The sequence below is a fragment of the Anas acuta genome, chromosome 1 (genome assembly GCF_963932015.1).
Source record: "Anas acuta chromosome 1, bAnaAcu1.1, whole genome shotgun sequence".
Taxonomy (NCBI): Eukaryota; Metazoa; Chordata; class Aves; order Anseriformes; family Anatidae; genus Anas; species Anas acuta.
The window spans coordinates 154,716,646-154,860,824 of NC_088979.1; the positions used below are offsets into that span (position 1 = coordinate 154,716,646).

General features: G+C 36.5%; 3 protein-coding genes across 9 annotated transcripts in view; 1 reads left to right on the forward strand and 2 right to left on the reverse strand.

Moving 5' to 3' along the window:
* Positions 1-15,726: 15,726 nt before the first annotated feature.
* On the reverse strand, positions 15,727-53,891 carry RASSF9 (Ras association domain family member 9). Of its 6 annotated transcripts, XM_068667592.1 has the most exons (4): positions 53,563-53,891; positions 46,019-46,058; positions 44,003-44,055; positions 15,727-27,885 (listed from the first exon to the last, which is right to left on the reverse strand). In XM_068667592.1, exon 4 carries the CDS (start codon positions 27,867-27,869, stop codon positions 26,610-26,612), a length of 1,260 nt encoding a protein of 419 aa, XP_068523693.1. In that variant the 5' UTR covers positions 27,870-27,885; positions 44,003-44,055; positions 46,019-46,058; positions 53,563-53,891; the 3' UTR covers positions 15,727-26,609. The 6 variants fall into 6 exon arrangements, with proteins under 6 accessions (XP_068523693.1, XP_068523714.1, XP_068523684.1 ...); XM_068667613.1 differs by lacking the exon at positions 44,003-44,055; XM_068667583.1 differs by lacking the exons at positions 44,003-44,055; positions 46,019-46,058 and having other exon boundaries at positions 53,563-53,881.
* Positions 53,892-73,585: 19,694 nt separating this feature from the next.
* On the forward strand, positions 73,586-87,099 carry NTS (neurotensin). Its single transcript, XM_068667627.1, has 4 exons — positions 73,586-73,824; positions 77,870-77,931; positions 84,735-84,956; positions 86,162-87,099. The coding sequence occupies exons 1-4, from the start codon at positions 73,764-73,766 to the stop codon at positions 86,306-86,308; spliced, it is 492 nt and encodes a 163-aa protein (XP_068523728.1). The 5' UTR covers positions 73,586-73,763; the 3' UTR covers positions 86,309-87,099.
* A 32,443-nt stretch (positions 87,100-119,542) lies between these two features.
* Positions 119,543-144,179, reverse strand: part of MGAT4C (MGAT4 family member C) — a 369,191-nt gene continuing 344,554 nt past the window's right edge. Inside the window, exons 4-6 of one of the 2 annotated variants that reach the window (XM_068667638.1) lie at positions 129,344-129,499; positions 124,855-125,002; positions 119,543-123,399 (exon numbers count right to left, since the gene is read on the reverse strand). In XM_068667638.1, the coding sequence (XP_068523739.1) occupies positions 122,243-123,399; positions 124,855-125,002; positions 129,344-129,472 (1,434 nt within the window). In that variant the 5' untranslated portion in view covers positions 129,473-129,499 and the 3' untranslated portion in view covers positions 119,543-122,242. Of the gene's footprint in view, positions 123,400-124,854; positions 125,003-129,343; positions 129,500-144,179 lie in introns of those variants that run through there. The other variant, XM_068667643.1, reaches the window with a different exon arrangement.

Sequence of the window (144,179 nt, forward strand, 5' to 3'; positions counted from 1 at the left end):
CCTCAGGAGTTTCTCAACTAGACTATCTCTAAATTCAAAGCTAGCTCAGTCTTCTACGTCACTTTCACTTTGAGAAAGCTCTTAGTTTCTGCTGTGTTCTGGAGCAGACTAAGCTTTCACTGGAGCTAAGATTTTCAGAGAAAGCTAGACCTCTTCCCACAATAGTAAAAAGTGAAGGTTTTGTCCTAAAATCAACGATGCAAGGTTGAAACACTAGTATAGCTTGCAAACAAATGGCAAGTCCTGGGGGGTGGGGGTTCAAAATATATTTTTAGAAGAAACATATGTTAATCAAGATATGCTCTATAGAGCTGAAATAATCACAATTCACAAGGGAACTCTATTAGACCCAGTTCTGAGCAGTGTTACAACTCCTGAAAAATCAAATAAAGTAAGTGATTTTTTTATTATTATTATTTATTTTTTAATTGCTTTTGCCAAGTTAAGGCCTATGGGCTTCCAGGAATATTTTTTAGTTCTGTTCCTTCCTATTGCTACTTTGCTGTCACAGAAGATAGATTACCATCTAAGAAAAGACCAGCAGTACTCTCCTCTCTGCTTTCAATGGACAGGCAGATCATTAATGCTATACTGCAGACTGCCTATGTCCTGTCTTCTGCAAACTAGACAGGCAACTCATCATCTGAAGGTGACTAGACAGGTACGGTCATAAAATACAACTGAGTGACAAACCCAGAGGATTTAATGGAATAAAATTAGGTGTTAGTTTGCAGATAATTTGGAGTATCACGGATCAAACTCAATAAAATAATGTCTACCATCTCTGAACAATGATAACTAAAAAAAAAAAAAGTGTAAAAGTAGAATATTAGGATTCATTTTGTTCAGACTCCATTTCAAAATGATGAATGATTGATAATTTAGTAATGCAACAGCTATCCTATTCCAGCTTATCCATGATAACTTGTGACTGATATATATACATATATATATATATATATGTATATAATTTATTAAGAGGATATTTTTAGAAAATGGGAATACAACAGAACGGAAAACCAGACCGAAAATGTTAGCATTCTGCCAAGCTCTGTACAGACTGTGAGTTTTGTCTTGAACACAGAAACCAAGGGACAAAAAGGGCTGCTGTCAACTTGCATGCTGCATTTAAATCCTAGATCAGCCTCTGTGACAGGAACAAATTCTGAGACACCAAAGCAAATTCACTCCTGGCAAAGTTTCAGAGAACAGCCTCAGGGCACCAGCAATGATTCACGCCTGCACCTGAACTGTGGATAAGGACATGTGAAAGCTATTAAGGAACAGCCGGGAGTAGGGCAAAGTCAACATGACTTCACTGTCAGAGGTGAGACCAAAGTGACTAACTGTCCCTTCCCCATTTACCCTTCAGAGCTCTCTAAGCCTAAACTGAAGCACATTTATTTTGTCTCCTGGTGTTCTCAGTTGTGCTGCAGCAGTGAGGGTTTGATTTGAATGTGCTTCCATGGCAGGAGGTAGGTAGAGCTGGGCCCTGCTGGCTTGCTGGGCCTCAGGCCAGGAGCACCCAGCTCAGGAATGCAAGTGCTGAAGCCTATGCAGCCTCTGGCAACGGGAATTTATCACGTACCCATGGACCATTAATCTCATTAATCCAATTCTCTTTAGCACAAACTGAAGAATTCCTCTGTTCTCAGACAGTAAAGTAGCTTTTCTGTACTTGTATTAAGGAATTAACAAGGCCTTCCCCTTTAGAATGATTTAGAATATTTTAACATACCTTATTTTAAGTTTTCACATGGCTACCTCCTCAAATCTATGTGGGCATTTTTCTATGAAAATAGTCACAACTGGAATCCAAACCGAAATCTATTTGCTAATGCTAGGTACTTCTTTTCCCGTGGTTCTCCACATGCTATGTGTATTGTATTTTTCAATCTAAATCTAGTTTAGATTATAATTTGTATTTATTCTATTTATTTTTGAAAATGTGGACCATAAAGCTTCTTCTGTGTTTTTTTTTTTTTGTTTGTTTGTTTTTGTTTTTCCCAACCCAAATAGTGCAGAATAAAACCTCTCTTGTTCATTTCGCTTACTGAGTGTAGAAAATGAATTTGCACCTTCCATTGCTGTTCACTTGAGAATTATGTTACAGTGTTATACAAATGCTTTATTGTTCAGTTACTCCAAACAATTTCTCACCAGCATTGATATTGACCTGTATTCTGTTTCATGAGTCTTTGACATGTCTTGTTCCCACTAGTTTTCACCTGTTATCTTCTCAGTGTCACTTCTTAGTAGTCTGGATTTCAAAGGGATTATTTCTCTAGTAACTATCAAAAATAAATATTATATGTTCAACCATCTATAAAATGGACCCTGCAATAGTAACATGCTGTGAATATACTAAATTTTCTCTACCCTTTATACTGGTTATTTGTTTAATTTGGAGATACTTTCTATACAACATATTATTAATAAAATATCTATTTAAAATAGTTTTAATTAAATTTTCCCATTTAAAATTAATTTAGGTTATATTGCTAATGAAAGCTAATGACAAAAGCATTTAGCTTACATGCTTACTAAGATTGTAGCACCTAGAAATGATGTTTTCTACTTCATACTGCATTGAAACTTGAAAAAGAACTTGGATGGGACACCATAAAACTTGGTGAAATACAACAATATCACAGTATGTAAGAGCTTTCTGGTTTGGAAAACTTTTCACAAGAATTGGGGTAAGCTACAGTTTGTAAGAAGAAAATATATTTAAAAACAAATACTACACACAATGAAATTAATAAGCACAACTAGTCCACTGGGTATAATTTCTAAACACTCATGTTTGCAGAGGTCAAAACAATTGTAAAACAGGGCAGAATTCAGCTTTTTTTTTTTTTTTTTTTTGGTTGAATTTTATACTGTTATAACAGTACTATTTTCCTTATGACTGCTGAGTGTTTGAAGATTTCTGTGAAGATTTTAGTTACAATACTGTTGAAAGAAAGTTAGCACCATAAGTTGCAGATAACATAAGCTGCTTCCCTGTTTTCCCTGTTTACATGGACAATGAGATAAGGGATGGAGTTTCCTGCTTTAGATTACGTAAAATCCAGTCATTGTTAATCAAAGGAAACTTCTTTCCCTTGTATCTCAGATGAAATCTGATCAAAATGTTTCAGAGAGCCATTAAGGCTGGACACAGGCTGTGACAGTCATTTTGGCAGATTTCCTCAGGGATTCCTGGGAATGTTAGTCTTCAAGAAGTGTCTGCAAAGGCTGCAGAGCTGGCTGGGCATTTTCCCTGAGCCTCTCTCTCTCTCTCTCAAGTAGTAAAATAAAATAAACGCTCTATTAAGAAAGTGCGTGTTCTACTTCCCACTCTAATACTGCAATGTCACAGGAAGGGTAAAAAACTTCCAGAGTGGTCTGAATATAATCTGACTAACTTTCCAGGAAGTTTTCCACTTGATACAGATGAAAACACAATTCTAAAAACTGGTGTTTTTTTGTTTGTTTTATTTTTTTCCTTCCTTCCTTCCTTCCTTCCTTCCTTCCTTCCTTCCTTCCTTCCTTCCTTCCTTCCTTCCTTCCTTCCTTCCTTCCTTCCTTCCTTCCTTCCTTCCTTCCTTCCTTCCTCCCTCCCTCCCTCCCTCCCTCCCTCCCTCCCTCCCTCCGTCCCTCCCTCCCTCCCTCCTGCCTTCTTGCCTGCCTTCTTGCCTGCCTTGTTTCCTTCTTTCCTTCTTTCCTGCAATCAGAACTTAAATTTATGGCCTGGCCATAACAACTTAGAAAAAAAAATATCAGATGACACTGGTTTTAAGTAGATACTGCATACTTCATGGAACCACAACATTTCTATAAATCTCAAATAAGAAATTTTATGTATAAGCAGTATAATTATTCACATCCAATACTACAGTCAAACAAGAAATAATGAACTGTGAGGGTAGTTAAAGATATACATATTATGAAAAATATCTTTTAGACTGGATTGTTTTGGCCAATGAGATAGCTATTGAACAATTTAAATGCATACTACCATTTCCAATTTTATTATAAATAACTTTGCAAGAATTCACTTCATATAGAATTCTGTTTTCATTTTGTAATAGTTTTCTTCCTATTCAGCTTTTTCTTCATTTTACTGCTCTGTTAGCAAATATGAATTCATGACATTTCATTTAATATATTCCTCTCCCTTTCAACTTCAGAAATTGCACTGCACCAGCAAAATGTAACATGCAGGGCTGGTGAAATACTGTATATATTAACATGAAATAAATAACTTGATTCAAACTAGCAAAATTTAATTGCTGACTTTTATTTATTTTTATTTTTTTTAATTAAATGAAAGGATCAATGGTTTTGTTTATTTATTTTATTTTATTTATTTATTTTATTTTTATCTGACACCATATTGGCAGGCTTATAGAACATTAAAAACAAAAAAAAACAAACAATCAATCAAACAAACAAGCAAACAAAACAACAACAACAACAAAACGATTAGAACCTGCAACAGGAAGCAGGACAAGGGATCCACAGAAAGAAAAGAACTCAATTTCTGAAGACAGAATATAACTGTAAATTCTTCACCTTTTCTTATTGAAGAATGTTAAACTTGTTTATTTTTTCCTTGCCTTGCTTTTCTGCCCATGTTATATCTTCACCACTAAAAATATTTCTGTTTTATTATGTATTTGTTCTTCAGTTCCTTTTTGTTCCTTTTCCTTCTTGAGAAATAACGAAGATCAGTCAGGCTTCCGAAAAGAATTTTGAACCCCTCCCCACATGGTGCATTTTCAGAGTGATATTATTAAAGTAGCTTCCCAATTTACAAAGTTAAAGTTTAAAAATATATCAAATCTCAGATAACTGATGGAAACAGGTTCTTTTGTTTGTTTGTCTTTTTTTTTTTTTTTGGTGAGTCTTTTTCCCCCACCGGAAAGCATCTCCAACAAGGAACGTGTTCAAGCACATGTTGAAATCTAAATACATATTGACTTCCCATAGAGAAAATATTGAAAATATTCAGATATATCTGTTTTCTCTAGGTTAACAATTTCAGGAGATGGGCCATTTCAGGAGATGGGCCATAAACACTTGAAAAATTTTATCTTTCACTGATGCCTTAAAAGTCTCAGCTGCATGATTTTGCTGTGATCTGTAAAATTCCCTCAAGTTTCCTGTGCTCACAAGGTTTTATGTTTTAGTGTATGTAGTAATTTAGTGGAAAATTTATATTGTATTCATTTCTCCTTCTAAAAGAAAATACCATTTCTCTTTACCATACCATTTCTCTTTCTTTTTCTTAAATTTCTAATAATTTCTAATTTCTAATAATTTCCATTTTCTGTTTCAGCTGTCTGTATGCATGATGCTGGGCCGGCTTTTGTTCATAGAGAAGTGAATTTCAGAACCCTTCTTGGCATCATCCAACTACAGCAGTCCTCTATTAATGTTTAAGTACAGCAGGCCAAAGGGAAGATGTCTCTCCAGTATGCGTAACAGACCATGTACTCTCTGCTTAATAGCACTGTAATAAAAGTCCTCCAAATTAGGATGACTAGCAAGTGAGCTACATTCCTATATGCTTGCATGTGGTTTTATTACATGTGTTCTCCATGCTATGTTGTTAGAATACGACATAATTAAGGATGTTCCACTTGCAAGAGGTATGAGAATTAATCTTCCAGCTTTATTTGTTACTTAGCAGGGCTATCCATAGAAGGTATAAGCCACATTTACATGTATGTTTTCCCTGCATGCTGTACTGCAGAGAAGAACAGTATCTGTTTTTATTATGAATCACTGAATCAGAAGTCAACGTTATCTCTGCAACATAAAAACATAAGGTAGGAGTTCTCTTACTATGAAGAATCATAGAATCGTAGACTATCCCAAGTTGTAAAATCATAGACTATCCTGAGTTGGAAGGGACCCATAAGGATCATCAAGTCCATTTCCTTGAACCGCACAGGTCTGCCCAAAAGTTTAGACCATGTGACTAAGTGCACAGGCCAATCGCTTTTTAAATTCAGACAGGCTTGGTGCAGTGACTACGTCCCTGTGCAGCCTGTTCCAGTGTGCAATCACCCTCTCGGTGAAGAACCTCTTCCTGATGTCCAGCCTAAACTTCCCCTGCCTCAGTTTAACACCATTCCCGCGGGTCCTATCACTGGTATTTACAGAGAATAGGTCGCCTGCCTCTCCACTCCCCCTCATGAGGAAGTTGTACACTGTGATGAGGTCCCCCCTCAGCCTCCCCTTCTCCAGGCTGAACAGTCCCAGTGCCCTCAGCTACTCCTCATACATCTTCCCCTCTAGGCCCTTCACCATCTTTGTCGCCCTCCTCTGGACACTCTCCAACAGTTTAATGTCCTTTTTGTACTGTGGTGCCCAGAACTGCACGCAGTACTCGAAGTGAGGCTGCACTAGTGCAGAGTAGAGCGGGACAATCACTTCCCTCGATCATCTAGCAATGCCATGCTTGATGCACCCCAGGATATGGTTGGCCCTCCTGGCTGCCAGGGCACACTGCTGGCTCATGTTCAACTTGCTGCCAACCACCGCCCCTGGATCTCTCTCTGTGGGACTGTTCTCCAGCATCTCGTCACCCAGTCAGTACATATAGCCAGGGTGGCCCCGTCCCAGGTGCAGGACCCGGCACTTGCTTTTGTTAAACTTCATGTGGCTGGTGATCACCCAACTCTTCAATCTGCCCAGATCTCTCTGCAAGGCCTTTCCACCCTGAACAGAGTCCGCAACTCCTCCAAGTTTGGTGTTGGCAAATTTGCTCAGAACACCTTCTAATCCTACATCCAAATCATTTATAAAAACATTGAAGAGGACTGGCCTTAAAATGGAGCCTTGAGGGACTCCACTAGTGACCATCCGCCAGCGAGATGTGGCCCCGGTTACCACAACCCTTTGAGCCATGCCCGTCAGCCTATTGCTCACCCATCGGATGATGTTTTTGTTAAGTTGTATGCTGGACATTTTGTCCAGTAGGATCCTATGGGAAACTGTGTCAAAAGCCTTGCTGATGTCCAAAAAGATCACATCAGCTGATTTCCTTTGATTGACTAGACAGGTAATCTTATCATAAAAGGAAATCAAATTTGTTGATCAGGACCTACCCCTCATGAACCCGTGTAGGAAGAGATTGTTGCAGGATCCTGGCAGTGTGTGAAGATAGTGATATCTGGGAAAAATCTTTTAGGCAAAAGAAATGGGTGGAGAGAGAAGGGAGGGAACCATATGAGGATCAGCTTATAGAAGTGAACTGGTATGGCTCTACTCCATTTAATTCTATTGCAGATGCAAATGGTGGCTGTAAAATCATCCCCCAAAAAAGGCACTACTGTCTCAACAGTGGTAGCACTGTTGGGAACAATTTTGAAAGTTAGCACGTCTGAATTTAATAGGGCATTTCCATAGAAGAATCTATAGTCCTGCATATTGTATAACTTTTGGACCTTATGACAAAAGCTACTACACAGCTAGGAAAATATTCTGAATAGAACAGGAGAGCAACTGTGAAAGTGCTGGCAATGAAAAAACAGATCATGGCCTTTAAACAGAAGGCCAATGTAAAATAAAGAGTCCTTTAAATAAGCAACAAGGAAATTTGTGTATACTAAAGAAATATGTGAAAACATCAGAAATTATCTGGGCAATTTATAGAAGGTAAGTGGTGATTCAATTTGTATCCTGATGCCTCAGAATCCAGAATGAGAAAATCAATTCATAATTTGTCTAATGTAAGTAAGTCAATGTAACCTAGAAACAATTTTACTTGGCAGAATGAAATCAACCAACATTGTACTGGGGAGAGTTCTGGAGGGGATTGTGTTCTGATTAATGAGAAACTGAGACACTACAACAAACAGCAAATGATTTGGACCCTATTTCGGTTTTAATTGCACCAATATGAATAAGACTAACCTTACTAATGAGTTTTCAGATGTGTCATAGTTTTGTCTGGGAAAGAGTTAATTTTCTTTGTAGAGGCTTATACAATGCTGTGTTTTGGATTTTTGATGATAACTGGTGATAACACCATCAATATTTTTAGTTGTTACTCAGCAGTGCTTGCACAGAGCCAAGGACTTTTCTGCTTCTTGTGCTGCCCTGTCAGTGAGGAGGCTAGGGGTGCACCAAGAGCTGGGGGTGCACCATGAGAGTGGACACAGCCACAACAGCTGGCCCAAACTGACCAAATGAATGTCTTCATGCTCAGCAAAAAAGCTGGGGTAAAGGAGGAAGGGGAGGACACTGAGAGTGATGCCATTTGTCTTCTCAAGAAACCGATACATGTCATGAGCACTGCTTTCCTGGAGGTGGCTGAACACCTAACTTCTGATGGGAAGTAGCATATGGATTGCTTGGTTTGCTTTTGCTTTACCTAGTGAACTGTTTTACTCTCAACCCATGAGTTCTCACGCTTTTACCTTTCTGGTTCTCTCCCTCATTCCACCTCGGGAGAGTGAGAGAGCACTGTGAGAGAGTGTGGTGCTAAGATGTCTGCTGCATTAAACCACAACAAAATGTAACAGTCAGGTCAGAAACAAGACATTCAAACTTCAAATTCATCTTGGAAGAGATCAGGAGTGAGTAGTAAAAACAAGTGACTTATAAATTATGATATTCAGAAAAATCACTGTGGAATTTGGAATGAAAAATAAAGACAGTTTATCGTACCCAAAGAGCATCGGAGAAAGTGAGTTTCCTAATAGAGAGAAAAAAAAAAAGTAAAAAAAAAAAAAATAGAAAAAAAATAGATACCATATTTGCTATTTCCATGCCCACAAAATTTATTTCTCACAATGACCTTGTTTATGGCATATTAACATACAAACATAAAAATGTGAAAACTAAGGTACATGTGATAGTAAAGCATTTTTTTTTCTTCTTTTTATTTTTTATTTTTTTTTTAACATTAGGAAGTACTAAAACAGCCTAAAGCAATATAGCTCACAGGATGATTTTTTTAAAGCAAAGATAGCTCAAAATCCATAGACAGCACAGCTAGATATTTCATCACTGTCCTAAAAAGAGAGAAATTTTGACTTATTTTCTGTGGACTCTGAGTTATAGATTGGAAAATAGGGTGTGTACAGAGGGTTGTAGGATTTGAGAGGCTTCACAGTACAATCTTAAAAAGGACACTCTCCATCTACATAATCCACATGACCCACACAAATCCACCTTTATTTTTGTGAACTCTGAACAGCCTGTGTGTCACAATTGTGACATGTGTTGCCACCACCTACTTTTTTTCCATCTTCATCAATTATTTTTTTTCATATTTGTTATTTCTGTGAGGTCTTGTATCCTGGCTATATTGCCAACAGCTACTACACTATAACTTACTCTGTATGAGAATTTCAAAAACATTATACTCCATAGAAAAGCATGAAAGGGTTCTTCACAGTCTTTGGATTAGAAAATCAAAACAAAAGTAAAGGATCATGTTCCTCTCTCCCATGCTACTTTGAGCATATGCTTAAAATGCTTACAAATTGAAATACCACTACCCAATACAACCACAACAAAGAACAGTGCTTTTAAAAGTGTATTAGAAAGCCATATAGAGTTTTATGTACATAAACAACCACTTTTTCAATTTTCTTTATTTTCCACAAGATTGGAAGTCCAGCACTTGTGACCAAAGGGAAATTTCAAAAAGAAATTTCATATATTTCATGGTGTACATTCTTAAAATGGAAGTCAAAGTAGCAAATGCATATAGTATATTCATGTTCATTGTGACTAGAAGTATATTCTTGTTTGTAATTGTCATCCAATCCACGAAAGCATTTTTAGCATGTGCATGCTTGCTTATATTACAAAGTTTTAACATTAATGGTCCCATTGGGACTTTTACCATGGACTTCAAAGGGAACCAGATTAGGATTTATAAAGATTTGGCTAGTACCACTGCTTATTATTAAATACTTTCTTTTATGTTACATAAAACTTTGCCAGACTTTAACCATTTAGGGTGGAATTCCATCTGCTTCGTAGCTGCCTCAGGCTGAACTCTTCTGGAAAACTCCAAACAAAACAATTCAGCTCTTTTTGAGAGCAAGGACTGACTAGGCAAGAAGTCTAGGATAGGGAAACCAGGAAATGTGGATGGGACTGGGATCATCTGGAAGAGGAAATTTGGCCTGACATTGGCAGTAGTAATCTAGGACAAGGAAACCTATGACAGAGAATCTAGAGATACATGTTAGAAAAGGACCAAGCTGAGAAACTGGGCATAGGTCATTATGGAGAGGATAGTATGACTAGGACAAGAAACCACGAGTGGGAAAGATGCAGAACTGCAGAACTGGGATATATGGACAATAAATTAGAGAAACTGTAACAGGAGGCTATAATGCTGGAACAGCTTGCACTATTGCAGCATCATCTTCTCTGGAGCTCAGAGCAGAGCCCTTGGCTCTATAACCTCATTGTTCATTCCTCCTGGGGGCAAATAGCCATAAAAGCCACCAGCAAAATTACTCATTTTCCTCTACTGCTTGTCCATGCAGAGGATAAAAATTTACTTATCTTTCCCTTGACTTCATTAGTTTACATAATCATAAATTCTCTCTTTTATTCTATTGTCTTAAATGAGGGATATAAATATTCCAAATTCAATGATCTATACAGGTGTCAATATGAAACCACATCACAGAATTTCAGTTTTCCCCATTTCTTCTTTCAAAAAAAATTCTCACATGTCTTCTGAATTCTCTGATTAAATAGGTATTAATTCACCTGGGGAGTGTCAGATTTAGGGTCAGATCTAAGCAGTTGTCCCTTTCTGATGACAATATTCCTGCTGTTCACTAAACACTTCTGTAGAGGAATAGTAGTTATATGTATTTAAGAGAGGGAGAGCACTGCTACCACTGTCACTGTAAACAACTGCAAAATATTATTTGCAAACCAAAAAGGAGACCTCAGGAAATTAACAGAGAACTGAAATCTGGGATTATAGCCAGAAAATCCTACATAACTGTGAAAAATATGTGTTTGATTTATATGCTTATGACTTGCATGCTATGTTCCCTCTTAGAGAGTGAAAGGGTCAGGTCAATTCTTCAAGAAGGTAAGAGATTCCTTCTCCCCTTGGGAAAGAGATTATGTACATGGAGAAAAGTCTCACAAAGACTTTTAGAGAAGGACAGAGGAAAAAAAGAAGAGGAATGAGAGCAAGAAACTGGAAACATCACTATACAGATAAAGGAATGGACAAACATACCTCTAAGACAATGGAAAGAGAAAATCCCTAGGGACAACATGGACTAAGTCATTTTTTTGCATGATTAACTGGCAGCTGGCTAGAACCTGCCTTCAGGGACATGGTGAAAAAGGAAATGTGGCCTTTTTATTTCTGTTCACTTTCTAATTCTATTTTCTTTAAAAAAAAAATCTAATTAATAATCACAGCAAAAATACTTAAGAGATTTGGTGGGGTAGCATTGAGGTTTGATTTGGTTGGATATGTAATATTTCTGTTTACTTCAAAAGCCTTGGGTAGCTCAAAGTAAGCAAAAGATCTAGGCAGAGTTGGCTGAAAGATCAAAGATCCTAATCTGGGGTTAGGACATGATAATGAAATGAACTTTTCAAGGACAACTACTGATTTTGCACTCATTGCTATCTAAACAGTCAGATTCCATAGGAAGAAAACTGGTAGGTCTGCTCTCATCCTGGCAAACAGTATCATCCCACCTAGTCCCTAGAGTTTGTGCTAGGTATCACATGCTGTGTCTTCAATGCTTCAATGCTGCATTGCTCCAGTCCAGCAGGAACTCTTCTTCATCTGAGAACTTGAGATCTAATTTAGGGGCATCCCAAGGACTCAGTGAAATGCAAACAAAATCAACAAAAGCCAGGATTTTGGACTTGTACCTGTCATTCTGTCATTGAGGGCTGTACAATCATAGCATGAGTGAAGTTTTAAAGAACTCTTGTTAAACACGCAATATTAACAGATACATTTGACCTTAAGCTCTTTCTACTTCAGCTTCTCCTCTTGCCAGAGTGGTTTGAACATAAAATTTGTGAGTCTTTGTGAATCTTTTGCGAATCTTTGATTGCATAGATGAACTCCACAGTGATTGCACAGTGAACTCCAGAGGGGAATTATTAAGTCTTTTTAATGTCTGAATACTGTGCAATGCACAGAGCAGAAAGCCATACAGGGAACAAGAAGAGAATAATACCTGAGCCGGTGGTCCATTATGTAATAAGTATTTTTCCTGCACTGAACAAAGGAAGGTCCTGCTGAAAAATAGCATATGTAAATGTGATTGGTGCCTCCACATTATAATGCCTGAAGTCAGAGGAAGTGAATTCATTTTGTGAAAACTAACCCCTACATTTGAGTGCTTGATATTGAAGTTAAATAATATGTTTTTAAAGCAATTTTATTGGAAAAAAAAAAAAAAAAGAAAAAGAAAAAAAAAAAAGAAAAAAAAAAGACAGCTTCTGTAAAATCCATGCAGAAATGTTCTTTATATTACTAACACAAATATGAAAAAAAAAAAAAAAGGAAGCTATTTGAATATCCCAGATGTTGATGACTGTGATGACTGAAGAAATATTTCCATTATACGAGTGAAGATGTCTCTTAGAGTTACAAATTTGTTTCCATATATTGTACCTGCATATGGACAGAGGGAGAAGTAATTTATTACTAATTTTTTACTGTAATTATTACTAATTTATTACTGTAATTTATTTTTCATATAAGTGTTATATATTATCATTTAACATAAGTTTTCTGCTGAAAATGAACAATAAAATTTATTTTAAAAAACATACAAATTAAACATTTATGTCTGAAATTCTGGGTTTCTCTAGAGATTACATATAATTTTATAAAATCCTGGAAATCCCAGACAAATTTTGTTGTCCTATTTGCCATTATCTGTTTCTCTAGATTAGAAGGAAAAAGTCATATGGGAAAAAATGCAAACTTAAAAACCTCTAGTGCCAGCAATAACTACTACTCTGGATCTTTTCACTTACTTGAATAGGAACTAGTCCAAAATAATGGATAGAGAATGACTTTGGGATTCAGTGATCTCATTAAAAATCCTAACTTGGCCATTAATTGACAGGCTAAGTGATGTTGGCCAACTCCATTATCTTTTTCTGCCTTGCTTCACCTTGAAAATAGTGTTATTAATATATTTCATAAGGTGCTGTAAGACCTCATGATAAAAAAAATAAAAATTATAATAGCTTTGCTTTCCTGAAAGCTACTATTGAAATAATCATCTGTAATTAAAGTGCTGCTGCATGTTATATTGAAATGTGAGCATTCTGATATTTACCAATTTACCTTTTTTTTTCTCATCCCTCCTCCCCAGCATACACCTACACATTATTTTGACACATATAAAAATATTTTCATGAATCTATCCCCACGCTCCTGCAGGTCAAATGGCTTCCCCAGTACATAACTACAAAAGAATCAGCTGTCTTAAAAGATGCTTGAACAATGTGGCTTTTCAGTTCACATGATATATGAGAAGGAAAACTTTCAAAATACATTCCCTAGAGTCACCATTTAATAGAGCCAAGTCACAGATACAAATGGCAATGACACTAACACTGGTAGCTTTGTCTCTTGCTTTTTCTTTGAAACTATTTCAAGACATGATCCTATGGTAATAACAAAAGCCATGAGAAACTATTATACTTGGAAGTGGTGGCAGACCCTATGTCATTTGTTGCCACAGCAGGAAACTTCTGAGAATGCCCAAGATGAGGTATCATAAGACAGGCAATTCAAAGTGAATCCCACGTGCTATTTGTAACTCACATACACAGCATGTCTTTTGCAGCATGAAACTAAGCCATTTCACAAATATAACAGAGGCTGTTGCATAACTTTCACATGCTTGATAAAAATCCTGTTATTATTTTTGGAAAATGACCTTTGGTAAAAACTTTGTGCAATAACATCTTTGGCATGAGGAAGCAATGATCATCATTTCACTTCATACATAATTGATATTCAGTGCACAGCTTTCCCAGGGCCTGTGGCAAGCCACAGTTCAGATACTGGACTTTCTCCAAGCTAACATGGAGAAATGCTAGCTTGAGGCCTAGGAAAACAAACAAACAAACAAAGAAAAAACTGCATGGGAGTGTCCCTTCTTCCTTTGATGCAGGGACACTCTTAGCTACCACGCACAGAAGCCTCTGTTACTGTCTCCCAGCCTCTTGTGAGCAGAGGGAGCCCATTTTAAAATAAATAAATCCACGTGCAACACAATCATTCACCTTTCCTCTCCCACACCCTTTTGGTAGCAGGAGAGGATGGAAGGAACTTCATCACTGATGGACACATCTTCCCATGCCTCTCCTTCGCATTTCTTCTTTGCTGTTCAAAATCCATTCCTGACCAAAGTCAAACTGCTGTGCTGGATGCCTGGATAATAACTGGTCTAGGTTCTGCAACCTTTGCACACTACTGCAATGAGTCCCAGTGTGCTCTTGCTTCTGAAATTAACAGTTATATACTTGTAAATCCTCTGGTTTGTTATTTGGAGAGATTAGCCAAAGGATCTTTGCATATGAGATGCAGGTGAAGCAATATGAATTACAGTAGATGCTAACCAAGCAATTTAATTAATTTATTAGTTAATGATTTCATTCAGACATGGCTATAATTTTAGAGTTACAATGCTGCTTAGTAATGTTGCATTAGGATCTGAGCAAGCAGGCTGTGGAAACTGTAGACCAGTCATCTGTATACAGATAGTGGATTGAAAATCTTGATGTACTAATCAGTATCTTGGCTAATATGAAGTATGAAAACAGCATGATTTTCTCTCTTTTATAGCTTGACAACAACTATAAGACTGTGAGCATTCTGATAGCACAGCTTGTCATATATGAAGTATTTATTAGACATTTTCCTTCTACACAATGGGTATTTCTAAAGTGAGTAGTAACTGAAGAGATCAGGAAGCCGTTAAACTATGAATAAGTATTTGTCATCATCCAAGTTACTGTTTTTATTTCTTTCGCTTCTGTAAAACCTTTTTTCTTAGAAGTCTGCATGCCATAACCACTTCTGAATATTTATTCCTGGATCTGTTTTCTCTCTAGCACTTCCTCCCATTGATGTATTTATAAAACACCTTATGTTCCTTAATTCTTTTGCCGGGCAGGAATATTTGGCTATCAATGACTTCAGTGTCAACATTCCTGCAAAGTTTTACACTTCTAAGTCAAATGCAAATATCTGACATTTATTAGAAAAATCTATATGGATACAGGGAACTCACTATTAACAACAACAACAGAAGTAAGAAGAAAAAAGTTACCAGAATTTTTCATTTGTAGGTGACCCAAAGCATCAACCTACGAATGACACAACAATCTCACAAATTACTTGTTTTGGATTATTAGCATCCTGAGCTAGGACAGCATTGTGTTGTACACTGCAAACCGCGTGAAACTTCCACAAAGAATAACAAAATAATTGCTTTTTGATGCTTGTAACATATTACATTCATCATCACTGTATTTGCTGCAAGAGCTCTGAAATTGCTTTAGCCCTACCTATCTGAGAACTAAGTGTACCAAGTTCCTTGCCAACTATGTGAAGTCAGATTACTATTTCTGCCTTCCCAACCCTTAAGCAAGGTTCAAGTCTTTTGCAGGCCTCACTGTACAGCTGTACAGTTGGATTTTCAAGTACATTGAGGCTTTGAGAGACTATCAAAACAGTAATTCCAGTTCTTTTTTTTTTTTTTTTTTTTTCCCTCTACTTGTCTGTTCCCAAGAACATTGTATTATTTGCCAAGTTAGCTGAGGAAAGGTGTACTTAACTTACTAGAAAGGAAAGTCATGCAACTCCATGTGAAATAGTTATTCTTTTAAGAGATAAATAGAGTTTAAATTGCAGATGTTCTTATGCTTTCACATGTAATTTGCTACTCAGCATGGGTGTGTATATTCAGAGATCAACACAGTTTTTCAGGGAAACAGGCTGTTTTCAAATGACTTTATTTAATAAAAGACTATTTGAAAAATTACTTTCCAGAGGCTGCTATCAGAAAAGCACACTTGTACCAATAGCCTGTCAACTTTGTTGTATTGTAAATTATCCAATTCCCATTAGAACAGATGGAGTGTGGCAATTAGATGATGCCTCATACAGGACCATCTGAATTTTATTAACTGATGTCTTTGCTGAAACTAAAAACTGGAGAACGCACTGAAGTATTTCTGCTTAGTTTGATCACACCTTAAATGAGATCCTTCATCTTAGTTTTGTCAAGTGGGGTAAATGCAATTATACTGAATATTTGTTTTAATGAACTGCCATTATATTGAATAACTCAAGTGTTGAAACTTCTGTCATAGAATACAACATTTTTGTAAAGATTTTGAAAGAAAGATTGACCCTTCCTAGTCCGTTATTTTTAGTGACTATTTTGCATCACCAATAGCCCCATCAGTGATCTTAAAGCATTGGGTATTAAAACATTTTAACATGGGGTGTTACAATTTCATGGTTCTGTAAAGGGACTTAATCAGACACTCCAGATTTCTTATCCTCTACCATTTTTCCAAGTTTTCAGTCACACCCAGCCATTAGTTCAGATATCCTACCTATTAAGGTTTCTGATCTGTCATTTTGTTTATCAAGGATCCATTTTCAGAGGCTTTTCTTCTGGAATGTACCTTAGATAGCTTTTCAGCCATAACCTGCAAAGCTTGTAATGCAGAGAAAGCTGGAAGGAAAGTAGCAACAGAGGAAGGAATGGAGAACAGATGGAAGAACTCTTTTTCTACAGTTTTCTAGGGTGGGTTCATCAGAAGGGTCCATTGCATGTCAAGTTCTAGAAGCATTCTGAAAAAGATGAAAACCCCTGAGAATTTACTAAGCTATTTAACTGGTAGTGTAAGACTAACATAATTACAGTACTTCATGATATTACAGTGCTTCATGATTTATATTGAATATATAAAGGAAAAAAAAATACAGAAGTCATTTTTGAAGGTATAGTTTTATAGCAGTAAGTTAAAGAGAATTGAGTGCATCTACATGACAAAGTTTAAACAGCAAAAACCAGCTCAGATTATAACCCTAATAAAATAAGACCAGAACTGATTTGTTAGAATTTTACTTCATATTGCCGCATGAAGCAAAACTGTCCCAAACCTATACAGAAAGTGGATAGAAAATTAACAATTAAATTTGAAGCAATTTGGAAATTTATAATGCATCCCTAAAAGGGATGTGGCATTTAGCTAAACACTAAAGACAGAAGTAATACCTTTGGGCTATGGTATTTCCATTCTTTTGCACTAATAAAGAAAAAAGTTGAAACTTCATCTTTTTTTGTTTTGTTTTGTTTAATATGGTGATTTAACTTCCCTTTGCATTCATCCATTTTCCCCATCTTCTTCTCACCTTTCCTCAGGTGTCACACACACAGCATTTTGACTGTTTTAGCCCTGTGGTAGTATTACAATTTCAGCAGGAGGAAGTAGAAATGATTTACTGTGTGCAGATTTAGACTAGCTCCTCAGAACCTTCCTGCTTCTCTTACAAAGGTAAAGTGTTCCAGAACGGGAGAATCTAGATAGGAAGGAAAGCTGTAACATTACTATCTAGATAGATACAAACCTAATTTTGTTTATTTCCTGGCTCTGACAGAAGTTTCACAACTTTGAATGACTCAGTCATTATGAGCCTAGTTTCTCACTTGTAAGAGACTATTTCTTTGACTGTCATTGTGCTGACAGTTGAATCTCTACATGTCTTGACATCAGAGATGTACATTGTGTAGGAGTGTAGGCAATACTTCTTTTAACTGCCAGACGGGAGAGCAGTAAAGAACTCCCAGCTTGTGGGTTGTTTTCTGTTTTGTTTTGATGTAGGTTTTTTTGTTTGTTTGTTTGTTTGTTTTCAGATGTGGTGGGGGTGGCTCTTTTTCAAGTTTCCTGTGTGTGTGTATAAGAAGTTTTCAGTTAGGCTGAAATATATGCAAAGTCCAGGGACATGAAAATTCCAGAACAAGTAGATTTGCCAGTTCTGGAAACAGTGGTACTTTTATTACAAGGTAAATATTTTAGGCCATTTTTTTTCAGGCCTCCTCTTTCTCTTCATCATTTTTTTTTTTTTTTGATTTATATATATACATTTTTTTTTTTTTTCTGAGAAGCTGTAAATTTTAAGGGCCTAATTTAAGATAATCTGGTTTGGTCTTTGCCTAACACAGGCCATAAAAAAACACCAATAATACTTTTAGTGGAACACATCATTTTCCCCTCCTATGTAAGTGAATGCTGTCAAGCTCAATAATTTGTACTTTTCTAAAGCATAAAAACATCCTGTCTCAATTTATGGAGTCCTAGAGATGATGAGTTTCCTTCTCTTTGGAAATGGATGATTACTATCACTGCATAACAGGTGTTTCTAATTTTTATTTTCAACCAGAAACAAATCTGGGGTTGTCATATGATATAGATGAGGATGGCCTAAGAGTTTGTCACACCCACAACAAGGGACAAAATATTCTACTTTATATCTGTGTGTACATCTTTGCTCTGCTGGCTTTTATAAATATTTTTTTTGTTTTGTTTTGTTTTGTTTTATTTTGTTTTTAATGGTTGGCTCCACTTCAACTCCTAGTTTACTTTTATCCGATTTCATGGTAAACCACATTTAAATGTATTCCTTTCTCAGACCTCTCAAAAGCTGTCTCAGGACACAGAAAAAATAAGGCAGATATTATCCAGTATGTCTGTCTGTGAGGTAACAGTCAATTGTATGTTAATGTTGTTTTCTACCCTACTCTACTGCATGTGTTAGGAGAAAAATTATGGCAGCACAGTTCAGTTCTGAGATTCATGATTATCTGCCTTGTGAGCTAAGCATCTGCCAAGCATAAACTACCCACTTCTGCAAAACTCACACTGGGACCTCAACTACCAGATGCAACTGGTCATATCTAAGTCTGCCTTGACAGCATTAGGCACATGGGATCACAGAATAGGAGAGTCCCAGCACATTAAATGCCAGAAATACTAGTGCTGTAGCAAGGAAACTTGAAATGGGAGAAAGACAGATACAAATGCGTGAGATTTTTCATACATCCATTTCTAAAAGCATTGATAAAAAATCTGTCTCAGTACTGTAGTAGCTGCACTAATAAACTGAATCTGAGTCTATAGCTGTTTGCACTGATTGTGAATCAAAATGCTACTTGGGGAGTGTCATAGCCTAAAAACAAAATGAAACAAAATGAAACAAACAACAACAACAAAAAGTAATAAGGAATTCCTGATAAGGAATATAAGGATATTAATCGACTTACTTGATGAACACATTTCTTGCATACTACTCTGCAGTTCTATTGTCATTCTGTAAATTCATATGTGAAGAGTTTTTTTTTTTTTGAGGCCAATTCGTGATTTAAACCTACAGCATTACGAACCCAATAACTAAAAGACTTTAACAAGTGACCATGATATTAGCTTAATGATCATAAAAATTTATTGGTTCTGAACTAGCTTCTCATATTTAAAGAAAAAAAAAAAAGGAAGGGGGGGAGAGGGTCTTGTTTTCAGGCAGTTCTGCAAAATCAAGAAATTTATTCCCTTCCTCACTCCTGAAAGTAGAGAATCCCGTGTAATCACAAAACTCAGGAAGTTAGATTATCAGAAGAACACAGTTCATAACACATTCTCTTGCCATCCTTACAAAGGGATTGTTGAGGAACACTCATCTTACAGCAGAAGCTGTGAAATGGCTTTGCTTCCCCTACATAGTCATATATAAGCAATATATCTTATTATATCATTATATATATATCTCATTATATCATATATATCTTTCCTGAAACTCATGGAATTTTACAGCAATTAAACAGTTACACAAGCACAGGACTTGGCCTTTCCCTAAATGCCTATGTTGCATAGCTCAAATATTGACTTAACTACAAACACTCTTGGCCTGTAATTTTAGACATCGAAACCAAATACACAAAATATGTCTTGGAAAAGAATGCTGAAAACAGCAATGATATGAAAGTGGTTAATCTTTACAGAAAAGAATTGTACAATTTTTCTTCAACACTTGATCTAAAATATATTTATATCACCAGACCTTTGTTAAGAAATGAAAAACAACTGAATACCTGCTTGTTAATACAAAGTTCTCCCACAGAAAGGGAGTGTTCAAATTTACAGAACAAAATTGTTTGCATAGTAAAATAATAATCAAAAAATTGTAGCCCTCAAAGGCAAATATATGCAGCCCTCAAAATGGTGAATGTTACAAGGAAAGTTCTGCTTCTTGGGGTCATAATCAGTAACACCATTCATGACCATTTAACGAACATTATCAAATCCATGTATTGCTAATCTGCTGTTCTGGAAATGTGTGACTGTGCAGTACAGCCCTGGGTTTATGATTGACCTGGCTCTTTTTGACATGACAAGACCAGAAAATAAATAGTACCAGTTCATAATTTTGTTAGCAGAATCCAGTGCAACTATAAATAATTTAAGAAATACTTCAATTAAGACTTATGTTACATAAAAGAACCTTCTGATCCATTTAAACTTTTTCATATATAAAACAGAATGAAGGTAAGGGCAATTTACTGTATGCAAACTATTATACTAAACTACTTGGTGAACCTCCTCTCAAAGGAATTCTATATACGTATTTTATGAATATTTGAGCAAAATAAAATATAGAGTAACTGCAGTGTAACTACTTAATCTGCAGTTTAAAACAAATACATGAACTCAGAAATCAGAAATAAAGCAGATCTGATGTAAAATAAGAATGAACATAAAATAAAAGCAAGATATTTTATGTTGGAAAAATTCTAAAAAAAATAAAAATCTGATCTAACCAACTGAATAACTCAAAAAAAAAAAAAAGTACAAATATGAACATAATGGAAATTGTACAGAGCTGCAAAAAAGATAAGACTGATATTTAGGTAAAGTGTGAAGAGTTGAATCAGAAATGGGGAAAATGGCAAAACAAGCTTTATGTTCACATAGTCTGTGACAACCTGCAAAGGAATTTAAATTACAGTGAACACTACATATACACACACATATATATATATATATATATATATAAAATTTCTTGTCACTAGAGTTTAATACAGAAGATGTACTACTATTGTAGGTCATGAGTGACAAAAGCTCTCTAAATCAAAAGGTCCCTGTCTAATATTATGCCTAACTACTTTCTCATGTAAATAACTCCTTTTCCTTGTAACTGACTTACTGACGTATTATTCGCAAGACTGCACTGGTGAAGTGCTCAGATGCCCTTGTGTACTTTTCTACCTCTATGCACTGCAGAATGAAAAAAAAAAAATTACCACAGAAAATAATTGAACTAACTGTTTGACTTTATTCAGTTAATACTATAAGCTCCCTCCAGCCTTCATAGGATCAAATGGAGCTTCTGGCTGCCTGCAAACTTTTTGTAGGAACTGGGCTTTTTGCTTTTATTCTTTCTTAACTGGATCCTAACAAAAGTTATTTTTAAAGTAATCTCCCTCTCCCCTCAAAAATATTATTTCCTGAAAAATGCTTACCAATGAATGGACTGAAGATCACAAATTAAGTTTTCAAATATTTACATGAATTAAAATCTCAACCAACAGGCTAGTCAAGCAAAATATGCATACAGTTATTGCATAAGCCAAAACCTGCATTTACATGCAGAAAGACTACATTTCTCACCTTTACTGGGGATTCAGCTGACAAAGCTAGCACAGTCAAGAGTTTCTGTCATTCTTACAGTACATGTTTTTGAAAATGGAATGATCAGTTGGTTTTTGAATGAATCATTGATATGAAAAACTTCAAATTCCAGTTGAATAAGATAGAAATCTACTATGTATCATAAAATGTACCTAATGCACCTAATTCATAATTCAGAAAAAGCAAAGTACTGCCCAAACCTAACTACATGTACTTATTTGGAAATATTTCCTGGGTGAAACCTGAAGGCTAGTCAAATATTACAAAGAGCTCTTATGGAAAAAAAAAAAAAAAAAAAAAAGTGACTGGATTCCAGCTGGACCAAATCTATTGGACATGAAAGGCAGCCGTAAATTTGATTCCAGAAATTCAGTCTGCAAGCATCTCTCTGAAAATCTCTGTTTGATGTAGGACATATAAATGAAATATTATAATCTGTTAAGTATTAGAAAGAAACAATTTCTGTGTGTATTTTCTATCCCAGCAAACCATTCTTTGTAAGACAATCATTTCAGTCATGGAAAGTTCTGTTTGAGAACAGACTATAAGACTTTGTTATACTGTAACATGCTCTGGGTTGCTTGTTAAAATAAATTTAAAAAAAGTGACAACAAAATAACTTTGGAATGATAGTATTACATTTTACGAAATGTTGTGTCACAAACAAAATAGAATCCTAAAAAATAAACTACATTCATTTGAACACATTTCAGATTTTATAAAATGTCAAATAATTTAGATGCTTTTCAAATACTGTAGTAAAATACCCAGAAGGATAAACACCACAGCTCTAGGAAAAGAAAATATTATGCATATAATCATGCTGAGCATGCAACTGCAAGCTTACTTAACTTGCAAGACCAGAAAAGATGGTCTAAGGTAGGTTTAGAAAAAAGTCCTTTGGATTAGAGACTTCTGTTCTTACGTGCACGTACCACTTGCACTATTAATGAGCATATTCATCATTAGCAAGGATATTTTATTAAAAAAAAAAAAGTTTCATGAGATGAAAATGGAAAAAAATATGTATATTTAAACAGAATGAACAGTTGAGTATATTAAAAAGTTAGCAAGGAATGCTCACATATTACTAAAGAAAATACAACATGCATCACACACAAAATAATTCAAATTACTATTTGCTTAAAGCTAAATACATCAGTACATTGCTGAATTAGGTTCATAAATCTAGATTTTTGTCTCTCCAAAGCATGAACACAATTAAGCAATCAGAAGTAGAAATGATATGATTTTGTAATAATGATTTGTTACATTACATCTGTTTATGTCTTTGCACAGTTGAAATATGCAAAAACTAACAAATGATGATTCTGGGCATGTAGAGAAATGAAGAGCCTATTAATCTTAGCAGCCTAAAGCTGCAAGTTGAAATTCACAGACATGAGAGTTTCAATCTGTCAGTATCATATAATAGAATATCCTTTGTCAGCAATCTGTATGTATATATGGAACATAAGGCAGCCAGTAGAAAAATCCCTGAATGTACAATCTGAAGATAAAGATATTATCTATTAGTCTGAAGTAATAGAAGTTTTTGGGCATTGCTCAGTTTTCCAGGGGAGAAAAAAAAATAAAAAAAATATATATATGTAATAACACAGTAATTTTTAAGCATATAAGTGGATATTAAATACTGTAAATTTATGTATAATAAAATGATAATTGTATTTTGTATTTGCCTTGTAAATGAAAGAGTCATCATTAAGGAACTTAAGTAGGTAATTAAATTGACTCATTTGCTTTCATCAAATTTGTAAAAGTATATAGTAAGTTGTGAAGAAACATGAGACTGGGGACTTTGTTCCATGGAAATTTTCATAGTTATATTGGTTACAAATATAATATTATGTTATGTGTTACTATTTAAGTATGTAGGAGCCAGTACACTTTGTATTAGCCAAGTGTCAGTACTGTTTCATTTCAGTATTATTAGCCTAGGTGACAGTCACTGAAGATCTCTGCCTAGATTCATATCAGGAACATCCCAAAACAATCAGGCTGACTCTGACCCTACTCACTTTGTTATTCCTTTCACTCTGTTTTTTTTTTTTGTTTTTTTTTTTTTTTTCTTTCTAAAATTTATTTTTCTTCAAAACCCCATTGTACAGATGAGTGTAAAGTACTGAATTTCCTTTCATTACTCTTTGACATTTCCTGTTTTCTCTCCCTGGGTAGAATTTTTCTCTCCTCTTATGTAAGACTTTTTTTGAACTTTGTCCATAAGTATAACGTACTCTGTGGAATTTTTTATAAAATAAACCTCAAATGTTAAGATGTTAAGAGAATTGACTTAAAAGAATGTCAGAAAATGAGACAAAATATTTGGGTTTGCATTTCCTTCTGGAAATAATTTAAAAAAATGTAGACAGTTAAGGCAAAGTAAAAACGATTAAGTAAGGAGCATAAGGGATGATAAATTCTACTTTTAGCAACCTGAAAATACGTTAAATGAGTGCATGAAAAGTGTATAAGCAGATAAATAGCAAAGAGTTCATACAGTATTTAATTATCTTGTACATTCATTTAAATTCAGAAAGAATTTTTTTTATGAAATATCAAATTATAAGCTTCAAAACATTGTGAATTGTGTTATATTATTTTATTAAGAAATACTCTCTCAACCTATTTTTCCTATTTTCTTTTAAAACACAATAATACTCTAAAGATCTACATGTTGCAGGGGATGTACAGTCAAAGCACATATTGTGGATAAAGATCATGGCCAAAAACCAGTACAAGTTCCTATACGTAAACTAACTCTGGTAGAGTGTGAGTGGAAATTATTTCCCACACAGGTCTTGTACTGGCCTGCATAGGTATGAATATTATTCTGCTTGAATTTTTATCCCCTAAGTATTAAAAAAAAAAAAAAAAAAAAAAAGACTCAGTAGAAATAACTATTACCTACATTCACAAGAACTCAGAGAATCCATTAGCCTCCTCTCAACATTCAGAGTTCTGCACTTGTCAGAGCGATACCACTGATTTCAAAAGATGCTGACTTGCATTAATAAATTATTACAGAGATATTTGATATATTTCCATCAGGAGCTGATGAGTCTACATATGACATTATTACTGAAGTATTCAAATAACATTGTATGATAAAAACACAACACAAAATATATTAATGTAACTAACACATATTCCTGGAATAAAAACTCTATAATATCCAGGATCCAAAAATCTTTTTTTTTTTTTTTTTTTTTTTAAAAAAAAAGCAACATGAAAACTGATTTTTTAGACTTTTTTTTTTTTTTTCTCTGTATTAAATATATGTTAACCAGCAGTCCTAGCACTTCTGTCATTTTAGAATACAGATGGTTGACAGACATTTAAGAGAAGAAAAATATAGGAAAGGAAAGCAGTGCTCCTGAAAGTATATTTATTCCATCCAGGTATTGTCCTTTCATTTACTTTGAAGGCTTTTAATTCCAGGATCTGTTGGAACTTTGTTGGAGCTAAACTTTAGAAATGTTGTAACTCTTTCTCCATTCAATTCATTTAATCAGATTTACATTATGTTTTCAAAAGCCTTAAACGGATTGATCTGCAAAATAGAAACATGGCAACCCTCGGTGTGCAACCCAGAAATTATTCATGTTCTCTCTGTTAGCAAAGTTCTAGCTCAGAGTTAGAAATCTTGTTCGGTAACTGAGAAGACATATACTTCAATTCTGAATTTACAAGTGATCTTAATGACTACTTCCCAAGTGAAATAATTTGACACTCTCCTCTCCCTCACTCATGGCCCAATGTTTAAATTGGATCAGTTTTAGTTGTATTCTAAAGTTCTCACCAAGGAGATAACGAAAGGGCCATATTGCTGCTCCAAATCAGTACTGGACAGGATTGGACAACCTATCTGCTATTTGAGAAGAATAACTACCTGGCACTTGGGAACCAGTAGCCACAGCCAAAAATGTCTGGCCCCTGCCTGTCTCTTGTTTTATGTATGATATTGTAGTCATGATCTGAGGAGGCCAAAGACTTTGGTTCCTACTGGTGAGATAAGCAGGAGAAAGCCTTCCTGAAAATGCCCCTGGGGCTAGGTGTGAGCTTGGGATTTGATCAGCTCACAGAAACAGGAGGTAGGCAGTTCTGACATGCCCGCTGGCAAAACTGTGTGTCCATATACCGTCACCATGGCAACTGCAGGGTAACAGCAGAGGAGCAAGAGTTTTAAAGATCTTAGTAGCAGTTAGACCCTGCTGAAAGACAATGGAAATTAACTACCTATGTGTGTAAAGTCATTTTTAAATTGGGACATAGGTGGTTTTGAACCTACCATCCTGTTAACTCAGCACTACGTTTAAATATATAGCATAAATGCAATTGCATTTTTTTGTCTTGCAGCATCATAAAAACTAATTTTTAACAGACTACATGCTTGATTATGTTATATTCCAGGGAAACTCCAGCTGAATAAAGCTTACGTAACAGAGCAGAAAATCAATCTCTCCATTTAGTTGGGTCTAATATATAATTCACATTCCTTAAAAGTTAGAGAGATGTAGATGTGAAATAAAAGGTTGTGGGATATCAAAGCTCCAGGCTTTTGGTTCAAGCTAGTCAGAATGCTGCTGTTTCACTGAATATTACAAGGTCTAAACAGTACGTCCCAATTTAGCAAAGCCAACAACTTTGCACCTATTAGCAGTGAACCCATGAGACTGCCTGTGCATTTAATCACAAGTATACTTTTAAGCACATAGACACTGTTTACTTTGCTAGAGTAGTGCCACAGTTGCAACATCTTAAGGGGGTGGACTCTCAAGACAATAAAGTTTACCTATTCTTCTATGTATCCCTCAAAATGTGACTTTTCAAAAATGCAGGACTGTTTTCAACTATGTTGATAACAGTACCATGTCCCCAGAAGTAATTTCAGAGTCCTGACTGTGTGTAGAGCTGATTCCAGTGTCAGAGTCTGTATCATTTATGTCCAGATTAGTCACTCTGTGAACAAAGTCAGGAACTGCAATGCTGGTACTGGAATTGCCACTGCCCTTGGGTGGCTCTTCATTCAATGGAAGCCTAGTTTCGATGTTGTCTTTAATATGTAGTAAATTAAATTCTTCTGTAAGAAGTTCATACTCTTTTTCCTTCTTTTGAAGCAATGAGTCCCTGTAGGTAAGCTCTTTCTGAATGCAGCTCAGGTATGAATTGATTCTCAGACCATCTTTCATACTTTTTTCCAGCTCATACTTTACACTTTCCAAATTTGAGTTTTCCGGTTGAGCATGAGAAGCTCCTTCTGTGTGAATATCATCTCCTTTTTTTTCTGAACATATACCATATACTTCTTTCTCAATTTCAGCACACAGCTTCTCTATTAATTGTTTGTGATGTTTCAGTCTCTCTTCAACCTGTAAAATTCCCTCACTTTTGCTGAAATATTCGTGCATCTCTTTTTGATCATCTGGCCTACTCCCTTGCTGCTCAGCCTCACTTGGATTGATTGTTAAATATGAGTTCTGCACATAATTTTCTCCATCATTGGCTACACGGTCTAAATGGAACTGTGCTTCACATTTTTCGATTTCCATATCTAGTTCCTTCATTCTAAGGACTTGCTGATGAATGGTATGATCTTGAGATATAATCAGATGAATCAGCGTCTCCATATTATCTCTGTCTTGCTGAACACTGTCCTGTTTAAGTTTGGCCAGTTTCCGGAAAGTCTTCCTGACGATTTTCTTTTGCTTGTCTATTGGCAACATCTTCATGTAATTGGCTGGGCTGAGTTCCCACTGCTTTTCTACATTTTGTACTACCTTAGCTTCAGCTGTTTTCCACAATGGAAATGAGAGGAAAGCATCAGACTTTACTAACACAAAGTGCAAATTGGGCTGCTCTTCCCCCCAGGCCTTCCAAAGTCTCAGAATCTTTGTCAACGGAGGAAGGACTCGCTCAGAGCCTCTCCATTTTTCTACAATACAGTAATCACTGGGTTTTCCAAAGAGGACCTTTTTCTCTCCAAATGTTGCTTGATGTTCCTCAAGTAGTGCTTGAATCACTTCTGCACAAGTTGTGCGTTTTGTCAGGCCACATACAATCTTCTCTTCCTGGCAAACCCACACCACAATCTCTCTTTCATTTGAAGCCATCTCCTTGCTGGGAGATCTAAAAAAAAAAAAAAAAAAAAAAGACCAAATTTAAATAGAATTTAATTTTGTTACGGTTTAACCCAGCTAAGCACCACACCACACTGCCATTCACTCCCTCCACTTCCTCCATGGAAAATATCTAAAAATATAGAATAAAATTCATGGGCTGAGATAAAAACAGTTTGATTGGACAGCAAAGGAAGAGAAAATAATAATAATTAATAATAATAATAATATATATAAACAAATTAAGCACAATGCAATTGCTCTTAGAATCACAGAATTGTAGAGGTTGGAAGGGACCTCCAGAGATCATCATGTCCAATGCCCCTGCCAAAGCAAGTTCCTTAGAGCAGGCTGCCCAGGTAGGCATCCAGACAGGCCTTGAATATCTCCAGAGGAGGAGACTCTACAACCTCCCTGGGCAGCCTGTTCCAATGCTCCGTCACTCTCACCATGAAGGAGTTTTTTCACATGTTGGTGTGGAATTTTCTGTGCTCCATTTTTTGACCATTGCCCCTTGTCCTAACCCCACAAACCACTGAAAAGAGGTTGGCCAAATCCCACTGTCTCCCACACTTAAGATATTTGTAAACATTGATAAGATCCCCTCTCTTCTCAAGGCTGAACAGACCCAGGTCTCTCAGTCTTTCCTCATAGGGAAGATGCTCCAGGCCCTGTATCATTTTTGTGGCCCTCCGTTGGACTCTTTCCAGAAGATCCCTGTCTTTTTTTGTACTGGGGAGCCCAGAACTGGACACAGCGCTCCAGGTGAGGCTTGACCAGGGCAGAGTAGAGGCTTGAACTGCTGGCCACTCTCCTTTTTATGCTCACAACCTGCTGACCAATCCCCAGCCCCTCTCTGAGCAGCTGTCCCATACCTGGCCAACCATCCCAGTTTTATAGATCAGCAGTACACCATATGGTATGAGACATCTCTCTTTGGCTGGTTTGAGTCAGGTGTCCTGGCTGTGTTCTCTCCCAGCTCCTTGTGCAACCACAGCCTCCTCACTGGCAGGCCAGCACAAGAAACTGAAAAGAACTTGAATTATTGTAAGCACTGCTTGGCAACAACTAAAACATCAGTGTGTTATCAGCATTATTCTCATCCTAAACCCCAAACTCAGCACACACCCCTATGAAAAAACAAACAAAAATAAAACAAAACCAAAAACCTCTATCCCAACCCAAACCAGGTCAAAATGGCAGAGACTACATGAATAACAGCTATAATCCTAATATACCTACAACATTGAAAAATTCCTATTTTCCTGTACAACACAATATTGTTTAAATTACATGAAGAAATACTTTTGGAATCGGAAAATTATGCCTATTTCAGCTTCTTCTCTAATATTAATGCTAGCCCAGGTAAATGTGCATCTCCCACAAAAATGTATTTCATCATATTTATTTTTTGTACACTTATCAAGTGTTAACTATCAATAAGTGTCAAAGTGTGGCAATCTGCATTAAATTTCCAGACTGTCCTAGAGTAACATACAGATCTACAGCAGAGTAACTTTCAGTTATGCATATCTGTTCTCATCACACAAACACTGCACAATTTAGGAGCTCTTAATATCACCCAGGGATATTCTGTAGGGAAGAATCATGCTTCCAAATAGATACTGAGCATAAGTGGACTTTGAAATACTGCTGAAAATGAGAGAAGATAACAGAACTTGATGGCAAGATAGATCTGTAGTTCTGCCACATCTGCATTTTCAAGCAATACAGATTCTTTTTCAAAATATAACATATGAATGCAAGAAAAATTTAAAAGCTTTAAGATACATTCTATTTATGAATTTCAATGAATGTGGTATTAACCTGACCTTACCAACTGGTACCACTTTACAGATAGAGACATCTAAATTCAAATATCTAAGATCCCATTATAATTGTTGTTGTCTAATCAATATAATCAGCAGAGCCTAGAGTGTGATTCAGATGACAAACATGCAGAAATTTTACTTTAGAGATAACTTTTTTGTTTGGACTGCCATAGATTGTTCAATGACACAAGGCCACTGCCAATGTAAGAGATGTAGCTGAAAGGAGAGGAGGGTGTGATGTCCAGGACATTCCTATCTTCTAGCCTCTACATGAATAATTTTCGCTTACCCAGATCTGGTGATTTGGCTTCTTGCCTAAAATGATAAAACAATAAATTCTCTGAGCAAAAATGCATATCTTTAGATTTTCTGGTATCACTTCCAGTTCATTTTAATGAATGGGATTTAACCCAGTCTGATGGGGAAAGCCTGAAAATGATAATGAAAATTTTGACAGTATTCTAAGGGCTCAATACCACATTTTTTTAATTTTTTTTTACCTATGACTAAGTATTCACAAGACATTTCTATTTTTTTGAGACTTAGTAGGAATGGAGATTTACTTGGGTTAGTTAGGGTTATACCTTATGATTATTAAAGCAATTCAACTTGTTTCTTTTTTCTTGTTTATTACATGACATGGGAGAAAAACTGTAATCCAAAAAACTGAACCATGAATTGACTCATTTCTAGGTGCTACTGACCACAAGGCAAGAATCCTCAAAATGCAGGAGACTGCAAATAAATACAAATAAGACGTACAAAAGTGACTTTTTTATTGCTACCACACAACAGAGCTCTGTCCAATTGCTCCAGGCCTTGGAACATCTTTCCATAAAATTTGTGTTTTGTTAGATTACTCTGAGTAATGACATCATTTTCCCACTTCAGTAGCTCCTTCTTACAGGCCAGCATTTTACCACAATTAGTTTTTAAAACTGGTGTTCAGAAGATTAATATATTTTTCCTAGATTATGAAAATAAGAATATGTCACAGACATAGAAAATGGCAAAATGCATAAAGAAAAAACTATTTGAGTTACAATATCAGATTAAATAGCATTACTGTTAAGTATGTCACATGCTAAAAAGTCAATATCTGTAAATTCTTTTAGGTTCACTGTATACAGGATGCTATAGAAATATTTTTGTCTGTTGAGAGATTACTAGTTATACGAAACATATAAATAGACAATTGCAATGTAAGTCAGTGGTGACTGTCAAATAGCTCAGTACATTAAGAATAAAATAATGGAAAGCAAATTATCAAAAGTAAGTGCCTCAAAAAATGCTCACCACTTATACATAAACAATACACATAGAAATAAAAGTATACTAGCAGTCATTGAATTTCAACTTATAAAAGTACTGTCAGAAAAAAATAAAAAGGAAATAGATGTAAAAATGTAAGAAATACTAGGCTAGGACTTTAAGGCAGTAAGTTCAGAACAGGTATTTCCCATCCCATTGTTTTTCATAATCAATACATACATTTAAGAGTCAGTCTTCGAGCACTCTTCTGAGAGCCTTATGTAATTTGTTTGCACATGGAAATTCCTCCTATTTTTCTCATTCTTGTTTTTGGCTGACTGAAGTAACATCTCCTGCTCAGTATTTTCAGTGTGCAAGAGATCATTTGAGTTATGCAGAAGCTTACTTTCTCTTTTAGATATTAGTAAGCCTTCAGAAATAAATAAATAAATAAATTAATTAATTAAAATAATAAAAAAAAATTAGATACTTCATTGCATTTGTGTACTGATAAGTACTTCTATTATACATGTTTTTACATGCATGTCCCACTGAATATTTTTTTTTTTTTCAGTTACATTACACTTGTCTACTCAGACTTTACATTGAGAATACTTGGGAAGAATTTTTCTCTGCTGGTCTGTTTAACATGCTGAAGTCCACAACTCATAGTAGTGCTGAAGGAATGGAAAATGCATACACATGAAGGTACACAAAGAACTCAAGTAGCTTGTATGTACATATGCATTTTTACATGTATATGTGTGTGTGAATGTATAAGTATATATAATATACATCTAATTATATTGTCACCTTTTGGAGAAAAGAAGCAAAAACATTCTGTAATTCTTGAATCAAAACAGCCCTGTAGAGTGCAAATTTTTTTTTCCATGTGTTTGTCACAACATATATTATCCACTTTTTTTTTTTTTTCAGTAGCCTTACTTGTTTTTTTTTGCTTTTTAATTCAAAGAGAATTAGTGAATCTTATAATCTTATTCATACAGTACCATGGAAGTCTAATATCTTAGTGTTAGAATAGTGTTAGAAAGTGTTCTAAGTGTTCTTTATTATCTTCCACTATAAAGAGGTAAACCATTGTTGCCTACCACGGACCTTTTAGGTAAAATTTATTCTCTAATTCTTTAATGATAGTTAATCCAAGTTATGCCAAACAAAAATGAGGCTTTAGCTTGCCAGGGACACCATAACAATTATTAAAGACCTGCATTCACGATGCAAGGAGATGCTAATACTAGGACTCATCCTTCATTAAACAGTGCTTTCTTTATAGAAATAGGAGACCAGATTCTGTATGTAAGTGGAATTCTTCACACTTAGACATCTGGAAGTTAAGATTTCAATATATGTGTGTGTGATGATATATATGTATATATCATCAAAGCTCCTCCTTGACGTGAGAGGAGAGTAGATTTCCAAGAAGTCTTCATATTCTAAATCGTTTATGATCTTTTGGATGAAACCTCAAATGAAGCTATTCCTCTCTTTCACTAACCACAAGAAATTTGTCACCTTCAACTAAACATTTAATTTTCAGATAGCTAAATACAGGTGAGAGTAATCCAATCACATTCTGGTTTACTGTCCAAGAGAAGGGTAACAGGAATGGTTCAGATAGTATTAGACTTATTACAGGTAACTTAAACATGGGACCTAAAAAAATGCTGTTTAGTATGTTAATGTCATTTATAAGGAAATCCAGGAAGTAATTTCAATAGTAAGGAAGAGGTAATCCAGTTTGTCACTCCTTAAATTGAATAAATGTTGATCATGGAAAGCGATTTTTTTTTCTTCTGATATGTAATAATAGAAATGACAATATTCAACAACAACATCTAGTTTTAGATGGTCATTTAAACAAAAGGGCAAACTTCTCATATTTACAGATTCCTTGGTCTTTGCATTGCATTTTTTTAACAAAAGCAAAAGAACTGTTATTTTTGAATGACAGATCAATTAATGAGTCTGTAGCAGCTAAGATGTTTTTCCAGTTTAAATATTTGGCTTTCTTGAAAAACAGTTTCAGAAACATCTTCTAGTAGCTTCAAAACTAGCTGGGCAACTTCTCTTTTTAAAAAAGTTTGTTTACATCAACACCAATAATCTTTAAAGATTTCAGTTCTGGTTTGAATTCTATTTCTTTGAATTGATCACTGAAATGTTCTGTCTATCTAACCATGATTTTAAAGCCTTGATGATAACAGCATGTCTTTTTTTTTTTTTTTTTCCCCTCCAAAGTCCTTTCTGGAAAAGATGAGCATTTAAACTTCAGAATGGTCAAAAGTCCTTCCTTTTCTAAGTCCTTCCTTTCCTAAGAATGGTCAAAACTACAATCCTTTTTGTTTGTTTTGATTTCTAGTTCCATACCTTCTATATTTTGCTTCTCTTCATTATCATCCCCCCAAAAAACATATTAATCATATCATAGACCTCACACAAAGCCTTGATTGTGTCAGCACAAGCTGATTGTTGCATATCAGATATACATGTACGCTTCATTAATTTATTATTCAGGCCTAGGGGAAGAAAGGTAATACATTCCAGCAAGGTACAGACAAAACAAAAACACACACTTATGTTGCACAAAGTCAAAATATGAGACAGCTTGAAAGCAACTCTTCTAATATTGACTAATGCAAGCGATGACTGGCACAAAAACATACATATCAAAAACATAATTCTTTGCCTTCATGAAAGTTTTAACACTCTTACTACATATGAAATGTATAGCTTTACAAGCAATCAAACCAATCAAATAAAGGAATTCCTCCTACTTTTACTAATTTCAGTAAACATTATGCTGGGGCTAAATCATTTATGTATGTTATTGATAGCAGCTTAATATGATGTTCCTAAAATATCATTGACAGTAAAAGATTTTTTTTTCTTTGTTGGGATAAACAAAAATAGAGATAAAATAGTTCTCTCCCTTCACCACATTAAATTCTTTGTATACTTTCACTTGAAAATAAAATGGAATTTTATTGACATTCCTTTTTTTTTTTTTTTAAAAAAAAAAAAACATATTCATCCCACGGAGCTAGTCAAACTGAGTAACTCAAAAATACAACATCTAGTCAACAGCTAGAAATTTCGCAGCCAAGACGTATATGTGAACCCATTGCTAGCACTACTGTTTAATGCTTTACTAATTTTAACTCAGTATGACCAATTCCCTAGACAAAAGTTTTTGTGTTAGTAAAATCCAAATTGATAATCCAAACTTCTATTAACTGTCTCCTCCTAGTCACTGAAATAATTTATATTGAATAAAAAATCTGCAGGTGAACATAAGTAACTCACAAGGAAACACATTAATCCTTTGCTGGAAAATATATAAAACTGTTAATATTTTATAAATTTACTACCAAAGAGTTCATGCTGGTAAGCCATCTGCATGAAATAGCTTAGTTTTATTGGTATTGAAGTTACCTTTATTTCTTTCATCATTGCATCTGCAAATGGCATATAAACTGTAATTCTTGATGTCAGAAGGATAGTTTCTAGGATGCTAGCAGATGATATATATAACTAATGTAGCCTGTTTTACTGTAGAAAATGAATCCAATTCTGTATTTAGCATCTCTTCTTCTATTGTTTTTTTCTTTTTGATGTTGTACTTTTACAAATACATTTCAATATACCTAAGACACAGAAAGCCAAATAACATAGCATAGATAACATTTGCAATGAAAACAAGCAAACAAATCAGACAATAATTTGCCATTGACTGGCTGCTTTGATGGGGTTCTCAGGTGGCATGAGCTCTCTGGTAGGTATGCTGTTATCACGAGCTCCCCAGAATAAGATTTATAAACTTCTACGAAAAATAAGCAAACAAAAACAAACAAACAAAAACACCTATATTTTGTCAAGATACCACCTAGAGTAATTCTCTCCTTTTTTTTTTTTTTTTTTCCCCAATGAAACCAAAAGCAACTACATGTATGTGGCGGAATTGAAATAAAAAGATTTTAGAAACAACCCTCTTGCTGCTTACTGAGTACATGCAGTTGAGTTCTTGCCTATAGTTTTTATGTCTCCCATCTCAGTGCCCTTCTGGAGTCCAGAATGATCTGCAGTCCTCTAAGGAGGTAGCAGTGTCAGACAGGCCCAGGCAAGGCTATGCTGCCCACACCTCTCAGCAGGCTCTCCCTTTCCTCTCCAGCTGCACACTCCCAGCTACGTGCCAAGGTATTCTGTGCCTCTTTTGCTGCCTGTCACGCTGGGCAGTGGGGAAAGACCTTGTGGCCAAGTGAGAGTAGTCACTGAGACACTTGCTGTCTTTTGGAAAGGGCACAACAGAGGCATAAAACATCCTGAGAAAACACGAGACAACTACCACAAAAGTATTTAATAATCTGATGTGTTCAAGGGTCTTTGAGTATGTTGCTGGTGCGTGCAAATCTGCCCATCTGTATTTGGGCAAATGTGCATTTGTGCTATGGTCTTCTGCACCCTTGTCATGCTTCCTCCATGTGCAAGATGACATGACTTCTTTAGGCACTCGATAATAAACCTTGTTACCTCTGTGCCTCAGTTCCAAGCCATAACTAAAAACAATCTGATGGCTTTTAATTATATTTACTTTTTTGAAAGTATGGAGAGGCTGATATTACAGGGACACGTCTTCGATACAAACAACTGCAAATACCTCATGTCTTCATAGCATAGGGCATGCTGTACTTGTAATTTGAGAACTTCTCTCAAAGGTTAGATAAGAGCTAAGTAGTTTATCAGTTTATATTTAGAAATTATAATATAATATTGCTTTTATTATTCATTTTTCAAAATATCAGCATATATTACCATATATGTAGAAAGCATACATGAAACAATGGATAATCACTGGGAAGGAAAAAAAAAGATAATATATTTTGTCTCTGTGAGATTTGCAACAAGTAAAAGCAGTTTGATCAAACAGTTTTGATCAACAGTTTGATCAAAATGGATGTGTGACTGTGTAAGTTTAGACACTAAAGCTATAGAGAATACACAGCCCATAAAAATGAGATGAAAAATGAGTTCAAGAGTCTTTCAACCTTTTGGGGAACAAATGGATCATATTAAAAGTTCACACTAAGTTTAATCAGACCATCCACATTTAATCCACTTTTTTACTCACCTTTCTATCACCTTCTGAAGAGTTATTCAGAAACTAATGAAGGTCAAATCCTATACTCAGTATGCCTCCTGTCTAAGTAGATTACATGCTTCTGAATTTCCTAAGGGCAGCAATGAGGAAGTATCTACTCTCTCACCACCCATTAAAGCTGGAAATATTCCAAATCCTTAGGGATTCAAGACAGTCTGTTAACTAACTACATTCCCATTCCCCTTCACCTAGCCATAAAAAAAAAAGGAAAAAAAACAAACAAACAAACAAAAAAATTTATTTCAGAAATATTAATTTAATGTTATACAGTTAATGTTCATAGCATGTAGGGGATATAAATTCCATGTATGAGGTGCCAGATTCTTGCTCTTTCTTCTTTTTTGTATCACACAAAAGTAAGGGCAATGTCTAGCTAAAAAGTTTCTTGGCAAGACAGTAATAAAAATATGACAATAATAAAAAATATATATATAATCAGATTATTCCTGATACTGCAGGAACATTTGGAAAGAACACCGTACAACTTTTAAAAGCAAAATAATTCTTTCAAAATACATAACTTAAATTTCTCTTTACCATCTGTTTCTGTATCTATTTTTGTTCTATGATATAGCTTCCTCCTCTACAGAAATGCAAATAGGCATTTATTAAAAATAAAAGAGAAGATTAGGCTAGATATTCATGTGACATTTTTCAAACACGTGCATATTCAAGATAATTTTGATGTTCTAACTGAAATATTTCAGATATTTAAAATAAGAAAATTATTTAAACAAAAGTTATTTAAAACATCTAGCTTTGTACAACACATTTCTCTTATTATCAGTTTATGTATATTTTGCAATTCCCTTTTAAATGTATAAAGTTTTGATTCAGAAAGATTTCCATACTGTCAGGAAGTCTTTATGAAACATTTTAATTAGCAACAACTGTTGAGAATTATGGCTTATATCAATTATCATTTTTACACTTAAAAGTATAACTAGTTCCTTTGCCCCTCCTCCAGAGGAATGCCTTCACCTCAGTTTGCTACTGAATGCTACAAAATTGCATTCATTATAACGATCTATGGTTAGAGCAATGATTCTGCCAATGAACTATGGTAGAAATTTGTTTGCTCAGTCATTTTACACTATATTAGTGCTTTATGACAATTTTATTAAATACCTTTGAATTGGTATGAGATAGTACTTTTCTGTCATAGATAAATAACATGACATTTATGACTATTTAAAAAAAAAATCTGTAAGATAATTTTTTTATTGTGAATAAGTCATTCAAAACATAATTCTTGTTGACTTTAAATGTCAAACTTCAGTGAAAATCCCATGGGAAACTGTGTTTTTTCTAATAGCTGTACCACTTGGACACAGGTACCTAAACAAGGACCAGTATTTAAGAAACATAAAAAGAGAGAAACCCAGTCCAACCAAAATAGATAAATAAATAAATAATCCATAATACTTAAATCAGACAAAGGAATAAAAGCAACACACAAGAAGGACCAACAAGAACTGAAATTAATAATTATATCATCTGATAAGTGGATGTAATAATGCAGAATTTATGACATAACAATATAAGCCAAGAAAAATGCACTAAATCATAAAGTTGCAGTAATAATAGACATAAGGAAATAAAAAGGAATTAATTGTGAGAGGAATTATCCACCTTATTCACTAGATAAAAGCAATAGTTATAGCAGATTATCCTGAAAACAAAACAAAACAATAAAAATGACACTCTCTGTCATTGTGCCAGTGGCAGATCATGTTTTGCAAAATCTCCTTTGCAAATTCCAAGTACACATTTTCATCAGAGTTGACCAAAAGCTTCTGTGTTTGCTTATAAGCTCTGCCCTATACCATGCTTACACTCGCAATAACTTAACCTATAGTCAGGTGAAACAGCTGCAGTCTCCGTTCAGATGAAGACTGCATCTGCCCCTGCCTTTTTGTACTGTCTTACCTCTGAAATTATTTCCCTCCCCTGGAGGCATACATTCCCTATAAACTACATCCACACATTAAATCTGCCTTCCTGTCAGACAGATCATCCTTTCTCCATTGTATATTCAAAGTCATAAGATTGCTAGTGGATATTATGCAAAAAAAGTTTTAGAATTTCAGTGAGTAACATTAACAAATTTGTTGTATATACAAAATGCCATGATACACACATCATATCAGGTCTGCGTTTGTGATGGCCTGACACAGTGAAGGTTTGAGAACAAAAGAGAGCGAGGTGTCTGCCAAAATATTTTCCAAGATGAGCAACAATAACATTAACAATTTGCTTTACTGGGAAAATATGCTTTGATGTGTATATTGCAACTGCTACTGAGGAAGCAGCTGTGACACAGGAATGGCAGATCCATGAAGAATTGCACAGCCAAAACAAACACTGACATATCCAGTGGTAGGTATTCTTTAGACCACAATATGGGAAATAGGAAGATAGGCATTTTCAAATTCCTCAATGTTAGTAAGCCACATGCAAAGTTTAGGAATATCAATATAGTAAATGCTACATCTGGATTTTGAGCAGTGGCTAGTTCTCAGTATATGAGAAGTGAAGATGCCACTGCTTTTTTTAGCTAGCACAAAAATTTTGCTACATTGCAAAAATATAATTACCTGTAGACCTCCTATATGTATTTAAGTGTTTGTGCTTATTTAAGCATTGGTTATACTATATGAAATCTATGGGGCTCAGAATGTATCTAAATGTATCTAAATGGACAGAATGTATCTAAAATTCCATCACTTGCAATAATACAGAAGAATCAGAATTATGTATAACTCATTTAAAACGTAGGCTTCAAAATGGCAAAATTAGATGTGCTATTACAGCTAATATAAATGTAGTTTATCTAATTTCTTCCATTAGAATTTTTTGTAACCATCTTTTAGAAGCACCCCAGTTATTTATGAGCTTTCAACATTAAAAGAAGCGAGGGGAATTCCATGGGTTGTAGGTACTATTTTTGTTGTTGTTCTATGAAATTCTGTTCAGCTCTTGTTGAAAGGCCAATATATACTATTTCTCTCTCCTCGGGTTTGTTGATATCCTGCTAAGTGAAGAAATAAACACAAAGCATTGTGAGGCTGGGTCTGGGCTGCCAGAACAAGAACAAAGTGCACTATACTTAGACCAGTGATAACAAGGTAAATTGAATAAAGGGAACAAGATGCAGACAAGTAAATGATAAGATTAGCAGTGTGAGCTTGCAGCCCAGAAGGCCAACTGCATCCGGGGCTGCATCAAAACAGGTGTAACCAGCAGGTTGAGGAAGGGGATTGTCCCCCTCCAGTCTGCCTTTTTGAGAACCCACCTGAAGTACTACATCCAGATTTGGTATCCCCAGCAACAGAATGTTAGAGAGAGTCCAGAGGAGGGCCACAAAGATGATCAGAGAACACCTCTCCTATTAAGAAAGGCTGAGAGAGCTAAGGATGTTCAGCCTGGAGAAGAGAAGGCTCCAGGGAAACCTTAATGTGACCTTTCAATATTTAAAGGGGTCTTATAAAAACAACAGAGAATCTTTACTCAGGTAGATAATAAGACAAGGAGAAGTGGTCTTAAACTAAAAGAGCATAGCTTTATACTAGACATTAGGAAGAAATTCTTCACTGTAAGGGCAGTGATGCACTGGAAAAGATTGCCAAGAGAAGTTATGGATGCTCCATCTCTGGAGGCATTCAAGGCCAAGCTGGATGGGGCTTTGACCAATGTGATCTAGTGGATGGCATCCCTGCCTGTGGCAGAGGTTTTTAAGTCAGCTAATCTTTAAGGTCCCTTCCAACCTGAGCCATTCTATGATTCTACGATTTCATGCTACCTTTCTGATACTCCCTGGGCTAAAGAAGACTGTTATGATTACCTCCTTGTGGACTTTTAAACACAGAGCAGGTCTAAACCAATTCTACATTTGATGACACGGGACATATGCAAACTTCATTCACACTGAAAGAAAAAAAGTCCAAATGGACGTGATTTCTTTTATTCTTTCATTCTTTTCATTTCTTTTCATTCCCCAAGTTGAACTGAGGCTCAGCAAAGAACCTCTTCTGTTTCTTACAGTCTTTTCTTTATGACTACCTATTTTCATCACTGCTCTAGCTTCTCTAGCAGCAGCCTGTGGCGTATTTCAGATCATAGACACAGTACTCTATGATTATGAAAAGGAACATCAAAGGAATCACTATTTTTATCTACTGTTTTTATAACACCCCCACACCTCCAAGATCATTCCCCAAATATACAAAATTGCTTACATCTACCTTAGATAAATTATGATCCTGAATACTACTTTTACAGCTAAATCCAGCTTTATAGGTTAGCAGCTACAAGACTTAGGAATTCATGAAGTGAAATATTTATGTATATTGCTCCCTGAGATAAGTCGTGTGGTGTCAGGTCAGGTGAGAGTGAATGCCAATACAAAGATGACTGGAAGTGGCAAGGAGCCAGGAAAGGAGGCTTAGAAATGCCTTTTCTGCAATGCAAGCCTTTGGATCTGCCCAGTCATTCCATCAAACACTATCCTTATAGCTCCCCTTTATTATTTCAAATCTGTCCTATTGTGTATTGTAAAATTAAAGAAACCACATATCATTTTTTTCAAAAGATCCAATGCCTAATCAAATCAGTATCCCCAAATCCAGCATTTGCTATCTTTGCTTTCTTAGTTTTTGTCATTTAATAATCTTTCAAAACAGTTTATACATGTATGTAGGTATATAAATATACACTTCTTATATAAATACACATACAAATATCACATATATATGTATCATATAATATATATGTGATAAGATAATTATCATATCATATATATATGTGTGTGTGTATGTGTAATAAAAACTAGTTTGAGTATCTCTACAGTTTCCCAGGAGTTAGAATGGCAAGATGAGCTTCAATTTCTTCTGTATTTATTTCAATAAATTTTGCAGACTATGGAACTGCTGTTAAATTATCCTGTGTGATCTTCCCTATTTAGTTTGCTTTCATTAAAGTATATTGAAGGTGTCTCCTCAAAAGGGGTTCTACCAAGACCTCATTTACAATAATTTTTTCTTTTTTTTTTTTTTCAGATTTCTCTCTTGAACTTTCTGAAACTTAATTCAATGACAAATGTGCTCCATTACTTACAATATTTGAAAAGCTGAAAGGAAAAAAAGGATGAGATGATGAAGTGGACTAAAAGAAATCTCTAAAGAGCTAAATTGAGTAGTAGATACATAATTGTGCTAACAAGAAAAGTGGTCAACGCTTTTTCAAAAAGAACCTTGAAGCATTTTACTATCCATTAACAATCCGGGAGACATGTGCAGCTTATGCTTTCAAGTAATTTTCTAAAATTGCCTATCAATGAATGCTTCAATGTGTACTTAGTCAGGGACAGGTTGATGGGGTCTCTGAAATATCACTGCATCCTCTCTGAAGAAGCTACTGAAAAAAAATAAATAAATTGTTAACCTTACCGGTTGGGCTCTGACCTAGCCAATGATAGGCTAAAGATGTCACAGAAGTTTGAAAAACTAGTTCTAGACAGCTGAACAATAGAGATGGGGAAGGCAAAGAGGGAAAAACTCTTGTCGGGAAGCAAAGTTAATGCTGGATCATAAAGATCAAGAGGAATGGGAAATTCTCTGGATTAATGTAAAGAAGAAACTGTAGATGTGAGAGACAGAGAGAATGGTGTCTAGTAGCACATACACCATTTTTAGCTGTGAGAAGAAGAAGGAAGCTGATTGCAGAGGGAAAATATTCCATGATTCATATAAAAATGTATGTGAACAAATTATTCAAACTTAATCATGACCTAAGCCCAAAGTCTCTTCCAGAACCATGAGGAAACAGAGACAAAGAGTAACGGAAAAAAAAAAATCATAATCTGTTTTTCAACTTCTTTCATGTGTTCAGTTTTTATTTTCCTTATTTAAAATTTGTTGCATTCTGTTAGAAATATGTCTTCTGTATCCAGCTGCGGCCATCTCACTCTAAACCATGAATCAAAATGAATTATGTCGTAAAGATAAAGGCCTTGGAAAACTGTGTGAGATAACACCCCTGAATTTGACTGAACACTTTAAGAAAAAAAAAAAAAAAAAAACATTCAAAAATTTCGTGCACCTGAAAATATATCACAGATATATTAGTCTGTGGCCTAAGGCAGGTCAAAGAAGTCTTGAGGCTAGTTTTAGAAGACGCATCTCCAACAGGATACTGATTATCCCAAGAGGGCTGTGACTCCAGAAAGACACCACAAACTATGTGTTGTCTTCAGTTCACAAAAAGGCAGACATGAGTCAACATTCAAATTAATCTGCTGTTTCTTTACTTCATGTATCCAAATGTCTTTGCAGCTAGTGATCCTTTCAACATATGAGCAATGTGGATGACTTTATAGTTTAGGGAGGATAAAAAGACAGTTTAATTCTAATAAGACACTTCATAAGCTGAAGGGATACAGCAGTGACAGCTAAATGAAGGCATTCTTCCTTCTGCCATGAGAATAGTTCTGTCATGTTTGGAGAAACATACATACTTAGAAGCTTTCCATGACACGTTCACATTCCATTTAGCACTTCTGCCTTTAAAAGGACTCCTGTAGCTACTCAGTTTAGCAATATGTAGACGTATTTGAATGCAATACAGAAATGTCTATTTCTGTGCATATTATTGATATGTATATGATGAGTTGGGATTTGTAATATATATTATTTAACATTAGATATAGATGATACAGGTTAAATCATGTGACAGTATATTTTATTAGCTAAACATATGCATTACAAGATCATATATAACATAAATTGTCGTATGTGCATTTGTATACTAAACATGGGCCTACCATGCACCTTAATAAAAAGAAATATGCTCGAGCACTCAGGCAGTCAAGGACTCAGAAACTTTAAGCATCACAGTTAAAGTTTTCCAGGCTAAAGTTTCCAGGTTAAAGTTTTCCAGGTGTTCAATCAACACAAATTAAATTCAGCATATCCTTAGTTAGGTGCCTTCTCTGCCTTACATCAGAGCCCATCTCCTGAATGCATACAACAAATACTCAGTTTTGCGAGAGTCACAGAACGTACTGAGGCCTTACTGGCACTGAGTGTTACAACTTTCAGGTGCTTTCTCTGTTGCTGACATTCATAATGCCCTCTTGGGCACCTAAACTTCCACAAAAAGTTACACAAAACAGTTCAACACCTAACAGAATTTGACAGCAGCAAGTTCAGGAGGAACTGACCTAAAATAGGCAGAAACAGAAATTGAAGGATAGAACTTAAATGTTTACTGTTAGTCTACATTCAGATGTTCACTGCATAACACATTACAAAGTTAATTAGAACAACAACCAAGAGTCTGATCACATTCTCCCTCTAAAGCCTTCAACACAAAGCTTTGTCTTCCTCTGAGCTACTGTATGGAAATTGTGCAAGCCAATACAAAATGGAACAGCTTCAACAAGAAATAATGAGAGAATTTCATTTTAGAAAACTTGACAGGACTTCCCTGGCAAATACATGTAGAAGATGCCAGTATGGGTTTTTTACAAGGGTGTTCTGGATACTGGGTAACCTGGCTGCAGTTTGTGTGCCATCACACATGCTCTGAACAGGGCTCTTTGGTGGTAACTCATATTTGAAAAAGGTGAAAGACTAGTCTTTTCTTAATTTTTAAGGGTGTGAAGGAGGTACATAACTACTGTTTTCAGGATGGATGTGAAACCTGATGGTAGTACAGGTAGCTGGAGAATGCTGACAGTTAAAATGTTACTACTGAGGGTTTTAATCATAACTTAATGGGCATAAAAAGTTTTTAAAGCTAGTCTTAAGAGACTACAATGAGATATAGGTATCAAAGCCCCTTTCATAAATTTAACCTTAATAACTTACTTTTGTTCAGTATGTGTCCACTTTACATCTTCTCTTTTATGTATGGTACTATGCTTTACAGAAGAAAAAAATAAAACAATTTTTTATTACTTTTTTTTTTACTATGCCTTTTATCACTAGATATTCAACTGCTTCATAAACTAACAAATCACTTAATTTATCTTCACATGCTCTTCTATTGATAGAAGAACGCAAAGCTCAGAAAGAATTAAGCCAAACCATTCACTTGTTTAAGCTCCCAGTATGGTTAAACTGAACTGATATCTATAGAAGTGTCCAAAGGAGGACATCCCTAAATTTCTTCTGCTCAGCCCTTGTGCAAAACAGATGACAGGACATAGAATTATAAAATGAGTAACATGCAATGAGTAACCACTTCTGTAAACTGTGTTTTTTGTGACTTGACTAGCATCACGTAGGAATTTTGTGGCAAGGCAGGGAATAGCATCCCTTCTATTAGGATGGTTCTCTCTTAATCATACATTACCCATCTATAATTCACCTCTCCATTCACTATTCCCTTTTTAATTACTAAAATGAATGGTGCAAAAGATGGTTAAATAGGTGTGCTACAAGGTCTGAGCATGCTCTATGAAGGTCTTCCCTTTGAAAATGATTGGGGTGGAGCTCAGCTCATCTACCTTTAGCTATTTAAAATGTAGATGCATAGTTAAAGATAATTTTCTGACCTTCCTCTGTAATCAGTGGCATAAGATAGGTACCTCCAAAGGGTTGACTAATCCCATACTAAAATGGATGTCTAAGTCTGAATGAATTACCCTCTGGAAATGGTTAGATGTATCCATTAACTGCAAAGAGCACTTAGATGAATAGATACCTAAATGTTCAATGGCTAAATTTGACTAAGATGAAATTCACCTTTTGTGCTTTACTGTATACTGTATTTCTTATGGACAGTCTGGGAGTCAGTAAAACTAAGTACTGTAACCATCCACAACTGCAGTTCCAAAAATAACTCAGGTCTTTGTCTGACACCTGTAATGGCCTTCAAGAGTAAATAAACATGATTAGTTGTCTACTTAGACCTTAAAGTATGAGAACCAGTAGTATGGTAAAGTGCAGGAAAGTCAATATCAATCCTAAATATTTGTTAGGAGACTGGATTTGTTAAAACAGTATACTGTCAGCAAAGTGGCTCTGAGAGATACAGGCAATAATCAAGTTAAACAAGCAGTTAGTACTTTAGCAATCAGTACAGAGGAAGTCTGTCAACAGATAATGTCCAAGTGAAACAACAGGTCAGCACACCAATTTGCCAATTCTTAAGCCAACTGAAACAAGAATAGCTGAAAATCAGTGTATGATCCTGCATTTATAAATATTATTAATCAACACTTTGATCAGTAAGCAGAATCCAAATCCGATAACTTCCAAATGAAGCATAAAATGTCATCAAAACAGTGCCTTGACATTTGTTCTGATTTGTGTTGCTGTTGTTGCTGTTTAAAGAGTTTTAACAGTGGAAGCTACTCTCAAAATAATTAACCTTATTTTGAATTTGGAGGAGGCTGGGGAAAACAAACTAAGATGTTCCCTATGGATGAAGGAATCTATTAACACAGAGTAAATTGCAGGTTCAAGACCCAAGGGCAAACTGTCTTAAAAATGAGTAGTCTTCACTCAAGTACATTATTCCACTGAAGTCATTTATCCTTACAAGTTAAATTAAGGTAAACATACTTATACCTTTACAAACCAAAACTTGTTGTAATAGATTATTACATTTTTAAAAACCTGACTTTGCCCCTGAACAAGAGAATGTTAGGCTATGCTTTTTCATATTTAATTTAATCCTTACCAGTTTTGTATTATTAAAATAAGGGTAAAATCAATATCTTGTGCTTGTCTAGAGAGCTGATTGTATTTTCCATTATGACGGGAAATTCATAACTCATAATTCTTTACAGTAATGAATGAGAACAAATAGGGTGGGGAATAAAGAAAACAAATTAATCACATTGACAGGTTTTACCCTCTGTCATAGCAAATACCTACCTCTCTATAAATATATCTTCTTCCTTTTGCTACTCAGCAGCTGAATAACAAATGTGAAAAAAAAAAAAAAGAATCTGAGGAAAACAAAAGTTTACATCATCCACAAGTTTTCAACATAGGTTGATAGCATATTTGATATAGGCTATATAGGTTGATAGTATCTCACTTCTAATACTAATGTTCAAAAATGTATGTCTAGCAACCACACAAGCACCTAAAACTACAAATGAGATGGCTCAAACTATCAGATGCAAATGTACTCAGAAAGACAAGTATGAGAATGAAAGTCTGCGAGAGAAACACATTTTTAAATAGTGCATGTTTGAGAGGTCTGCCAAACTTGCAGTGGAAAATTTTCTTTCAGGTGTAGCGTCTTCTATTCCTCTCTATGTGATAACAGAACTTAAGTTTCATAGAATTAAAAATATAATCTCTGGACAATTTTATTATCTTTACCCGTGAAGACCTTCCATTCTGATTTGGGGTTTTAAAAGTTGATTTTCTTTCCCCTTGTTAAACCTCACAAAACCACATCACTCCCCACAAGGCATATTTAAAATTATGAAAAACTTTAGACCGTTGAAAATTCCTCAGTGAATTATGTGAAATCAAACCTAAACAATCCACTGTGTATTCTCATTTCTCTGCGTGGCAGCCAGCTCTAGTGAACTGTACAAGGATTAGAAACAAGGAACTCCCAGATTTTATTCATACCTCTCCTGCTAACTTGCTTTCACACTCTGCACTTCTATAGAATTTTTCACTGTCTAGTCATGCCATACGTATTCTCCTGAGGCATGTAAATATTATCACCTAAATTACAGCTAAGGAAAGCTAAGTGTGCTTATCAGTTTTCTGAAGTCACAAACAAGTCAGTATCATTATCGCTATTACAACATGTGCTCCTTAAGCTCCTTACATTGCTGGATGGGCCAAGACAGGAAAAGGAGACCACTTGGTGATCCAGGCACTCTTTGAGGTTCCAGAAAGGTTATCAACACTTTCAAAAAATTGTTTTCTTTTGGATATGGGTCTCCAAAATGTGTAAATTAAAAAAATCATTGCTTGGCTCCTGGGTTTTATATTTATGCGTAACATATGTGTATGAAAAAAAAAATAATCTTTTTTTATTGTAAGAATTTTGCAGTTGCATGGAAAATTTACAGTCCTTGGGAGGTAAAATGGCATCACCAGAATTTGCATGACAACTATACTGCATGCAATTCTAACTAATTTTTGTTAATGGGAGACATAGGCATGGAATAAATGATAAAAATGAGATGACACAAACTGATGACAGAAACTTTCAGAGAATTGTGTGATGCTTGTCTGTAACGTGTTTTAGCTACCTGAGAATTACACTGAACTGTATTTGATTAGTACCTACATTCTGTATAGGATGGTTCTGACAAATTAATTTAGTCATCCATTTTTTCCTTCTAATTCCATTTAGTTCTGACTCTTTATGTTCATCATCCTGAGCCCATTTTACTCTGTTTTGTTCTGTGTGATGATGGTGAAATTGCTAGCATAATAACATTGCAGAAGGCAGCAGAAAGTTACCGTCTTTAGAGTATAACACATAAAAGAAACAATAGAAGCAACAATGATAACTCAGTTACATATGCATACAACTGGGCACCAACATGTCCAACATTCAGTTCCAGGCTTCACTACACGCAAATGTGATTTTAAGCAAAAAAATCTATCTTGTATCACCCTTTTTGTCACCATTAATTTTTATCTACATACTAAATACAGAAGTTGGAGGAACTAATTCATGTTTGTACAGCATTTGTGCTGAAAATGTTTGCAAAAAATAACGTTCAAGATCATAATTTTGTTATTATTCATCATATGAAAACAAGAAAAATTCAGATATTCTGAGCTTTAGCATCTACCTTTGTAGGTTAATCAAGAGGTTCTAGTATGTGACTAATTTTTCTTAAAGTTATTAGAATTTTAAACACGTAATTCCCCATCTCTGAAAACCTACATCTTTCTACTGAAATCATTACACTTAGCAACATATTTAAGTTTTTCTCCCTGCACAGAAAATACTCACTTTTCATTAGTAAAACAGAAAATCTGCCCAGCAAAATTTTTCTTCTGTATTACTAAAAACATTTTTGTTTTTCTGAGGTGTGCTTTCTCAGCCTGACTGTACATTGTTTCAGTGTTTCAGATTAGCTTCAACTTAATCTAAATAATGTTCGTTCCTTAGATAGTGTAGTATTACATACATCTATTAGTCATTTTATTTACTCCACTGAAATGAAATTGGTCTCTGCCCTCCCAGAATAGCAGATAATTAACTCTTTAGAAATAAGGTTAGTTAGCTAGACGAAAATCTCTTCCTGAAAGTGAAGTGAACAAATATGTACAAAGATTACAAGAAAATGTATGCAATCAGTTTGACCCTTGAGACAAAGCTGACAAGTCCAACCAGAAAATAAATTATAATGTATGAACTGCAGCTCAAAGAACTTCTTCTTTGATAGCTCACTAACATATCTCACATTCAAGGAAAAGTAAAAATAAGTGTATGTTCTACCATTACCAAACATACACCATATTTTCAAGTTAAAAATTGAACACAGATAACACCACTGATACAAAATAAGCTTTTATCCCCCCGCCCCGTCACCTCCCTTCTACATGTCCCCCCTCCCCCCCCCCCCCCACCCTCTTCCCCAACATACATACCAATGCCTAGTAGTTTTGGATCAAAAAGCACCCTTACAGCTTCACATAGACTTTTCTTCAGGCATGCTCATCCAAGAAGAGTAGTATTAGACATCTCACATGATCCCTTACACTTACAGAGTGGGTCACACACCGTTCATTCAGATAATCACCTGATCTCCAGTATAGTTTCCAGTCCAAACCTTAATGCTGAGCAATCTCAGTTTCACTTCACCAAGGCTTAAGAAGTACAGCAGCATACTCAACTGTAGAGCAATAGAAGTGTTCTGAGTAATACTCAAATCACTCTGCTGCCTAGGTACAATGCAAAACTACTAAAGGGAGGGAGGAAGGGAGGGAACATGGCAATGTTAGCTCACTATCACATGGATGAAGTCTCTAATCTAATTCATTATCCTACACTGTAATAGAGATTCTGAGAGAATAATTGAATGTTACTCTCACTGAGGAGGGACACCTGACTTTCAGGACAGGAAGAACTCTGGCTGTATCTATATGAATGATATATATGGTCTTTCTTTCTATGTCTGAACCAGAGATGAGATTAACAAGATCAAACAAAAAGAGTAGGCAAAGTAAATGATTGTCTAGTATACAGACAGTCTATGCTAACTGCTGTGGCACTGAGAAATTGATTGTAAAAGGTGGAAAAAAATTCATAATGAAGAGAAGAGCAATAAATACATTTAAATAACAAATTTATAATACAACTGCTTCATTGTAAAAAAGCACTGTGGGTTCAGATGTGTAGTATTGTCAACAGAGCATACATATAATTGTGATAAACTTGGGATCAGCATGAATTACACTGGCAAAAATATTTCTTATTGTATTTATGCCTAATAAGATAGCCCTGCAGAATCAAGAACTATGTGAAGAGAAATTCTCTGTATGTTCTCCCTTTTGGATGGCTACTTTCCCGGCCAACAGCCTGCATGGAACTGTAGGGCTCTGACAAATTTGGGTAAGGTTTTTGTGAAAAACCCAAGTGGCCACAATGAAAGAGAAGCAGCAATGGATTCAGCTATTGTGAGATCACTGGGCAGGTTAGACAATGATAGATCCAGATATCCCTGATATGATGGGTAAAGTTTAAAGTATTTAAACGACTGATAAACCTAAAGACCTATTCTCAGAAGCGACCAAATCTAGCACCCAAGTGTAGAGAAGTCCTAATCTGACAGAAAACTAATGAGGCATAGATTCCTCTTCTGCTTAACAAACAGAAAATTGTATACAATGTGAAATACTGGTATACAAACACAGTAAGCATTTATGTTTTGTATATGTTGCTCATATTTGGATAGAGGGTTGTTTTGTCTCTGTGTAGTGTAAAGTGCTAGATCAATACTAGACCTTATCTGCAAAGAAATCAGACTATGTACCTCAGCCTTTGGCTGAACATTTCCTCAAATCACACACTTCCAATGAGCAGTGTTCTTAAGAGCTCTGTATAAAAAATTATCCTGTTGGGTTTATTCATGTTACTGAGGCTTAGTCCTGCAGGAAACTGTCCCTTTTCCTTAATTGCCTTAGAGGATACAGCTGTCCCTACTGAGCAGAGTTGGATTTATAGGTGGGTGGGGCATGGCCTTGCTACCTTTTGGGCACATTGTTCTCCAAGGGACAATGCCGACAAGTGCACGCATGCTCTGGAGACTATAATTGTTTCTTGATGTCATAGGAGGTTGAAGAATAGCATCAAAACTTACAACTCTTGGAAAAAATATCAAGATATCACCCTCTAGCCAAGAAAAAACATGCTGGGGCCACTTTCCTAGTGGCCCTCTCCTACTCCTCAGAAATCTAATCAGGGCTGACTTAAACCGAGGACTTGTGTTGTCTCTCTACTGAGCTAGAATTCAGCAGCCCAAAAAGAGTAACACCAACAGATGATCCAAATACTGGAAGCAGTTCAACACGGGTTTTGTCTTCCTTTGAGGTTTAATCTCAGTTTCTTTCTCTAAAGGCTCATGACATCACAGCCAATATCACCCCTGTTTCCTGCTTAAATACTTCACACATATAGGTAAAATTAGAGTAAACCCTTTCTTAAACTCTGAGTTTTTTGAGACAGAGACTGACATTTTATGACCTGGATGTGAAGAGTCTACTACAAAACAGGGCCCTGATCCTGTACTGAGACCTCCGGGCAATGCTGCAAGAGAAGCACTAATTATAGAGGTGTCATCTTGTTATCTGAGCAAATGAGTCTAACTCCTTCATTTTCCTTCTGGCTCTTGTTCGAGCTGCTTTTGCTGCCTTCACTAAGCCATTTAACTTAGTTTTATGTCCTCCTACTGTAAACAGAGAATTACTCCTCATTTGTTTATCTCCAGCAGTTATATTTGCGTGTAGTTAATGGTCATTACATACTTTCAGAGAAAAAGCAAAATGGGAAGAAGGGCAGGAGAAGAGCACTTGCTCCTCCTGTACTCCTTTATGCAACTTTTTTTTTTTTTCTGTTACAACTGATTTTCTCAAAGCTATGGACAAGCACTAGACCTAATAAACAAGGCAGCAGATTAAATATATACATATATATGTGTGTCTTTTTTTGGTTCCTCATTACAGGTATGCAAACTAAGGCAAGAAAATGAGCCACAGGTTCTAACTCCCCAACTACTGCTTTTGATTTTAAGCTCACTTGACTTCCTCTTCAAGGTTTCAAATGAGTTGGCAAAGAAAATATTACAATGAACATTATTTCACAGTTCTTTGGTCATATTACAGATCCAATTAATAATTGGATAATCGAAGTTTCACTCTCAATATTCAGTATCATGTTAGATTTACATACACCAAAAAACAAATATTTGAATAGAAAATAGTTTCCAGAACTATGTATTTTGCTTTTTTCTTGATGTAATCCCCCTCAGCTCCCACCTTTTCTGTAGTCACAAGACTTTCAGACCCTTCTTATTCATACTGCCACAACACCTTCTTGCCAGTAAAGACATTCATTCTCCCTCCTTCCCCACCCCACCCCCCTTTTTTTGGGGGGCGGGGGGCAGGAAATGAGAAGAAAGGAGAAGAAAGTGCTAGATGTTCACAGTAATGGTTCCTTTGGTATTTTAATTTTTATTGCCTCTTAAAAACTCTGGATTATGACTTGCTTTTCCTGAGGAACAGAATGTCACATTAGCAAACACAGTGAGATTAAGGCAATTAGTCTCAAGATATATCTGTTTCCAAAAGAGAAGCAAATTTACTTGAAAAGCATGGAAGCATGCTTTGTGATTTAACACAGTTATTCAGGTAACTAACTGATGGCAGCAGTAAATTTTCTATTTTAATGGGAACAAATTTTCAAGTTTATGTAAAAGCAATTTCATGTCAAAGTTCACGTCCACTTTTCCAAATCTTCAAACATAGAGTGGATCCCAATTTGAGGTGCTTCAAAATATTTCTGTTTCTAGACCTATTATCAAAATATGTTTGTTTAAGTAACCTATGATATCAATAATTCTAAAATGGTATCTTACTTTTTGAACCTCAACTGCTACAGTCTTTCTGATTTATGTTCTGTATAACATATTAATATTTTCATGAAATCCCATCCCAAGAATAACTTTCAGTATATCAAATGGGAAATTCAAAAGTTAAAACTTGCCCTTAGAAGTAAAGCAAGATATTTTTATGTGACTTTTTAGGGCCCAGTTATATTCGCATGGGAAAAGATTTACCCCCATGTACTCTTAAATATGACCTAAATTTCAGTCCAAGCATCAGTCGAAGAATGAAGATCTTATAAATGAGTTTTGAGTTACTCAGCAAATCAAAATTTCAGTGCTGTTTCTGTTTTTCTGTTCAATTTTATCTAAAACAGGTTTAGCCACTATTTCCATGGTGTCCAAAGTAGTATATTCACTCCAAGCAAACTTTAAAACTTTAGTGGCATCCTACCACTTAAAATGATTACATAACTCTGCTCTACACTATTTTTTATATTATGATTATTTATTATTATGATTATTTTTACAGTTCATGACTGTGGCATGTAGAAGTATGCAAAATGTGAGGGTCAAAGTCCCTCTAAAGAAACTTCGCAGGAGCCAACCCACAGACCATAGCTGTCACCCGGGACATTTTTCTAGAGAGAGAGAGAGAAAAAAAAAAAAAAAAAAAAAAAAAAGGCACTCGAGTTCAGCTGAGTCTAAAGGCTAACAAAAAAAGCCTTCACGTTGCCCATTTTGAATCTCCTGCCGAACGAGGGGACGGGGTTGATGCTTAGGGGCTGCAGCTTTCACCCCAGTGAGGGAAGAGAAAACAAAAAGTGGAGGAGCCCGGAGGCCAGCGCCCCGCGGCTCGGCCCGCCGCAGCCCTCCCGTGAGAAACTCGGGGAGTTTCTTCCCAGCGGGGGCTAGGGGCGCCAGGTCGCCCGACCCTCATCGCCTGCAGGATCCGCACAGTAGGGCCGCCAGTCTCGCCTCCCAGCCCCGGCCGAGCCTCACCTTGTTAACACGGGGGGCTTCAAATCTTTGCGTTCGTTAACACGAGAGAGGTTCAAAGTCAGGAAAAGCTATGTTCCCCTCAATGGAAATATTTCCCAGAACTCAAATGTGCCAGAGCCAAGAGGGGGAAGAGTCGGAGAGGAGGGGGGAGATTGGGAACAAGGGCCCCTTCCCCCACACACGCCGACTTGGTGCCTCCGGCCCGACTCCCGCTCGCAGGTGAACCCCGAAGTTACAGCTCTCAGCAGCTGCGTGGGATCGGAGCAACACATCCTTCCCCCAGAACCAAAAAAAAAAAAAAAAAAAAAAAAAAAAAAAAAAAAAGTGTAAAATCCATCATCCCTGAGCCCCATCCCTTTCCCTCCGCGTATGCACGCACTTTACCTGTTTTTATGCCGGGTTTTTAATAAATTCCTTCCAAAGGGAGCCATGATTCCAGCGGCAGAAGCATAACATCAGCGATCCCCAAACAATTCGAGGGTGTTCCCTTCTCCCCTATTTTTTTCCCTGAGCTCCTTCCAGCTTGTTAATAGTCACTGAGCGTAGCGATGAGCTGGAAGTTGTGCAATTTACTGCTAACTTTGAACTCCGGCTTGTTGCTGCTGCTGCTGCACCTTTGGAGTCCTGCCCAGCTGCAATCTTGAAGGAGGCGTTTAGGAGCAGGAAAAAGAAAGGGGGGGGGGGGGAGGAGGGGAACACACACTTGCTTTTGTGATATGAAGTTATGCTCAGAACTTGCTAAACTTTCAGCTTCGTCACCCTAAGGGCACCAGCCAGCAAATGGGAGAGAAGGGGAACTCTATAAAAACACAGAACAAAAGAATTGAAAACTTTCCCCAGGAGGCTCCAGCCACTTCAGGTCAAGCCGTTCAGCTAAACACCGTCGTTAATGAAGGGCAAGCAACAGTTGCCACACCAGTTCTCAGTACATAATAACCTTCCTTTCACATCAAGGAGCAGTACCTCTTTAAAAGGTGTTGGACAAGTAATGGGAAGATGAAGGGAAAAACCTAGACCTCTGTGGCCCCTCTGTCCTCACTGGATTTTGAAGTAAATTATCTGTTTGCATGACAGCATTTGCAGACCTTTGTGTGGCTAAAAGCACCTTCGACAACTTTGTAAGCACAGCCTAGCAGAGAGCAAAAGAGGCAGCAACACAAAAAATTCAGATTTACTGGGATGTTGCAGGTCCTTTTGTGTTATTCTTTTGAGCTGGCTTGGCAGGAGGGAAATGAACACACACTACAGTTCCTGTTGCTGGAACCCCATGGGAACAAGGGATTTGCAGTGAACTTTCAGAAGGGAAAACTTTTAAAAGTTTCAGAAGAAAAATACTACTCCCTCCTCCCTACCTCTCCCCCCAACAATTTGGAATGGAGCATGGGAAAGAGACATTGCACCCCAAAGGTGGTTTGAGGGTCCTGGGATAGGAAGCCTCCAGCACAGCCTACCCTAGCCTTCTACTTTGTGCAGGTAATTTAACAGGTATATATTAGATGTAAATCTCCTCTCCCTCTCCTTCCCCCACTTATTACAGGGCAAATTCTTTATGTGGTTTACAGAATGTCAACATAATAGGGAATTGTTTTGTTAACTTGGAGGGGTGGGGTATGACTGGATAGTGGTCTACCAGACTGAGTACTTATCTGAAAAAGAAAGACTTTTCTTTTTCTAAATTCCTTTTTCCTCCCTTAGTCCAGATAGTCACAGCAGCCTGAAGAAAACAAAACAAAGGCCCATTCCATGGGTTACCTATTACTAGCAGTGCTGGGAATGCTCCACATATTTTCAGTTCAGTCCCACGCCTCTAAATTCTCTGATCTGTGACTAGAAAGAGAGTGACCAGAGACTCTTAAAAGCCTTGTTTGTGTAATCATCCAAATAATACAAGAATAGGAAAGCAGAAATGAAACAACTTTCAGATTTCTCATCCTGCTGCCGGGGGGGATTTTAAGCAATCTGCTTTTGGCGTTATGAACGTAAGCCCAAACCCATTAAGTCCGTAGAAGTCTTTCCTTTTGCTTTCTCAGGTTATATGTGCCACGAAGAGGGGATTTTCTCATATTTAAAGGATAGGGAAAATTTTTCAGTCCCTAAGAGAAGTTCAAGGCATAGTTGGCATAAAAATCAAATCAGTAAGACTTCCTGTAGAACAATTAATATTCAAATAGCTATTTTTATCAGCAGAGGCAAAATGAAATACCTTTATCTCCAGAATAATATTCACTTTTCTCATAATTACAAAAATAAATGGGAATCTAGCAATATATGTAGCTGGTTTTATTATTCATAAATAGTCACCTCACAGTTTTAATTTATTGAAATATGAAAATATGATGTAAATTGTTCTTCTTTTACTAGAATATGCAAAATACTTTTAAACCAAACCTATGTAATGTGGGAACTGGATCCCTCTATGCAAGTAAATCACAATGTTACGTTCATGTAGCTAAGCAAAGAATTGTAGGAAAGACTCCAGCACTAATAAGCAGACATTTTCCCCTCAGCTGAGGGAAGGTTCTCAGTCTATTCAATTTCACAATTACTCTAATCAAAAGCAGAAAAACATCAAGTGAGTATATGATAAAGTTTTAGAAAACAATAAAGGAGAGAATCATAAGAAAAAGAAGAACATTGCTGTTTGGAAGAAAAAAAAAAATAAAAACATGATCAAAGACATTTAGTAAACCATAAAGAAGAGAATATATGCTCTCACTTGGTGTGAGACAATCTATATAACCCAAAATAAAAGTATAATAGATAGCAAAAGGACTTAGTGAGTTTATACAAACACATATACAGAAACATAAGAAAATGCAATAGAAGGGACATGAACTTTTATTCTTCAGCACATAAACCAGATTCTCAACAGAGTGGAAATAGTAGCAAAACATGTTGGAGGGACAGGTTAATTTTGTAGGCAGTGTTGACACAACAGTTTAGTTAGCTTGCCCTTAAATTCCCAAAGTGCCTCAAACTACCCACATTTGTATGTACATGTCCTTAGTTTTTTTAAACTCCAGCTCTGATCTTCCAAGAATATCAGGCCAACATTCCAGACCTGGGCCCTTCCCAGCGTGCCATAGGGGCACCAAAAACAACCACAGCTCAACTTTTGAGCACAATCACCTTCTAGTCATTCTCTAAAATGGCTGGTAATGTCCCATTTTTCACCCATGATGTGCTAAGCATAGCCAAATCATTCTTCTATACAATATCTTCCCCCAACAAGAAATAGTGAATGCAAGAGAGTTTCTAGGACTTGTTGTTTTTGTTTGTTTGTTTGTTTGTTTTTGAAAGCACTCCATAAATTGTGTATGTACTGGTCTTAAAATCATCAGACAGACTAGTCAACAATTCACTCTGGTATTTAAGGGAGAAAGAAAAGGAATTATAAATTTTAGAGTATCACTTCCCACCTGGATAAGCTTGATGAATAATAAATCTGGATGCAAATCTTTGGTGCTTGATCAGAAACCTTCAGGTTAATAAATTTAAATGTTTCTTTTGCCATCTTTCAAAGCAACTCACATGGAATATTTTGCTCATCCCTTTGACAAAAATACTGCAGCGTAGAGATGTGCAATCCAGCTTTAACCATAGCAGTCTATGGGTATAATTTCACAGAATGCAAAGAGCCAAATTAATTTTTTGCATGCAACAAGGAGCAGATGTGCTACTGTCCTTCCCTTCCCTTTCTTCCCTCATACCTACTGCTTGATTCTAGCACTTACCTTACACAGTGTTTGGGTTCTCATCCAATCTCCTGGTAAGCAGGTAACTCACTCAAATTCCAACCCAGCAACAAAGGTTTGATCCATCTGTTTTGGACTGATTGGTGAGGTGAGTTGGCTTACCTCGGGATCAGAAAAGAGCATTCAGATGGTGTGATTTCCAAAGCTGGTGCAAGGGAGGAGTTGAACCAGAAGCAGGACTAGGAGAGTGAAAGAGAGGAAACACAGTGAAAAAAAAGAATCAGAAACAGGGGGAAGGCACAAAACTTCCCCCTTTGGCTGTGTGGTAGGACAGCTTGGCAGCTCAGTGAAACCCCATGTTAAGAGTGGATTCATGTTAAATGGCTTCATCTAATCTAACTATTTGCTGTCTTCTTTCCTCTCTCACTAGGCAGACTCATGACCATTTCCTTGTGCCAGGTCTGGCTGTCAACACGCTTTGTGTTTATACCATTCAATATCTTAAATGGATGGAAAGTTGATGTGACACAGAAAAGTGAATAAACTTTTTTTTTTTTTTTTTTTTTTTTTTTTTCCTGGGCTAGCTAGTTAAATTGGCTTATTGGGGTGTCAAACAATTGGCAGGATTGGCAGGAGAGAAAAAGGACCATGTGGGAGGAGGACAGTCTGAGCAACCCTGAAAAGCTGGATTGACTCAGCCACATTGTGTAATTTCATTCTGACTGCAGCAGTGAGCAGCTCAATGGAGGCAGCAAAGGCTCCCTTTGAAACAAGATAAATTACTCATTCCTCACTCTACATCACCATATGTAGTCTGATCCTAGTACACTAGCATAATTTTACAACATCATAACTAACATAATTTTACAACATCATAACTACTTCTGTCTGCTTTAAGTGCAGCCAAGTTTATGAATATAAGACATAAAAAATAGTCCAACAGGGTAAGAAGTAAAGCTCAATGCTGGGATTTAACTGGTTAAAACATAGGAAACTGAGAACTGAGTGATGTATCTTCAGAGAAGCTGTGGATTTGAGTTGTTCAGCTTCCTTGAGAGGATATTCAAGAGGGATGCAGAAGACTGGTGGGTGATGATAAACTGGCGGGTAAAGGTCATGTTGATGACCTCAGCTATTTTTTTTTTTTTTTAAGAAGAAAGAAAAGGAGAGAGACAGTTAACAGTTATTCAGAAAGGAATCCAGAATAAAGCTGAAAAGCTACTATAACCACTCATTCTGAGCCTACAGTATCCCTGATATCCCATATCAAAAATTATATAGCACCATGAGGGAACAGGGACAGCAAATGGCAGAGAGAACTTTTAGATAAAGAATAGCTTGATATACAATGAGAAAATAATTAGAGTTAAAACTTTTAAATCTGAAAAATGGCAAATGTTTGTTTACAATGAGAGAAGTCTATTGTCATGAGAAAAAAAATAGAAAAAATGATTTCTTACAGTGTAAGTACAAGGGCCTGCTGAAAAAAAAATCAGCAAGGTTAAAATGTATTTTTTAATAATTTTCATTTTTAATTAACTTACAGAACTACCCTCTGACTTAAAAATGCCATGGAAAACAAAAATATGAATAAATTCAAAGAGGTTATGCAAAACCATGGACTATATGGCCACTATAAGTCACAAAAATCATTAGGGTACATAGCCCTTTGCACAGGAAACCTTTAGGTTACTATTGAGTTGCAGATTAGATCCAGTTGAAACTTCACCTCAGCCACTGTGACCTTTGTAGAGGACTTCCATGTAAGAATTTTCCTGCATTATAATACAGCAGTAAGCAAAACAGGCAGTTTGTTCCTCTGTAAGCAGGTTATTTCAGATACAAAACTATTTTTTATATTCTACCAGCCCCAAGTGCTCCTAATCACACATCTCATTCAGTCTCCCCAGATGTGGAGACAAATTCTTTGTCTCTACATTACTTCCAGTCAGTACTTTCCTAATCCAGCCCCGAATCTTTCTGTCCTTGCTTTCATTAGGCACTGAAACAATGCCCTGAGATTGGATTTACCATTTTTCCATTTACAACACTCTCCTCCCTTATGTGTTTCCACTCTTACTGTAATGGTGTAAATGTTTGTCATCAGCATCAGGGTATATGAAAGAAAATCTTTCTGTCCACTTCAGGGACTATTAAATATAATGGTCCAAACAAGCTTTCAGCTCAAAAAATACTAAAACTGCTGATTACCTGATGTGGGTAGTAAAAAAAACTACCTTGTATTTGCCTTGGTTTTGCACTCTTCCCTAAACATCTGCCAGTATCAATGAGTACCGGAGACAGGATGTGATGCTAGCAAAGCATTTGGTGTGATGCAGTAAAGCAGCTCTTCTATTAATGATTGGATGTAACAAAACAATTACTCTTTTCTTGTGTCTTTTCTCCACCAGTCTTGTAGATCCTCTTTCTCTACTTTGTAATTTTGATTAAAATGTGATAAGAGACATGAATTAAATTCTTAACTCATCCAGAACTGCATGAAAAAATCATGGAAACACCAGGCACGGCTAAATGATCTAATACTGTTTTATTATTATTATTATTATTATTTTAATTTATGTTATGAAACATATATAATTATTTTTCACAGCACTTCAAATGGCATGCTACAGTAATGTTTTGTGCTTATAGTCTTTGGTTCAAGCATGTAAGTGTCTGACTTAGTAGTTGCTCTATTGTATCATCTACATCAAATAGAGCAGTTTGGGTGAACTACGGTATCCCAAACTGCCATATCTGGGTTGATAATTGATGTAGAGGCCTTATCAGAAAACCTAAAATGGATCTGAGCACAGACCCATAGTTAAGATTGCATCCATCACAAAAGGTATATTGGAAACACACCAGATACGAATAAATAAATAAATAAATAATATAAAAAAAATCATATTCCTGGAAGAGTTTACATTTTTAAGAGAAAAGGCACCTATACACACAAAACATTTTTTCTTATTTAAATATATGCTAAAAATACTTTTTTTTTTTTTTTTTTTTGGTGGGGGGGATACAGATATAGAGTTATAAATGAATTTAAATAAACTTTTTCTATATAGCATTTTTTTTCTTTCAATAGATATATGTTAAATTTTCATAACATACTACAGCATACCCTCATGTTCTAAAAAAAAGGCTCATTATTATGCTGCCCACATCCAATGATGGGCAATGACAGCCTTTGTAGCACTAAATGAGAAAAGATGAGCATAGGATTTTTAGATAAGCAGTAGGCAGTACTACGTTCAGTGCTTGGAGGACTTTAAACATATATAATGCAAAGGAATATGGAATCTATGAGAATGGTTCTTAGGACAGTCATAGTCATAGAACGGCTCAGGTTGGAAGGGACCTTAAAGATCATCAAATTCCAATCCCCCTGCCATGGACAGGGATGCCACCCACTAGACCAGGTTTCTCAGGACCTCATCTAACCTGATCTTGAACACCTCCAGGGATGGGGCATCCACAACCTCTCTGGGCAACCTGTTCTAGTGCCTCACCACCCTCTGAGAGAAGTCCTCCTTACTTTAAACCTCCATTAATGATGATATACTTTGCACTCCTCCATGAAGGTTAAATAACCTCAATAAAGGTATTAATTATAAAACTATATGCCTTTTGTTCTGTAACATTTATGTCCTATTTATTTTATATTTAATGGTTTTCTGAGGTTTAAGAACAGTAAGAATTCTCACAAGATCTGTCTTTACACAATAGAATAAAAGCTTTCAAACCACAGTCTGTCAAACTTTACTGTTTGTCTTCCTCCTGCTCCAATTTTTAACTATGTATGCTTTAAGAAGGACAAGGACCATATATCCACCTGATCTCAAAGGTAAGGAATCCTCATGCCTTAAGGAATCCTCATATCCTGACTATCTATAGTTTACCTTATATGAATGTTATATTTAATTTACTTTTATTATTATTTTTCTAACAGAGTGTCATATTTTCAGTGGAATTGAAGATATACTGTTGACATGATCATGGCCAGGTTTGATTCCTCAGATAAACACATTGTAGGGATACATATATATATTTATTTTTTTTTTCTTGTGATATTTCAAAAACATATTACTCAATTGAACTGTAGCAGTTATTTCATTATTCATCTCAGAAGCATTATTTTATATTAGAAAGAGAAACTCATTTTTAGGTAATTTAAGTAAATTTTACAGTCTATAGAACTGATCTTTGCAATTGAAAATGTTTTTCAGAAAGAAACAAGCCTCTGAATGTTCACTTGTCTGCTGAATGAGAACATATTTTAGAGACAAACATCTGAAAAAAATGCCCCCTGGAGGTGTACACTACTTCAGTCATTACAGATGGAGTTATATTCTTTAATGACAGTTCCTGAAATCCTGTCAGTACCTGCACCCATTAAGCCTATCACTTTTCAACTTTACACCAAAATCCTTGATATTGTTTTCCTGATGTACATTTCCAGCATGCCTGTTCTTGTCTCTCTGCATAGGGAGAAAGATCTCCTCCAGATGTCAGCTCACATGTGGGTCAGACACAAGCTTTCTCCCTTGCTAGACCAGACATACATGGAAAACACACAGATCTTGCTTAAATAGTAAAATGTAACCATCCCTGTGGTCTATTCTCATGCAGAACAGAAACAAACATTTATACCTTCCAATCCTGTATGATCTAGGGGAGAATTGAAAGTATCATTGATAATTCCATAGTGGCAAAAAGCTGCTGTTTCACAATCCTATACTGGCACACTGCCAGTTCATGAATTACTTTTAAAGGAAATTAGTATACCGTGAAGAATAAGAGAGCTTCTAATAGACAACATGAAAATTCTAGGCTAAAACAGCTTCTAAATCTTCCTCTCACTCCATTTCTTAGGAAAAATAAAAAATAAAAAAGGAAAAAAAAAATTTGGAATCTGCATATCATGTAATACTTGGAGACAACTAAATTCATACTTGTCTTTTTTTTTTTTTTTTTTTTTTCTTTTTTTTTAAGCTTGAGCATTGAATCCAATGGGAGTTTTGTCTGATCAAGGCCTTTTTACACAAATGAGCAACTGCAAATATGTTAGTAGAGACTGGTCTCTGGGACAGTGGATAAAGTGTGTTTTTCTCCTTTAAAAGATAAAAAAAAAATAAAATTTATGAGTCTGGTCAGAAATCCACATCTAAAAGAATTTCTTACTTTCATCCTAGCTAGCAAGCAAATGTATTAGATGGAACATCAAATTAAGAATCAACCTGGTGTTAAGTTTAGAATAAAGCAACACAAACAGGACCAGTTGGGAAAGAGGGAAGGGAAGGGAAGGGAAGGGAAGGGAAGGGAAGGGAAGGGAAGGGAAGGGAAGGGAAGGGAAGGGAAGGGAAGGGAAGGGAAGGGAAGGGAAGGGAAGGGAAGGGAAGGGAAGGGAAGGGAAGGGAAGGGAAGGGAAGGGAAGGGAAGGGAAGGGAAGGGAAGGGAAGGGAAGGGAAGGGAAGGGAAGGGAAGGGAAGGGAAGGGAAGGGAAGGGAAGGGAAGGGAAGGGAAGGGAAGGGAAGGGAAGGGAAGGGAAGGCTCTATTGAGATTACTCTCCGGAATGAGCAGAATATCTCATATTGTATTTTCTAGGGCTTGGTCAATTTCAAATTTAATAACACATAGAAAACTATCTAAGTCCTTCAGAAATCTAAGCCGTATTTGCTCTTTAACAGATTTAGCATTAGATCCAATAAAGAAAATACATCTCTAAGGACAAGTTTAGGAAGATTTGACATGTCTGAATGTTTATGACCTAATTCAAACTAAGAGATGGCATTGCAAACCAGCTAATACCAAGATTTTCAAATGGCACAAAGCCATGTGGGATGCATATTTGCATCTGACATACCAAAAGAAGCCCCAGGAGGAAAGAATTTACGTAGCAGAGATATGTATGTCAAGATATACATTTTCTGAAGATGTTACCATGGATTGAAACAGGATATATTTCCTCATAATGGAGCAGACTTGTCTCCTTGTAAATGGTCATTTCTGTGGAAATCTTCCGTGCTTCTTGGTCAATCATAAAGTCACAGAATCACGGGATCACATAATCACAGAATGGTTGAGGTTGGAAGGGACCTTGGGAGATCTTCTAGTCCAACCTCCCTGCTCAAGCAAAGTTCCATACAGTATATTACCCAGGATTGTGTGCAGATGGCTTTTGAATATCTCCAGGAAATGAGACTCCACAACCTCTCTGGTCAACCTGTTCCAGTGCTCTGTCACCCTCACAGTAAAGAAGTTTTTCCCTATGTTCAGACAGAATATCCCATGTTTCAGTTTGTGCCCGTTACCTCTTGTCCTGTCCGTAGCCACCACTGAGAAGAATTTAGCTGCATCCTCTTGACACCCTCCCTTCAGAAACTCAAACACATTGATCAGATCCCTATGAGCCTTCTCTTCTTCAGACTGAACAGGCCCATCTCCCTCAGTCTTTCCTTATATGAGAGATGTTCCAGGTCTTTAATCATTTTAGTAGCCCTTTTCTGGACTTGCTTCAGGAGTTCCATGTCTCTCCTGTACTGGGGAGCCCAGAACTGGACAAGACACTCCACGTGAGGCCTCACAGTAGAGAGGAAGAGAGGAGGTAGAGAGGAAGGATCACCTCCCTCAATCTGCTGGCAATGCTCTTCCTAATACAACCCATGATAACATTGACCATCTTGGACACTTGGTCAACTTTTTGTCCCCGAGGTCTTCCTCCACAGAGCTACTTCCTGACAGGTTAGCCCCCAGCCTGTACTGGTGCATGGGGTTATTCCTCCCCAGGTGCAGGACCCTGTACTTGCCTTTGTTGAAACTCAATAGGGTCCTCTCTGCCCAGCTCTCCAGCCTGCGGAGATCCTTGTGAATGGCAGCATAGCACTCTGGGGTTTCAGCAACTATTCCCAGTTTTGTGTCATCGGTGAACTTGCTGAGGAGGCACTCTGTCCCTTCATCCAGGTCACTGATGAATAACTTAAACCATACCTGACCTAGTATTGACCGCTGGGAGACACCAAGAGCTACAGGTCTCCAACTAGACTGTGTGCCACTGATGACAAAACTCTAAGATACACCATTCACCCAGTTCTCAGTCCATCTCACTGTCCACTCATCCAGCCTGCACTTCCTGATCTTGCCTTTGAGGATATCATGGGAGACAATGTCAAAAGCCTTTCTGAAGTCCAAGTTGACATAATCCAATGCTCTCCCCTTATCTATTTAGCTCGTTTTTCCGTCATAGAAAGCAATCTGGTTGGTTGAGCACAATTTCCCATTGGTGAATCCATGCTGACTACTATTGATTACCTTCTTGTCTTCCATGTGCTTAGAGATGGCCTTCAGAATGAGCTATTCTATCAGCTTTCCAGAGACTGATGTGAGGCCAACTGTTCCATAGTTCTCTGGGTCCTCCTTCTTGCCCTTTTTGAAGACTGGTGTGGCACTTTCTTCCAGTACCCAAGCTCCTCTCCTGATCACCATGATCTTTCAAAGATGATCAAGAGTGGCCTAGAAATTATATCTGCCAGCTCTCTCAGCACTCATGAATGTATCCCATCAGAGCCCATGAATCTGTGGATGTCAAGTTTCCCTAAATGATCTCTAACTGATACTCTTCAACAAAATGAAAGTCTTCCTTTCTCTACATTTTCTCCCTGGTCAGGGATTCCTGAGGGCTGGCCTTCTTTGCTGTGAAGACTGAAGCAAAGAAAGCATTCACTAACTCTGCCTTCTCTGTGTCCTCTGTCAGCAGGGTCCCTGCCCCATTCAGTAACATGCACAGATTTTCCCTAAATTTCCTTTTATTATTAATGAATTTGAAGAAGCATTTCTTGATGTCTTTGATGTCCCTAGACAGATTTAATTCCAAATGGGACTTGGCTGTTCTCCTCGCATTTCTGCTTGCTCTGACTACATCCCTATGTTCATCCCGAGTAGCCTGTCCCTGCTTTCACCTCCTGTACAACTGCTGCTTATGTCTGAGTTTTTTCAGCAGTTCCCTCTTTATTCATGCAGATATCCTGCTCCCTCTGCTTGATTTCTTGCTCATAGGGATGCACCGTTCTTGAGTCCAGAAAAAGTGATCCCTGAATATTAACCAGCTTTCTTCTATGGTCAGTTCTCACAGGATTCTTCCAAGAAGGTGCCTGAAGAGGCCAGTTAGCCCTCCCAAAGTCCAGAGCTGTGATCTTACTTATTGTCCTGCTTCCTCCTGACAGAATCCTGAACTCAATGAATTTGTGATCACTTTAGTGTGTATTTTCCCCAGCTAATGTATTAATTATTATTTCAGCAAGAAAACTGCCCAAGGCCCAGGCACCTCACCTTTAGGGAATAAAAGGAATTAGCTCCATTGACTTCTTCCCCAGCCTGCTGGCAGCTAGCATCCTAAGTCCTGACAAGCATTATAAAAGGAATATATTTATCTAACAAAGAGGTATTGATGCTTTTGCATCAATTTTTTTTTTTTTGCATCAATGATTTTTGCATTTCCTCAGGTCCAAATCCACAAAGTTGCTAATATAATTAACTCTTACTACTATTGAAGCTTATATGCAAAGTTACTAGTTCAGTGCTGCAAACACGAATGACATCTAGCACCATTGTACTGTTACTCATGCAGAGAAGTGTCCTCTCCTATCTCCTGCATAGTGAAAATTATAATCAGGACCATGTATTGAATCTATCTCTAGTACAAGGACTCTATGCTGTGATGATGCTATTGTCTGCACACTGCAAGCATTTCCAAACACAACTGCAAGCCCTATTCCACCTAAAAGAAAATATACAGAATAACGCAGCACTGACTACCTGATTAAGTCAGCTTTATATCTGAAGTACTCACTATAAATATATATGTAAATAATGGCCAAATCATTATCCCTAATGTTTCTATTTCTGAGAAACTTTGGAAGTGATTTTTAGAGTGGTAAACTTGGTCAGTGCTATCCTGTGTTCACTACTAAGGTCAGTAATATTTGTACATTTGAAAACCTATAGAAGGGGTTAATAAAATGCATCTGGCATTTTGACTGAGGCCTCTGTCCATGATACACATTCTCCTGTTGCAGCTTTGGACTGCAGACAGTAGGAACTACCTATAGTTGCTCTACCTGTATAAACTTGCCACAGATAAAATGCCACAGATGTTAAGTTTTTGAACTCCTTCACACTTTCTACATCCCCCTAAGCTCTATAGTGATGCTATCTAACATTATTCTTTCTGCATTAAGACTCAGATGTTGTTCCCACAGCAGAGGGACCTTTTCTGTATAAACAAATCTTTTTCCTTTGATGATATTCATGAAAACAGGGGCAGAGAGCTTTACTTCTAACACCTTACATTGCTCGTAAAGGTATGGCCCTATGGAGTGAGACCGTTGCAGGTAGATCTCTGCAAAGCTGTGATTGTTGGTCCTAACAGAAGATATCAATCTGTCTCACCAGTTACCAGTGACTACAAGTGCAGCACTTGTTCATCCAGGGGAGGCTGGGAACAATGACGAACAAAAGGAAAAGAAACTGAATTTTTCTGTTTTGCTCTAAAATTTAATTCACAAGTTTCAAAAATTTTATTTTTCCGTAAACCAACATTGTGAAATATTACAATGGACCACCAGGTAAATATGATGCTTTTTAAACCTACTTTCAATGTTGTACTGTTACTATATGTTCAGTTAATGTTTGAAGTATTTCAGAAGTATCTCACTAAAATCAAGAGGTGCAATCCAGGCCTTACTGTTTAAATCAACAGTTTGTGTTCCTCACTGTGGATACATGAAATTTACAGATACAGACAAGCTTGTGTTTTAGCATTTGAGTCATGCTGCTCATCTTAAAATTAGACATGTATGAAGGTGTCTGCTGGATTGGGGCTACATCATCTAGTGATTAGAAAACAGTCCCCTCTGGGTCTCAATTAAACATGGCTCCAGCAGCACTAATCAATGCACCAGGGGGTGGTTTGAAGCTGAGATCATGTCTGCAGCACAAGGTATGGCTGACATCACTGTGTTAATCCGGGGTGTGAGCACTCTGTGATAGCTGAATTCCCTAGTTTACCTTCAGTGAAACAGCACAACTGTTCTTTTGCCAGTAACATGTTTCTATTGAGAAGAGGGGAGAGAGTGAAAGAGGAATTACTAAACCAAGGCTTGATGCAGTTATGATATGGATCATGACTGCAGATGTGGAACTACTAACATGGCACCTGGCCAGAAGGATGCTCTTCTCTGGATGATTTTGATAAGGAATTAGGGTAAAGGTTGCATGTCTTCAGAAATCCCTGTGATAAGCCTTACCAGTACACACATGGCTGGTATACCCTGCTTCAGACAACAAACACTTTTTTTTTTTCTTTTTTCTTTTCCAGAGCAGTACTTATACTTAAGATGTATTCTAGTTTAGACATGGCTTTAGTTAATTAATGTTTGTAAAACACTGAGATTGAAAGGTGTTATGCAAATGCCAAATATTCTTCAGATGCAAAGCCTGATTTTATTTTTCAGAAAGACTGCTTTCTTTGTCTGTTATGTTTTTGTGTATGTTGTAAATGATTGGTTGTCTGTGTTTACTGTTGTAACATGTCTTCTCATTACTATGTTGTCTTTCTTTATTAGGATGTCTGCTTTTCAATCTTCAAGAAATTTCTTAAATGTTTTATATGCAAATTTCAGTCCACAGATGTGCAAATTAGATGTTTTCCATCTCTCATAGGTTAAAGGGCTGGAAGTTGCGGAAGGGGTGTAGATTTGGAATGCGCATGCTTGCTTGCACAGTACTGAAACCACAGGTCATTGAATTCATATTTTGGTTCTGAAGATAAGTCCTAAATCAAAGGCAATCAAATTTAGCAACAGCTTTTAAATTCTGTACTCATAAATAGGGAAACCAAACAGCTTGTATATGAATAATAAATTTAAGTTAAAAAATAGTTCTTTTGTGTTGCTTAGTGAAATTTTCTGAAGAGAGAAGATAAGGAAAAGCAACAAACAAATAAGGGAAACACTTCTATGAAATTATGCAGTGATTCTTACTCTTTTCTCCTTCTAGTAGAAGAACTGTGGAAGACTGTCTATGACTCCTGAGACTTCCTTGTATAAAAACAGAAAGGTTACTTGTAGTTAGGGAACCTCTTCCTATGAAGAACCTGTACCTGGCCAGTTGAAGATCTCAGCATAATCTCACTGATTTACAGTAATAATAACACACTGCCTCTCTACTGTGCACAGAGGAAATATTCCTCAGTATTTTCAACACAAATTCTTTTTATGACCATGTGATTTCTAAATAACTAGTTAAAGTGAAACTGACTCTTGGGTAAAGTAAATAGCACAATTATTTAAGAAATTTGTGAAGCTGGCAGAAAAGACAAAATAGAATGATTTCACAAGTTTCACAGCACAGAGTCCAATTTCTACTGATGTGATATAATTGAAGCAGTGCAATATAGCGGTATATACTGAATGGCTTTGGTTACCATGTTCCAGGGAAAACTGAAGAACAATTGCTGAGAAAATCTGAACATCATTCACCCTTTGAATTCTGATCAATTTTATTTTGCTGTTTCAGGAATCGTAGATAATTAAAGCAATAATTTTGCACTTTGTAACTATTTTATCAGTTTATAACAGAATTTTAAAGCATGATTACTCTGATGAACAGTGGATTTCATGAATATGCAATCCTCAACAAAGGATTTTATCAGGCTTTTCACCCATATCCATTCTATATACTACATCCTGAAACTTAAATTAAAATATTCATAGCTCACTGGAGACAAATGAAAAATTGATTAACTTAGGTATTTGGAGAAAATGTGTAATCAGAGAAATGAAAAAGATGCAGTCTGTCCTGGGAATGCACTGCTGAGAGGTGAAAGTAAGCAGGAGGTGTCCAAAGCATAACTCCCATGACACACTGTGGTGGCACTTCTAAACTGCACTGTTTGCTAGGATTCTAGTAGGAGTCTAGGATTGTTTACTAGGATACTAGTTAAATAAATAAATAAATAAAAGAAGAAGATAAAAAGAAAGGAGTACGAGGGAAGATGGGAAGATAGTTGTCTTCTGGCTTATTTTATCCAAAATGAATTTTACTAAAATAATTATACATCTACACGTATATATGAGAAAGGCTTACAATTTTGTTTTAACTGAACTCTGTTTTAATTGTATATGTGTATGTGTATATGCTGTATTTGCTTTACAATAATAGAAACACAGATTCTATTTTGTCAGAAGAAGGGTTATGGAATCTTGTTGTCCCCAAAATATAACGGCTTTAAAGAAAAAAAAAAAATATTCAAAAGAAAAAATGATCCTTCAGATCATTCTATTGAGAAGAAACTTAAAATATTCTGTGATTTGAGAATCATGATCCCCTGGGGTATATGCTTTGAAGAGTGAAAGCATCAAGAAAAAAAGTAGCACATGTAGTTCTCATCTGTAGAGGCTACATAGAATGCCACTTTCACATTTACAGGGTCCAGATCTTTAAATCATAAATACCTTCTTAGCCTTTAGAAGTCCAGGAAGTTTCTGCTGATTTGCAGCTCCTTGAAAATGTGGTATAGATTTGCTGCATACTATATATATGTGTATATATATATATATATATATATATATATATATATATATATATATATAAACATTGGATTCAGCTAATAATGTGGCTACTTATGGTTTTGTTTAGTTTTATACAACAGTAAATTCTTGAATATCATTCAGTTAGATTTTGAAGTTTTCCTTAAAGTGTACAACCTCACAATTTTCAAAAAACATATCACAGAATGGCTAAAGGAGATTGGGTTTAAAGTAGGCAAGTAGGCAAGTAGGCAAAGTAGGCAAAATGCTTAATCTTTTACTTACTTAGGAATGATTCACCATATTAATCATTATTTTTCCCTTACTTTGTTGTTGTTGTTGTCGTTTTCCTGTTATCATCAGCAACACAGCTGGTCTCCAGGATTTTAGAATTTTTACCAGATGAACACAGCACTTGAGCATCACTTTCCTGATCAACAAACCAAACCAAACGAAACCAAAACACCATAGATATATTTTGAGGCAGAGAAAGAGGCACTGAGGACTCACAATACCTGAGACATCTGCACTGTCAGCTTTATACTTTAAATGTGTTTTCAATATGCTTCTGTCCTGCTGTTTTGCTTGAGCTTATTGTCTTTTGAGCTGACATAACAGAAATTAATGTAATCAGTTTTCTATCAAGCATTAATAACCCGAAATGCTGATAAACAAACTGTCATAGGGGCAAAGCAGTTGAAATTGCTACAACTAAATTCAAAGTTGAGATACTGAGTTAGCATCTTGAACCAGTTTGTTGTTTGAAATATTGTCTTGCTGACTTCCTTCAGAATCCTCCTTCTTCTAAAACACATACTTTTATGCAACTACAAGGTTTGGGTAAAAAAAAAAAAAAATGCCCCCCCCCCCCAAAAAAAAAAAAAAAAATCAAACAAATTAATATATTTAAAGACAAAATTTGAACATCTTGAATTGCACTTCTCTTGATTTGCACTTGAATTGCATATTCATTCTCACTTTTATTTCTGTTCCCAAGGCATAAGAATTCTAACCAGACTGTTCCTTATTGTGTTCCAGTACCTTCTATTGCAGGATCATCAGCAGAATGCTTTTCTCCTTCAGTCTGGTGATTATAGCTTTTCTGATAGGTGACATCCATATGTTGAGATGGTAGTTTTATGTTTCAGTGTCGAGGTAAACATAGATTTATGTATCTGTGCTTTCATGAATCTGCCATTTGCCTGACTGTTTCATTACCTTCAGATGCCTCACGGTTGTGAATGGAAATGATTTATGGGCCTGGACAGGCTGTTTAAATCACATGTTGAGGGCAAGTAAAGATAAACTGAGATTCCCAAGTTGACTGACACTGATGAAGAGTTATAAATGTTTTCTCTAGCAGAGAAATATTTAAAAAGAAAGGTGGAGAGAAAGAGATTTGAGATTTTTATTTTCCTTATAGAAGTTTTTTTGATGCACATTCACAAGAGAAATCCTTCTCATCTTGGAAAATGTGGTATAATGATGACTTGGTGAAGTCAAGATGATTTAAGGAATTAATTTTTTAAATAGTTAAAAATCCTAATATGCAAGTCTAAACAGGGAATTAGAAGAAGCTACAGATGTAGGAAACATGTAGTAAGTAAGGGAATATCTGGGAAACAGAGGACCGTTCAGTTCTACTGAGAGAAAAAAAAATAATAAAAAAAAAAGTCTGAACTCAGTTGTGCCTGATTCAGAGGATTTGAAGATAATACATGAGAACATTCAATGTGTTGAGAAAGATTTTTAACAGTGAAATTTCTGCTTTTACATTTCTTAGGAAAAAAACAAACACCACCAACAACAACCAAGCAGGTGAAAACAGAGCAATGATGAAAAAAGGTTGTGGCCCAAAACATATTATATGTGCATCCTCTTGAAATTACTAATATTAGAATACCAAGATTAAAATAAATAACAATAATAATAAAAGCAATTAGGTGGTCATCATTTTTTAATGGCAGGGAAACTGGCAATTACTCTCTTCCTGAGGAAAAAAATAAAACGTCATTCTTATAAATTCCAGTTACATAAGAATATGGGCAATTACACTATTGAAGAAATCTGTGACAGAGAGTAGGCACTAGAAAATATCTATGAAATATGATTCTCATTCACAGAGGCTTCTGAACTGCAGAACACCCACAGAGTAAAATCAGCTGCAGATTGGTCTTTCTACATCATGGAAATAACAGAAAATGGGACTGGAGGGGAGCATGAGTGGCCATCTAATCTAACCTCTGTGCTAACACAGATGAGTTATAGCTGAAATTCTGGCAGACTAACATAGCCCATACACCATGATAAATTCCTTCCTTCCTTCCTTCCTTCCTTCCTTCCTTCCTTCCTTCCTTCCTTCCTTCCTTCCTTCCTTCCTTCCTTCCTTCCTTCCTTCCTTCCTTCCTTCCTCCCTCCCTCCCTCCCTTCCTTCCTCCCTTCCTCCCTTCCTCCCTTCCTCCCTTCCTCCCCTCCTCCCTTCCCTTTTCCTTTTCTCATTTCCTCTCTTTCCCATCTTAGTAGGGAAGAAAGATGTGTTCGGAGCAGTATGCAAGCCTGGGCTCTTAAAACAGTTAACACTACTAGAATGCACTCGGCTGAATTTTTTGTATGTATTTATGTGACCATAAAGCAACCTCCAAATGTAAGTTTAGTTCTGCTGCAAAAGTTTACTCAGGAAAGAAGGAATTCAGTTAATTGAACTTTTCTCACCAGGTGTTCCGTGTAAAAGGGATTTGAAATTTCTGCAGGTTTTCTATTTCTGCAGCATCTTTTCAGTGGCAGAGGCAGGCACAAAGGGTAGAGTAGGACAGCAGCAACCATCACTGTTCTTTGTATTTTAAAGGAAGCTTTCTGCAGTGCGGAGAACATTCACTCTAGGAGAAATCTACCAGAGCGTGTTTCTGCTATGTGTGGTATGTGTGTCACATTGTACTATCTGCATTCAACAGATGGAGCATTTGTCTGTATTCGAGAAAAGTCACACTAAAAGCAGTAGCACGATGGAGGCTGACGCGAATCTTCAGCTTTACAGTTACACACTCACACCTTAAAGATTAGCCTGCCCCACCCCCTAATTCAGGCGATTTCCGTGGGGATTTGCTTGTTTAGCTGCGGGGCGGCTGAGGTGCAGGGGGACAGCCCGCGACAGATGCCCGGCGCCAGCCGCCGGGCGCCCCACGGCGCTGCCCGCTGCCACGGCGCCCCCTCCCGGGGCAGTGCCGCCAGCGCTCCGCGGCCGCACCGCCTTCCGCGGAGCCCTTTGTGTCCCCTGCGTGCTTTAGGGGTCCGTCAGCTCCTTAGATGTCTTGCCAGTATTTTACAATACTGGTATTTTACAATACTGTTAAGTATTTTACAATACTTCCTTCCACTATTTTACAATACCGGCATGACATTCTCAGATGTCTTACCAGTATTGTAAAATTCAAGAAGAAAAAACGAACCAAAATCCAAGCACAAAAATAAACCGTAGAAGAAACTTCTTGTAGGAGCGCTTACTCTCTTGAAATAATAGCTCTCGGTTTACTCTTCAGAAGGGATAGCGAGCCTCGCCGTGTCGGGCGAGACACGCGCATTTCCTGCGCATCTATGAAAAAGCTGTAGCAAGTGACTTTCCCGTTATCTTTCTGTCTTTTTCACACATGGAATTCATGTTTCCTGCCGCCGTGCCCGCTGCCCTGCCGGTCGTGCGGGTCCCGCCCTCGCTTCGGGGAAAGCTAAAAGGGCTAAAACAGCACACCAAACGCCGGCCGCACGAGGCTCAGCACCCAGCGCGGGCAGGTGTCTGAGCAACCGCGGAAACTTTCTTTTCATTAACGATGAATATACATAATGCATGTGTCTGGGGGCTTTCCGAGCTCAGGGGACAGCTCGCAGCCGGGACAAGCCCGCTCGGGCGGCGCTGGGGGCGTGGGGGTGCTTGGGGGGGGCTGCTGCGCGCCCCGCTGCGCGCCCCGCGGGGCTCCGCGTGCGTCAGGCGGGCACTGGCGTCAGAGCCGCCGGGCGCGGAGCGGCGGGGAGGGGGCAGCGGGAGCGGGGGGGAAGAGGGGAAAGGAGGGGGAGGAGGAGGAGGAGGAGGAAGAGGAGGAGGGAGGCGATGGCGGCACCGCCGTGACATCACCCCGCGGCTTATATAGTTGGGGAAGGGTCCGGGTTCCCTGTCTAGTGCCTGCGGCCGCACGCCAGCACGCTACCGAGGGCGCGGAGCGGCTCTCTCTCTGTGTCTGTCTGTCTCTCTCTCCGTCTCTCCCCAGGATTTATGGACTTTACTTTCTAGAGAGTGGCGCGGCAAGGATGAGAGCCCAGCTGGTGTGCGTGGTGCTTCTGGCCTTGGCCTCCTGCAGCCTCTGCTCAGGTAAGTCCCCGCCGCGCCCGAACACGGAGCCTCCCTGGCCCCTGGCAGCAGCCGGCCCCTAGGCGCGCCTGCCCCCTCCAGCGGGATCGGACGCAACGAGGTAGATGAACTTCAGGTACCCATGAGCTGCCCCGGTAACAGGGTCTGGCCAGCATCGTATTTTCTGTCACTCTCCTAACTTTCTCCCTTCCTGTAAGATGTTGCGCCCCACAGCATCACTGCCGTGGTTGTTAGTGTAGAGTAGTCATTGAGAAACACACGCTGGTGTAGACTGTCCACTTAATTATGCTGCCTCATTTGATTTTTGCTGAATACCGTGTATTACCAAGCTATCATATATACTGTATTTTCTGCAACATGTATTAATATCTCCCATAGTCCAAATCAACATGACTACATATCCATTGTAGTCACTTTTTAGTAGCTGAAGTACAATTTTAAGATTCTGGAGAAAAAAAAAAAGCTAGTTACTGTACCAAAATGATGACAAAAACTGCTGGTCACAAAGATGCTGATCACACAACAGGAAGTTAAATGTAAGTGTATTTCTTTTCCATGACCAGTTACTTTAGAAACACACAAAAAAGGGCCATATATGAAAATGCACTGCCTTCTCATTTGGAAAATGACATAGCTGTGCCATTTAGGTCCCCTGCTTTTGTGAAAAAACAAAACAACAAAAAAACAGGTGTACAGCCACAGATATGGGGCAGAATAGGTTTTAAAATCCACTCTAACTTGCAAATGACTGCCATCTGTAACTCCACAGAATGTAAAGAGTAAATTTACAAATGGCTTTATTTTTGAGCTTCAGTGTTCAGGAAGACTCAGAATTCCCCTCTTTGGATGCAAGTTACCAATTTGCATTTCCCCAGAGAAGAAAAATGTAACATACTTAATATCTGTATTTTGACACAACTTAAGCATTATTGTTTTGTGTATTTTAGGGAGTTGATGATCTTAGTGACAGGACTTAATATTTATTACTTTCTCCCCATATATCTAAAGCTTTTTAAGTAAAGGCATTAATAGTATTTTCAGTGAGGCAGTATAGAATTCATAAGCCCACTAAAGCCAAAGATTTCAGTGGAAATTATAAGAGGTGCATACAAAAATAAATGAAGTCGTATATGTAACTAACATGATGGTTCATTTGCTAGAAAAAATGAAATTAAATTTAAAAGAGAAATGTCAAAGAGAAGCTTGCATGGAAGACCAAATCAATTTTTACTAATACGGACAACCATGTCACAAAGAAAATGATCTTTAGTTTTAATTTCGCTTTGAAAATATCTGCCATCAGGGGAGCATATCTTCCTGTAGAACGTAACTATTTCTATAGAACGTAGATACATGAATAGAAGCTATATTTCCTATCAATAATAAATGAATCATTAAAAAGACAACAAAGTGTGTGGATCTTCCTTAGATTTGGACAATAACGTGTAATGAGATTTTTTATTCTTTGCTCTCAGAGCATCTGCTCTTTTTATGCTTTTACTCCTCATCTGTCTCTTTCATTCCTGAATTATCTGGGTGTACCCCCTTTTCCTCCTCCAACCTTTGTTTCATTCTTCACTCTAGCAACAGTCTCTTAAATAATGTCCTCTAAAGTTCTTTTCTCTATCAAAATGTTTGATACCTATCTATTCAGTGCAGCTTTCCACTTCTGCATCTGTCTTCTACCCTTGACAGTGTGGAAACACCCTTTTATTCTATATGGCATTTAAAAGCCCAAGTGCTGACCAGATGCAAGTTATTTTATTGCTCTCAGCTGATATAACTCAGCACACAACAAATCATAATGCTGTCACACCTGTACTGTTCACCCACTTGCAGGAGCTGCTGCTATCATTAGTAGAAATTCAGCTGTGGTGATCTTTTGCTTCCAGCAGAAAGACATTCAGCTACAGGTGAAGCTGTTAAAAGATTAGGTAACGATGACAATAACTTGTTCTGTAAGGTATTAGGCTAGAGAGAAATTGCTAGTGAGTTGCTGCAGTACTACTGACCAGTTTTACTCAACAGTTTTGATAACAACTTCAATGCAAAAAGAATGAATGAATGCATTAAGCTAGTAACACGAAGGTGAACGTGAGAATGACTACAGAGGAAAACTGTTATAATGCATAGGAGTTTTTGATGACCTGGATAATAAAAATGGGAAGAAGTACTACTGTGCAAAGTGTAATAGATTAGGAAATAATAAGTTTCCATTGCAATCTCCTTTTAACAGAACCATGGCTGTTGGAAATGTGTGAGGACACATAGGATTTGATCATGCTATCTGACCTTACTCTTATTACAAGATAATAAGGCTTTTCAGCCATGAAAGACAAGAAAAATCCAAAAATGTGTCTGAAAGATACTTCTTTAGCAACTGGAAAACATTACGATAGTGAAGTAGTAGGATCCCTGATCTAGTTTGTGCTGTGCTGTGTTGAGATCATATCAGGCACAGAGGAGGGTCACTGATGACTTAGGGGACAGGTGGCTATTACGTAGATCAGAGACAGTGTAATGGCTATGAGCATAGCCTTTCAGTGAGGTGTCTGTGGTGTTTCCAGGGGAATGGCTTATGTCTGAAAGACTAAAGTAGGGGCATTGTAGAGGCACAGTGACCCTGCATTTGTTTGATGGTCACCGTATAAAAATACCTTGAAGATCTAAGTAGGGAAGGGTTATGAACATTCTTAAAACCCACACGAGTTGGATAAAAATTAGAGAGGCAGCATGTATAGTGAAGGAGCATATATGTGAGCTGTGAATAAAATTATAAATAGAAATAAATTAGGCTTAAAATTAGAAGAATGTGAATAACCTTTGATAGTTTGGAAGAACTTCCCAAAGAAGAAATGTGGTCGGGGGTGGGTCATCGTGTTACTAAGACTGATCAAGATTGATTTTTAAGAGCATTGTGATAGTTGACTTCCTGTGCTAGCAGAAATCTATCACAGATAAGCACACACACGCATAAAATGTTTCTTATGGTCCTATGTTTTGTAGACAGTAGTAAGATAATGGTTATGATCCCTGAAATTCAGGCTTAAGTAGAATCTATCCACAGATTCTATGGTAGGGTATTACATGCTGATAACATGTATCGTTTTAATAAAACTGAGGCATGGTTTATATTAATATGGAATAAATATCTGTGTAATTTGGTTTTAAATCTATGTAATTGTATTGTTTGGCTTAGGACTGCTGGTATTCTGTGGAACCTAAAAGGCATGTGGAAATTTGTTTCACTTGATTTCTGTAAATATCTCATAATTGAGCTGTGATTGCTGCTTTATTTTCAAGGCGATAGTTCTTCCTTGTGGTTCTGTAGAGCATAAAGCAGAAAAGTTTTTGACTGTTTTCTCTTTTCTACAGCAGTGTTTACTCTCTTGACCAAATCAAGTCTCCACTGAGCTATTAAAAGTCAATTATATTAGTAAAGAAAATTCTAATAATTTTGGTTAGAATACTTTCATTTGGAGTATGCATTATCAAAAGAGCTTGTATCACAAATGCTTGTCTTGCTCAGTTCCCTTATACCAATAAAAAATACTCTTAATTTAACCAAAAATAATTGAGGCTGAATTTTGTCAAGTAGCTCAGTTGTCATTGATCTAAATTCTTATTTGCTACTTAGGGAAGTATTATTTGAAAATAAATATCCAGTATCTTCCAAGGTTAGAAGAGGTGACAAATAGTGATTATGAAAATCATACTGATTTTGAATGAGGATATAGCAGCAGTTCTGTTTAATGGAATGGTTGTTGACCAGTGAACTGAGATTAATGAATCCTTTCATTAGTAATTCCTTCATTTGCATTTCAATAAGCTTGATCCTGCTTTAAAATGTCGTGAGTATCCATTTCAGAATAATGTTACTATTACCTAAAGGCTCATCACAGTCCCTTTAGATCACTTTGCTGTACTTCTATTACAGTTTTTATTTTCTTCCAAAACTAATTGAAATATCTAAATACAATTTTCTGAATTCAGATGTCCTGATTTATAATGAAATAATAAACATATGTTACTGATTTATTCCCAGATTCAGAAGAGGAAATGAAAGCATTAGAAGCAGATTTATTGACCAATATGTATACATCAAAGGTAATTATTTTTCCTCTTTTAGTTGATGGCTATGGAGCAAATGAATTCTCATTACAAACCTAGAAGTCTTTACACAAAGTAATAACCTGTGGTCTAGACCTTAAAGTTTAGTGCTAGACATCACTTTGGTGCAAGATTTTCTCAGTTCAAAGGAAATTTAAAGGTGTTGATGTGACACAAAAAATGTTCCTCAGTTTTAGCACTGTTACTTTCATTAAACTGTCAGAAGTGTGTTATATGTAGAGACATAAATTTATAAGAGGAAATGTGTTTCCAATAAGATTATGTATGCTGAAAGCTAAATTAACCTTTAGTCAAATCTGTAAGTGAGATTTTTTTATGCAGAACTTTTTTCTATATGCATATAAAATTAAGACAGTCATGAAGCAAAAGCTGTTAATGCATATGCTGATCTTAGTTTAGGAATTTCATCGTAGTGTTAGTACAAGAACACAGGGAGATGACTATGAAACTATTAATCTGGTAAATGCCATTTCCTTGACAAGCGGCCAGACTGAGTGATGTACATGTTATTTAATACAAATAGAAAAAAGTTATGTTCCAAGCTCATGCTGACATAGGTGAAGCAGCAAGTGTTGCACATACGTATTGAACGAGCTGATAGACAAGCACTTTTGCAACACTCTTACTTTCCACAAATGATTTAAAAAATAGGGATGTCTAATATTTCTTCAGCAACATACTGAAGAACAAACTCTGAAATGAGTGTTACAGGCTTAAGGTTGAGTGATTTAACTCTTGTTTCTCATGAAGTTCAAGTGCAGCTTGATTTCAGTGGAAAATAAAATGAGACTTTCATTAAAATTTTCAAATAAGGATTCATAAGCTAATGACTAGTCGAATGTTAAGGAGAAAGCCTGCCTGCAATACAGTATTTACTGCATTTGGTTGTGTGAGATTTTTCACAGTAGTCCTTGCTAGAATGAGAAATGAGGCTAGAAAGTACATTGTTCGGATCTGGTCTAGCAATTCTTAAGTTCCCACGTTCTTTACTGGCATGGTAGATTCCAAATAAACCTGTTTGCCACTTGCTTCTCTAAGGTAAAGAAAGAATTAATGCAGATTATTTTTCAGAGACAATTTTAAATGTAGGAGGCTGACAAAAATAGTTCTTTCTCTGTGTGCCAAACCATAATGTGTCCTGGGAGAAAACCCTGCAGTTGTTGGTATTTTGGTTACTGGTTGTAGTGGAATTGTGATCCTAACTTTCACTGCCATCTTCTCTCTCAGCATGCAGTACAATCTCAGGTAACTAAAAATGCCCAAATATAGTACACCAGTTTTATAATATGAAGATGTATGTTATACACTATTGCATGTTGTTTTAAATCATGTATTGGATCTCCTCGTGGTATATACATGTATAACATATAAGACAAGTGACACCTGAAGTAGACAGAAACAGTAGATGTATGGCAGAGACACCATTTTAGTTCTAGATTATACCATTTAAATAATCTTTTAATTCATTTAACATGATGTCCTTTGACATCAAAGTAAGGAATTGTAGAACCACTAAAATGTCTATAAAACTTCTACAAGAGATAGACTACTATTCCGTTCAATAGTAAAATGACTTTTTTTTTTCCTATCGGTTTCTGCTAGTTTTTAGTCTACAACAGAGGTATGGTTCTGATAGGAAAGCCAAATTTTATGATGGTATATATGATAACTGACTTGGTTTTTGCTTGAGATCAAGTTCCAGGGCAATTACTACTGAATTGTATTAATCATCTTTGACACTGACTTGGTTAGCAACAACAAGGGAAATTCAGACAACTTAAATAGACTTAGTGGTTCTCCCCACTAACATGGAGGGGAAAATAACAATAAATAAATTAAAAAAACCTGAAGTGTTTATGAAAACTCAGATCTAAAAATGCAGTAAAGTGGATTAGTACTTATAGTTCTAGTATGTCACAGAAAAGTTCTTCCTAAATAGGTACTTGTATTGGTATTAATGGTATTAAGTCTATCTGAAAATATGGAAATAAGCTTTTTACCACATGGTTTTGATTCTGCAGACTGTTGTCCAGTGCCTGCTGGCCTTTTTGTCCATTCATCCATATGCTAAATACCTCTACAATATTTTTTTTTAAAGGAAATACATACATGCTTATTTTGAACTGTCTTCAAAATTTAATACGGTTTGTCTTTCTCTGCTGTTACACCTCAAAGAAGATAAAGGGATCAAACAAGTCCCTAAAATGCTTTATACATGTGTATCTCTTTTCTAAGATAAAATCCAAAGAGCCCTTTGCAAGATTTAGTAACACTACACAACCTGCGGTGTTACAGGTATGAAATTACCTGCTGACTGCGTATTGTATCAAAAAGATAGCTCCATTCCTCCTCCTTAAACGTTCAGATGAAACCAGCATTTACTTGAAGAATGTCCTTAACTCAAACAAGATTGAGATGATATCATTTCAATAAAAAGAAAGGAAGAAAAGCTTTTTTTTGAATAACTTATAATTAGAATATAATGTTGTGATCCCCACTTACGTTAATTTTTTGAAATCTTGGACCCTCTGAGCTGCTTACATTTCTTGGATGCCTTTTCTGACAGTATATGCCAGAAAGTTTAACCTTTGTCAGAGGCAGATGAGGCTACAGCTGCCTAGGAGTTGTTGACTTCATGACTCTGCTTACAAATCATTACATTTAAAGGCATCGGCGTATATCATGGAAGAACTTTGGCTGTAACGGAACTCAATTAATTATCTACTTAAAGAAAGAGAACATTTTTATTATAATTTCTATTGATACATACTGAACAAAATTCAACTACTATTCTGAAGAGGAACCCCTGAAGCACCTGTAGACATGTAGACAATGCAGACCTGTTGAGCCAATACAGTTTGTACTACTGATACTTTTGCATGACTTCAGCAGCATGCTGAGAGATACCTGCACACTCCTGTTAACATTGATGAAAACAAGGAAAATCCCTGCTTTACTCTATGTAGAGGATTTCATGAAACAAAACTAACAACAAGGAAGTATACCAGAAAAAAAAGGCTGCTATGAGGTCTCCCTGGAAAAGAGTTTTCTTTTTTATAGCAGCCTTTCAGTACCCAAAGGGAAAAGTGGGAAAGCGGGAGAGGGACTCTGTCATGGAGTGTAGTGATAGGACAAGGGGTAATGTTTTTAAACTAAAAGAAGGTAGGCTTAGATTAGATAAGGAAGAAATTCTTTACTCAGAGTGTGGCGAGGCATTGGAACAGGTTACCTGAAAAAGCTGTGAATGCCTTGTCCCTGGAAATGTTCAAGGCCAGATTGGGCAACCTGGTCTAATGGAAGCCAGGGGGTTCCAACCCCATAACAGGGGTTGGAACTAGATGCTGTTTAAGGTTCCTTCCAATCCAAACTAGTCTATGATCCTATGATTCTATGAAAAAGCACCACAAAAAGCCTTCTGTTCTCAGCCTTATAATACTTCAGGAATTCTGTAAGTGAAGTCCAAGTTTTTACCTATATTTTTGGTGTCTTGAGGTTTATTTGGTTATGAATCTGTTTTTCACCTCCTTTCACTAGATAAAGAAAAGAATATTAAAACAAACAACAAACAGAAATGAACTTTTTTATTATTATTTAACACTTAGGAGGTATTAATTACAAAACAGCAACAATAAGTTGTATTAAATAAATTGTATTGGGTTGTCATTCAACCAGAAACAGAAAGAAAAATATATCAGATGTATTATAACTTGGGATTCTCTGTAGTTTTTCATAGGAAAAGACCGTTGTCAAGAAGAAAATATTCTCAAGCTCATTTCAGTTTCTTAATCAATTTTAACTTCACTTTCAACTTCTCAAGATGTAAAAAGGTGTGGGAGATATGACTCTCATATATCAGAGTCATATTTCAGATGCGTGTTCAACAATGGAAATGTCTATATAATATTCACTTCATGAATTCTTTAGCATTAATAATTTTTAAATACTGATTCATCCAGCAGCCTCTCAGATCCCTCCCAGATTATTTTTTTCAAGTTAATCTTCCAAAAAATGTGTTCCTTCTTGACAGATACGAGTTCTTTGATCTCTCGTGGAGGTGTTATAGCAAAACATATCTTGAGCAACTATAGTTGCTATTGCTTAGACCTGTGTGGAAAATATATCACACACTGGAAGTGTACCTGAACATCTGTGTTACAGTCATCTAAAACTATTTTTGCCTTTTTTTTTTTCTTTTCCTCCAGTATACCCACCTCAGAGATTTTCCATAACCTATAAAACAAAGCTGTGTGGTTGTTAATGCTTGCTGTAATAGTGGAGTGTATTAGAAAAGTAACATGGCTGCTTTGTTCAGTGAGTGGACATGACCTAGAGAGCTCCATGTTCAGTTAAAAAAAATAAAAATGTTCTTAATGCTTTATTGTGTGAGTCTGCAGGAGCGTAAGTCAGAAGCATGTGTACTCAAGTAAAAAAATACTTTGAAGAGATATATGCATGGTATTATTGAGAATTAGACTCTTGACCAATAAAGTATGGTTGCAGACAGCACTGCAAGACTATTTTCCACTAACCTCATAAGTAGCAGCTAAGACCAATTGCATCTAATGGAGGCTGCAGTTTAAGTATTTTACTAATAGAGAGAAGCATTCCTTTAAACAAAGACATGCATCAAGGTAACATAAAATAGAATCTTGTGATCAAAAGTTATTAAAAATTATTCAAGAAGGCATAACGCATTTCCTCATTTCTTTTCTTTTTCAGTCCCATCCATTGAACTTGGTTTCAACTTAAAATTCTCACTTGTTCACATAGCACTGTCCCTAGATTTAATTCTTCATTGCAATTTAACTAGTTCATATTTCTTTCATATACCCAAGAGAAAGAATTGTATTGGAAAAGTCACCTCGTTTAGTATGAAAAGCTCCGTGGTTTTGCATTTCACTAATATTTTAAAACAGACCAAAGATTTTGAAATTGCAGTGCACACTTGCTCTTTTTGCTAATTTAACTATTGTTAATTAAATTAGGCATTCTGTAAAGAGGTTAAGTTTGTTTTGAACCTGCCACATCTTTTCAAGTAATTAAACAGACAAATTTCTGGAATGGAGCACCTGAATGGGACAGCAGATGAGCTGAAACAATGCAGAACCTTCTGAATAAAATTTGGGATTTGTTTTCTTCTTATCCTCAGAACAAAATACTGCTTGTTTTCTGAGCCATGTCAGGAAGCTAAGAACACAGCAGTTGTATCAAAGGACTAAATTACTGTCATTCTGAAATGCATGTGTATATCAGATATATACTGAAGTAATGATTAAAGACAAAAGGGTATTTCTTTCAACTAATGATACTAGTGATGAGAGCCTTTCTTGTTTCTTGCTCACTTCTCTGTATTTTTCTTTTCTCTCAAAAAATAGTAGCAAATGTGCACAAATCTTACATATAATACCTCTTCGTTAGGAAATTGATTTGAAGAAACAACAGGTTGTGTGATTACCAAATGTTCAACTAGGTGAGAACTGCATTCACACTCTCAGTTAATGCTGTTGGTTAGTAAAAAGCAATGTCTGTATTAATGCAATAACCATATTTAATTTGGTACATCCAGGAAAAGAAACTACATTTTAGTTCATTAGTACAGTGTAATTCTAATGTACTCCGCAAGGAAACCCTTGCCAGTAATAAACAGAAATTTACTCTTTGGCTTTTGATTGGAGATTGCTATGTCACCAGTTCCAGTTGAAGGAAACTAGTCTCAGTAAGTAGTAAACTAATACCCATCAACAGGAGAAATACAATTTGGAAGAAATAATTAATAGTGTGAGAAAGAAAGTGGCAAAGAAAACAGCAGTGAGTGAGGTAGGCATTACTTTTTTCACTCTATTTTTTTTTCCATTGATAATCAAAGCTAAAGAAAACTACTACCACAGTTTGAAAAAAATATTAATAGAAAGTAAAAATGTTTTTTCTTATATGTTTTTAAAGGTTTTAAAAGATAAATAGCTCCTAAATAATGTAAAGTATTGGCTTAAGCAAAAATTGTCACAAACCATCGTGAAATTTCTGTTTATTTTTGTCTTTCTGTAACAACTCTGAAATGGTTCATTATGGACCACCCAAAAACAGTTGGTCTCAGTTTTTCAGTCCAGCCACAAAATCAGGAATACTTTGTTTGCACAACTCTATTTCATCTTTGCTCCACCTTTAACAAAGTTCCTAGACCTTCTATACACATCTCTCATGTTCATCCTAACTCTCGTGTATCCAAAAATCCTGGGGCTTACAAATTCCATAACATCAGATCCAGCCTCATTAGACAGCTTGCCTTGAAGCAGGGGCTCCGTCCTTTTCTTGGGGAATTTTGAAATGACTGGTATTCGTTCTGAACTGGGGAGGAGTTTCTAGTTAACCACAAGCATTCGGCTTGGAATCTGGCACTGGGAATTTATCCAGCAGTCCTGACTCATTGTCCTGACTTACACCTATGAATTTATATTATATTAATTTATATTCCTGTTTTTGTTTGCACCTGTGTATAATGACTATGAAATGCTACCATTCTGGTTTGGTAGCAGTTTACTTTAACATCACATATATCTACCTTGAGGGTAAGGCAGTGGGGAAACAGACTTTGTGTTTTTAATAAAGGAGTTGTCCTAACTTCTGCACTCTCTAATTATTGTATTAAAGTTGGGCAGATGAAAAGGACTTCAAACAAACAAACTTGTTCCTACCAAAATGCTTGAATGTCACACATTACTCAAAACAAACCAAAAATTGTATATTTGGTTACATTAAGTAGAGGGTATTTGTATTTTCAGATTAACAGAGCAAAACTTCCTTACTGGAAAATGACCCTGTTAAATGTCTGCAATCTTGTCAACAACATGAACAACCAAGTGGGGGAAATAGTAGAGGCAGATGAAGATCTCATTTCAGGAAGACAGTTCCCTGCTGGTCTGGATGGCTTCAGCTTGGAAGCAATGCTGACAGTATATCAACTCCAGAAAGTTTGCCACAGCAGAGCCTTTCAGCATTGGGAGGTAAAATGTCACAAATGCAAGTTTCAATGCCTATTACGCTTTTGTGGTCCCTTTGTCTTCACAGTGATCTTTTAAAATCCATACCCTATGCATTTCAAGCCTTGTGTGTTCTTGGCTTAAATCACTCCTGTTATATTGTCTAAACTTTCCCTACCTTTATGATATTCTGTAATACCTAATACCTCTAATATGCCTGTTAGTGAAAGGGTTGTGAATTAATACAGTTTTTCAAGAGCTGGATGCCTGTTTTGGATAAAGATGCATGCACATATGTGAAGTATTCTTAACTACATAATTTCTCCAGTCTTCATAGCCATTCCAGGGAACCAACCAAACAAGTGGCAGTGAACCAGAGCACAAAATTAAAATCTGCTTAACACACATGAAATAACTGTATAGTTATTCAGGCATAACTAAATGTAGGCAGAGTTTCTGTTAAACCCTTCAAGGCCCTGAGACAAACTGGATTCAAAATACATGGACACATTCCTATGTATACATGTAATTTTACCAGGTACTCTGGACTTACCATTGCTAGGAAACCAGAATCAAGGGAATCCTGCTTTCCTGTTCTCACACACCTAAAGATTGCTAATCCTAAATAGTGATTGTTTTTAGTCCACCTGTCATATGTACCTTAGTGCAATGGTCACATGAAGAACACTTAACACTGATACATATTGCATTAAAAGTTATTTTTTGTAGTATCACTACCCACTTTTCAGCAAAACCAAGTTTCTTCAGATGTTACAGATACATGGGCAGTGTGACTGAGTCCTTTTGCTTGCTGAATCACACCTCTATATTTGCTTATTCTCAATGTTTCATATCAGCTAGGATGGCCAATACAAAAGTCTGCAGTCTCTGAGAACCAGTTTTCTGAGGACTCCATTGTTTGCTGAAAAAGAGCTACCATAGCATTGACCACATGCAATAGCCTGTAACTTAATCACAGCTCCTGCAATAACAATTGCATCACTTTTTGTGGTGGTTGGGAAGCACAACTCCTAATCACTAATGTGAAATTAAAAAAGGGTATTTCTTAGTTTCAGCAGAATTTAAATATCACTTCCATAGGATTCACCAAATCAGTAGCCTGATACTAGGTTAGATCTGAGTTTGGGGCTTATAATGCTCTCAAGGAATTGATAATTTTCATTACCAAAAACCACTGATACCATTCTGTGTTTTCTGACATCCTACAGTTACTTCAACAAGATGCTTATGATCTAGAGAACTCAAGCCAAGAAAAGGAAATAATGAAAAGAAAAAATCCCTATATTCTGAAGAGGCAACTACATGTGAACAAAGCTAGAAGACCATACATACTCAAGAGAAGTTCATATTACTGATGCAGCAGAGGAAAACAATGTGTATTTAGTTTATAGGTAACTGTGTGTTATGGTTATCTTATTTAGATCTAAAATTATACTTGTGTGAAAATATACTATGAAAAATCATCAAGATGACAACATAACTGTGTCTTTTTTTTTGTTGTTGTTGGTTCCAATGGCTATTTCTTGATTGTGATTTTTTCCTACTTGAAATTAATTGGATCAATACATTTGCAAATAAATCTAGTTTCTAAGCATGATGTATTGCACACTACTGAAATTTCAACATATTTCCAACAATACAGTGTTTTTCCTATTTTTGCACACTGACATACATGAAGGAAATTGATATTGTCCATACACCTGACTGAGAATCTCAACAATTTTGTGTTATGGAAACTTGTTCTTGGAACACCTCAAACATATATATGCTTTCAAGTTTTTATATAATACAATATTCAGAACTGCTGCAATATTTTACAGATTGGCCAATTTAAATTATTAGAGATTAGGTCTAAGTAAGGAAATATGGTCAAATATTAAATGGCAATTTCAAAATTCATATTTAAAACAGCCTGCTTGTAAGTGAATTTAAGTTCTTGATTCCTGACTTGCCATAATTTAAGAAAATGCATTAATGAGACTTTAACAAAGTATGCTAATGAGAACAAAGCCAGGTATGCTTCAGAATCTCATGTAATGTTGATTAAATAAGGAAAAAAGTTTATTAAATCAGTAAAATAATTTATGGTGTTTACCTAATTTATGAGTGCTTAGGAAAAAAATAAAAACAAAAAAATAAAAGATGATTCATGCTCCTGTGGTATTGCTGGAAAATTCACTATACTAATCCAGTTATATGAGAAATTTGGGAAAAAATATTTAAAAGAGGAATTAAAATTAGAACTTCTTACATTTACTATTGAAAGCTATTTCCCTCTACAAAGCTCCCTCCCTCTACAAATCTGCAATAACAACAGGTAGTTTGGGGAGCTGAAGATAGTCTTGGAATGCCAATGGGAAGCTCCCATCATGGAAAAAAAAAAAAAAGTATTTTCAAGTGGTAAATTCTCAAGTACCACCTGAAACTCACACACTACTGAGCTCCATGTGTCTAATCCCTACATCAGATGTGGGATCTCAGTGCTCCTGGATTCCAGTCTGGAAGAAAACCATTTGAACTGGGGGAAACAACAACAGTTAAAATAGAGAAAGAGTTTGTGACCTATGAAGGCTTGATGCTCGGACCAGGAGACAAAAAGTGGGAACAGACATTGCTTTTGAAGCCTACCTGTTTTCTGTTTGAGGTATTTCTTCAAAATGTTCCAAAAAATGTCAAAAATCCCACAGAGAATCCCACCAAGTCATGTCACAGGTCATATTTTCTGACAATTACTATTAAACATATAGAGGGATGAGTAGCATGAAAAAATACACTGCTACCAATGGTTATACCAACTTTGTTACATGGGCAAGAATTTTATTTATTTTTAATCTTTTTACTGTAAAATGTATTTTCACTACACTAAAGCTACTTCTATTTCCTCTTCCCACTGCAAATGTTACCAGTTTATAGAATAGCCATTAAATGCATGCATTCACAAGATACAACTGAGCATGCACTAATTACTATAATCATTATAATTTGAACAGAGCAAAGTAATTAAGCACATTTGGCCTCAATGGTTTAAATGCTTAATGTGTTTAAGAGCTTCACTTAAATACGGTTCTAGTAGATTAATTTCTTTTTATTTGTTTGTTTGTTTTTGTGAAACAATTGTAGAATTCAACTGGAGACACAGTGTGCTCTTAAGTGAGAAACACTGCTCTTTCCAAAAACCTACAGGCTCTGTTCTATTATAGATAACTTACATTCTAAATTAGCTGTTGATCTGAAGTAACAGAGCAGAATGGAGTTTGATGGAGTTTGTTCAAAAATTCACTGCAAGTAATATATGGGGGGAAAGGAAAGGAAAGGAAAGGAAAGGAAAGGAAAGGAAAGGAAAGGAAAGGAAAGGAAAGGAAAGGAAAGGAAAGGAAAGGAAAGGAAAGGAAAGGAAAGGAAAGGAAAGGAAAGGAAAGGAAAGGAAAGGAAAGGAAAGGAAAGGAAAGGAAAGGAAAGGAAAGGAAAGGAGATCTTGTCATGGTACTTTTCTCTGTGTATTCATTTTAAGAGTGTAAGAGTTTAAAAAATATATAATTATGTGGTTGTCATCTGAGAGAAAAAAGCACACACCTGTGTTTAATTTGAGGATCTCAATGTTCGTTAAAGGATTCCACCCTTAACTAGTACCCTACCTTCAAGTGGAAATTACACTCTGACTCTGTGCTCGCTCTTTGCAAGGCACAGATTATCTAGATTGACTGTCAGAAAATGGCTTAAAATAACCCATTTACTTTCAGCACAGTGTGAATCCACACATGGTCAGCTATTGTGTGTCACTGGAGGAGGTAGATCTTATAGTGTGACAGGAGGTAGCTCGTTAAAATGTTCCCTAGCATTTGATGGAGGTGTTCAGGGATCTGTCAGAGTAATGTCATCCAGAGTGAAAGGAAGTCCTAACTAAATGAGGAAACAATATTCATAACTGGTCAGTAAAGTCAATGCTGGTATTTCAGGTTGTTGTTCACTGGTGAAAAGCAAATATAACAGCATTAAAATGTTAGAAAACACACTGAAAACACATTATTAAGCCAGATAAACAGAGCTGTAAAAGGATGTTTTAATGTCTGGGGGCCCCTTATTTTCTTGAAATCTCATTTGACTTCTAACTGTTCTTGTTTCCTGCTAATCTAACTCCTATGGAATTTCAGTCTTCCTTTAACCCTCCTTTTCAGATGATTCATGCATTAAAAATATAATAATAATAATAAATAGGCAGGCACATTTGTCTCTATTTAGCCCATTCTTTAAGTGGGATCCTTGGCCCTAGTTGTGCACTGCCTGTGAAGAACATGCTGTATTTGCAGCAACAATGAGCACTGAAAGAACTTCAAGGCAGAAGAGACCCTCACAATATGCAAAGATTTGTAAATTCAGACAGCTTTTTTCCCACTGTACCTCAAAATTGATTTAAGTTTAAAAATGTTGGTGTGAAGACATTAACTCAGATTGTCTCCTTGGCTTAAATAAATTCCTCTTGATGTGGACAGGTGTGTTTTACAGAGATATGTGCTCTCTGTCTCCACAGAGAACATTTTTTCCTACATAGTCCATCAATCATGTTTATATGAAGTTTATAGATGAATAATTACACCAGTTATTTAGAAATTTTATTATTTCTTGTATTCCTCAGATATTGGATATTGTCATGTGTACCAACTGCATAAACCTCTTAGCTATTTCTAATGTAGCATTTAAATTAACTAAAATTTAACTTGATATGACATACGTTCGAATAGCTATAATCTGTAGTCTCAAAAATGTCCTAAATAAGAAAAGTTAAGCATAGAGAAGCACATAATTTATCATCTCTAAATCATATATTTCTTAGCTCTTCTTTAGAAGAAACAACATTTAAAAGTAATTGTTACTCTTCTCAAGGTTAAATTTGTGGTGATAAAATAGCTTTCCTGAGTCATATTTGTGGTATATTATAAAATCTGTTGTTTTCTGTCTGTCATGAGTCTAAGCTTAGTTTTAGGTTTCAGGTAAAAGTTCAATGGCTGTGTTGTAAACAGAGTGAATGAAATTTGGAGTTTCCTTATGAAAATAGACAATTGATTTAATTTTATGATGTGTGATTGTAGCTGTGTATCATACTCTACTCTTAAGTAACAAACATCACAGTCATGATAATTTGGCCTTGTTCTTTAGTCTTTTCCCCAAGATTAGTTATCAGTTTGTACTGTACAGTATCAAACTGAAGATGCAAGCTACTACTGTACTTGAAAGTAGAAGTGCACAACCAGGAGCAGGTTCTCCTGAAATTCTCCAGGGTTCCAGACCAATCATTGATGTTCTCCACATCCCAAATATTAGGCTGACTATAGGCAGTCATAAAACAACAGTTGCAGAAAACCTGCAGAATTCGTACCTTGCTATCCAAATAGCAAAGGAAGTGGAGGGAGACATTGATGTCCAGTAAGAACCTGGGAAATAAGATTTTAATAACTGCAAAACTGAACAAATCAATAAATAAAATAAAAAGCCATGAATGAGGCTGCAAAATCTGCAAAGTTGAATAAAGGATCCCAACATATAAATAAAGTAATAATAGATTTCCAAATATTTTTATTGCCCTCCCTTTACTGCACTACCAGGTTGCATCTGAATCGTGTGTTTAAGCTTTGAGAACAATAAGAGCTAAAACATATTTGATTGCCTTTTCTCATTGCTACTGAAATTTGATTTTTTTCATCCAATCTCTTGAATCTAGCAGGTGGCACCTTAAGACACTTTTAAGTACCTCATTGGCAGGCAACCTCCAGCTGGCTAAAATTAATGACTCCTTTGAAGTAGCAATATGGGGAAACAGCATGGGAAGCATTCAGGAGGTTTTGGAGAGAGGTCAGATATTAAGAAACATAAAGCCTTCAGAAGCTGCTAATTGCCCAACTAAGACTTGCTGTTTCCAAGTAGATGAGAGTGCACATGTACTCCTGAGGAGTCTCAGGAGACTCCTCAGATCCCATCTTACAGAGGGAAGAGGTAGGACTACAGATAATTGCATTTGAATTATGAAGGAATAGCAGTTGTTCACCTGCTATTCACAGTGTTGTGACCTTATAGCATACCAGGCATACCAGGCTGTTTTGAGTCAAAAGATACAATGCAGTATTAAACTAGCATTGTTTTCAAGCCACTAAGATCAACTGAGAGAAATAAAAGTTAATAAGAATCCTCTTAACCGTTTTACTCTTGAAATTCAGCTGTAGGAGTGCTTTGTAGGATATGATTCTCTTACATCTACGTAAGGTGCTCCTTGGATAGTCTACACGTTTCTTCTATGAATGCCTGGCAACAGCCTGATGTAGTATCTAAGCTGCTTAGCAAAGTGTTAATAGTATGTGAATGAAAAACTGCTGTCACGTTTATGCTAGCAAATTTGATCTTGAGGATAGATTGGAGATTAAAAAACAAATAACAACAACAACAAAACTATTGCAGGTTTTACTGATTCATCATTAAAAAAACATCCAAGCGCATAACAGATAATATAATCTTATATTTTATAATGTAATATATTTATTATTTCTTTCCATGAAGTATTTAACTCAAGGCCTAAATAAATGTGCGCACACACACACACACAAAGCACTGTATTGTGAATGATTTTCTTAATGGAAGCTGTCCATAGAGCAATATGACTTCGGAATCATTTTGTCTGAACTGAATGGTGTGGTTCCTCCATTATTTTTTTTCCAAAACAGTAATGTTTTTTAAAAATGTAAAGACAAGTGTTGTAGAACATAATATTGTAAAGCCTTTTATTGGAAAGTAAAAATAATTTAGTTAACTAAATGAGTAATCCTTATGGCTAAAAACCAATTATCTTTCTCCAAAAAATGGAGATTAAATATATCCAATTTTACTTCAGTTACAGAGAAGATATTAGAAACAATTTACTTAATTATTCTTGCATGAATTAAATAACTTGGTTATTTTTGAGTGCTACCAAACCCTTAGGGAAGTTGTATAACCTGTATACTGCAGTTGTTGTGTTTTAGTATCTTATTTACTGATCTTTTAAATAAAGAGCTGTTTGGAACAGGCAACATGCCTTTTATTCTGTGAAAAAAAAAAAAGAAGTAGGAATCAAAAGAACATTAACAAGAGGAGCAAAGGTATATGTGTATGTGGTCATGAAGAGAGGATGATTAAGATTATTCTGAAATTTGCAGCAAAGAGTATGTGGATATGTAACTGTATAATAATAAGGTACATTGATAGTCTTCCAGTTTACCACAAAAATAGGTAATGATGACACACATTTCTGAATGATTATCTTTAATATGCAGAAGACACCAAAGTACTAAGATTGCAACTGGTTTTGAAGCTGAAATCCTTGGTGAATACTTAACTGCTGTTTTCCTCAAACTTTCCCACTTACCAAAGGCAACTTTTCAGTGTAGTGAAGTTGAGAGTTAATATTCCAAGATCCTGCCTGTGGAGACTTTGGGAATTATGAACATTATAGATAGATAGATAGATAGATACCTTTGTGATTTTTTAGATTTCTCTGTTAGACACTTCTACTGAAATGATCTGTAAGAAAACAAGCAAGTGGGAAATAAAACGCAGACAAAGAAGGGTCTTAATGGGAAAATGTGGGAAGATATTACCTGGGTATTCCTTCTGTCTGGCTCTGTTGTAGTTGAAGACCAGTAGGCAGCTAAACACCACCCAGTCACTCTCTAACTCATCATCGCTCTCTAACTCTCCCTCATCAACAGAACAGGGGGAGAAAATACAATGGAAATCCACATGGGGTGAGATAAGGACAGGGAGAATACTCATCAATTACCTTCATGGGCAAAACAGACTTAACTTGGGGAACATTAATTTATTGCCAACTAATAAGAGTAGAGAGTAGTGAGAACCAAAAGTAAACTAAAAACACTTTCCCCTCCGTCTACCTTCTTTTACCTCCTCCTCCTGAGTGACACAGGGGTATGGAGAATGGGGGTTGTGGTCACTTCATAACACTTAATCTATACTGCTCCTCCTCCTCCCTCTCTTCCCCTGCTCCAGCGTCCCTCCCATGTGATACCGTCCTTCCTGAACTGATCCTCTGTGGGTTTCCCACAGACAAATGTTTTCCAAAAACTGTTCCAACATGGCTCTGTACCGTGGGGTCCATACGTCAGGAGCAAATTGCTCCAGCACAGGTCCCTCACAGGTGGCAGCTCCCCCCAGATCCCTTGCTCCTGTGTGGGCTCCTCTCCAGGGGCTGCAGCTCCAGCCTGGGGCCTGTTCCTGCGGGGGCTCTCCATAGGCCACAGCCTCCTCCAGGCCACATCCACCTGCTCCACCGGGGGCTCCTCCATGGGCTGCAGGGGAACTTTCTGCTAATAATCTGTGGGATTCATGGGCTGCAGAGGGACAGCCTGCTCCACCAGGGGCCTCTCTGCAAGCTGCAGGGGAGCTTTCTGCTCTGTGCTTGGAGTACCTTTTGCTCTCCTCCTGGACTGACCTTCGTGTCTGCAGAGTCTCTATGTTTTTTTCTTTTTTTCCTTTTTTTTTTTTTTTTTTTGTTCTTCTTTCTCCCAGGTGTTGTTATGCAGCAGTTTTCTCCCCTTTTCTAAATGTGTTTTCCAGAGGCCCGACCAGCATTGTCCACTGGTTCAGCTTTGACTAGTCGCAGGTCTATTTTGAAAACCATCTGGAACTCACTCTTATCTGACATGAGGCAGCTTCTGGGCTCTTCCTCCAAATCCAACCCCTGTAGCTCCCAAGCTACCAAAACATTACCATGTAAACCCAATACAGGCTCCAACCAAAACAGTAAGCATTTTTCTTCTGGGATATGCTCAAACCCAGACTCAAACAAATCTAATATCTAATGTTAGCATAGAGAAGAGTATGCTTCAAGGAGAATTCACCTTTGTTTAGAGGGTCAAAACATGATCTGTGTTCCACTTTCTTCTTTGCATTTAATAAATATTGTTGAAGAAAAATAAGGAAATTACTCTTTGAACAGGCTAAGAAATGTCTTTGTTAAATACTTATATAATACTCAGGGCAATTAAGAAACGAAGAGGCTGTTCTAATACAAAGAAGGTCGATAATAAAAGCTAGACTGAATTGTTCATGTATCCTGACTAAGTTAACTTAAATGTTATAAATTTCATTTTTCATGATTTTATTTCTTTGGTATTTTTTATCATTTTCTCTGCATTTCCATTCTCAGACCTTACTATTTTGTTCATTCTAACATGGCTCCTTTTTGTTGCTCTGTTTCAAATAGGATGCTGTTATAATTTGAAGAACTAGAGAAGGCCAAATGAGGCTTTGTAGTTGTGAAAAGCCCTTCATCTTCACATCAGTAAAATGTTCGAGTCTTTGGGGTTCCAACCAGGGTGACTTCTGCGTGGCCATCACCCTAAAAGATGTTTTCTTTGACTGTTACCGATACAGAAAATGACTAGTAAAATATTTATTGAGAACCCACTCACTGTCCATAAACTAAAGCAATACAGGATTACTGATTCTTGAATTAATTAATAAAAATTGTGATGCTTCACTGCTTAACTGTTTTCTCAAATCATTTGTGACACAAAAATATCTGTGAGAAACAGCTATTTCTATGAAAGTTTTCCTTCAGTGTATGAACATGGAGTGGCATTGAGAACTGTAGCTTCTATAAGCCAGGCTTCAGTGATAGAGTTTAGAGATATAGTCCAGAAATTTATATTCTCTTTAAAAAAAAAAAAGTCATCTGAAACTGGTCTTTAAACAAAGGAGATCTTCTAGATCTTCTTCAAGTATCTAGCACAATCATGGTACATCAGATAGCCTACTTCAAAGATGGTTATGTGACCTGGTTCCCAAATTCATCTTTCTTTGACCTGGATAATATAGATTATGAGCAAGATCTCTTCTGAGCATTCAACAAGGCAGAAGGCAAAAGAAGATATGCTGTGCTAAAACATTTTTGATGCCTTATTAGCAGCTTTCAGTAGCGTGTGAAGAGACAAAATGTACTATTTGCACCACTTCCCAAGGCATACCTTAATGTGAAAGAAGGATCTGACATTTACTGTGAAAAGTAAAGTCTTTATTTAGATAGAGTGAGTGTTAAAATCTCTGAAGCATGGTGCTTGTAAACCTGATTTCTCTTCACTCAAGCACGTCAGTGCTTTTCTGTTAGAAATGCATGTGCCCCTTTGAGGATAAAGAAAAGCTCTCTGACTCATCTTCCTCAGCTAAACTTTTACCAAGAAAATTTGTTTGGCAACAGGTGTGAATAACTGATATCTCAAATTCACCAGTACAGACATTCACTGAGACTGATAGTGTAGAAAGCTGAAACTTACTGAAACAGCACAGTTTTGTACAACCAGCTGAAAAGATTTGGGAAAACATAAAAAGGTCAAATAAACGGACAATATTATACCAACAACATGAAGTTTAACAAAGGTTAAGTGCTGGGTCCTGCACTTGGAATGGGGCAACCTTGGCTATACGTACAGACTAGGCAATGAGATGCTGGAGAGCAGCCCCGGAGAGAGGGATCTGGGGGTTGTGGTTGACAGTAAGTTGAACATGAGCCAGCAGTGTGCCCTGGCAGCCAGGAGGGCCAACCATATCCTGGGGTGCATCAAGCTCGGCATCTCTAGTCGATTGAGGGAGGTGATTGTCTCGCTCTACTCTGCGCTGGTCTGGCCTCGCCTTGAGTACTGCGTGCAGTTCTGGGCACCACAGTACAAGAAGAACATTAAACTGTTGGAGAGTGTCCAGAGGAGGGCGACGAAGATGGTGAAAGGCCTAGAGGGGAAGATGTATGAGAAGCAGCTGAGGGCACTGGGACTGTTCAGCCTGGAGAAGGGGAGGCTGAGGGGGGACCTCATCACAGTGTACAACTTCCTCATGAGGGGGAGTGGAGAGGCAGGCGACCTATTCTCTGTAAATACCAGTGATAGGACCCGCGGGAATGGTGTTAAACTGAGGCAGGGGAAGTTTAAGCTGGACATCAGGAAGAGGTTCTTCACCGAGAGGGTGATTGCACACTGGAACAGGCTGCGCAGGGACGTAGTCAATGCACCAAGCCTGTCTGAATTTAAAAAGCGATTGGCCTGTGCACTTAGTCACATGGTCTAAACTTTTGGGCAGACCTGTGTGGTGCCAGGAGTTGGACTTGATGATCCTTATGGGTCCCTTCCAACTTGGGATATTCTATGATTCTGTGACTTATGTGTTACAATGGAACACATTCCTCAAGAAACTGGCTGCTCTTGGCTTGGACTGGCGCACGCTTCGTTGGGTTAGAAACTGGCTGGATAGCCGGGCCCAAAGAGTTGTGGTAAATGGAGCCAAGTCCAGTTGGAGGCCAGTCACTAGTGGCGTCCCCCAGGGCTCGGTGCTGGGGCCGGTCCTCTTTAACATCTTCATCAATGATCTGGATGACGGCATTGAGTGCACCCTCAGGAAGTTTGCAGATGACACCAAGCTAGGTGCGTGTGTCGATCTGCTTGAGGGCAGGAAGGCTCTGCAGGAGGATCTGGATAGGCTGCACCGATGGGCTGAGGTCAACTGTGTGAAGTTCAACAAGGCCAAGTGCCGGGTCCTGCACCTGGGGCACAATAACCCCAAGCAGAACTACAGGCTGGGAGAGGAATGGTTGGAGAGCTGCCAGGCAGAGAAGGACCTGGGAGTGATGGTGGACAGTCGGCTGAATATGAGCCAGCAGTGTGCTCAGGTGGCCAAGAAGGCCAACGGCATCCTGGCTTGTATCAGAAACACTGTGACCAGCAGGGCTAGGGAGGTGATCGTCCCCCTGTACTCGGCTCTGGTGAGGCCGCACCTCGAGTACTGTGTTCAGTTTTGGGCCCCTCGCTACAAGAAGGACATCCAGGTGCTTGAGCGGGTCCAAAGAAGGGCAACGAAGCTGGTGAGGGGCCTGGAGAGCAAGTCCTATGAGGAGCGGCTGAAGGAGCTGGGCTTGTTCAGCCTGGAGAAGAGGAGGCTCAGGGGTGACCTTATTGCTCTGTATAAGTACATTAAAGGAGGCTGTAGCGAGGTGGGGGTTGGCCTGTTCTCCCATGTGCCTGGTGACAGGACGAGGGGGAATGGGCTAAAGTTATGCCAGGGGAGTTTTAGGTTAGATGTTAGGAAGAATTTCTTTACTGAAAGGGTTGTTAGGCACTGGAACGGGCTGCCCAGGGAGGTGGTGGAGTCACCATCCCTGGAAGTCTTCAAAAGACGTTTAGATGTAGAGCTTAGGGATATGGTTTAGTGGGGACTGTTAGTGTTAGGTCAGAGGTTGGACTCGATGATCTTGAGGTCTCTTCCAACCTAGAAATTCTGTGATTCTGTGATTCTGTGATTCTGTGATCATAGGCTCTTCAGAAAGGATAGGCAGAACAGGCAAGGTGAGGAGTTGGTGTTGTATATAATAGATGGGTTGGACTGTATGGACCTTGCAATTGGTGATAACACAGTTGAGAGCCTCTGGGTAAGGATTAAGGGACAAGCTAATAAAGTGGATATTTTTGTGGGAATCTACTACAGACTACCCAGCCAGGAAGATGACATTAATGATTTATCTTTAATGAACTAAGAGATACATATAGATTAGCTATTGTCCTCATAGGTGACTTCAACTAGTCAGACATGAACTGGGAATACCACACAGCTGATACAGACAGGTCCAGGAGATTCCTAAAACACCTTGATAACTTCTTTGTACTAAGATATTAAGGGAGCCGATTAGGAAAGGTGCCCTCCTAGATTTGTTGCTTGTAAACAGAGAGGGTCTTGTGGGTGAAGTGGCGATTGGTGGCTGTCTTGGCCATAGTAACCATGAAGTAGCTGAGTCTAGAATCTTTGGTGATAGGAGGAAAATTACCACCAATACTTCAACCCTGGATTTGGGAGAAGCAGACTTCAGACTGCTCAGGAAACTAGTTGTTAAGGTCCCCTGGGAAACCGCTTTTGATGACATTGGCATCCATCAGTGTATCACCACCTCTTAAGAGCACAGGAACAGGCAATTCCAAAATGTCAGAATTCAAGCAGGCAGGGTGGAAGATCAGCTTGGCTGAGCAGGGATCTTCTTTTACATCTTCTAGATATCAGATGTGTACTGTTTCTTTAATTCTGTAACAAAAAAAGGAGATCATAGTGGGCTGGTGAATATTCTATTCAGAAGGAGAAAATAAGGAAAGAAAATAAAAAATACAAATAAAAAATGAGAGAGACTCTAAGGATAATGCTCTTTTCCATGTTTTACAGCAAATGAGAAAGCAACACGGTTTCTTAGACCTTGTCATTGCAACCAAACACTACTTGACCTATTGTAAAGTAAGGAATCATTTTTTTATAATCAAGAATGCCTTTTAGAAAAAGGTATTTTCTACATACAGCCTTTTTTCAAACTATTTCAAGATGGCCACCAGAAAACTGAGCTAGCATGTAAACCATAAATTGTCATTTGAAAATAATTGGTATATTTGAAAATGATTGCTTCATTTCCCCAATCTAACACTGTTTTTAGCCCACTTTAAATGTAAACAAAACCACAATTGAAATATAGAAGTTTCCATGGCTTTTATACTCCACCAATTTCCAAACGGCTGGTGAGCACTTTCGACTTTAACAAAGTTACACATTTTACTTTTATGCTTCTTTCTGGGCAAGGTGGATTACTTCCTACTACAGATTTGAGGAGGCTATCATCAATACAAGGTACTATTATAGAGCAAGCCACCCCTTCAGCATGTACAGTGACTAGCTTACAGAGTTCGCTCATTTCCAACCTTATGTATCATATCAGCCAATTCGCAGCCTAGGGTAAGATTGGAGCTGCTGTTCATAATCAGTGGTCTTATGATCCATGTAATTAGCATGCAGGTGGCTGAAGAATCAGCAGTCAACCTGGCAGAAAATAAGAGCAGAGTATGGATGACATAGCTGGGAGTCTGGTCTGCTTCATGTTTGGGACCAAAAAGTAGAATATCTGCCTTAACTATGTTTAGCAACTGAGGCTTGATTTTCACATAAGCACAGGATAATTAGAACGCAATGCTGCTCCAGGCTTGAAGCCTACTTTTCACAGCCATACAGGTTAGGGTGGAGTGTCAGGGCTTGTGCTGAGCATTATATTCCCAGGGGCCCTGAGCTCAGCCTCTGGAATCTGAGGATTAGCAAACTGTACCCTTTTATTTGTGAATGCATATTGAGGCATTACCAGGAGAGACAAGTTGAACAAAACATAGACAACAGTATTATTTCAACTTTTAAGCTTTTCCTTGTTAAAAAACAGTAATATACAGCTTTAATTTTGTTTGGATTATGAGATTGTTTCCCAATAGAAGACATTCACTGGCTTCTCAGATGAGAATACAAAGTTTGTATTTTTTTTTTCTTGTAAGCACTGAAATGACTGAATATATAGATTCTAATTCAATATTACCATAGCTGAACATTAAGAGTATTAAAAAGCTAAAGTTCAAAACATTCCAAGTCACACCACCCCCTGCTGGCTCTAACAATATAAGCCCTGTACAAGCTTCAAAATGTACTGTTTCTGCTGAGTTATTCATTTCCAGAAGGTGCTGTGGATGCTGTGCACACAATTCTACATTTTAGCCAACGTAATTATATCAGAATTAGCAGGAATCTTCCCGTGTTAAAGCTAAGGTCCATCTTTAAGCCAAAGCTAAGCCTTTTCTTGGGCTCATGTCAAAGCATTCGTAACATTTTGGAGTTGTATATCAATATCTAAATATAGTTTAAATACTTATTTGGATTATCCATCAGAAATATGCACCAGTGTTACAGGGAGACACAGAGCAAAATACAGCTAGTAGACTGCTAAAATGAGATAGGTGAACGCAGTGCAGTCAGGAATCATTGCGGAAAAGGGAAAAAGATGTATTAAAATATTTTATTAAAAAAAAAAAATCCTTTTACTATTTCCCTTTTCAATCCATTCAAAACAAAGCTAAGTGATGTCTAAAACTATAATAAACAGATTTGAAGGAAAGTGATTTTACTAATGAAGTATTTCTCTGGCTTTTGGGGGAGTCAACAGACCTCACAAGTATGTGTTGTTTTTTTTGCAATATACCACCATCTGGTGGAAGGAAACAAAAAGACAAAGATTTTCAGCAGTTATCTGTCTTGATAACTGAGAAATTTTACAGCTAAAAATTACTTAGTGTTAATAGACTTCAGTGGGTCCTTAAGGCTTTGGTGTACCAAATAACTTAAAAATGTGAATTTTCTACACTGTTCTTAGAGAAACCTTATTCAGTTTATTTTTTTTCAAACAGATATATAATTTTAAGTATTTTAAAGGGTTTAAGGATGCTCTTAAAGCTAAACAAATATGTCAGTATTAAGAATAACTGGTCAGTAAGACAAGACAGAATTTTGCACATGATGATACTTCAAAATATTTTGCTAATAAATCAAGAAATATTTATCATACAGACTACAGGATATTACTATATATTCTCAGTACTGTTGGAATTTGATTACTTTCTTTTTCAAAAACTCGGTGTCAAGATGAGTTTATTTTTGCTATTTTTTTTTTATCCTCACATTTTGGTTAAAATCTTAGAGGAAAAAGTCTGGTCACACTGCCCATTGGAGCCCTTTAGGAGCACCGCTTTCTTTTGCATTGCACTGAATATGCATGATTTATTACAGTTTATGATATACATTGTGCTCTCTCTTTGGTTGGCATGTACTCTCTGTGTATTCATCAGCAAATTAAGTTAAATGTGAGAGAAACAGTATTAGAAATAATATATATGTATTTTTATGCGTATAAAAATACACCTTCTAGAAAAAAAAAAAATCTAGTTAAAATTTCAAATAATTGAGGAGTTAAAATCATAGAATCATAAAATGATTTGGCTTGGAAGGGTCCTTAATTCCACCCTCCTATACCAGGTTGCTCAAAGACCCATCCAAACTGGCCTTAAACACTTCCAAGAAATGGGCATCCACAGCTTCTCTGGGAAACCTGTTCCAGTGCCTCACCATCCTCAGAGTAAATAATTTCTTTATACCAAATCTAAATCTACCCTCCTTTAGTTTAAAGCCATTCAGAGTTAGTTTTGTCTTGTTTGTTTGTTTTCCTTAATCATTATTGTAGAACTAAAATAGTTTTCACTACTATTTTTTTCACTACATCTTTTTTTTTTTTTTTTTTTTTTTTTTTTTTTTTTTTGTCCCATATATCCACTAACCATTTCTTTTGGATATTGAGGTATGATGCCAAAAGACATTGGAGAACTGTCTGCTAAGTGATCTAAGCAGTCTCAGAGCCAGGAAACTTAATCTTGGAAATCAGCAAGACAGTAAAAGCTTTCCAGGGTATCTAGGGCTCCTGCTGAGCTAGGTCACATGGTCACAGCCATCTCATCTGCGGGTTTCTGCTGGAGTTCTGGCAAGATCAGCCAGTTCACAGGAGTGTGCTAAAGCCAGTCAATTGTCGTTTTGGGGAAAAATTGTCGATGGGGAAATGTTTTCTTACAATAGTTGAGCCTCCTTTTCTCCATGCTGAACAATCCCAGCTCCCCCAGCTGCTCTTCGTAAGACTTGTTCTCCAGACCCCTCACCAGCTTCGTTGTCCTTCTCTGGACTCTCTTGAGCAGTATCTCCAGCCAGTTTTTAACCCAATGAACCAGTCCAAGCTGTGAGCAGCCAGTTTCTTGAGGAGAATGTTGTGGGGAACTGTGTCAAAGGCCTTACAGAAGTCAAGGTAGACCACATCTACAGCCCTTCCCCCACCCACTAAGCGCGTCGCTTTGTCGCAGAAGGAGATCAAGTTCATCAAGCAGGACCTGCCTTTCATAAACCCATGCTGACTGGGCCTGATCGCCTGGTTGCCCTGCAAGTGCTGTGTGATGACACTCAAGATAATCTGCATGAGCTTCCCTGGCACTGAGGTCAAACTGACAGGCCTATAGTTCCCCGGGCCTACCCTCCGGCCCTTCTTGTAGATGGGCGTCACGTTTGCTAGCCACCAGTCAACTGGGACCTCCCCTGATAGCCAGGACTAATAAATGATGGAAAGCAGCTTGGCCAGTTCCTCTGCCAGTTCTCTCAGTACCCTTGGGTCCTTTGGGTTTTGTCCTATCTGCAAGTGTGGCAGCCTAAATTGAACCAGATGTTTAGAAAAACAGGGACTACATTAAATATTTAAATGTTTAAATGTTAAATAGTGGCATTGTACAAGTATTGATACTATTTTCCTTCTTCCATTATACATCCTCTTCCATCCTCTATACATTCCTTCGTCCATTATACATTTCCTTTTCTTTTTAGACCTGTAGAAGGCAAAGGTCTGGGGTTTGCAGTTTAGCTGTCTAAATTGTTGCTCAAGTAATTTTCATCATTGGATAGAGTTCAGAGAATCATAATTAATAAGTGAAGAATGAGAGATTGCATCATTGAGTTTGCCTTCTTCTATAAGGGAGATGAGAGAATTTAATCAAGGCTAAAGCTAATTTTCCAGTTCCCATTTGCAGACTTCAAAAGACAAATAATCCACTCCCACCTTTGATAATCTTTTCCAAAAATTAATCATGCTAATTGCTGAAAATTATAAATAGTATAAGTTAGAATTTGTCAAATGTTATTTTGTAGCCATTTTGTTGTTATGCTTTTTTTCTTCCAGATTAAATATCAACCTTCATATTGGGTAATTTTTATCTTTGAAATACCATACAAATGTATTTAAAATTTAAAATATCTCTTGATTTTCTTTTTGTTCAATTAAATGTTTTCATTATTCACTGTATGAAATGTTTCTATTTCAAACCAGGGCCAATTCCAGATTTTCCACCTAGGCAAATTCAGTTTGGTAAGAACTGGCTGATGAGGTCTGAGGACAATAAAGGGCACGAGGCAGGAAAAATGATCTGTGATGTTGAGGTGAACACTGGGATGTGTCCAGGAGAAAGATGTTAGTAGGCTGGTAGCAAGGTAGCAAGGCTGGGTATTTGTGTATGAAGGCAAAGGCTGTTGAGTCTATGAGGCTTGCTTTTAGTGGGTGGTTGAGACCAAGGTAGGTAAATGGGAACTTGCAGAAATTTGGCCTTAGAAGTAAGGTTACAAAAGATCAGCATTTCACAGAGCTGACAGTTTGAGGGTGAATATTCTTGAGCAGGCTGGGTGAGGAATGAGAACAACTGCTGAGGTTCTTCTGGCCCCAACCTAGATCACTCACCTCCTAGCTCTTACAGTTCTTTTTCTTCTTGCTGTGGAAAATACTCAATACTTTTAAAAGAAGCTCTGTCTCTTCCTCTCCTCTTTTGTGCTTTATGAAGGCTAAAGACAAAGAGTTTGGGCATGCCTTGCTGCTGCTGCAGAGGCAAAGAACATGCAGAATAGAGTTATGAGATGTGAGATAAAAGTCATGATCAGGAAGACTTTGTTGTTCCCTATGGATGTCTTCAAAGGAAGGAGAGGAAAGAGCAATCTTCCACATTTCCTTGTAGGAAAACACATTATTATGGAGACCATTCTTGTCTATCCTCTCTATGGAGAAATCAAACTGCCTGTTCATACCTGAATTCATACCTACATTAATAAAACTTTGCTAAAGTAGAAGTTCTGCATAATATTTTTATCAATCCTTTGCCCCTTAATAATAAATGTTTTTAAAACAAAAAGAGCACTGTCCAAATTTGCATGCCTATAATGTTATGAAATATGAAATTAGGTTGTTTTAATCAATAAGAAAGCAATTAGTGACACTGAATGTAAAAACTTATGGCCAGTAGATGGTACCCTTATTCCAAATTACAAAGGAGTTGGAAAGCCACAGTAGATAAAAACTGTGAACACTTTCCCTCCCTGTTAGGCACTGCAGACTCCAGCATGCACTTTGGAACTCTGGGGAAGGCTAATGAGGGCTTGGACATAGCAATAGCATGTGAACTGTGAAATGACAAAGGGTCAGATCCAGTTACTTACAAACCCTTATAGCTAGAATTAGACACTTAGTTGTTTTCAGTGTTAGGAAGCTTTGACCTTTTTGGAATCAGTTTTTTATCTATTCGGCACCCTAAACACATACATCATGGACTCACAGATTGTATGACTGGTAAATATGATTATCTCAGTAAAGCTCAAAGATGTTTAAGAAATTCATACTTAATTTGTAAGAACATATTTTTTGAGACAATTCTGTTTATTATTTTAGACAATTCCTAGAACACAGAAGGAATTTATGAAGAAAGGTGAGTTTAGTAACGTACAGCATTAATTAATGTACTGTTCCTTGCAGATATACACATTCAAATTATTGCAAAATGTCAGTACCTGTGAAATAAAGGCTATAATGAATATGTTACAATACTTTTCAAATGGATCCTCAAAATTTTGTTTAATGAATTGAGATTAGCAAAACAACAAACTGTGGCAGTAAATATTGATTTCATTTTTGAGACAGTATAGACTAAGAACTTCAGTTTAAAGCATCAGGCTGAGTATTCTTCAGGGTGTGAGTGTGTGGGGGAAACTGAGCTAAGAGGCAAAACAATTAGATACATGTTATTCAGTCAGTCTACTGGAAACTACTCTACTAGAAGTCTTGTCTAATCCAAGTCTCATTTCAGCCTCTTACAAGAGAAATACCCTGTGAGGTTGCTGTCTCTCTTCAGCTTTTAACTCAACCTAGCACATGATGTATAGTTGTCTAGAGAATGGTTATCTCTGTAGGAGGTTTTACACTGCCTATTGTAAATCAGATGCCGCAGTTTTAGGTTGCTTTAATATTGAGGTTTAGTGCCATCTTTTATCCTAATGGATAACAATAATGCTTGGCCTACAGCTGATGCTTCTGGTGGCTGATTATTTCCCATGGATCCCATGTCCTATTAATAAACCCCAGATCCCAGATGTCTGTGATATCCAATAGTATCTAAAATGGCACTGAACATCAGTACTAATGAAGCTGAATCCTGTCCAAAACCAATTAATTTTCCCATTTACTGACCCAAAGCAAATGATATTAATTTGAAAATGTTGAGACGTTACATTATATTTTCTTTTGTTTAATTAAAAACAAACAAAAAAACAAACAATCTCAAGTGTAAAAAACTGTGAGTACAGCACTTCTGGTATTTTTACACTTAGCTAGAACAGAAACACACAAAACATTCTTAGTTAAAAATAAATAAATAAATAAACCTCTGTAATCAAATACATTGAGTAGCCTGATAATACTTATATAGACTGGGTTCATTTGGAAATATCTTCTGAACTGAACTCAGTTTCAGACATTTCAAGATGCGCATAACTCAGAACCTGGCCTTCACAATGACAGTCGGCATGGTTTCATTAGTACAAATGTAGTGTTGCCAAACCTAACTTCATAGGTCCCTTTAGACTATTTCTTTTTTAGCACTACCAAAAAATATATTATTAAAAAAGAATGTAAATTTCAGAAATTGAAAGTAACTTCTAGACTGAAGTGTTGGCTTCTTTAAGTGATAGAAAAGAATTCATGTGGGTGCAAATTCTACTGTCTCTTTGTCTTTATTTTCTCTGTTTTCTCCTGCCTTATGAATCCACCTGATATTGATCTGTGCTATAGCTTGCTGACATCTCTCAGTCTCTACTTGCCTCCCAGTGGGACTGGCTGTCATAGAAGTTTTTTTTTTCCCCATCCTTGTCATTTTTTAAAATTACTTTACTAAAGGTCATAACTTCTGTGACCTGTCTGCTATGAAATGGAAAGGATTGATGTAATTTTATCCTTTTTAGTCTCACTGTCTCTCTTTCTCTCTTCCATCCTATTATGTAGCTTCCTTCCTTCCTTCCTTCCTTCCTTCCTTCCTTCCTTCCTTCCTTCCTTCCTTCCTTCCTTCCTTCCTTCCTTCCTTCCTTCCTTCCTTCCTTCCTTCCTTCCTTCCTTCCTTCCTTCCTTCCTTCCTTCCTCCTTTCTTTTTAACCTGAAGCCTCCTGATCATCTTTCAAACAGTAAACTGGAGTTTTACAAAATTGTGTAATTGCTAATGTCATTTTCAATCTTAAAAAAAAAATTAAAGGAATGTGAAAATTACATTAGAAGTTTCTACAAGACTGAGTTCAATTTGTTTTCTATTTTCTATCCCTGGGTTTACAAGTATGCAGAAAAACACACTCCTCTTTGTTGCCCCCACAGCATTCTTTCCATACTGCCATGACTTTGTATCCTCTCACTAAGAAACTTGTTTACTGTCAGTGAAGTCTTTGATTATCTTCTGCTCACACTGTTAGTTATGTTAGAGTAGGAACCTTCAGACAGTGGTGGGAAGTATGGGATACACTGAAGGTAGACATGCAGACACAGAAACTGGGACAACTGCCAAGGTCCTACAGCAGTCTCTATGTCTTCACTCTGAAGCCTCATGCACTCGCTGAACAATAATCCACCAACATGCTATACATGGTTATTTACCTTTATGCTTTTAATGTGCATTTAAAATATGCATGTTTATTAGTTTGGGAAAAAAATGTTTAATATTTCAAGAAACTGTAATTGTATTTTTCTTTTTAATTCATTTAATAAAACCAAAAGATGTTTCTTCAGTTTTCTGTTTTTAATTTTCTTAATTCATTCATAAAGCTCCTGGTTTATTCTCAGCTATCTTTATCAGTCTGCTAGCAAAAGCATAGACACTTTGGCTATGGAGATGGAAAATTCAGAACTAGTATTCAAGTAAGTCCTAATTTATGCATGTCAAACTGACATTCCCAAATCGGTATCATTTTAAAGAGTGGAAAATGTTTGTCTATAGTTAGCAAAAACATAGCAGGAGACATGAATGAAACTAAAGAGAATTTTTTCACAGGACCTGCTTTTTAAGATACATGAATTAGTAAACGATTTTTTTCTTTTTCTTATGGACACAACATTACAATTTATATAAATGATAATAGGCCAGTGACGAAGCAAAACAAAAATATTTGCAGCTGAACAATGTGAAGGCACTAAGACCTGGGCCCTGTTCATGTCTGTGCTGCAGTTTTATTACTTGGTCTTGTTAAATCTTAGAATTCCTGTGCTTTACTTCACGTGTTCAGACTAAACTTTTTCTCTTTCTCTCTCCTGATTTATCACTTTTATCTTTTCAGATCTAAGACAATAAGAAGATTATTGTATATATCGGTACAGACAATATAAAGGAAAGGGTTTATAAATATCACTATAGATAACTTCTTAGTCAATATATATACAATGTCTTTTTTTCTGTGTAACTGAAGCCCTTGAGCTCCATTCCCTCGGTTATGCCAGCATAAGCAAATGCACAACCAAATGGTAACTGATCTGATCCATATTTTATTCCTCTGATTCGTTGTCTGACTGCACTGGATACTTGTATGACAAAGTGCAGAGAGGCAGTGAAAAGACCAGAACAAAAGTAGAAGACTGTAAAACCCAATTTTCAGTTTCAGGAAAATCATGGTAATGGTTTTTAATGAATTTTTGGATAACTGAATTTGATTTCTTAAAAAACATCAATACCAACAATGTCCAGTTTTTATGGTTACTCTGTCAAAGTGTCGTCACTAGAATCAGTTAAATGATTAAAGATAATTGTCATATTAAGGTGTGATCAAAGGTATGTTGAAATGAAGTCATACACCCCTTTCAACTTCACTGATCTTTGAAGAAACCTTGAAGTATTTTAAATTATAGAATGTTTTAGGAGCACTGGAGATATATTTGTCATCTTTCACTTTGTTAGTGACTGTCCTCTTCTCACAGCTTATTCCTCTTCAGTGGCTGTGGAATTGCTGCCTCCAGGCTCAAGGAATAATTTAAGATACAGTAATTTCTCTACTTTGCCTATTCAGATGTAATCCAGTGTACCATTCTGCATGATCACTACCAAAACATTTTTCCTTTGGAATGCCCTTCAGTATCAGTGCTATGGCAATTCAACCCCACTATTTTTTCACTTTTGCATCAGTGAAAAAGAAAGTACAAGCTCATTTTGGTAGGGAAATATTTCTTACAAATAATTCCCATTCTGATAAGAAAAACAAAACAAAACAAAACAAAACAAAACAAAACAAAACTAAGTAACCTCTAAAGAGAAGCAGTTAGCATGTCCTCATTTGGCTTTCAACATAGCCAAAAATCCCAAACCAAACCACCACCAACAAAACACACACACAAACAACCCCCCCAAAGCAAACAAACATCACCACAGGTTCATAATGCACAGTGATTGCTTAGACACATCAGAAAACTAAAAAAGGCAGTTGAGGAAAAAAAATAAATAAAAAAGGTGCTTTAGCACTCAGGAATGTGTTCCAAATAGCCTGAGTGCCAAAACTCTGTTCTGGGGTGCCATATGGGAGAAAAGATCTGTTTTCCAACAAAAGGGGTAAAAAATGAACAATTCTCCTGAAGGCTATAAACATTTTTCCTAATTGTTTCTTTGTGTCTCTCACGTTTTTGTCTGAAAACTTCAGTGAACCGAAGCAGACATTATATACAAGGAGAACAGAAATAGCTACTGGTTGTGTATGTCCTTAATGACCCAAACTTGTAATCCTGATCTTGTAGCAGAAGTGCAGCGAAGTCAGTTAAGCTACTGAGTACAGACCAGGTTGATGTACTTTATGAATTTATGAATCTTTGAATTTTACCCTTTGGAATAAAGACTGTTTCAGAAGAAAGATAGTTTTCCATAACTTATATGATGAGGAAGGAGGAAGAAGGTTCTGTTCCAGGTTACTGAAGAATGATTTTCAAATCCTTGGGGAATCTGTTTTAGCATTTGGTTTAATGAGAGAGAAGGATATTAAAGTCTCTGGTTTCTTACTCTGAGTTAAGCTATAGATCTTCTTCCCCTTAACAGGTTTTGGGGATATTTTAATCATCACATTCTATTTAGATATAATATAAAGTTGAAGAAAATAAGATAGAGAAAGAAAAAAAAAAATAGCTATAGCTTTTGTTTTTCAGCCGGTACTAGAAGTAGTTATTTGTACCAGTGTAACTTCACATAAGCGTCAGGCCAAAAAACTATGCTGGCACCAAGATTTTTATTTTTTTTTTCAGTAAGAGCTAGGAATTTTTCCAAGACAGTCTGACTACTGGGAGCACAGAGTCTGACCAAAGTATGCTCACCAGATGGTAGATGTTTCCTTCTGGGTAAATAATGAAATCTATGCAAACTGGGAAGTAAGGGTGGGAAAGGTTTGCTCTTGTTGTTTTTGGTTTCTGGGTGCCTCTGTAACCAATAAATGTGAGGAGGAAAAAATAAAATCAAGCTAGTTTAAATTGAAGAAAAGAAATGCCTCACTATTTGTTATTGAATCTGATCTATTGTTAAATTAGTTTGGGAAATTTTACAGTTAGAATTATTTTTTTTTTCCTTACCCTAATAACTTTATCGCCTTGTTATTCCAACACTTGCTGCACTAAAATAAAAGGTCCCCAGATAATAATGATTGTTTTCTGTAGGGAAGGATGTGAAAAAAAAAAAAAAAAAAAAAAAAAAAAAAAAAAAGCCTGCTCTACAGGCCAGCTGGAGACATAGTGCAGTGAGCTGTCTGCCAGCCACTGTTGCCTGGTGCAGCAGGAGCAGAAGGCAGCACCTCTGGTGCCTTGTGGCCCAGGTACAGTTTACTTGAAACACCAACAAAAATTAACCTGCACAAGGGACCTGCACCAAGCAGTGGTTTTGCTGAGTTCTCCTCTTCCATTGGCTCCATGGCTGGTGCTGTGACTTCAAGCAAAGTGAGGAGAGGTGACTATAACAAAAGCGGGTGAGTGGTCAGGATTTAAGCCTCAATAGCTGTTAGCTTGCTGGATGAGAGCCAGAGACCCACTCTAATGCATGCCCAGGGAGTCTTCTTGGTGGAGTAGAATGGCACATTTGGCTCTAGTACCCTGTCTCCTCAGGAGAAGACATAGCTCTAACTTCATCATTTGCACAATGCTGGGTTAGAGACTTATCCCAGTTAGGCAGTGTATAGTAGCTCTACTAGAAAGCAAGCTGGCTGACATGCCAGATGATTTATAGCAGAAGTGGCATAGCAAAATACTGCAAAATTGATGGAAAAAAATTCACCAAGTGCAGTGATCTCTATATATCCACAGAGGGACATGAAATGGAAGAAATGTCACCGTGAAAAGGCAGAGCAGTGGGAGAAAATGTTTTTTAGCTTTCTTTGTACTGAACTTGAAATACCTAGGACAGGTTCTAATGCTATTTCTCATACTCTCTTCTCTTCCAGAAACCTGTCCAGTGCCTTTTTTTGTTTGTCTGTTTTGTTTGTTTTCACCTTCTGAATATGTGCCAGCAGTGAGTGAGAGGAGTGGCAAAATCTGGATCTGAAGAAGGTGGTGACAAAAATAGATGATGGAGAAATACAAGTAATGACCCACCTTTGCTGTCAGGAAATCTCTCTATGAAAATAAATAAATAAAAACAACTTCCAGCCACTAATTATTAAAATAATGAGACAGATTAACAACATAGGTTCAATATACATTAAATATTTTCATCTTAAGGACTGCAAAAATAACTGTTCTATATTTAGGAAGTATAAATGTATAAAAAATTTATTGAAGGAAATGCATCCAGACCTGATTTTGTAGAGGTAAGGGAAACACATAGAATCATAGGATCATTCAGGTTGGAAAAAACGTCTGAGATCATCTAGTCCAACCTTTATCAAAGTCCACCACTAAACCATGCTACTAAGTTCTACATCTACATGTTTCTAGAAGGCCACCAGGGAGAGTGACTTAAATACATTATACAAAGAAACTCAGTTTTATGAAACAGAACTGGAGAATTGCGATGCTTTGCTGCTGGCAGAAGAGATGAAAGCTTAGGAAAGGGAATTTTTCAGTAATTTGTTTTTAATTGTGTTTTATTTTTTTTTCCCCCTCATAAAATCCTAAAACAGAGATGCTCATACATATATATATATATACATTTTTTTTCAAATATATGGTTAAGGCATAAACACCTTTTCTTAAATATTAGTGTAGTGACTACATATAATCAAGTTTGATGTTAAAAAACATGTGCTTCTTCATTTATTGTACTAAAGAGTTTATTGTAAAGCTATTGTAAAGAACAACTGTTTTTCATCCGTTTAAAAGAGAAACAAATATTAAGCTTTCAAATATAAGAAGACAAAAAATAGTTTAATAATAGGTTATGGTCAAAGTATATGTATTAATTATAATCAATAAGAAAAGTAACATCTGTTTACAAAATATGTGCAACAGCTTGGCAAAAGATATTGCCTAAGAGATTAAATTCTATGGAATTGGCTTAGAAGAAAGAGTGATTCACTGTAGAAAAGTCAATTTCCAAATTGCTTTTGACACACTGCTTTGATCAAAAAAATAGTTTCTCACCTTAGCTAGAGAGCTTAAAGTCTTTGATGCATAAGGTAGATGTAGGTTTCTTGTTTTTTAATTAACACATATACACACACAGACACAGACACAGACTTAGACACAGACACACACACACATTAACCTAAAAAGCTTTACCTGTCCTTTATTTTATTTATTTGTGTGTGTTTGTGTGTGTTTAACAGTTAAACAGTCTCAAGCATTATCATTTTATCTCATTTGGGGGAATATATTGCTTGTCTCATTTTGAATGCAAAAAAAAAAAAAAAAGTCTTTAAAAAAATATCTGGCTGTGTTGACTATTCCCCAGAATTAAGAATTTTTGGTTAAAGTAAAACTACATATTTACAAAAGAAAATAAAAGTGTGCAGATGGGAATGAGTTGAGGTATCAGGAAGAAAGAGACCACATTTTAATATGCAGTTTTTAGGGGGAGAAGGGAGAGAACATATGGAAGAAATTGCATCTTTGAAATGTAGGAGACAACCACTAGAGAGATGTGTTTTTTCTTTGTTTGTTTTTTTGTTTGTTTGTTTTTCCTTCCTTCCTTGAAAGACACTATTAATCTATGTGATGGAGAGAATCCTGGCTCAGTTTGCAACTGCATAACCAGACCACTGCCAGGAAACATTTTCAGGAGTACTTAACAAAACCAGTTTGCTTTACTGGATTTTCATGAAGGTAAAAATTTATGCATATAATTTTGACAGAATCAAAGACTGCATCATTAAAGCTTTTAGTCAAAAAAGAACTAACACTCTTCCTTTAAAAGGGTGTTGTATTATATTATGTGTATTGCATTCTCAGCAGAGGTGGCATGTAAATCTAGTGAGTAGCGACCAAGCAAATGAAATAATTCTGGGAAATAAATGACAGCTACTGGCCTAGTTTCCTCAATGAAAGTGAAAGAGGTTTGACAATGTTTACCCACCATGATGTTCATTTATTCAGTACTGAAATTAAAGAGAGGGGAAGGGATTTCCTGTATGTTCTAGTGAAAGTGTAATATGAAATTAGAATAGCCTCTAAAGGTGCAGATGACCTAGAATCTCACAACTGGCAGTAGCATAAAGCAAGTGACTTAGCAGCACGACATATTGTTGTAAGAACCTAAAGCTCTCTGTACACGTACAAGAAAGAAAGCTAGAATATTTTAAATTGCAGCTCTAGACTTCAATTTGAGCCGGAACTTTAAATCCAGGCTATCAGAACAAAATGCACACACATTTGAGAAAGCAAAGTATACAATAACCTACTGTCAAATTTCCTTTAAAATATGCTTTTTTCTCTGGGGCTATATGTACTTTTGTCCCAAGTCAATCCAATGAAAATGGGGTATCCGTAGTTAAAAGAAAAGTGAATCATAGACTGCTTAAAGAGAAGGGTGTTAAGCCAAAGGGTCTTTTTATATCTTGAATTTTTATTTTATCAAAAATATTCCAGTTACCATAGAAAGCACAACAACTGTTCCTGGTCACGCTTGAATCCCTACTCTGGTAGACATAAATGTTCCAGTGCTACTGTACAGCAGGCTGAACAGACGTCCAATATTATCCTTTGTGTGTTCTGCATGCCCAAGGCAATGCTTTTAAAGCTGAGTCTTTCTTTTTTTTTTTTTATTGAGACAGAAAAAAGAAAAAAAAAAAAAGAAAAAAAAAGAGCAGAGTTCTGGGGGCTATAACAGTCTTCTTTTTTGTTGTAAAAGGGTTAATACAATGATGATACTCTGACAAACAACTGACTTTAAATAATAAGTTAGTTTAAGTGCACTCATACAGCAGAAATATACCTGACTGACCCTGTTGCTGAGCAACACATGCCTTCTTCCCATTGTTAAATACACATAGTATTTATTTAACCTTTTCTTGCCATCACAGTACTATCATCTCTTTCTACTCAAATTGCTAAAGATAGATGAAGCCTGATCACAAAGAGAGCTTTGAACACAGTTTTAAAAATTAAAAATAGGTCTTTTGCATAGTTTTTTTTTTGTTGGTTTTTTTTTTTTTTTTTGTAATACCTTTTTTAAAGCCATAACTCAATGCAGTTACTTAGGAAGAAAATCCACTCTGATTATGCCAAGGGAAAGAGACCATGAAACTGAACACTGTGCTTGTGCTTTTTTTTTAAAAAAAAAAATAAACATTAAAAAAATGTTGTAAGTCTGTTCATAAACTGGAATATTTCATGCAGTACAAACACAGTATCTATGAGACTGAGAATTCACAGCCTGAGATCTCCATGGCTGCCAGTCAGGTTTCCCTGAACTGGCAACAGCAAACCCAGTGTTAATGAGTAAATAGCAAGAAGGAGGGAAGGCAGCTATTTAACTATCTGAACAGAGGAAATAAGCATCAGCTTTTGATGTTCAGCTTTACTCATTAAATGTGAACCTCTCACATAAGCCCAGCATAAAGCTGGGAAAAGGTTTAATTAATAATGTAACCCTACTTAAAGTAATTTCAAGTTCAACAGGCAATTTTAAGAGCCTTTTTACTGGCTGCCAGGGCAAAGTGAAATTTTATTTGAGAATATGCAGTAGGTGGTATGGCAGTTGAAAAACATTTAGAAACAAAGCTAAAAAAATAGCCTTGTAGCTGCCTAGATGTCAATTCCATTTTATGCCAACTTAATACCAAGCTGGCATTTATGGAAATGTTACTGTAATTAATCTTACTCTGTAGTTAATTCATCCTTAAACTAAAATGTAATAAATAATGCTTAAGATTGAAGTGGGAGATTCATCTTTCTTATTTCAAAGCTGAACAAATTATTTTCATTGAAATTGCACTTGTGGGGAACATGCTGAAATACTGTGAAGAGTAACTATAAGAGTGGTGATGCTGATTGGAAATTAACTTTGTTTCATAGTTTATATGTATCACATGTTTTTACCTATGTTTACATGTATTATATTTAATAACGCAAAAAGAGCAAATCTCCTATGTCTTTAATTATCTAGGAATCGAACATTCAGGCAACTTGCATAGCCTCCCAATATAGAAATAAACATATTTATTGTATGCTTACATGACTCTGGATATCACAGAATCACAGAATTTCTAGGTTGGAAGAGACCTCAAGATCATCGAGTCCAACCTCTGACCTAACGCTAACAGTCCCCACTAAACCATATCCCTAAGCTCTACATCTAAATGTCTTTTAAAGACTTCCAGGGATGGTGACTCCACCACCTCCCTGGGCAGCCTGTTCCAGTGCCTAACAACCCTTTCAGTAAAGAAGTTCTTTAGGAAGTTCTTTAGTTCTTTAGAAGTTCTCAGGACACTAGTTGGTGGAATCCCTTGGGAGGCGGTTCTGAAGGGCAGAGGGGTCCAGGAAGGCTGGGCACTCTTCAAGAGGCAAATCCTAATGGTGCAGGAGTGGTCTGTTCCCATGTGCCGAAAGATGAGCCAGCGGGGAAGAAGACCAGCCTGGCTCAACAGAGAACTGTGGCTTGAGCTTAGGAGAAAAAAGAGGGTTTATAATCTTTGGAAAAGTGGGCAGGCCACTAGGGAGGACTATAAGGATGTAGCGAGGCTGTGCAGGGACAAAATTAGGAAGGCCAAAGCTCATCTGGAGCTCAATCTGGCTACTGCCGTTAAAGATAACAAAAAACGCTTTTATAAATACATCAACACAAAAAGGAGGACAAAGGAGAATCTCCATCCTTTACTGGATGTGGGGGGAAACCTAGTTACAAGAGATGAGGAAAAGGCGGAGGTGCTCAATGCCTTCTTTGCCTCAGTCTTTAGCAGCAATACCGGTTGTTCTCTGGATACCCAGTACCCTGAGCTGGTGGAAGGGGATGGGGAGCAGGATGTGGCCCTCACCATCCACGAAGAACTGGTTGGTGACCTGCTATGGCACTTGGATGTGCACAAGTCGATGGGGCCGGATGGGATCCACCCAAGGGTACTGAGAGAACTGGCAGAGGAGCTGGCCAAGCCACTATCCATCATTTATCAGCAGTCCTGGTTTTCGGGAGAGGTCCCAGCTGACTGGCGGCTAGCGAATGTGACGCCCATCTACAAGAAGGGCTGGAGGGCTGACCCGGGGAACTACAGGCCTGTCAGTTTGACCTCACTACCAGGGAAGCTCATGGAGCAGATCCTCTTGGGAGTCATCATGCGGCACTTGAAGGGCAAGCAGGCGATCAGGCCCAGTCAGCATGGGTTTATGGAAGGCAGGTCCTGCTTGACGAACCTGATCTCCTTCTGTGACAAAGTGACACGCTGGGTGGACGAGGGAAAGGCTGTGGATGTGGTCTACCTTGACTTCAGTAAGGCTTTTGACACCGTCTCCCACAGCATTCTCCTCAAGAAACTGGCTGCTCTTGGCTTGGACTGGCGCACGCTTCGTTGGGTTAGAAACTGGCTGGATAGCCGGGCCCAAAGAGTTGTGGTAAATGGAGTCAAGTCCAGTTGGAGGCCAGTCACTAGTGGCGTCCCCCAGGGCTCAGTGCTGGGGCCGGTCTTCTTTAACATCTTCATCAATGATCTGGATGACGGCATTGAGTGCACCCTCAGGAAGTTTGCAGATGACACCAAGTTAGGTGCGTGTGTCGATCTGCTCGAGGGTAGGAAGGCTCTGCAGGAGGATCTGGATAGGCTGCACCGATGGGCTGAGGTCAACTGCATGAGGTTCAACAAGGCCAAGTGCCGGGTCCTGCACCTGGGGCGCAATAACCCCAAGCAGAGCTACAGGCTGGGAGATGAGTGGTTGGAGAGCTGCCAGGCAGAGAAGGACCTGGGAGTATTGGTGGATAGTTGGCTGAATATGAGCCAGCTGTGTGCTCAGGTGTCCAAGAAGGCCAACGGCATCCTGGCTTGTATCAGAAACAGCGTGACCAGCAGGGCTAGGGAGGTGATCGTCCCCCTGTACTCGGCTCTGGTGAGGCCGCACCTCGAGTACTGTGTTCAGTTTTGGGCCCCTCGCTACAAGAAGGACATCGAGGTGCTTGAGCGGGTCCAGAGAAGGGCGACGAAGCTGGTGAGGGGCCTGGAGAACAAGTCCTATGAGGAGTGGCTGAAGGAGCTGGGCTTGTTCAGCCTGGAGAAGAGGAGGCCTAGGGGCAACCTTATCGCTCTCTACAGATGCCTTAAAGGAGGCTGTAGAGAGGTGGGGGTTGGCCTGTTCTCCCACGTGCCTGGTGACAGGACGAGGGGGAATGGGCTAAAGTTGCGCCAGGGGAGTTTTAGGTTAGATTTTAGGAAGAGCTTCTTTACTGAAAGGGTTGTGAGGCATTGGAACGGGCTGCCCAGGGAGGTGGTGGAGTCACCATCCCTGGAAGTCTTCAAAAGACGTTTAGATGTAGAGCTTAGGGATATGGTTTAGTGGGGACTGTTAGTGTTAGGTTAGAGGTTGGACTCGATGATCTTGAGGTCTCTTCCAACCTAGAAATTCTGTGATTCTGTGATTCTGTGATTCTTCCTAACATCTAACCTAAAACTCCCCTGGCGCAACTTAAGCCCATTCCCCCTCGTCCTGTCACCAGGCACGTGGGAGAACAGGCCATCCCCCACCTCACTACAGCCTCCTTTGAGGTATCTGTAGAGAGCAATAAGGTCTCCCCTGAGCCTCCTTTTCTCCAGGCTGAACAAGCCCAGCTCCTTCAGCCGCTCCTCGTAGGACTTGTTCTCCAGCCCCCTCACCAGCTTCGTCGCCCTTCTCTGGACCTGCTCAAGCACCTCGATGTCCTTCTTGTAGTGAGGGGCCCAAAACTGAACACAGTACTCGAGGTGCAGCCTCACAATGTTCTTCTTTCTCTTCATTTATAACAGGAGTAGCAATCTAACCTTATTCTAGCAGCTGACCACATACAGTAAGAACTAATTAAACCCTCAGTAACACAGGATGAATTTCCTTTGTCAAAATTAGTAAAACAGTCAAGAACTTGGTAAATACAATGCAGAGATAACCAAATATATCTGTTTGTAGACTATTTTGGTTTCATCCTTCCAAGATGCCTAAAAAATATGGGGAAAAAAATACATATATTAGCTTCTATGAAAAAAATAATAAATTACAAAATCTATACTTTCGGACTTTTATAGGTCAATCCTGTTTGGGCTAAAAAGAGCAGAAATATTACAGTTTTCTTCCCTAAAGGCTAAGGATTTGAAGGACAAGACTAAGTTCCTAGTTTTACTTGATCTGAAAAGCTGGTGGAACGGTGGAGACACTTCAATTCATTTGTCTTAATATATAGGATATGAGAACAAAAGCTCTTAATGTGTTTTCATTATAATCCAACTCTATTTTCCACATGATTTTTTTTTTTTTTTTTTTTTGCAAAACATTTTTCTATACCATTTGAGGATATGACACTCCTTGAGCTCATAATGCATGTTCTGTATTACTACTGATAATTTAACACTTATTGAAATGTAGCCCAAAAGTACATTTAACATGAGAGTAGCAAAAAAATATTGTTTTCATCAGGATCTCTGAAGTGCTTCACAATGAATACTGGTTGCATTTGCAGTTTAGATGATGCTTGTCTATTTTTTTTTACCTTTTTCCATGATTAAATATTTTTTAAATTGTTTTATTTTTCTCTTTATTTCACTTTTAATAATTCAATAATGAACAGGATCCTGATTTTCCTTTAAAAAATCAAAAGCACAATTTTCTAACAATAGAGAATAGTAAGCAGAGAGTAAAACAGAGCATCATGTTGAAACAATGATCTACAAGCAATACATTCATATAGCACCTTAGTAAATTGTCCTTAATGTAATAAATGTAGCAAGTACACTAACACTGCGTTGCCTGACAACTTCTGTGTTTGGGGTTTGTTTATTCTGCAATAAACTAGGGGTTCAGTTCTTCCTTTTCTTCATAGGGAGTAGTAGTTTACTTCCTACGGATTCCCTGAATCATAGGGATCACATTATATGAAGAAAGATAGAAGACAAACTGGAATTTAGTTAAGAAAAGACGTTAAGTCCCAGGGTAATTATACAATGAGGAGTCCCAAACAGTGGTAATAGGAACAATACATGCATAAAGTAGTGAAGAATAGTAGTGAAGAATAAACCAATCCGTGTGCAGACCACAGTATCTGTGTTGACAGTTCAGTATGAAAATACTGACACTTTGTCAAAAAATGAACACAAGAACACTAACAGAACCCACTGTATACACCAACAAACAGACATTTGTCAGTGATAATCTTCTGCTTCATCAGTGTTATTATAAAGAAAATCCAAACTTTGGGAAGTATCAGTGAACATGTACACATTTTTTAACGTGAAGAAAAAGATATCTTAATTATAACTTTTAAAAATCTTTCTGAAAACAAATTTAATTTAATTAAATTTTATGGCTTTTTCTATTCATTTTTTGAAAACAATTGCAACCATTTTCATGTGAATGAGATGGATAATATATGCGTTCCTTGGAGGAGCAGGTGGAACTGACATATTCATTTAAGTGATCAAACAGAGTTCACAGAACCATGTTCTTGCCTTTCCTAGATAAAATGAGTCTTTAATTTTTATTTTATTTTATTTTATTTTTTTTCCCCAAATAACTCAAATTCAACAGGAAAGATAGTGCATGCCTCTCCTTCTCAGCACATACCACTATCAACACCTAAGGGAAGCTTCCTTTGATAGTATATTCTTGGCATTTGTGGGTTTGACCCTCTTATACTGGTAAGAGCCAAAAGACAGATGAGCTCTCACTACCACTTCTATGATACAGGAAATAAAACTCACTGCTAGTGTTTTAAAAAGGAACAAAATTGTGTTCAGCTCTAAAAGGAATGGTAGTAGTTACTGTGACTTCCTAGACTCTGTAGAAGCTATAGATCAGAAGAGTGCAGTCTCCTAAATCCCATGAATCGGCAAATTTAGCACAAGCTAGTGGGATCAGCATTTCTGAACAGGGGTTCAGCTTGTGCATCCAATAGCTCACAGCTGTGACAGCAAGGCCAGGCACCAAACATTGGTGTCTAGACCCAATCTGAAACTACATTTTTGAGGAACTGTAATGTAGAACTTAAATGAAAATTAGCTAGATCAATATAAGCACAATAAAACAACAACAACAAAACAAACAAAATAAAAACAACAAAAAATCATGTATTTCATTAGTGAAAAATGTTTTTTACACAACTGAACTTTTTATTTTGATAACTGAACTGATTATTTTTATTTTCAGTTCAAAAATACCATTTAAAGTATTTAATGTTAAGAACATTTAATTTGGACAAGCCATTCACATTCTGTGTGGTTTTGATAGCAAGAACATTTTAAAGCTTTGGACTGAGTACATTTTCCCTTCTAATTTTGAAGGTTAAGTTGGAAATACTGAATTCTGACTAAAAATGAAAGTAATTCTCTTTGTTATCATAGTCATGTTTGCTTTGGCAGTAATAGTTGATGATCAAGCAAAGGAAAAATAGAGTGACAGTTCATTTTAAAAAATAATGTTGACTAGTAGTCACTAGGTATTATCGGCTAAGTAGCTGATAATCATGGGAGATCACTGTTAAAAAATAAGTCCTTCTTAGGTCTCTATAACCATTTGAGATTAGCACGTATTTTTCATTAAAAAAAAAAAAAAAAAAGCAATATTTTGTTTTTCAGACTGAGCATGTATGCTGCTCTTATAGTATATTACCAAAGATATATGAGAACAATAAAGAATTAGGCATATATCAATGAACAAAAACTCTTCTTTGAGAAGAGGATGCTTTTTTGAATTATGTGAAAGCATTTACCGGAAAATTTACTTTGTATGGGGTTTTTACAAACCTGGACCTGAAATTAGTAGTATTTATTAATGAGAAAAAGCAATCTTAATGACATTTTCTGTAAATTTTTGAATAATTTACCCTTCTGAAATAGCTTTGTCAGTTCTGGATGTACTGAGTACAGTAGTAGGTTACTCTAGGTCAATGCAGGCATTCTTGAAAGTTATTCCTTGCCTTCCAGGTTTATCTAAAATCCATACACGTAATTAGATGATAACCATGGTATTCATTAGGTTGATAATATGTAATATAACTATATTTTTATTATTATAATAAAAAAATAAAATTAGGTTTTTCATCTCTGTCACACTTGATACAGCTATGGACTTCTTAGTGTTTACTGAGAAAGTCTGGAAAATTTCTTAGAGGGAAAGAAAAAAACATATATAAATTATGCTAATGTGTGTAATATAAATTATATAGATATAGAACCTCCCTGTGTGATACATTAAAAGCCCAAAGCTGACACTGAAGTCATTACAATTGAGGGAATTTTTCTGCTTATTGGCCCAAGCCAAGCAAAACATAGGGAAAAAACAGAGGCTGTGGAACGAAGGCTGCAAAAGCAACATGATCAGGATTAGAAATCTTTAGGGATAAAAAATAATAATAAATAAATAAATTCAATTTAGAAACACATTAATTGTTCCTTAAGATTCCTCATTTTGTATCTGCTCTATTCTTTAGATATCAGCTAGAAAAAACTAGTGTTACATTTGCCTCCAGTTACTTAACTTGGTACACTTTACATTTCTATCATGTATAGATTGGGCATAGAATCATGGAATCATAGAATAGAATCATAGAATCATTAAGGTTGGAAAAGACCTCCAAGATCATCTGGTCCAACCATCAATCACCCTCCCACCAATATCACCCACTAACCCATGTCCCTAAGCACCACGTCCAGCCTTTCCTTAAACACTCCCAGGGATGGCAACTCTACCACCTTCTTGGGCAACCTGTTTCAATGCCTAACTATACTCTTTCTAAGAATTGTATTCTGTGAGAAGAGGCCAACCCCCAGCTCCCCACAACTTCCTTTCAGGTAGTTGTAGCGAGCAATAAAATCTCCTCTGAGGCTTCTCCAGACTAAACAACCCCAATTCCTCATAAAACTTGTGCTCCAGACTCTTCACCAGCTTTGTAGCCCTCCTCTGGGTGCAGCTCAGGGCCTCACTGTCTTGTAGTGAGGAGCCCAAAAGTGAACAAATATAATTATATAAGGTATAACAGTTCTAGGAAGCATGCTCCAGTATGTAGCTATGTGCATATTTCTCATCCGTTCTTCATCCATTGATAGAACATAAATGTTGAAACTGAGGTATGTTAAGTTGCCTAAGACAACAGGGTTGCTTGTGAGGTGCCTGGATTTGATAGTCACAACACGGTTGCCCCTGAGGTGCCTGGATTTGATAGTGACATCTGTATATGAGCAGAATGCTTGCTTACTGTGCAACAATTTATTTAAATTAAATTAAATTGGTTCCCTAAATAATATAGAAGCCAAGAAATACTTCTCTTAGTGAAAGGACCCAGAAAAAAAATAAATAATGTTTATTTACGGAGACAGAATAATAAATGCAATTATCTATTTTTTTCACATAGTTGTCATGTCAAATTTATAATTCTACATACATTCCTTTTTGAAAAGAAATTGCAATGATTAGCCACACTATTTTCTTCCAGTGCTCAGAATGAAACTGCCAATATCAGGACAGACTTCCTTGTCACAAGTGCCTTTAAAAGAAACATGTCACCAACTATTGTACAAATGCATACTACCATAACTTTTTAAATTTATATGTGCATAAGGTGGAATCCAATTTATTTTCACAACATACCGGTCATAGCATTAAAAATTATGGTAATTATAGAATGTTTTGTTTTGTTCTGTTTAGTCCAGCATGTCTCTCTAAAAAAGAAATTATAATAAAAAGATGTTCAAGATCTCAAGAGAGGTTTCAGATCTTTGTGTTTCCTACAAAATTCAAAACTTTCAACAAAGAAGTGTTTGCATATTGCCTGGCCAAACTAGTAAAAAATAAATTTCCTTGCTTGCTTTATTATTTCCCCAGATTTACTGTTTCTCTAGTAAAGAGATGGAAATAAGTCAGTGTTTCTGGGAAATGGTACCATTTGGGACCCAGCTGATTGCATTCACTCTGCACCTTCTCAGGTGGCTTCTTTTTATGGATTTGATGTTTGAGAAGTCCAAATGCTAATGCTCCTAATGATTAGCCACTCTTTTTGACTTTTGGTAACAAGTATTCTCATGCAGTTAATACTGAACAGAACTTTGTGCTCTACATCTGTCATTTCAAAATTCCCATTTTTGAATTCCCCTAGTCTCAAGTAAGTAGTGCATTGCCTCCCTTTTTTACTGCCTATAATCTTTTCTCCTACTTCCAGGGCCCCATGATGCAAAATGTCATTTTGCCGATCTTCAGTTCCAGTGACAACTTTAATCTTAGTGATTTTAATGGGCTTTTCAAATACAATCCCGTAGAAGTCCCCAGTAGAAGGAGCTTTTCCCCAGAAGTACTCATCAATGCTGCTGTAAGCCTTACTTGCCTCATAGTTTTCAAATACATTCATGTTGGTGTGCAAGTTTGCAGGTGGGTTGTCAGGGATATCAAATGATTCCTCTTCAAAATCATCATCTTTCAGCTTGTTTTCAGCTCCTTTGTAAGATGAGTAGTATCCCATGTGCTGGAACAGTGATGGTTTAAAACGTATCACTTCCTTTTGAGCTAACAGACCACGAAAGTGGATCAGCAGCCAATCACAAGGCATTTCTTGGTAAAACATCAACAAAAAATGGGCCAGGCGTGGAAGGTCATGGGAATGGTAAAGTTTTCCAATATACCCCAGTTTGGAGAATTCCAAAGTCACCCAGTAGGATCCTTCTCGTGAAGTAATTACTTTCTTAACAGTGGTCAAAAAGTTCTTTGAGCAGCGAACATCATCTTCTAGCATCACATAATAATCAGACAAGTTAGCACAAAAGTTTAGCAGGAAAGCGTAATCAACATTTTGTTTGGATCGAAACTTCACACGGTCTTCTGGATCATTGTAATTTCTCTTGAGTCCATCCAGAACTGGATAATACTCCTCAGGGACATGAATAACTATTAGTCTACCTGCAATTATGTGATGTGCAAATTTCTGTGAAATATCCTGGACCATTCCTTCACACCAGGCAGAATCAAAATCTGCAAGCTGCACTACCACTGCAATTTCTTTAAGTTCCTCATAACTTGACTGCTCAAATATGGACTTGATGGTCTCAAGCAAGTAGTTTCCTTTTTTCCTTTTCACAGAGGATAGCCCAATTGTAAGATACCCTGTACAAAAGAAAATTCAGACAAAAATTGAGTATCTGACATGGAAACTATTTAGCCACAAAATTACCCTCCAGGGCTGTGCTTATATCAAGTATATCTTTTGAGTGGTAAAGTCTGGGAGTTTGTTGTGTAAACTTACTGCATGAAACAAAGGATATTTATTCATTTTTGTGAAAGAAGAATCTTATTGCAAGCAAATAGACATATGTAGACTATTGCATCAAACATTCATTTACTTGTTAACTGCAAGAAATGGTGTGAAATGGACAAAAGCCAAAGCAAAGTGCAGGTATATGCCTGGGAGAGGAAAAAAACACTTAGACAATATTAAGGATATAAAATATGTTAAAAGAAAGGGGATTATGACTTACTATTCACACAATATTTTTAAAACAAGGCACTATGAAATACAGCACAAAAGCATGAGCTAAAGATTAATTGCCAAACATTTAGCATTTTAAGCACTCTACAAGACAAGTTCCACTTATGCATAACTTTACAGTTTTATGAATGTTGAATAGATAATTCCTCTCTGCATTTTCAGTTTTAACTGAATTTGACCATTTTTTCCTTGCTAGTATTTCTTCTTCTAAGCCTCTTTAGGAACTCATTGAGCAATTTATAGGGAACTCCCTCTTGAAAGATGTAATTTAGATATTATTTTAGAGTAGAAGAAAACTTATTACTGCATATCTATGTTTCTATAAGTAATTTTTAATGTTGTTACACTTTTCTGGAGAAAGCTGCATCTTAACTATAAGCGAATAATTTTCATCTCTGCTACTTTGGAGTCACTAACATTTTTTATTTTTATTTTTTTATTTTTTTTCCCAGCAGTCCAAATTAGTTCTTTCAGATATCTGTTAATATATCTCCAGTTTGATGTAAAATATGTTAAGAATTAATAATTGAAATGGCATAATTTAGTAGAACCTGCCTCAAGTTTCTTAAAATAATGTGGTTTGTAAAAGACTGCTCTGATAAAGTAATGCAGAGTTTCCCTCAAGGCTAAAGTCTGCTCAAAATTCAGTACATTGTGCAGTGAAGTACTGCACAGAACCCTCAGAACCCAAGAAACTGCCTACATAACCCGAAATTTCTCAAATCTAATTCAAGCAAACTTTACCTTACAGACTTCTATGCAGATCAACAAATCACAGATGATTTTATTTTACTTTCTCTGCTTGGAATTCTAAGCATTGTTTATATTGGTGAAATGATCATTTAAAAATCAATCAGTCAAATCAAGGTGAAGATACTGTGGGGCATTCACTGCTAGGAGTGAATTAGCTGTTGTCCAGGAACTGTCAGTGACACATAAATGTCCTACCACACTCTCTGGGATCTTCAACATTTGTCTCAACCCCTCTTTCCTTGAAATACCACAGAAACTACATGGATTTCACCAATTTTTAAATTACCTCATTTCATAACATTCAGATTGCAGTTACTTACTTTTTCTTGGCAAAGGCGTGCCAGCTAGGTAGCGATAGGAAATGTTTATAGATCCTGAGAAATTAGACAAATCTTTAAAAGTGTGAACATAGCGCTCTGGATTGAGCTGATGAGTGGCTGTTTCTCTGATTAATTGCTTGTCCCCTTCCTATTAGTGAGAAAACAAAAAGAATAAGAGAGGAAGAGAGACAGAGAGAAACACATTTGTGAATGCCAGCCGGAGAGGCAACATGGATAGGCAGGTTTCCAAGAATAACATTTTTCAGTGTCAGCTTTTGTAAAAGCATATAGGTGTCACCTCTTTTTTTTTTTTTTTTTTTTTTTTTTGTTTGTTGGTTGGTTTTTAAACCCCGTTACTGAATAGCATGCATTTTTGGTCACAGGAAATAACCGTTCAAACCCTTTTCCTAAAAGGAAAAGAAGAAAAAATATTTGGACAAAAACTATGTAAATATTTTTTTTCTTCCTTTCCTTCCTTCCTTTCTTTCCTTCCTTTCCTTCCTTCCTTCCTTCCTTCCTTCCTTCCTTCCTTCCTTCCTTCCTTCCTTCCTTCCTTCCTTCCTTCTTCTGGAATCACTGAGGACAGCAGATTATTGAAAAAAATATGATGGGGTATTTGAGACAGGGGTAAGATGTCAGTCAGGGGTAAGAGTCAGCCTCAGATGAGATAAATTTTTTGATGTTGAAGTGGAGATTTTTTTTTTTAAATATTTTCAATGATTGAAAACAACAACAACAACAAAAAACAGAACAATCAAGTCATTTTGTCACTTTTTTGAGTAGCTCCAACTCAGATGTGATAAGCAGAAATGCATGTGATCAACAGACAGTATTTGTTGGATCCGGTGCGCATGGTTTAAAAAAAAAAATCAAAAAACATGCAAATTTCTCACCCCCTCTCTCTACCTTTTTTTTTTTTTTTTTTTTTTTTTTTCTAGGAGGCTCTCTGAGCCTAACTGAAGTTGCAGAAGGGAAGCCTGATGAAGGCTTCATCAGCATTGCCTCATCAATAAGATAAGTTGGGTCTCAGTGAAAATCTTTCCCTCAGTCCTTAGTCCTTAAGAAAAGATAACATATCTAACAGGCTGCAGTGTCATGAGATGGAATTTAAAGGTAGGAATACTTATTTGCTGCTTACATTGTTTGATTCTAGTCTGATGACAGACCAGTGAAGAAATGAGTCTTCTCCTACAGTATGTTAATACACTAAAAATCTTCCTGATCTGTCATTAACTGAGAACAATGTGCAGAAATACTTCTGTTGGTAACAAGAGCAACCACAGAAGCAATAATCAGCATTCATATTTGATGATATTCAAAATGTGTCAAGATGTATTTTATGGCACAAAGAAAGATTTCTGTAAACCGATACTAGGTTCACTTTAAGTTCATTATTATTCTTTTATAGAAGTAGTAAATAATCCACTTCTGAGCTCAGTAAAGATCTTTGGCTGAGATCCAGGGGTATCTACCTGCACTGTTACACTCTCGATCTGCAATGTCTCTCTGGTAATTTCATTCTAGTGCTGCTATGCAACTTTGCATTTGCTTATAAATTATGAGGGGAAGGTTTATGTTGACCAAATCCAGATTAAAATGTAAGTCATTGGACTGAAACCAAGACTTCATAAGATTTTCATGAGAGCTCATCAAATTAAAACACACACACACAGACACACAGACACACACACAAAACAATTGTGCTAGCCCAAAAGCTTATTATTTTTTAAACAGTCCTTAAGGTCAAAATATCATGTGTCATTGGTTCCAGAATGGAATACTAAAGTACTTATGTTTTGATTGTAACAAGCAAAATATTTAAACTGACCAAAAACATTTTTTTTCTTCTTGAAAAAATGCCTGTTGTGTGTAACACTGTTGTTGTTGTTTTCATTCATTATTTGAATGGAAAGCAAAACAGAAACATGGATTTTTCCATCAATATAAAAACTGGTTCTTCTCCCTCTGACTACTGTGCAGAAGTTAGTGAAGATGAAAACTCTGATCATCTCTCCTTAGCTGTCTTCTTTGTTTCTGTGATGATTCTGGTTTTCCTCTCTTAATTAACCTTTAATTTATCTTGTGGTGTTTGCAGGATCTTGGGCAATTCCTGTGGATGTCAGGGTGCTCCAAAGTGCTCTATTGTTCATACACATAATCTGTTCCACTAACGGTACTATGTCATCTACAATACAACTATTGTTTTCATAGTGCAAATAATAATAATAATAATAATAATAATCACTTCCACAGCAAATGAGGGACTCTCAGGTAATCCTGTAGAGATTCTTCAGACAAGTGAGAATATTAAACTGAAAAGGGAAGGTTCTACTCTCCCGTCCTAAGATTTGCAACAATGCATCCCACTTTTTCACTGTAACTTCCTGAAAGTCCACCCATTACATCTTGCATCTGGAGAAAGAGGTACCAGCCCCACATATCCTTGCATGGCCTTCTGTGTAAGACTGGGAAGAGCAACTGGACCTTTACACCAGTTTTCTTTACACCTGTGCTCTCAGTTATCTTCAGCAGATATCCCATCAGAAAACCAGCTATAGTTAGAAAGCCAGAAGGTCTTCAGGGATCTGAGGACTTTCTAATTTCTTGATGGGGACTGGTTAGCCTGCTCTCTTTGAAAGCTATTCCCAGGTATGTCTCTCCTTACCACCGACACATTATCTACTTATTTTTTTTATCTCAGCAGAGAAGGCACACCAAGCAAGTTAACAGACCTATCAGACATTGTCATAAGAGTTGAAAATAAAATTAAATAAATAAGCTAAAATGTCAAGAACCTAACACATTTGAAAAATGCTTGATGGACCATAAATGTATCACGAGATCTGGGAGAACTGTCAAGAGACTTGGCTGAGAGCTACATGAATGCAAGCATGCCAGAACAGTGATGGAAAAAAAAAAAAAAAAAAAAAAAAAAAAAAAAAAAAAGCAATGAAAGAACAAATTTCTAAAAATGGAGGGAAAAGAGCAAATTAAGAATAAGACATGGGAGCTGACAAATAGTATAGGAAAAGGTTTCAAAAACAAACCAAGAGGAACACCATTGGTGGTGATCATAAGAACACTTTCAGAAACTTCTGGGGGACTTGGAAAGGATTAAAGAGAGAAGAAACATCAGGGAAAATACTGCTGGGGGAAAAATGTGATAAGCCAGGTCAAATTTGATCACAACCAGAGAATTATGAATAAATAAAACAATGAAAAACCTTAGTGCAAGTACTTTTAGAGAAAACAATATATTTGTAATAGAGAAACATGCTGAAAGCATGGGTTATCTTTTCAACAGCTCAAAAAATACTAGCATAGCCTTAATCATATTTGCAATATTAACAACATTGCAATAAGTAAACTTATGAGTAAATTTTTTTTAATTAAAATCACTAGCAAGATATATATATAGTTCTGATAAATTCAAGTATTTTATTATTTACTTATTACACATTTTTGATATTATGACATTGCTTTTCAAACCCAAGTGAGAATGTATTTCACCTTCCAGAATATTAGAAAGCTCATACTGCCCCAATTAGATGAATCAGACAAAGAAGTATGGCCCACAAGATCAGAAAGATACTCAGTAGTTCAATTCAAGATCAGGAAAGATGACTGTCTAACAATATCACAATGTTACATATTTTATTATTTGCAAGCTCCAGTTAATAAGTTGCAATATCATTTTACTGGGCCAAATCCAACTGGGCCAAATCCAACTGAACATTCAAACCATAATCCGAGTTTACTTGGCATTCATCAGTGAGACATCCATAGGATACATATGAATTGCAGGGTTATGTTACATTGTCAGTAGCCTACTTTTTAAAATTCCTAACTCGGATCTTGTGATAAATCTTTGTTACTATAGTAAACCTACACAAGTTGTCATTTATATCTAATTGTTCACATTGTATCGCTGAACCCGGCTGACTCAAATCTGGGAAACAGAATGTGAGAAAAACACAGAATAAAAGAACTACAAAGAAATTGTTTTTACTAGGACCTTAAAGTAATGTGGAATTCTCTTCTATAATTATATTCCTATAAACATGTTTAATGTAGTATTGACAGGTGAGATTTGCAGTATGAACTGAAAAAGGAGCTCCTAGCTTAAGTAAGTATTCAAAGTGTGGACAATTTCTACAGTAAAACTGATGGAAATTAATAAGTATGGGAAATACAAGGTATATTCTGTCTCAGATGAAGATATCTAATAGAGAATGTTTTCTGCAGTCATTATCTCCCATACTTACAAAAACAGCAGTATATTTTACTTCTGTAAAAAGGACTGTTCAGGTCTTACTGACATTGCTTAAGTGCAGTATGAAGTTGAGTTCATCAGGAAATATGTTGACAATACTTTACTGATAATGGTACACTAACTGTGGGAAACTGCAGGAATTATGAACTTTACTGACCCACCAGGGATGTGTTTTGTTCCATTTGTTCCAGGCTTTCTTCCGTCTAAGAAACTTACCAAAACATAACCATCTTCAATGTACAAGTTCATGAACAGCAAGCAAATAACAAGGACTCCTAAGAATGACACTGCTGATCGTTTCCGCAAGCATCTCATTTTATCAAAATATTTCAAGTTGTGCCTCATGTGAAGAAAAGTATACAGTAACGTCACCTATGAAAGAAAACCACAGTGTTACAAGAACTATTTCATCTATATTTTAGGTATAATAAAAAAACTATATATATTGAAGCTCTTAAAACATGCACAGAATATCAGAATATTCTCTTTAAAGTGGAATTAATTTCATGTAATCATGGCCATCTTCAAGATTCAAGCTTAATATATAACCCAACCTTTAACATAACTTTTTGTTTGTTTGTTTGTTTTTGTTAATAAAGAAAAATATCACATTTCATCCTACCCATTTTATGCTGGCAAGAGAAATGATTTGTACATTTTTTCCCTGTGTATCTGTCCTTCCTTTCAAAGACAGCTCTGGCCAACAGGCTAGGAGGAAGTTATAATATGATGCAATTCCCTTGCCAAATGGGAAAGGTCTGAATATGAGAACTGCCAGGTATAAATGAGGTATCTTTTTCTGCAGTGTGGAAACAGTACCAGGACTGTGCAAAATCCCTCAACTTCAGACATCTGTACCAGTATGAAAAGGCTCTCTAAAGCTGTCATTTTCTCTGCTGAATGTAAGAGAAAGATGTCTAGCTTAGTCTGGACACATCTAAGCATTGGAACACCCTTGTGGCCATTTAGATGAATTAGACAAAGAAAAGTGGCACAGACGAGCAGAAAGCTTATTAGTTCAGTTCAAGATCAAGAAACAGCACTGTTTAATCATATGTTACATGATTTATTTCAGTCATATATATATAATCAATGTTACAGATTTATTTCAGTCGTTTTATTACTTAAACAAGATAAATGCCATTTTTGGCTAACAAAACGCAAGCATCAACCTGTGTTAATGCATTTGACTACATGTCCTTGAACTACATGTGTTTGATAAAGGTCTGACCACAAACTGAGGAAAAAAAATGGACTCCAGACTGGTCTGTATACTCATCAATTATGTCTTCACTGTTTTTCAATGTAAAAGTATAATGCCTATTGTCCATATCAAGGTCTAATTTTTTTATCATATTTAATATATTTAAGTCATATACAAAGAGAGTGTAAAGGTCTACAAATTCTGTGAATAGCACTGCATATGTGGTGTTTAAACTCTATATTTAAATACCTTCATTTTCTAAAGCACTGAATAACTAACCTGACAGAAAATATACCCAACTATGATTTGTCATGTCATGTTGAGAAATTTTGCACCAATAACAAAAAAACTTCCAAATGCAAAATTCAATCTATATTTGCTTTGCCAAACTAATTAAATATATCTAAAAGTACAAAAAAAAAGTCCACTAGATTCCAGAGTACAGAAAGGTAAATACATCAAGAATGAGTAATGTAAAAATGTGACTACTAGGTTTTGTGCATATAGATGAACTGCAGTGAATGGACACTGGTTGTAGAAAGCCTTCTTTTAAAATCACCGTGCTGAGAATATGAACACCTAGAGGTTGCACAATGAAAAAAAAAAAAAAAAAAGAATAACAATATATATTTAATTAATTGGTCAGATATGTGCCTATTTTTTTTTTTTTTTTTGATGAAGGAAAAGTATGAAGCAGTCTGAATATACGTAAGCTGATTAAGTCTAATGTTTCTACTTTTTTAGGTTACAGTGACCCTTTACTCTTCCTTAATGTCTAATGAAAATGAATATCAAGAAGGAGCTATCAGGGTTGTGAACCTCCAGACTCTTCTTTCCTCTCCAGTGACAGACCAGTGGCTAGTGGTTGTCTGTGGATTCAGCAGACTGTTAGAGGACATGATAACAGTTGTGGAAATGTGGAAAGATTGCCCCTGTTTTAGAGCAGACCATGAAACATATATATATACACACACACGTATATGTATAGGTATATGTATATATTTCTCCCAGAAAAAGACGACTTTCCAAAACAATGCACTCTTTTACAATTTTATTTATTTATTTATTTATTTATTTATTATCAGAGTATCACTGGAAAGATGAAATACTGACAACTCTCAAAGAATGGTGTAAGATACTTGACTACTGAAAATTCAAGTAGTGCTTGTAGTGTTTACAACCTCTTGCAGCTTCAGGGGTAGCAAAGATGCACTACAACTGCTCACACTGAAATTTTCCTTTGGAATACTTGGGAATAAGCAAGTGTCTTTTCACTCATGTGACTGTGCCATATTTGCTTATTGGGCTAGTGGTATTACACAGTTCCCTTGAGTTTACCCTGAGAAACCTGACTGAAGTGTGAGGAAGGTGTTTATAACTATATTTGGTGGTTATATTTTTTCTTTTTGCACAAGCAGTTTTCATTAGATCATTACTTTGTTGGACTAGGAACAGAAGTTGAGGGAATTATTCAGGTGAAACTGGAGGAATGCAGGACTATTATTACTAATATTGATATGCAAAAAGTGAAGAGTTTAGTATGGCCACCATTTAAAAGAAAACACTTGCATTTCTTGTGTTGGTTTCACATGAAGTCATTTCAACTTTCTTGTTTTACAGATAGAATCTTTGAAACTGTTGAAAGAAAAACACAGTTCCAATGCTGCTTAATTGTTCTTAAAACTTACTGGTTATACCAGCCAAAGGAACCAGAAAGAAGGACACCTCGGTGATGATGCACCAGTCCCGGTCAGCGGGTCATGAAAGAGACATGGATGCAATCACTAACACCAGATGGCAGTGCAGACGCACTCTTTCCCGACTTCAACCTGCTCCAAAGCCTGTTTCTACCAGTCTGAACGTATTATTTGGCATATTTATAATGTGAACCTTTAGCTAAAAAAGGTGTGCAGACTTGTATATACTGACTTCCTTACACTTTCCTAGAACTGCATCTTCTTTCTATTCTATTTCCATTTTGTAACATTGCATTGTGGAATATTACACAAGTGACTTTTGCAAGAATAAAAAGGTAAATTTTCCCTTTAGACAAATAGTCTCAGAACTTTCCACAGTGAGACCTCTGATGTTCTTTAAGACCGTTTGAACAGAATATTCATAATTACTCAAAACTAAGACTAATATTGAAAAAAAAATACCTCAAGTTATCATTCAGTTCTGAAGTCACAGCTTTGCTCACAGATTTTATGCTTTCATTGTTCATGCACAATTAAGTAGATATTAGAATGTTATAAAGGCAATTTGTTTCATAAAGCTAGTATTAAGCAGTTAAAATGTAATTATTAACATACATGCATGAATTGTAACTCTTTTCCTTTCTGAATGAGATTAGTTTTCTTCATTTTCTTCAGACCCCAAATATCTAATATTTGCTTGTATTTACTCATGCATATTTGCACAGTTTTTCATAATAATATGAAACTTTTATTCTTTTGACTTTCAAAAATGATACAACAATGAAAACACAGTGAACTAAAATATGCAATCACATGCCTTTGCAGCATAAAGAAAGTGTTCTTTATAGGACCTGCAAAGGTGTGAAAGCTCAGTAAAGACCAACCCTGATTTTTGCATAGTAATGTGATGTTTCCTTTGCAGAATTTGCAACACTCAATAGAATTTTATGAAATGTTTTTTCCAAAAGCAAATCCCTAGTGACTTTCTAGCAATAGCGTTTTTAATAAACAAATCCTTGAAACAAACAAGTAAAAAAATAAATTTAAATGTAAAGCTGTTAAAAGTTTTAAACAGTTTTAATTTGATATGTCTACGTAGCTTCTTCAAAGAAGAAGATTTGTGCCAAAGCAAGATTTTCTTCCCTGTTTTCCCCCTTTTCAGAGGATTTTTTATTTTGCCAACCCTGCAGTAACTTCTCTGTACCACATTCATGCAAGCTCAAAGTGATGAGCCACTTCATATTCAGTCTACTTTAATTTTTCATCATTTTCGGACAATACTTAGGATTTGTGCTTTGTCTCACTTTCAGAGATTATTGTTCGTTTTCCTGATGTATTTGCTTTTCTAACAGATATATATCAAAAGGCACTGTGATGTTCTTTTACCCTTAAATAATCTGGGTTAATGACCTAGACTTATCTGACCAATACAGTGAATCTACTTGTATCTACAGATGTAAAGAGATGCCACAACAAGATCATATTTATATTATATTCTAGTCTGCCTGAGTGTGATGCTCCAGCAGCTCAAGAAAAGTTGCTTATTTACTGAGGAACTGATAGATGTCAGAAGTGACATCATTTTTATGTTATATTTCCAAATCAGAAATGAAACTTTGCCTTTGAATGCAGAGTCTGTATTCTAGGGCATATGGTAAAGAAGATCCATTATTACATTTAGTATATAAACAAAATCCAGAGATAACACACAAAAAAAGCATGACTGGATTATTAAATCCTTTGTGAAATTTATTGTAATCCCTGATTTGACTAAAATGCTCAGAAGCTTTTTCACTCCTCAACCTTAGAACATATAATTCCACTGTTGCATAACTAAATTGCTTTACTTGCACTTCTTAATGCTTGTCCAATTTGTTTTTCAACTTTTCTTTTTGGAAAGCTGCACATGATACCTCAAGGATTTCATTCAATCCTATTTAAAAAAACAGCAAAGGAAGCACAGGAAAAACAAACAAACAAAACATATTTTTTTGTACATGGCTATTACGAAAATCTGCATGCGTCAGTCTTCTTAAATAAGATGAAAAACAAACAAACTAACAAAGAAAAACATAAGTTGCCATATACATTTGAGCTACTGTTGAGCTACATATACTAGAAAATTATAATGGATTGGCTATTCCATTGGGCTCAGATAGATCCCCATCAGGCCTTTCACAGTGAAAGCCTGGAAGTATGTAGAAAATGTTTCAGGCTGACAGGAAGGATGTTAGCTGTCATTCGCAACAGAGATGTAAAAACTGGTATGAGGTAAAGGATGTTTAATTTAGAATGAATTCAGAATGAGGCTAACAAATACAGAGGCTAAATATTGTATTTTAAGTTGGCAATAAGTATATTTTTCAGATAGTTTGCCACTGTTTGTGTAGCTCCACATGCTCAAAAATAAATGGCTTAGAGTTTATCATGTCTTCTGAAACATGTATTCTAGATACAGAAAGCAAAAAAAAAAAAAAAAGAAAAAAAAATGAGGTAGAAGTATATGAGTGGTAGACTACCCAAAATTTTGACACTGGTAGGATAGGCAAATGAAGTGTGTTTAAACAAACAAACAAACAAACAAACAAACAAACAAAAAAACAGACTTGAAAGGTATATTGCTCCTTGAGCCACAAAAAGTGACAAATTGCTTCAAACAGTGGAATAGTTTATAGATAAACACAGAACCTGACAATTTGGAAATAAAGGTTGAGAGTTTGGGAGGGAACAGATGCTTCAGCCAAGACAAGGTACAGAAATACATTAAAAAAGTAAAGTGTGAATTCAATATGGAAATTGGAGGATGAAGTGTCTTCAGCTTTAAAATAACATAAAATGGAACTACAGAACTTTGGCTGCAGTGCTCTGTGCAAAATGTAAAGTGTATCCTCTGGCATGGAGGAGTCAAGCTGAATCAAGGTGAAGAGACGACTAAGAAATAAGAAGATGTATTGACTTAGATGCTAAAGCAATATCTAATCCATCACTGGGTGGGTGGCAGTGTATATCACTGGATATATTTTATCAAACATATTGTAGTGTAAAAAATGGGTTTCAGAAAAATAATATATATGATGAGTTAATGGAACTCTCTGGAAAGAGCCTAGAAGGATATAAAAATATCAAAGAAATCTGACAGAGCCCTCAAGTTCTGCTCTGGGAGATGAAGCAAAGGGAAAAAAAGAAGATGGGCATGAAGAGAATACGCTAATATCTAGAGAGAGTAACCTTAGAAACAGTTGGAGATTCAGGAGTGGAGGTTTAGGATGCATCAGAAATAAAGGTAGAAATGCCTGAGAATTGAAAATAGCATTGGACTCTGTTCAGATGAAAAAATTTACAGAAAGATAAAACTAAAAATTGAGTCAAATAAGTATTTAATAGTTTGTGTCCATTGACACATCAACAAAGAAAAGGAAGACATGGATACAAGCTCTGATAGACTCAACGGCAAACTGAAACTTTTATAGACAACTACCACAAATAACATTTGTACAGTGTGTGAGTACAGGGAATATCACATACAGTGCATACAGTGAGGCAAACCAAATTTCTTGAATCTGTTAGGCACTAAACTGAATGTATTAGTGAGACATACTAGTCTGAATATACTTCTGCAGGTCTCAGTACCTTCACTGAAAGCGCTATATTAGCTACTGACACTTATTCTGTAAGCTAAATTTTGACTCAGGGTCCCACAGTCTCTTACCTGATGTTTACATTAAGAGTTTGTCTTTAGCCATAACCAAGTATCCTGGACAACACCATTGTAATGGAATTGCACAAAGAATTAGATGAACTTTCAAATAAGATAAATTTTGCTGGTGAAGAGAAAAGCAACATAAGTTTTGACCAAAACCAATTAGGATTCATCAGAAAAGTTTCATTCTTACCCTGTCTGAACCTGATCATGTTTTTCTCTACAGCACATCATGTAGCCTCATTTCACAGAAAGGTAGCTGGCATCTTTATTTATTTGTAGTCTTGATGTGGAGAGAAGAAAGAGCCTCCTTGCAGGCAGTATATGATCAATTTAGAGCAATCATTTGATGAAACGCAAAAAGTGATGCTTGTCACTAAGTAGTGATAATCCCCCATGCTCTTCTTGTTTCACAGTTTCTGTGGCTAGTTACAATATGGTAGCATTACCAGAGTTGCAGAACTCTGAGGGGTATTATGCAATGAGGAACAAGGAATATCTTTTGTGAGAAGTATACACTTCTGAGGAAATACCTCTTGTGTAGCATCTTGTGGACCTATGTCGTGTATTAAAAACTATTTTAACATGGTATCCTTACATATTATTTCATAGAACTTATTATACATAACATAATAATGTGCATTTGAAATATCCTGCCAAGATCTAAAAGCAATAATTTTTTATTGGGTGAGTTCCAATATTTTATTTTATTTTATTTTATTTTATTTTATTTTATTTTATTTTATTTTATTTTATTTTGTTTTGTTTTGTTTTGTTTTGTTTTGTTTTGTTTTGTTTTGTTTTATTTTATTTTATTTTATTTTATTTTACAAACGGCAATGCTGGGAACTTTAATCTCTAGTTAGACCATGTTTAAGTGTTTCAGAATAGGAAAGAAATCCACTTTGAAATGTGACTAGCTGTTATAAAGCAACTTCCAATCTCATGAAATTCTGCCAAATAATTTATTATTTGCACAAAACCATGTATCTGTGAAGTTCATGGCACCCCTGGGAAATAATGTAAAATAGATTAGGAGATTAAATGTGAGAAAATTGGTTTTCACTGGCTGTATTACTAATCTTTTTCTCAGATAAGTGTTTCATTAAGACTTTCCACTGAGCACTCAGACAGCAGCTTCCTGATCAATAAACTAACTAATTCATTCTATAAAGAAGGCTTAGAAAACTATGTATGTGTTTAAGGGCCAACAGTTTGCTTCTTCTTTAAAATATAAAGCACCCAGGAAAAAGCAAAACAGAATAAAACAAAACAAAACAAAAACACTAAATCTTGGTGAATAAGCTTCTACAGAATGAAAAGAATGCTTTATTAAAAGCTACATTTTGTTCCTGTTTTAAAGATGTTTTATGTGTTGAACTTCATATACCGTCACAATAAAACATAATGCAGTAATAATTTTCTGCTTTCTTTTCAGTAGAAGCAATCCAGTGGGGACAAGATATATCCAAAATTTGTCATCTTCACTTCTGATTCTGTATCCAGATTTACCAGCAGAAACTCCACTGATATCTTGGAAGCTACTTGGGGATTTTCAGACTATGAGCCTTTCTTACATTTGTTTATTTTTTGACAATCAAACATTAAAATTATTTGCTATTTTTGGGCTAGTCTATCTGTGATTATTACATGAATTGAGTTAAGTTGTATAACTAAGAGAGACAATATTACAAGTACAGTAAAATCTGCAACGTATTATCTTGCACTGAAATGCAACTAGGTCATGCAAGCTAAGCAGGAGATGTGGGAGAGGTTTCATTACTGCTTCTTCATTCCAAGTCAGTTCTGCCTGACTCTGTCAGAGTCCATGCAAATAGACGCTTCATAGAAAGGAAGCCTTTTGCTACCCAGGAAATATACCATGTACACTGGCAGCTTTCCACTACCATGATGATAATTTTAAGCTTACTCATCAGATTTCCAGCAGGCTTTAGAAAAGTGTCTCTAGGCAGAAATGAGTCCTGGGATGAATAGCTACACATAGGGCTAAGAAGCATTTCAGATCCATGAAGGCATGGTTTCTCTGTGAGCACATGCATCATATTTGCTTGCCTTCTATCTCTGTGATCTGTCAAATAAAGCTAGCTCTATTTGTTTAGGGAACATCTCTCCAAAGCCTAAATAATTCTGTGTGCATCTCTCTGTGGTAACCTCTCATATCCAAAGAACAGCTGGACTAAACATCAGTTTAATCAGTTTCATTAAACTGATGTGCCATAATTCAAAAAAATAGTAGTGAAGCAGAAGGGATTGTATCCTCTGCCTTGTAGCAGATTCTTTTCTAATTTCTTTAAGAGATGCTTATTCCATTTTTTCTCCCAGCTTCAATCTATCTGTTTACTAATATTATATTAAGTTGTATCTGTTAAGTTATGCAAGAGATAAATTTTGTAACATAAGAAAAACTTTGTTTTCCAAGGCTTCATTGATAGAGTTTTCTGTTTGTTTGTTTGTTTAAAGAAACCCAAAACCAAAACATCAATAAAATAGCCTGTCAGGTGTGGAGAATAGATTTCTTATCCCTAGCATATGACAAACATGGTAGAATCATATAGTCATAAAATAATCTAGGTTGGAAAAGATCAAGTCCAACCATTAACCTGACCTGCAGAGTCCCATCACCAAACCATGCCCCTTGGTGCCATGATGATGATCAATAAAGGCTTAAATGACCTTTTCTGCTATTCTGTATGTCACGTACTATATATAAATTCATACCATAGCAGTAAAAGACTGACTGCTATCAAACTTTCTATTGGCAAAAAAAATTTAAAAACTGCATTGCGATTTTTTTTTTATTATTTTTTCCCCTGCACCCAATTAACAGTTAAATAAATAAACAGAGCTTGATAGAAGGGAATTAATAAACCTTTAAAGTGGCCTTTGATGATTTTGTCTTGAGTGTTTTAAATTTAAGTTTCCAAACTGTTTTTTTTCTCTGAAGAGTCTATATTGCTTCAGATTAGTGATGGGAAGCTTTCATTTTTTGTGTGTCTTAAATTACAAGAATATCACAGAGATGTGCTTAATAATTAAAACAGTTATTTCAGTGTGAGTGAATGTGCTATTGAGAGCAATTCAGAACACTCTGATGAATTCAATACACAGACAGAAAGGAGTTTTAGTAAATGTTGCCAAGAATAAGTTCAATGTCCACTTTCATAATCTGTTTTTCTCATTTTTGTAATACCAGTAACTGAAGTGTACTTATGAGAGGAAATAAAATTTTAGAGTTTAGGGAAAAATAAGTACAGTAAAAGAATTGCTGACTAATAAATAAATAAATAAATAACATCTATTTACAACTAAAGTTCAAAAATACTTATTGCTAATTTAAAGCTTTAGTTGGTCCTACATACTATAATACAAGGAGTAAAGTGTTTTTACTGAGAAAAGAAACAAAATATCCACAATACATTAGATAAAATAAAAAAGGCAAATAATAGATGTAAAACCTCTATGACATTAAAAAATAAATTGTATTTTAATATTCTACAATTCATATCCATTCCTAGCTTAGCCCTCTTATATGTGCAATAGCTTTCTTACATTTAAATAGCTCCTGAAATCCAGAAATGTGTATTATGGTGAGGTTTATATGATTGTACATATGCCACTTTGCTTAGACTGGTTCCTTTAGAGCACATGTCTTACACTATTACTCTGAAACACCTTTTGTAGAAGCCTCTCTTCTCTCTGCCACTACAATAGCTCAGGGAGACTAACAGTCCAATGAAGCAGTGATGTGAAACACTATTGTAAGTGCTCTTAAAATCTCCAGTACTCTATGGTTTCCTAACCAGTTATGAAGAAAATAGTTTTAGTGGCCCTTAATAACAAGAGAAAGGCAATCCAGGAGACTCTAGGCTTCCAGGAAACACTACAACAGAGAAGCACATATGAAGGCCTATCTCCTGAGGCAACATATTCAGTCCATTCTTCTATTTGGACTTTTGGGATATGTCTGTTGGATGTATGTCCCATTACTTGTGAGCTCATTGGAGCTGTTTTTTGTTGTCTTCTTAGAATTACATTCTTTTGACCAAACACAGACAACTATGATGGCAATGTCTGAGCTAGTCACACTTAGGATCCCTTTATACTCAGTGCAGAAAGATGTATTTGTATGCTGTGATTCATCTCATTCTAAAGTCAGGGTCTAAAACATATCAGATGAATTGTGCCCTAAAAATGTCCATTTCTCCTCACTGGCTACAAAACCAGTGTGAGATATCCAGATACAGATGTGAAAAGGGTGCAATTCCACCCACATTTTCCCTTTGTTTCTTTTGTTTCATTTATGGGGATAGCACATATACAATAACTCACTGGCTCAAACTCCAAAGCAAGTACCTACAGCATGGACCCATGCCTTTCCTGAGCACAGAATTACCTTAATTCCGATAATATCTTAAGATCAAATCATAGATCATCTCCATCTATGACACTGTGGCTGGCACTTCTTGGTTGCAGTAGAGTCCTGTAAGTTATCTTCCTTATAAAAAAATGGCTTTTTTTTTTTTTTTTTTTTTTTTTTTTTTTTAATGACAGTTCCTTTTAAGCATCATGCAAGCCAGTTCTCTAACTCCAGGTATCACTCTCTCATGCTTCCCCCAGGCATTAGCTAGAACATTGTTTTTGCTGCTGCTGGAGTTTCTGCTCAATGGATTCATAACAGTACAACACACAGAGGATGTACTATTACCTGCATGCCCCAGAGTAAGATCTTAATGTCTTTACTACATTATTTTTGAAAGCAGATGGAGATACCCATTAAAGAGCTTAACAGCCACAGTGGACTCATGCCTTCAGGTTGTGTTAATGGGGAAAGTAATCTATGGGCTGTCTGTATCTTTGACTCACCCACAGTACCTGGCAAGATCAGAAAGTCAGTTCATTTGATTTATTCAGATGAAGTATATAATTTTATATGGAATAAATTCACTATACACTAGGACAATAAGGCAGGGAGCTGTTTCATTTCAATGCAGTGAGTGAAATGATATTCTGCTTTTACCAGGTAGTGTGGGTAAGTCAAAGATATACTCTTCAGTCTAAAGGTAACTATTGTGCACTATTGTGTATCTTGGTCTCTTAACTTCTCAAAATGTGATACCCTTTATGTAGCCCTTGGTATTCACCAAAGATCTACTTATATTGGAGAGTTGACAATTTCGACCACACTCTTGAATACCACTCAGCTTCTTTTTCCAGAAGACTCAAGGTATAGTGCTAGGTTGTATGTTCATGTATTGTCATCTGAATTATGATGTGTTTTGGCTCAAAAAAAGTTATTTATTTTTTTTTCCAGTTGCTGGGGGAGGCAAGATTATAACAGATAATTCACTAACTTCCACAAATGAGAGAGAAAAAGAGCAAGAGTACTTTTCAGCTTTTACATAGCTAAAACAAAGTGACATGAATCTTACCTACCTTCAGTATTTGGCACCCACAACAAGTAATGACAAAGTAGAAAAATGAGGAATTAATACTGTTTCTTGGTACTCTGGATCTACGAAATTCTAAGACAAATTGAAGAAAATATATTACTGAATAAAGTGAAATTAGAAATAATTAATTTCCTTACTTGTACTCCTGATTTGCAATTTAGATATAAGAATATACATAAATTCACTAGCTCTCTAGAAACACTTTTTCACTTCCTTTGTTAGTATCTCTTCAAAGTAGTATCTACTTCAAAGAATTTGATGCGCAAAGATCAAACCCCAAATGTAGAATATATCTGAAATATTTTTGTTGCTGTTGATTTCTTGAGTGAATCTCTAGATTCACAATAAAGCAATTGAACTAAGCATTTTCTGCAGAAGCACCAGCTGAGGCCACTGATATATATGAGCCTTTACAGAAATATATTTTTTTTTAGCTTTTATTTTTTTTTATTATTTATTTTATTTATTAAAAAAAAATAAAAATAAAAATATCTACAGTGGAAATTGAGGTCCTTGTAAAATCATTTTCAAGCAGATCTGAGCTCCTTACTGCAAACCATATACATCAAAGGAGGAACTTTCATCTGTAGTAGTCCTGAGACACAGAAAATCCAGGAATGAAGAAACAATCTGCATTGTCTACCATATCCAAAAATACTGGGATAACATTCTAACTTGACTGTACTCATGAGGTTCGGTTGAGTATTTACCTTCATAGCATCATAGAATGGGTTCTCTTAGCAATATCATGAAGTTTCTCTGAGAAATATCACAAAACAACATTCAAGGGAATTAAACATAATACTCTCCTCCCCATCCCTCTGTACCTTCCCAGATAGTGTACACAACAGTGACTAAAAATATCAAAGGGACCAAGCATTCTTTGCATTCTTTGGGTTTGAACACAGATTTCAATATCTTTAAAATCAAGTACTTACCTTTTTTATTTTGATTTTTCCAAATTAAAGCTTATATAAGTAGATCATAGTCAAGGAGAAACCAATAAGAAAAGATTTACAGTATAACATGGGATGAATTCCATGCTTCTAATGTTAGAAGAGAATAAAAAAAAATAGTAGTCTTGCATAATTTAGCTTCGTAAGACTTGTAAAAAAACTTCTTCACATATGTGATAAATTCATTGCAAGTTCTATTGTGCTTAATCAAAAGTAGTTCCTGTTCTACTTTCTGGAAATTTTCATTTTTTAAAAGAAATGAATGGCAATCAAAAATTATTAGAGTCCTTCAAGAACTTCTCTCATCCACTAATATTAGAAGAAAAACAATGTATATGTTCTTCCATATTTTTAAATATTTTATACAGAGAAAATTGTTTTTAAGGAGTAAGAACAACCATAATTCTTCTTATATGTATATATCATACACATGAAGATATCACATTGATAGTGTTTTCTCCTTATAGTTGCTTTGTACTTTGTTTATTTTATATTTGTGGGCTTCAGAACACAAGGGTGAAACGAACAAGTAAGGAACATCCATGATAATACAGTCTATTGTATCTTACTGCTACCAGTCAATTGCTGTACAGAAAGTATTTTTTGAAAGCCAGATAAGATCAGGTATTTGAAATCAGGTCCCTTTCCCAAAAGTTCTATTCTGTGCAAAGTAGAAAGGAAAATGATGCTTTAAACCCACAACTCAATCCACCCCAAACACACACAATAAGAACAATAAAACAAGCTCTTCAGGCTTGATCTTAAATGTGATGGAAAAGAGAAAGCTTAGATAATTACAGTGTTTGTGTAGGTATATACTGACTTTGCAGACATGCTATAGGATGCAACAGCATTTCAGAGAGGGTTGAACACTTTCAGAATTTCAAATTAGCTATGCTTGTAACAATTTCAAAATATAAGGGATTAATTACACGTGTTACTGAGAAACTATTTCCATCATTTTAGAACCCAAATTATTAGGTGTTTTTCACTTCAGGGAACAATCCAATAGATTCATCTCATTTTAAAAGTGAGATTAATTCAACTTTATTATTATTCTTTGACATTAAGTCCAGTTGGAGTCAAATCACTATTGGCGTACTCCAGGAATCAATACTGAGATCATTACTGTTTTAAAATCATAGAATCATATAATTATTCACTTTGTGAAAGACCTCTAAGATCATCCAGTCCAACCTTTAACCTAGCATTAAAGTCCAACACTAAAGCATGCTACTAAGTTCTTCATCTTCATGTTTCTTGAAGACCTCCAGGGATGGTGACTCAACCACTTCCCTGTGCAGTCTATTCCAGTGCCACACAACCATTTCAGTAAAGAAATTTTTCCTAATATCCAACCTAAGTCTCTCCTGATGCAACTTGAGGCATTTTCCCCCCATCTTATCGCATGGTGCTTGGGAGAAGGGCCGGATCCCCACCTCACTATAGCCTCCTTTAAGGCAATGGTAGAGTGTGATAAGGTCTCTACTGAGCCCCCTTTTCTCTAGGCTAAACTACCCCAGTTCAGCTACACCTTGTAAGACTTGTAAACATCTGTTTACATGTAAGACTGTAAACTGTCAACAAGTGAAATCATTCAGACTGTTGAACATGAGATTCTTCAACATCTTCATTAATGACCTTGGTGCTGGAACAGAATGTAGTTTTAGGAAGTTCACAAATGATACAAAACTGTGAGGAGTGACACCAGATGGTGGTGCTAGCATTCAGGAAATGCAACAAAGGTGGTGCTAGCATTCAGGAAATGCAACAGGGGCAAATGAATAATCTCATGCACCAGTAGATGTTGAAGGTCTGAATAGCTGGAAAACTGCTTTGCCAAGAAGGACCTGGGGGTCCTGGTGGACAAGAAATTGTCCATAGGCAAGCAATGTGCCCTCACAGCGAAAAGGCAAATAGCATCATGGTCTGCATTAGGAAGACCATTTTCATCAGGTAGAAAGATCCTTCTACCTTCTACTCCACACAGATGAGGACACTTTTGGAGCAGTTCTGGGCTACCT

Excerpts from the sequence above, each read along its gene's own strand:
- RASSF9 (XM_068667583.1), bottom strand. The coding sequence starts at position 53,609 with ATGGCTCCCTTTGGAAGGAATTTATTAAAAACCCGGCATAAAAACAG. Across the intron at positions 27,886-53,562 it reads AAAACCCGGCATAAAAACAG|ATCTCCCAGCAAGGAGATGG; the intron begins GTAAAGTGCGTG and ends TTTTTTTTTTAG.
- NTS (XM_068667627.1), top strand. The coding sequence starts at position 73,764 with ATGAGAGCCCAGCTGGTGTGCGTGGTGCTTCTGGCCTTGGCCTCCTGC. Across the intron at positions 73,825-77,869 it reads CTCCTGCAGCCTCTGCTCAG|ATTCAGAAGAGGAAATGAAA; the intron begins GTAAGTCCCCGC and ends ATTTATTCCCAG. Across the intron at positions 77,932-84,734 it reads CCAATATGTATACATCAAAG|ATTAACAGAGCAAAACTTCC; the intron begins GTAATTATTTTT and ends TTGTATTTTCAG.